This window comes from Apus apus, chromosome 6 (assembly GCF_020740795.1).
Source record: "Apus apus isolate bApuApu2 chromosome 6, bApuApu2.pri.cur, whole genome shotgun sequence".
Classification (NCBI taxonomy): domain Eukaryota; kingdom Metazoa; phylum Chordata; class Aves; order Apodiformes; family Apodidae; genus Apus; species Apus apus.
The window spans coordinates 25,143,227-25,287,405 of NC_067287.1; the positions used below are offsets into that span (position 1 = coordinate 25,143,227).

Genomic DNA, 144,179 nt, shown 5'->3' on the forward strand with positions numbered 1-144,179 from the left:
ATATCCCTGGCCTGATTTCTGACTTCAGGGACATTCTTCTAACCATTTCTCTCTCAATACTGTCATGTGCATGAATGCACAAACAGTCTCTGCTACAGTTTCTCCACTTTATAGACAGAGATGATGCTAATGACCTCAGTAAAGTTATGTGAAAACTGCTGATGTGAAAGAGTATGTAGAAGCAAACCACTACTCACGTACAACTGAGTCTCCTTTTCCCTTTCTGGAGATTAGAGTGCCTTAGAAAATAAAGAAAAACAAAACTTTTCTATTTATAAAACAATCAGTCTGTAGAAGAAGGATGAATGCTTGGAGTTGATCAGTTCTGCCCTCACCAGCAGAGCTGATAATAATCAGTCACTTATGTGCTATTTCACAGCTGATACCTCCTCCAAAAAAAAAAAAATTTATTGCAAAAGTTTCACAGATGTCTGCAGCAGTTGACCAGAGCTCTTGGGTTATTGCTTGTCAGACTATTAATGGGTTTGGCTAACCATGACAGTCATTACTTTCCCCCTCCTGTGAGCTACTTTCTGTGTAATTTATGCATAGGTTTTGCCAAGATTTGACAACTTTCAGGATATTAACATAAAATTAGACTGCAGAGCTGAACAATGGGTGGCATTAAAATTAGCAGCAGTGGAAACCAATCAAAGAGAATTAGTTTATCTCCTGCTTTGCTTTTAAGTTAATATTTTTTATTTATTCTATCTTATTTCATTATCATTTTAGAAAGAGGGGTAAAAGAATAAATGCTAACACCAATTTTGTTCTTCTGGGTACCTTAGGAGCCTTCAGAACGGTGGAGAAATTTCAATTAGACAAAATGCCTGACAGCAACTTAAACAACAACTATCCTGAAATCAATCACTGAGGAAGAAAAGTTAGAAGTGTGGGGTTTTTTTTGAAAGAGGGGCTTTAAACAGAGCAGAGTCTGCTCCAGACAGATTGTTTAGTGAATGCCATTACAGAATGCGCTGTGTGTGTTAATAAGTAAGGACATCTGGTAACCAGCTTTTTTCTGATTCATTAACTGACTCTGCTTCTGTGGCCACAGGGCTTGATAGGGAAGGCTGCAAGACTTATGCTCTCAGAAAACGGGACTTTGATGTATGCTTCATTTCTTTGACCCAACCATATCCTTTAAATTTCCTCTTATGTCTCCATTATAAATATTTAAACTTGAAATCTTCCTGGAAACACTTAAAAGATAGAGGAATGCATCTTCCTATTTAATTGTACATAGCAAGAAGTCATATTTCAGATTCCTTCATTGATTTTATACAACACTTCACCTCACCTACACAGATCAGTAAGTGACATTCTCTATTTCTTAGCATTTACCATGACTAAGTTTAAATATTAAGTTATTCTCGCATTTCTCAATGTTTACACTCTTTCAAACATGATTCATTACAATGGTTGGAATATTTCTGACAAAGGACTTTGAACAGGTTCCTTTTTTGGAAAACTACAATTTGTGCCAAACCAGTAGGCAGTTTTTTTAAACCCTCCATAAGATTAATGAGCTTGGACAGAGAAAGTAAAAGCATCACACTGCTCATATCAAGTGCTGTTTTTCTTCATATAATACAAGTGAAACTGCTTCAAATGCTCTAGAGAGAATGATTGAGCAAAAGAAATCTAACTTGATAGTACATGTTGAGGGATGAAATGGACAATGAAGTTTCCATATGTTGTTTTTACGCAGTAATTAGAAACTGTCACACACCGTTTCATTTTTTAGTTTCCTTGGGCTTATTTGCATGTACAAGGCTTTCTTTAGAGCAGAATTGCAAGCATCAAACTGGCACCCAGTTGAAATCCAAGGCAGTGACACGTGGGCTTCTTCCACCTCATGGACAAGAAGCCAGCGGCAGGTACTGATGTCCCAGAGCACAGCTCAGCAGCAGCCAGATGCAGCCTCACTTACCTCTCTGCTGAATTTTCTTTTCCAGGTTGAAGCAATGACTATTCCTGTGGTGTGAGTCTGTACATTCTTGGGTATGCAGACTAGCTTTGTTTCCAACACATACAAGGAATTTAACATACTAACCTGCATGTATGTTCAGTGGGAGTTTGGTCCCTCATTCCCTTAGGTTCCTTTGAAATCCCTTGCAGAGTTTCTCAAGGGCAAAACTGGAAAACAGTGCTGTGGTTCTCAGTTTTCTTTCACGGATGCAGCAAACTGACTGCATTATTTTGACAATTTTTTTCCACATCTTTTGCAGTGATTCCTTTTCATATCCTGGTAAAAAGCTACTTCACGTAAAACATCCAATTCTGGACTTCTGAATTGCACTAGAGCAGAACAACCAATAAAACTATTTTGATTTTATCTTCATTATCCTGATGGTAATGATGACTGAGGACTTATTTATATTGATTATTTTTTTTTCCAAAATAAAGATTGTATATATAAATGTACATTTTTAGTATCAGCTACAAAACTAAGTCAGTGCGTATGTTGTGTAAGTGGTTTGATGTTTTCCATCTCTGAATTCTTTTCCAAGCCTTTGTAAAACACATGCTGGTTGCATATCTCTCTAGTCCACGCAAGACAGATTAGCTCTCTGGATTGCTGTGAAATCCCAATGCTTAAATGATCTATAATCTCAGTAAGCAGGCCTCTAAAAACATCAAAGAACATTGATTACCTTTACAGTTACATCTGAGAGGCAGAATTCAAAGACCTACCATTAAACTGCTATTTTTTAAACACTGGGCCAGAATCTTAATGTTACTGATCCTCTTTTGTTCATTGCTGGCTAAGACAAAACTTGGTTTATTTAAAAAAAGGCTGAATAAAATTTCACTGTAATCAGTAATAATTTGCACTGTAATAGCACTGAAACACTCTCCACTGCCAGCTACTGTACAACTTCCCAGAGATCCTCATCTTCACACTCAATGCAGAGATGGCGCTAACATAAACTTCATTCATTCATGCAAAAAAAACTTTGAGGAGAACAGGTCATGTTTATTCATAGTCACTTAAAATGACATAACATAAATCTTTGCATTTATGAGTATTTTACTGAATATTTTTAGTTCTTATTCATACTATGTTCACACTATAATTGGAACTTTTTTCTAAACATGAGGCATACCCTCATGAAGCTATCAAGATAAGCTGTTGGTTTATATATATATATATATATATATATGACATGATATTTTACAGAAACTGTCCAAGGCAGTTACAGTATCTTGCTTTATTTTTATGATCAAAATATACTGAAGAAATTGACAAAGAAAAATGCTTAATATGGAAAATTATGTAAAGGTAGTTTGAGAGATAGTGGAGCTATTGGTCAACACAGTGGAAGGCATGTCATTGGTTATAGCACAGCTGCTGGAGGTGACTGTGTTGGTATCTGTAGCATGTTGATGTGTGAAGTGCAAAAATGAATCTTATTCCTCAAGAGAGTCCTGCATATGTCAAGTATATTGTCTCATTAAGCCAATCCATTTATCAACCCACTGAATGCCAATTAAATCGCACAGGATGGTGCAGGTATATGGTGGGCTGATGGTGCCAAACTTTATTACAGCTGAGCTTTTCTGGCTCAGTACATTCCTGCATAGCAAAATGGCAGACATATCAAAGCCAAATTAAATGTTCTTGAAATAATGCCTTTAAAGAGGAAGAAATGCCACAGTCTGGCACAAAAGAGTATGAAATGTAATGTCACTTCTTAGTGTACTTTTAGTTCCAATGAAGATGTCACAGCTCAGATCCAACCTGTGCCAAATGTCTTCACAGCGTGCAAATTAGATCAGTGTAATTTCATCAGGATGATGATCAGACTCTCTTGTAGTTATATGGTTGCATACACAGCTTCTGCTGACTGCTGCAGTCAGACTGGCACAGCTGAGCTAATGCTGCCATCCTCAGAAAGAGACAGAAGTTGATTTTATAGAATTCTCCTGATGCCTGAGTCCAAAGGATATTCCTAGATCTTGGGAAGATGTTGATTTAGTATTTAGTATGAAGTGTCAGCTCGAAGAACTGCCCTTTTTATCTCCAATAACAATCCTCTTTTTATCTCCAACAACAGAAACATTAATAACTTTATTCAATATATACTTGATACAGATTATCAGATTACCAGATTTTGACTAAAGGGTTTTCAACTGTCAGAATGTGAGCAACAATAACCTAGTCAAGAAATCCATTCTGCCCCATTGCTCCAAGATGCTGCTAACTGGTACCAGACAGCAGGAAAGACCTTTAAAGCTACTGCCTTAGCTACTTCGGTCTAAAGCCTGTCATGAATACAAACTTATCCTCTTTGGCAGTATTCATTAAGGGTCCTAAAAGATGTACTCTGTTGGTTTTTAGTATCAGTCACTTAATGCTCCAGCTGTCCACCTCACCCCTTTGCTGGAGGTTACGGCCTGCATAGGAGGGGTGGGAGAAGTGAACATTTCCCAGCTCCTTCAGTTCACAATTCACAATGCACAACAGTAGCTTGACTTGCTGCTGCTTAACTCAGTGTATCTGATCTGCTGAGTCTTTAAGATATCTAAACTGTCTCCTAGAATGGCTGGTGCACAAGCATGCATTTTGTTCTGCTGATGGGTGTCGGGCTGGTTACCACCAGCACTGAGGAAGGACAGATGTCTTAAAAAGGCTCAGCCTGCCTGCTTCCTTTTTGTATGCCAGTTCTCCATCTTCTCAGAAATAGCATTTTTGTAAAGCAAGATTAAAGCTACTACATTAACGATTTGCTGATAGATGCTTTCAGAAGCAGGAACATGATATTTGGTGCTAGATAACAGTACCAGGGCTACAGCATATATTTAGTATATTGAAGGTTCAGTTTTGCTTTCGCTTTTTTGCATGGAGGAAATTTTTATGTTAAATTGTTAGATTTGGTGATTTTTTTTCCTCCCTAAAGCATTTGGTAAAGAGCAGTTGCTTACCCATATAACAGCTAAAATCCCCAAACACCATGGCACACAGCCATTTGAAGCAAGTTGCCAAGTCTGTAGCTTCAATTAACCTTCATATATCCCCCCAAACTTGGAACACTATCAGAAGGCTATTATGTTCAAGCCTTACTCATGTGGTGAGCACTTAGACAGTGAAGCTGAAATCAATAGCACTCGTGGATCGACGATTGCTCATGTATTCATGTTTGCACAAGCAGACTGGAATTTGTGGTAATCTCATCCAGACTGAAGCAGGGAGACACAGAAACTTGCAGACACAGCCTTTACAGGATTTTGTCACAGAGATCAAGATTATTGTTCCTTATATAGTATCTGTCCCTCACTGAACATATTTGGGCTTAGATAGTAGCTACTGAAGGTGGACTGGAGCAAAAGGGAAGGGATCACAGCAAGATTTGGGCATTGCAATAAGCCTGTGAAGTAGCCACTGCTTCCAGTAACAGCTATATGCACTGTGCAAATGGTCTGATCATTCTGGAGACTGAAACAAAGACTCCATGCATCCCAGATGTTCCTAAGTAGTTTACTTACCCTCCCCTGTGTGCATTTAATTCTCAAGATGGATGGAGATGGAGCAGAAATGGGAAATTAAATTAAAAGTCAGTTTTGAGTCAAAGATGAAAATGTTACTTATGCCCACATAGAAAATGTAAAGCTTCAATAAAAGCAGATAAACATAGTTTTTATGTGGGGGCAGACAAAGGGCTAGATGCCCACCTGGTATAAACTGGCATAGCATGACTCTGGAGTTGATTAAGCACAGTGCAGTTTGTGCCAGCTGAAGATCTGGCTTACACTTACTGCTCAGTATCCCTATTGTGTGGGTGAAATCTTAGCTGTCTAGGACAGAATACATCCATGGATGGATATCTCAAGTGCAAAGACCACAGGAATCTCCCAAGGATCAGTACACAATTTTTAAACCACATAAATGTCATTAAAAAATACTAGAAATTGAGAAAAAGTACTACACAGAGCCTGAAATCCTGGGGAAAAAAAAGAGCTTCTATCAACAGAAGAAAAGGAAATAATATTAATAGACACATACACTTACAATTTTATATTTAGTGAGAAATATTTACTCTGTGGTGCTTTTACTCAAACTTCTCATATTTGCTGTCTATAGGATCTCCAGTCAGAAGCAAATTAGATCTTTCAGCTGAGACAAGAAGCAATTCACCCAGCCTTTCTTGTTTGTGCACCTACCCCGATGAGGAGGGGCAGCACCCCGGGCCGTTCCCGGGGCATGCCAAGACCCAGATGCCAAGCTTGGGAAGGTTTTAGCAGCAACATCTGGCTGTGCAGTGAGGTCTAGAGGCACTTGTGCTAACAGATCTGGAACAGCCTCTGGGTTTGGGCTTGCTCACTGTCTCCTAGGACACATTTTCCTTCTGCTCACCTTTGTTTTGTCAAAAGTGTGGGGTTTTCATTTACTACATGCTAGAGTAATATGGAAAGGCTCTATATCTAATCAGCAAGAATGCTTCCTGTACAGTAGCTTTTATTCTAATGCAAATACTTGCCTCAATAACTTTGTCTACACAAGTTCATGCCACTTGATTTTTGCTTCCTTTTTGTAATCATAAAACACTTTGTGAGATCTAATTGCTGACTGGAAACTTGTGACATTAATTTGTCATCTCACTTTTAAAAAAAACAAAACAGAAGTATTTTTAAAATTCAGTTTGCTAGGGCTGAAAAATACCAGGGATACTAGGGTCTTTTCATTACACTTATATTTTTGTACATATTAGAGGTAGAATTAAGCAAGACTGATTGAATTTGCTCTAGAATTTGCTTAAGTTGCTTCTGGTAATACAGAAATACTGAAAAAAGGACATGAAGCTGTGAAGGTCACTACTACATTTTAGAAGGAAACCCTTTTGTACTATTCATCGGTCTTTAACCTTTGCTGTGAATTGTATATGTAATGCAAAACTTATGACAAGACAGATCCTTGCATACATGAAAAAGGAAAGGCTTTTTGAATACATGGTAAGGACTGTTCCTATAATTACTTGAAATGTACACATACGACCTACTGAAAAATTGTTCAAAGATCATGAATTCTGTTGTACCAACAATTCCATGCTTCCCAAAATTGAGAAGTTCTTTTGTGTCCTTTATTTTAAAACAAAAATTGAATAAACATGGGAAAACATTTTAAAATAATATCGATTTGGCTTAAATGAATCATGGTTTATGGACTCACTAGGTAAGCTAAATAGCATCTTGCAAATAGGACACGAGCCTTTGGCCCTGAGCTAGCAAGAAATATGTCATTGCACATCTAACATTCACTAACATTTAATAAATGAATGGTTTTTTTCCATGGGCAGAGTACAAGAAGAAATATTACTGGATGGCATATGCTAATTGTAACTTTCTGCACACTGCTAAAGTTCTTCACCAAATTTTAATACAAGCTGAAATTTGTTTTTATAATTCTCTATATAGCAAATAAAGAAATGTAGGTTAGAAAAATAATGCCCCAAACACTCCAAGTGTTTAGTGGCAGAAATGTATTATTTCCTCTAGGTTTGTGAGGAAGAAATAATTCTGACAGTTATAATTTTGTAAAACTAAGGAGAATCTCACTCTTAAGGGATTAATAAAATATTCAAGAAAGGATAAATCCAGAACAATATAATCCAAGGGAATAGAAAACAACATGTGGATTGATACAGAGGAAAATTAATTGGAGCATTAAATGTTAAAGAAAGCATGAAACTGATGAACAAGAGAGATCTCTCATATTGCTTAGGGGTTTATGTGTGGCACTGCTTAACTACAGGCCAATTCAAGGGTTTAGGCTTGGTTTATCTTGAGTTCAGAGTTAATTTTATGGTATATTTAAGAACACATTCTAGGGATGCAGCATATGTGAAGTGTCAGAGAGCTGCCTGAAGCTGTACATTTAAAGGAGTGTGGAGTTGGGAATAGAGATGGTGTAGTGATAGCCATTGCCATGATATTAGACTGTACTTGACACTGTCTCATGTAAAGTGAGTCGACCATGCCAAGCTCACTTACATGTGTTTGAGATAATTAAAATCGTAAGTGGAAAACTCAGAAAGAGCGAAAAAGAGTTGCTCATAGTCTGTAAACTGTACTTAAACACACAAATTGGGATAATTTACTAATGACCCAGTTAGTACAGACCAATAATTACTGTTCCCTTGCATCACAAGGAGAAACGTAACCTGCTGTTCACCATCTCCTAGTACATCATATACTTAAAATCTCTGGTTTTTGCATGCATCTGTGGGTGGGTAGAGGACTGAGAGAAGCCATTCCTTCTAAATTAATTAAAAATGACTGAAGTTAACTTCATAGGGAAATGAACTGTGGAAAAGAATTTTGGCAGCAAAAAATGTTAAAATATATCTCATAGATTTTTCTTTAATGTTCAAGCACAGCTGAACTATAATAGGGTGAGCAATTAACAATGATTAAGAGGTGATATCATTAATTTTTTTAGCATATAGGAAAAAACACACTCACTCAACGCAAAAGAATTTATAACCAACTGACTGTTAGAGCTTTGCCTGTCTTCTGTTGCACGAAAAAGCATCGAAATAACTCCAAAAGAGGAAGAATAACAATCAACGCTTTACCCTGAAGGAGAGATTTCACACCATTTTCCCTTGATGAGGGAAAGCTTACCCTCATCATGTAACTTGCTTCTCTTCTAGGAAAGACAATGAAAGTCACTAGCCTAATACCCCTTCTGTGACACATTCAACTAGCAGGGCACTGTCCCCAGAGGGCATGGGGGGCTAGCCCTAGGGAGACAAGAGGCAGCTACATGCCCCTATGGATCAGCTAAAAGTAGTTAAATCTGCCTCTTGTCATCAGTAGCACCATCTAGGCAATAACAGACAAAAGATTTATAAAATAAAATCATCTCATTCCCTGGTCTGCACATTGCATAACTCCATCTCACTTTTCTTCAATAACATGCTCCAGTGACAGAAATTGTCCAGATCTCTTCTCAGAGACGTGCCTAGTTGGTGGCTTTGCCACAAGCCCTGATAAATCAAGTTGCAATGTTTTCTTAATAGCAAATCAAGGATCAAATATGATTACATACAGTTGTAGGATGGTTCTGCTCTGTCATCACCCTGAGGCTGATTTACACAGACTCTGTTCATGTCACAATTGATTCTAACCTGATGGCCAAGAAATCAGTACTAAAGCAGAAGTAACATTGCTATAACTGATAAATGCTTTTTTTTATCTTGGTCATTCCAGACTGGGTTGATGAGGAAACTTGAAAATAAATCCTTACTTCCTGACTTTCCAGTTTCTTGGGTCCAGGTCGAGCAGGGAAACAGAGCAGGAACAACAAAAATAGTTATGATACACTATTTTTGTGACAGTGATCCTCTTAAGCAGAAGCAGTCATTCAAGCCCACCCTGTGGCTGGCCTGCATGCTGAATGTGCTGGAATATTTAAGAGAAGGATTCATGCTTGTCTTTAAAATGTATGATTTATACCTGAAATTGTTGTTGAATCATGGAAACAAAAACTATTCCATGGTTCTAACATGGCTGGAAACTAAACCTTGCCCTTGTTTGGAGTTATTTAAATTAAGTTGTTTCTTTAAATACATATGTATCATCTATAGAAACTTCACTGTCGCATTAGGTTACTCTAAGGTTTGAGGACAAAATGCAGAAGCTTACCACTGTAGCTCTGTCTCAGGTTAACAGAAGTCTGCGTGATTAAATATCACTCATTGCTTTGACAGTATATAATGCCCTTAATTCTTCACACACAGATCAGATGGTGGTAGTGGAAAACATCTGTTTCTGGTTATATTATAGAAAAAATTCCCAAAGATTAGAAATTGGTAGCAGAGTTGCAAAATTCTGGCTCAGAACTTATGCAATCTTAGTAAGAATTTTCTATCATGGACTGCCTGGGCTTTATATTTTTTAATATTTTAATACTAATATATTGTTTAATTATCTTTTTAAATTAAGCAGGAAGAGATATTCTTGTTAATTCTGAATAAATATATTTTGTAGTTGAATTGTTTGAAACTTTGAACAGGAAATTAAGATATTTGAAGGTTCATTCAGCCTAATTTAGGAGTATCAGCTTATTGCAGTCTGTCACAGGATGTCAAGAGAGCAGCAGCAGCAGGAACCAAAACATCACTCAGTGGCACAAAGTCTCCAATTTGTCTACTGAGCAGAATGGGTATAGCAGGTAGATGGTGATTTCTGTTACCAGATCTGTGTTCCACGACACGCACACACTGTGTGCAGACACAACAGCCAAGGCCTTGCCCCATGGCTCAAGGGAGCACGAGGCTTGCTCTAACACACAACACATCCACATCCACCCAGACTTCCAGGTGTAGTACTCCCTCCTCTGGCTCAGCCTTCTGCATAGGGTTGGACCTCTGAGGAGGTATGCCCCTGGTGAATTATTTTTCCCTAATTTATTGACTGCTAAATTGGATAGTCAGGAAAAGCCACCAATGGCCTTATTAAACCCTTTGACCTCATGATACGGTCAATAAAGGGGACAGGCAGGAATCTGTTGTGCAAGGGCCTAAGGATGAAGGGGCACCATCAAGCTGGCCTTTGACTGTCTCAGCAAGCCACTCAGCTCTGTAGGCCTCCAGCCCTCCCACTCCAAATGGCAGCAGCCATGTGGTGACCAATGTACCCAGGACACAGGGGGACAAGTCTCCTTCAGGGCTGAGGTCCCTGTCTTTGAAGGAGTTCTGACTCTACAGTGGCTCTGCTGGATGACCCAGCAAGGATTCACAAGTCCAAGGAATCACATCTTTCTTTTTTACTGCCCCAGAGCAAATAATCATGAACACTAAAAAATTCAGTCCATTTGAACTAAACTGTACTTCTCAGCAGAAAATACTGACGGAAAATTTCTGGCCAGATCCAGTAACTTCTGCTTGTGACTAAGTTTTCTTTCTAGCTTTTCCTTGTGACTTCTCAATTCCTTTTTTAATGAAGTTCTCCCTTACAACACAGTAAAATTGCTCTTACAACAGTGGCAGTTTCATATTACATACTTTTCCACACGTATGTCATGGATACCAATTTAGTAAATTAAGGGTTTTCAGCAGTAGTCTAGTCTCTTTTGAATTCAATGGGAAAATTCCAGAATCTCACCTCCAGCATTTAATGGATTGTTTAAACAATCTAAAACTACCTTATTACATAATCTATGTTCTGTTTATCACAAATGGTGGTAATTTAATTTAATACAGTAGTTATCCAGTTTGTATACTTCTATAAATATTTAACAAAGTAACTTTAAAAAATGTTCATGCTGCTTGTTCTCAGTAATTTTTCATTGCTACAAAACTGTTAATCAACACAATAAAACAACCATTATAGCAAGCAAGAAATTAAACCTTTTATTAGAGGTATTTTCTGTGAGTAAGCCAGGTATTACCTCCCAGATAACAATTTATTTGGAGATTAAATAACTTCTTGTGTGTCCTTCATTTCTTTTTCCACCTAAAGCTACTGTACTGTACTTATGTGAAGAAAAAATTGCTACATATAACTGAGGAAATACTGGATCAGCCTCAACATTTTGTGTCCTTTTTTCCATACCTGATTCCTGTTCAGTACTAGAGTCATACTTACAGCAGATGTCATCTGAACGTTTTTTGTGTAGGGCAGAAGGTTATCATGTAGATAACTCCAAATAGATGCAATAATGCACATACCTCAAATTATTTCTTATACAATGACTTTTCTTCAGAGAGGAAATGGACCAGTTAGGTAACTGATAACATCTCTTGGATAAATAAACTGCATTCTTTTACTCTAGTTCAAAAACATAACGGCTTGCATAGTTTCAGATGTATTATGTATATTCATATCTCTATATACTTTACAAGTGCTGCTGGTACTGAAGCTGGTACTGAAGCCTTTAACTCAGACTACTACTACACCTAGGTCCATTTCTAACTCAGGGGTACGTCACATGTCCAGACCTTTGGGTTAAAAAATTATTCCTGTTTTTTAAGACCATGTAACTTCATCCTAATTTCTGTTGACAGCAACCATAATCATATCTAACAACTCTAACACAACCTCTGAACACACCAGAAAAATATCAGAGATTCTGAACTTCTTTCCCTACCCCATTTACCCACCCATTTTTATGTTCTTCAAAAATTATCCCACTTCACCCTTATGGACAATAATCTTTCTTTTTCACTGACTTCATCTATAACTTCCATCTATAAGCACTATCTCTGCCCAGCACTATCTAAAGGATTTTAAAACTTCTTTTCCCCATAGTCAGCAGGAAATAAATTTGGTGCTGATTAAGAAATAGTCTATGTATTTTAGCGTTCTTATCCAAGACCACTAAATAGAATATTGGTTACATTTTCTTCTCTTTCTCTGTGATAAGAGAACAATACTTCAGATATGCTTGGCAAAACTTTCAAAAAGGATACGTTTGAACGCTATAAAATGTTTTGTTAGCAAGTACATTACACTAGAGACATAGAAAAGAGTATATTAAATTAATTGAAAGATTTCCAAAAGCACTTGAGGGATATTACCCTGTATCTCTAAAAAGCTCACAGGAGATAAAGATATGGTCAAAAAATAAGTTAGAAAATTTCACTTTAAATATTTAACTAGAAAGTAGTTGTTGTTATGAGTTGGAATACATAGAAGAATTTATCCAGTCATACAAAATAAAATAAATATTAATAATTAACCATAACTTTTTCTCAAAATCTCTAACATTTTCCAAAAGCCTTCCTTTGCTGTCGGAATCTAACCCTACATGTAAACTGAGTCCCTCGCAAAACTCTTTCCTGTTTGGGCTTTGTTTACATCAAGCTCTTGGTTACCAGAATCTTTACAAAAAGGTCTTGTGCAAAGCATTGCAGTTGGATAGTGAAAGAGAGCTCTGCAACTGCATTAAACTGATACTGAAAACAAATGTAAGAGGAAAGAAACAAAGCAGAAAGAAGTTTGTCTTTGAATCTGTCTACTTAGATGAACTAGATTTTATAATTATTCTTCTGATTTCAAGAAAAGAAGTCAACTAAAATAATATATGCAACTATATTCTGTACATTTTTCAGCTCCTAGGCTCATTAGGGTGTATGTTTCTCAGAGTATCAAATTAAATCTACAATGCAGCAAAACTACTTATTCTCTAACACACCATTCAGAGTTATTGCTGATTTATGTAACTGAAGTATCTCAGTCACATCCAGGCTCCTTCAGGAAATTTTATCCCACTCTCGAGGTGGGATCAAGGTCCTACAAATCCCCCAGGCCTTGTGGAAAAGTAAAATGACATCTTTTCCCTGGGCCTTTTGAAGAAGTATTCAGCTATGCACACTACATGGAGGCAAAGTTTAGATTCTGTCAGGGCACAGTTTAAGGGAAGTCAGACAACAATATAAACAAAGAATGCTAATAAAGGAGAAGCATTGGTAAAACTAACCTGAAAAAGGACAATCCATGCCTTCTACTCCTTCCTCTTGGAAAATGTAACACTGGAAATAGAATTATCTTTTTTGTTTTTTCTTTTTTTTTTTAAATAAAAACTTTCTAAATAAGATGGACAATGATATTGTATTGTTTGAAAAACAGCAATTCCTGATGCATAAATATTGCTATACTCAAATGGGAGCTTTAAGTTCAGGTGCTTCACAATTTCCCCAGCTTTGTACAAGCCAAACAGATTTGCCTACTTCTTCCTTAGTGCCTTTTGTGTTGTTTAGTGTCCTCTCACCTTGAAAGGTGTTCACAAGACAGGAGCCTCTGTTCTAGCCCATCACTGGAAATATAAGCTAGATAGTATCTATGCTTATTTGAATATGAGGAGCTTGAGGAAGGCAAACCACACTATTTGGAGAGGTCAGAAAGATCTATCCAAAGAAAAATATTTAATTTCAGCTGCTGAGAATGCATTTGTCCTCTCATTTCCCTCTGAGATGGTTTTAGTACAGGCAAATTCATTTTACAAAAAGTCTAATTATGAAGAAATTAGCTCCAGAATCTAAAATCCTAACAGTGAGCAAGTTTTATTTTTCCACAGGCCCCAAAGAAAAATGGTGCTTGCTTTAAACATTTTCAGGAAGACCAAAAGAAGAATGAATATTTGGGCATTATATCCTCCAGATGGATCTGGTTTTGCTGAAGTTTATAAATCAAACTTAATTCAGTAAGTGCTTAGCTTTGGTTCTGTTGCTTTAAATATACTCTGCATAATAATAGATGAGAAAAGTATTGTAATGTGCCAAACAGAAGATAGAAGTTCATCTTCCCTTCTTCTTCAATAGCTCAGAATCAAGATACTAAGCTTAGCTACAGAGCTAAGATATTAAGTCCTTCCATATTTTCTATATGCATAAGAGTTATTTATTATCGTAGTTCAGAAGTCCAAAATGCCTTACCTTCCTGCTGTTGCTGTATTATGCTATATAGCATGAGAAAATGTGCAATTAGGATATATTTCAGTTAGTAGGAAAAAAAAATAAATTTGCAGTGAAGTGAAAAATATTAATCATAGAATATAATAAAGTGGGAACCTGCTTTGATATCTATTTAATGCTGCACTTTCAGATCAAGAACTTCCTAATCTTCATTGAAAGAAGATCACAAAACTGAGGACTGTTTTAGTATACATTAATAACTTGACAAAAAACACTTACTAGATGCTTATTTCTTCAGAGGAATTTTCCCAAATTCATTCAGTTTAAAATTTTTCTCTGGATAAAATTTGCACTAGGGTGTAAAAATCAGTGGAAAATTCACCATATTCTATCCCAGTAACTGAAATACAATAGTGTGTAGGACCCCTGCTTCACTGGAGGACAGAAGAAATCCCATTTTTGTGGGGTTGCAGTTGATACTTCTAGAGCTGAATGCAGTGCCTATGTGAAGAAAAACTAATTCTGCATGGATATTAGAGCACCCTAAACCCTGGTAAGTCATGCAGGAACAAGGTCCACAAAAGGAGCAGATAAATACCCCATCTGCTTTTTCTTTAACACAAGATGATAAAAAGGAATAAGCAAATGTTTGTCATGCAACCAACCTTCAAGACAAGGATGGCTGGAGAAGAGGTGTGTGCTATTCAGAAGATGAAAGGGCAGACTTGTGTAATATGGAACAAAAGACAAACATTACTAGCTACTGACTGAATGTTGCATTCAGTACCCATATTAATAAAACAATGTTAACAAATCATTTATGCTACTGCACAACTCTCAGATTCTAGGACTTTAATTCCAAATTTCTGAAATGTCAGAAAGATATCACTTTAAGGATATCAGATAATTTTGAGTGCTCTCCAGTATCCCTTGCTAGTGAAAACAAAAACATTTGGAGATGAAAATTGGAATCTTATGAAACTGAGAAGACAAGCAAATGTGAAAATATACATATGGCTTTTTTTGGATGAATGCTGTCACCAAAGAATGTTTTATTGTACACACAGCTAGAGTTGCTCATGTTGTAAGGGATAACAGTCCTGACTTGCTACCTACAAGTTATTTGCAATATATAAATGAAAAGCTGAAAATGAAAATAGAAACCTTATCAACTTTTCCCCAAGAAGCCTTTTAGATGAACTGTTCAAAATCAATACTGTTTACTACGTGTCATTGTGCCTGTTAGAAATGAACCACAAACCAATAATGATCTTGCAGAATTTGCTTGTTGTTCATCACTGTTCACTGACACTTGTCCAAACAAATTACTGCCTATGGATTATATGAAATGTAAGGCTATAATTTGCACATAATTACATGTGATAGATCACTCAAATCACATGTTAGTTAGATGTTAATTAGATGATCTCCATTTCATACAACTGAGCATATCTGAAAATCATTTACCTTTAGAATCTGAAAGTGATTAGACAGATCTAATTCCAGGATTTTTTTAAATTATTATTATTATTTTCTGTTATAGGGGAAATCTGACTAATTAGAGACACCTTTTCTGCTAATATATGGAGACCTCAGATTTCAAAAGTCATTCTGGTCTGAGTGAGATGCCTAACAAAATTTTTCTTTTCTTTTTCCTTGACATTCAAGTCTCATGGGGAGATGTGCTTGATGCTGTTCACATACATTGTTCACAGAGCCTGGTCTCACTTTGATTGCTTATTTGTGTATGCAGGAATTTCTATATCCTTCCTCAACAGCACACTATTTCAGACACCTGTTTCATGCTTGGCCTGAAGCCACTGGCCTTTGCATTAACTCAAAGAGCCATGCCTAATGCTGTTCTTATTTTTGCTCATTTTCCATCTCAGTACACATGCCCTGCACTAAAAAACCAACAACCTATATGTAGTATTTTCTATTCCAATGGGTGTAGCCCAGTAGCAGCTACTATACTAGAGGTTACTAGTTCCAATGGCTGTAGCCCAGGGTCTTGCCAGAGCCACAGGAATCCCAGACAGCAGCCATACTCCTCTCTTCCTGCCAGTCAAAAACTTCAGGACAGAAGAAAGGGAAAACCTAGGCAAATGTCAGCTTTAAGATTCTACCTACAATAAAGTACTATCCCAAAACACAGTTTCATTGATGAATGGCTAAAACCCCATCATTGCTTATTTATTTCTTCTTTTCAACATCTAATTATTTCTGCTTTTCAGCAATCACCTTGAGGAAGGGATTTAACTTTGGATCTGGCTGCATGCATCTGAAAGGGTTACACATGGTTTGTACTTGGTGTTCCTTACAGTTCTGGGACATTATATTTATTTTAAAGTTACTGAAAGCAGTCTGTTTCATTGGCATTTCATCCAGCTCCCTCTGACTTTCAGTTTTTCAGGCAAAACATTCACTTCATTCAATGATACTTTTGTGGAAGAACTAAAAGTAGAAGCCCAAAGTGTGACTTGATGAAGTTAGACTTCCTTCCAGTATGTTACAATGGTGTGCCTATACCGCAGATGTAAAAGAAACACAGATTTCTTTCTCCTTGATATGAATAAAATAGAAGCCATTTTTAAAGCTCCTAAACAAAAAATAATGCAAGCCAAATCCCAGTGCTCTTTTAAGTGAATATGTAATTTACATATTTTATATGGAGGATTGATTTTATATTCAAAATCTTTCCAACATGATTTAAGTTAAAACTATTCTGACACAAAGATTTCAATAGATTTCTCTAAGTATACTATATTTTTCTTTTTTCTTATAGGAAAGATTAAGTAGCTACCTGCTGTGGCCATTCCTCTGATTTTTCAGAGTAATTTCCAGTGCTGCATGATTATCATATATGTACAGGACAGTGATTATAGTATAAGAGATTATTGAAATACAATTATTTTTAGACTTCAGGGAGTTGTACATTGCTCCTGACTGCATCTGTTAGGATCCTGTAAAAACTGAGCCAGATGCTGTGTGGTATGCAAACACTCTGAGTTGCAGAGATCATATGTGCAAAGACTACAAAAATACTCTCTAAAAAGTAGCTGTGATTATGATCAACATGACAGGCTGCTAAGATTGAATTCTGTCCGTTTAAATTGCATAATCCACAAAAGTTTCTGGGAAAACTTCAGCTGTCACTGAAACTGGCCCTACTTGTGGCAAAATTGCTCTCAAATATTTAATGCCAGCAACCACTGCTGAACAGAGGCAAGTGGAGAGAAAAATATTATAGAAAGATAAAAATATATATCTGCTGCTCAAGGAGAGACTGGCAATAATTCACCATACCAGATTCTCAGCTAACTCCACTGACCTCTCATCCCCTGCCATCCCTCAGGCATATACTCTTTAGCTTTAAGACACAGAATAAAAAGTCTGTAGTCTGACTAACAAACTGTATTGCTGCGTCTTCAAAGTTTTTAATGCATGATCTGTATGATTTACTATGGTGTATTTCTCTAAAAGTCACAGCTTGTTATAAGCTCTGCTGGCTGTTGCAGCCTAAGATGGCGAACAGTTACTTACTCCTATACATGCCTCTACTGAACTCAGACCTTGTGCTCAGCTGATTAGATACAGAGCTGCAATTTTGATCCAAACACCGGAACTATGCATGACACCTCCTTTGTGCTTTTGAATCTGTTCTTCAGATACCGCCCCAGACTTAAACAGGCCTTTCTCCACTCCTAAGTAGCACAGTGCTTGCTGCATTCTCTCTTTTTGGTGACTCTCTGGTTGAAATACAGTTTGCCATGTTGTAGATTTTAAACAATGCATAGGCACCAGTTTAAACCCTTTTAAAGGACAGTATTTTCACTTTTATGGGTGTATGTGTATAGCAATAGCTGTATTTACATTCTAAATCTATCTTCCTGTACTTAAAGGACTCATTACAGTAACAGATCCCAAACAATTAATGATTCTAAGTTAAATGTTTTTGTTTCCAGATTACTTCTTTTTTTTTCCTCCGAAATTTTAATGCAAATACTTATTTTTGCTTTATCTTTTGTACAAATGAATACAAAAATGGAAAAGCAACATCCCATGTGAATACTTATCTATTGCTTACACTTAACAGCAGGCATAAACCATGAATGATAGAAAAAAAAAATGTAAGTTCATTTCAGAAAGCAGTTCCTAGAAGAGCAAACCAATAAAACAAGCTTTAGGGAACACTAACATTTGCACTGATGCTTCCATTAGCCAGCTTCTTCCTTTAAACATGGAAACATTTTAAAAGCTGTGATTCTTTTCACCTTGAAGGGTTGTTGAGTTCCTCTCTACCTACCCTAAGCCTGAAGTCCAACAGTCATCGCAGTCTCCTATTAATTTCAGAAATGCTGGATAGTCCTTTCTATGGAAAAGTCTCATTAAGATTTATTCTTAAACATTTAGTATTTTATGGCTATAACAAACTGAGTGACCATGAACAATGGAGCCAAGTATCTTTTTTCTTTTTTTTTTGAGCAGAATTGTACTATCAGGCTGACACATGTGACTTCCTTAATTTCAAAACACCAGCCCTCCTGGAAATACATAAAGCTAGAGCTATTTGATTTCACAGTATTAATAAACTGCATCTACTGACATTTTCAAGATCTAAACTATGAAAGATGAACAAGCTGCCAACAAAATGTGAACATTTAAAAGCTTCTGAAAAAGATTACGTAGGTCTATGTTTTGGATCTTCTTTTTCAAAAAAATAGATACTACTGGTCTTGAAAACTAGAAGTAAATAAAAGATTTGATCTAGACAAAAAGAAAGTTGGAAAGCAATGCAGATGTCTCTGCACATGATCCAATTGGGTTCAGAAGACTGTCTTCATGCAGACATATATCCATCTCATAAGCATTTCAATTTATAAAAAATTTAGTTGATTGTCAGGTTTGCTTATGTAAGCCTTATTTACTGCTTCAGATAAGATATAACTTTGAAAACGACCAAGTGGCAAAATGGTGAAAATTATCTGGAACACAGAAAATTAGCACAAGCAAATTCATCCTTTAACTTATTTTTTTAAATCTGATTACTGTTTCTTTAACTCTTAGTTATTATACATTTTATGCTTGTAAAGACCTTTACTCTTGACTTGGAAAGTTTTGCTGTCAACACATTAATCACTGGGAAATGAGGAGGGGGATGTTTAGGGACTTGTTCCTCATAGTAATTGCTGTACATTTACAGCAGAAACAACATTTGTTCAGAAGGAGATGTACAATATTACACTTCATTCTAATTAACAAGAAGAAAAAATGTAAATTTTTTTTACAAAACAAGAGGTTGATGATACTGATACAACATAGTAAAGACATTAAACCACACTATAATTCTAAAATGGAAGGATCTTGAGAAAACTCATTTAAATAGACAATATATTTTTCATACAGTGTCAAGCATTTATGCACTCTTGTCTTCAGTAAATATGCCTGAACATTTGTGAAGGTTTTAGTTAGAATATCAATTTTCATTAGCCAGAAATCCTAAAAAAAATCACACTGCAAAGCACATTAATCTGTTTCTATCTAATGCTCATGCTTCAGTCTTCACACAGTCCCAGACAAATACACAAATGGGCAAAACTGTGGCCTAGTTAAAAAGAATGGAAAAACTCCACTAGCTATTAAAAGAGCTAGAATTCCAAACTGAAACTAACCTTAAATAATAAATAGTATGGACAACATTCTCATCTTTAAGTGAAATGCCAAACAGCTTGTATGACTACTGAGGGTTACAGAGTCATAGCACATTGCTGAAGATAACTCAGCATTTGTTAGCTCTAGATCTGAGTTTGTTTTTCTGAGAAACATACAATTTTTTCTTAGCTACACAAAATACATATTCAACACCTTATTTTTACCCATTAAATGATGACACTTAAATTGTGTTTTACTTTTCTCTAATCTCTTCTGTAATCTCAGTAAGCAGAAAAAAAGATATTAGATAAGCAGCACTCTTGTCTCAAAACAGATACTATGTCTTATAATCCCACAGGCATGGCTATGATACAAACTGCATGCTCACTTATGGTCAGTTTGTGTACATGAAATAATCTTGACTGTGAGAATAAAGAGAAAACTGTGGTTCAGATATGTCACAAGAAAGAAGATCACTCAGTTATTTTTGTTTTCTTCTGAAGAAGGTTAATACTCACACCAATTTTTATATAAAATTTGAAGTGCTATGGTTTATAATGATGCTTAAACAGAGGTGTGGGGTTTTATTAGTACCATCTTTCACTTCCTCTAAAATTATGACAGACCAACAAAAGATAACTTTTCTCTACCTAAAATAAGAAAATCCTTTGCTCTTAAAATTATGATGGATGAATTTTCCTATCTCTAATAATTATGTCATAAATACTATGTTGTAGATTCTTCACTCATCTTATCTAAAACTGATAAAAGTTCACATATCTGGGACAAGATCCTCAGCCCTTTTTGAACCCTTTGACCCTCTGTACAGCCCAGAGAGAATTCTCATGGGGAAGACACGGTAGGGAAGATTACCAGAGGCAAGATCACAAGGTATAATACTGAGCTTGTAACAGCCATAAACCACAGGGAGATATCTGTGTTAATAAGAACTGGATCTTTTGCTTCCCTATCATATCAAAGAATCACAGAATTACAGAACTGACACAGTTGGAAAAGACCTCCAAGATCACTGAGTCCAAGCACCCATCCAGGGAAAACAAACAAACAACAACAAAATCCACCAAAACCAAACCATACCAAACAATAAAAAAACCCACAAACCCCCCCGAACTGACCAAACAAAAAAATTCAACACACAAAACCAACAACACACGACCCACAAAAATCCGACCATGCCTACAAAAGCATGTCCTGAAGTGCCACATCTACACATTTCTTGAACACTTCCAGGGATGGTGACTCCACCACCTCCCTGGGCAGCCTGTTCCAATGCCTGACCACTCTTTCCATAAAGAAATTCTTCCTGAAATCTAGTCTTAACCTCCCCTTGTGCAAGTATGAGAAATTCCATATCACTTGAAAGTCTGGGAAAATGAAATAATATGTGATTTCCTACCGCTTAGTTATGGAGAACTAGCTTGACTCTTCTGCTGATATTAGACCTTGATTAAGCCTTCTCTCATCAGGACCCTCATGGTAAGCTGCACTAAAACAGTGAAAAATAAGCCAAATCAAGTTTTGGGAAAGGAAGAGAGTTAAACAGAGAATATTTATGTGATACTATGTAAATCCATTCATTTATACTTTGAATATTGCCCTGAATAATGATTATACTTTGAACAGCCCCAGTTCCTTTTACATTGAAAGCAATATTCTGGAATAGGAAAATGTCTGGAACTTTTTGGTGGTTTGACCTTGTCAGGCTGCCAGACATCCACCCAGCTGCTTTCTTACTCCCCCTCCTCAAACAGGACAAGGGGAGAAAGTATGATGAAGAAGCTTGTGGGTAAAGACGAAGATAGGGAGATGACTTACAAGTTGCTGTCATCAGGAAAAGAATTGACTTGAAGAAAAATAATGCAATGCCAGTTATAGGAGATTTAGAGAGTGAGAAACAAAGTAAAACACTACCTTTCCCACCACCAGCACTTTTTCCTTCAGCTCAACATCACTCCTTAATTCCCACATCGTCTACCTCCCCCCCACACGCCCAAGAGGTACAAAGGGGATGGGAAATACAGGGTTACTGAGAGTACATAGCAATCACTATTTGCCTCTCCTTCCTTCTTACATTTTTCCCCGTCTCCAGTGTGAGTATTCTCTGTGGGCTGCAGATCCTCTCCACGGGCCCCAGTTCTTGTCAGGAGAACCAGCTCCAGCATGGGCTGCCCAGGGCCACAGTGCCTGTCAGAAGGTCACCTCTGGTGTGTCCTCTCCACAGGCCAGAATTCCTGTCAGAAGAACCAGCTACAGCATGGGCTCTCCATCCACCACAGTGCCTGTCAGGAAGAATCTCCTGCAGGGTCTGCTCTCTAAGGCCACAGTTCCCATCAGGAGAACCTGTAGCAGCATAGGCTCTACACAGGCCAGAATTCCTGTCAGGAGAGCCAGTTTGAGCATGGGTACAGTTCCTGTAAGAAGAAAATGCTCCAGTATGGTCTCTCCATGGGCCACAGTTCCTGTCAGGAAAGATCTGCTACAATGCGGCCTCCGCGAGGCCCAAGGCCAGAATTCCTGTCCAGAGAGCCAGCTCCAGCATGGTCTGTCTGGGGTCCCAGTTCCTGTCAGGAAAACATGCTGCAGTATAGGTCTCCATGGGCCAGAATTCCTACCAGGAGAACATGGCTCGGCACTGGCTTTCTAAGGCCACAGTTCCTGTCAGGAAAGCATGCTCCACCACGGGCCCTCTGGAGTCCCTCGTTCCTTCCGGGCGTCTCCCCAGCTGCGGGGTTAAGTCCTCCGGGAGCCGCAGCCGGGACACCTGTGATGGCGCCCTCTTCTCCCCTGGCTGCCGGGGAACCTCCGCTCCGTCACCGGGGGCACCTCCTCGCCCTCCTCCTTCCCGAACCCGGGCACCCGCAGGGTCCCTCTCTGCTCCCTCGCCCAGCGCTGCCGGTGCCGCCTCGCGCCCCTCGTTAGGCAAGCGCAGAGGCACCGCGGCTCTGCTGATCGCCCGCCCCGCAGGTGCCGGCTGGAACCGGCTGGGACCGGCGGGAACTGGCCGTTCCCAGCACAGGCCTGGCCTCCTCCTGCAGGGCCAGCTCCCTGCCGGTACCATGCCAGCCTTGAGCAAACAGCCTTCCGGCAAGCACTCACGACAGGCACAACTTCTTCCACACAGGAAGCACAAGTTAGGCCAAGCCTCTTCAGCCTGGGGGAGCAGAGGGTGAGGAACAGGTGCCCGCCTGTTACCCCTTGAGCCCTCTGGTACGGGAGCTTCAGGAGAACAAATACAGCTGGGGGGCAGCCAGCTTCACAACAAACGTTAGGAGCTTGTTCTTCATGCATAACCAGGAAAACCCTAAATAGAAAATTGGGTTGGGTACTGAGACCGGGACAGTATCCACGAGGGAGTATCAGATCAGTTTTTCCTGTGCTTGCCTTAGCCAGCCCCAGCAGCCCTGCAGACAGGAGTGCTGACTTGGGCAAACCCTTGGTCGGGACCAGAACAATCTTTCTTAAGCATTTAAATTACTAGTGGATTTCACCATCTATTAAACATGATGATGTTCCCAGGTGTACCAAAATCCAGTGAAGCTACTATACTCCCAACATTTGCACAACTCAGTTCACCTATCAATCATTTACTAACTCAACTGCTTTTGTCTGTTTATTAGAAGGCGGGAAAACTATAGAAACCAGACATCTCATTTCCATGCATGTAAAGCTGATATGAAAGAACTAGCTAACGTATTTTATTGCAACTGTCTAGAACATAAAAATCTCTGTAGGATTTTTTAGAAATTAAAAAGGAATACATTTTAGTTCATAAACTAGGCAATATTCTCAGCATTTCCTATGAAATTCTCTAAATGGTACAAATTCAGTCAATGAGTGTCTGATCAGGGTATTCACCTACAAGCTGACCTTGGGGTTCACTAAAATTCAGGGCTGTGCTACAGCTGAACACATGCTTCCATGGTCTTCCAGGACATGAGTGATTTTGTGAATAATTTGTGTTATTTGAGGTATTAAATAATCTGTTTTACTGTTGATTCTGCTCCTACATAAACGTTTATGCTTTTGGCGTAAAATAAGCGATACATGTGTCTTTACAGTTCTCCCCCCAAAGGAAAATCATGCTTAGTTGGAGGCAAACCACAACTATGTGGACGATAGACACATGGTCTTTCTTTGACTTTTTGAGGTACTGTTACATTAAAAGGAAAAAACACCATAGCTCTTACTCCTCCTGCTTCAGAAAATCAATGATGTCTTAGAATTATAATACAATATTGTTTCTATCAGAAGGCTTTTTTTGCCACAGTTTTCTTTGTTAAAGCGTCTCGCGTATTATGTTGCTGTAACACAGTTGTTTTGGGAGTGATGTAGCAACAATGAGCTGAATATCAATATTCTTTGATAAAAGGAGTAGCAATGCAGTCAGACTATTCTCTTCTCATTTCAGCCTATAGTTGGGCTCAAAGTATGATAAGCACTCACTGAAAAGTAGAATAAGTTTTCTCAGACCTGATCCCTAATGTATTTAGGGTGTGCAAATTTTCAGAATAAGTAAATGAAAGAGTATAAGAGTATGCTATGAATTCTCTAGGTCCACTTTGCAACAGAAGACATACTCATGGGAATATGAGATTAAAATACATATGTACATGGCTCAAACATGTATGATGGGTGTTGAGATTGTAGAGTTTGCAAGTGAGCAGAAGGTTACATACATCACAAATACATCCAGCTATGATTACAACAATTCAGAATGAAATTGAGAATTAGGACATAACAAAATCAAAGTCTAAAAAAGAAAATATTAAAGCTACTACAGTAATACTCTAAAATAGAGCCAAGACAACTCAGATAAACTTGTAGCTGAATATTTTATTTAATTTCAGGTTTTATAGCAACATCCTGCAATATTGTTTATGGTGCCTATTATGTAGATAACTATACAGAAAAAAACCCAACCACAGGTAAATACACATGGCCTACTTCAGCAAAAAAAAACAAAACAGAAACCAGGATAAGTTAAGTTTACCTGTAAGTGGATCAACTCTTAATAGTGTATTCTCCATATACTTTGCTTTCTGCCTAGTCTCAATATTTCTACCTATTTCTTTAATATGAGGCTGTAACTTAAAAAAAACAACACAAAAACACCACAAAAAAAACCCCCACAAAACACTTGCAGACTACATGACAATGATACTCAGATTGGTCGTGTTCCTGCAAACCAATGAAAATTCTTTACACTTAAAATGTGAAGGTCTGAACTTTTATCTAATTTGGTTACTATGAAATCATGGATACCTAGCTAGCAAATAACTACTTATGACGGTAATGCCAGTAGCAAGGACATTTTCAATCACCATTTTAACAACTAGAGCTCTGGCATCTTGCCAGAAAGTTTTTGTTATCCCTAATTTTTGAAGAGGTTAGTAAATCCATGAAGACACATTATGTGGAATGGATATTTTCTGTAATCATATTAAGATCATCCATAGAAGGAGTGCTAGAAAAATATTAATATATACATATGTAACAAGCTAGAACAATAAATTTTTTCATCTCCAGAATTCCCAAAGCCTCCAGAAGTCTTCCAGAAAATTCAAAAAGTCCCACATTCCACACAGCTGTACAAGATCACTGAATTTCACTGTCTTGTACCATAATTCCTTCTTATCATAATTTTGTCCCAGACTTTGCTGTGCTTGTCTTAAGCTTTTCTCTGCAACTCTGTTGACATCTCAGGACTGGCTCCTGGTTAGAGATGCCTGCTTCCACCCTCACATAGATTCAGAGTTTGTGAAGTAATATTTTTTTTGCATATCTAGGATTCCATGCTAGCATCAAAGAAATTACCAGTGGATTATAAACATTTCTGATACTCTCTCAGGAAGCAGAATCAGACGTAATGATTACCATACTTCATAAAGATGGCCTGGAGTCCATACTCAGAGGTATGATCTCATTGTGATGTTGTCTGATCAAGCACAGTATCACATCCTGGGAAATGTGAATTATGCTATCCTGAAGACAAGATTGAAATTGGACTGGCATTTCCTCCAGATGTTTCCTTTCAACAGTTCTCTTCCAACAACCAGTTTGGTTTGTTGTGTTTTTTTCCAAGAAATAAGGGGGTCTTACAGGGTTTTTTTTCACATCTGAAAAAGCTGTTGAACATGATCCACACAGAACCAAAACCTTCATAATTTGGGAGCAGTTTTCATAGTGCTCGCTTTTCCTCAGCATCATCTGACCCACAGATTTTAACTATTAATTTTCTAACTTTCACCCATCATTTACCACGCCTATTTTTTGTTATAAATTATTTTAAAAATAAATAAAAGAGAGAGCAAAGAACACCACCACTTCTCTCAAAATATTCAGTCATGTAATGGACTTTGAGTGGACATCTTTGGGAAATAATAGCTACTAAGACAGCCCTGCATAACAGTCTCATTGTGCTGACATATGCACATACTCAAAGGCTGATAAAAATGTAAACTATCGTATGTCCAAGTGATTTTGGTCTAGTGATTAAAAGTGCTATAGAAATTCACACCTGAGTACAGAACAGCTGATGCTTCTTGTAAGCAAAACTAATACCTGCTTTGGTCAGCTTTGCTTAAATAACTAAACTGTGTTCTTTTAGCTTGTCCTCTGGTTTATACTGCCTAGCAGAAGCAACAGACCAATGCTTAACTTAAATAAATTTAGGCAAAGCTTTTATGGATTGTGTTCCATTTCCATAGCACTCCATTTCTTCAACAAACATGTGGAACCTATGAGAGAATTGAAATATGAAAAAACTAGAAACTCACAATATCAAGTGATGGTCAGGAATACTTCTGTGGAGGGACTATTATGTTGAAATTAAAATTAATTGCAGGAAAAGATCAATTTAAAGAAATTATTCACTCTGAAAAAAATTAAAACTAGATTTGTTTACATTCTCTGAACATACACATTACTTTTCATGCCAAAACAGCTGTATCAAGCCTCAAATATTTGTTTTAAAAAGTGAAAATAATGAAAAATGTTACAAGTGTGCTGCTCCAGACTTTTGCAGTGGAAGACAGAGATGGCACATGAGAACACTCTTTGTTTGAATTTGAGACAGGAAAGTTTCAAAAGCTCAGCAATTCCTTTGGGACAGGAAAAGAGGTTACTGCCCAACTCTACTCAAAACTATTTATGGTTGGATCTGATCTTGCAACTCAAAAATCTTAGACAAAATTTTAAGGAAGAAAAATAGATAGGCAACACATTCATCACACATAAATATATAAGTATTAATCTCCAGTCTTACGTATCTGTAAATCAGAATTCAGTCATTAGTTAAGCTGTTGTCAACTACAATAATCTATTGTTTGCCTCTTGTGGTGAGGTTGCCATAGTCATTGTCTGTGTGACACCATTATAAGTTTACATACTGGAAATCTCTTTTGGAAAGCCAGTCTTTACTTCACCAACTCAAATGTTCATGGGAAGAAAAAACTTCTTTAAAGTATTTCCTAAAAAGACATGACATGAGTGTGAAGACATCATTTGTTGATGAAATGAAAAGCTTCTTTCTTTTTAATGATTCTAAATTAAATTCAAATCTCTAAAGAGAACATAAGCAAAATGATAGCAAACAGACCCTTGTTAATATTAGCTGCTTTTTGTTGCCTCAGACATCTGAGCTTAATTATACATGTCAGTGGACAATATATCCTCTGTGCAAGCTCACATGTATCTTAGAGAAGAGGGAGGATGAAGCTTTTTGAAGAAAATCTTAGGGGTAAATGTAACAGTATATTTGCCTGCTATAATTTATCAGATGAGAACTTGTGAATAATAGACTTTTGGCCCATTGACTTTGGGGGGAAAAAATTACAGAAAAACAAGATGCAATTCTGGTTTGACCAAAGCCCTAGATTTTCCATGTTTCTGTGAATTACAAAGGTTTAAATTTTTTTATTTTAAATGCCAATATTTAAGTAGTTAGACAATTTCAAAATTAAACTTTCAACTCTTTCTAATTAGGAACAGAAAATCCACCACTTACAGTTTTTATTTCTGTTGAGAGTAGATTTGGAGACACTATTCCATAAATGGTAGTAGGCTTACATGACACAAAGGAGAACAAGGACAGACACAGCTGGAAGCAGGCATATGCATGAAGATTTTTATGAACATCTGCCTTTCCTTGTCTTTGCAAAACAGTGAAAGCACTCATGCGATCAGTTACCCAAACTCAGCCCATACACAGGGCTTAACTTAATACAAATTATTTCCAAGGAAGGGAATAAAAAAGGGAGTGGTACGTGTTACACAGAAGAAAGCCAATGACAGATATTCAGAATGATCATGGTCTTCCTATAGTGATTTTCTTCCCTTTTTTCTCACCAGCAGGGGAATTTATTACAGGTAAGCAATGTTGACAGAGTGATTAAAGACCAAAACCATTGTTTTTCCCAAACTGAACAGCTTTGAGGAAGATGTTTGGTTTTTTTCTGCTGCAACTTCCCTTTCCAAATGCAAAAACTATCACATTAAAATCTCAGTAGTAGTTACTACCTCATAATTCCACTGAAATATTAATTTTTTAAGGATCATATATGATCCTACATAGAACTCTGTGGTGACCTTCTTCACATGATTTTGTATGTTGACATTTATGGTACACAAGAATCAGGTTTATGGCTCTTTTTAAGCTGGACCTTTCAGGACATTAGGCAGAAGAGTACTTGGACCAAGATGCCAGAACTCCAGCAGGAGATCAGTGCTGGCAAAATGGATTTCTGCTTCCCTTTTAACGTAGGTGCGTAGGCTTTAACTTTGCAGACTCTTGCCACTTCTTCTGGAAAGTTAGGGCTGTTGCCCATGAAAGCTCCTAAAGCTACAGCGCCAGCTTAAACCACCCTACTAACAACCAGTACAAATGTCCAGCCTCAAAACATACGCACTGCAAATCTGATCTAGGTTTGGGGCTTTTGCTGGGTTATTTTTAACCCAGATCGCTTCTCTGATCTGGTTCACTGCTCAGACACAGAACAGTGTCAGTGTAAGACAAGCAGCAGTATGATTCAAGGATGTGCAGCAAAGACAGTCAGATTAAGTGCACACATCTGCTATAAAAAAAAGCTTGCTAAACTGTGGACTAGTATACTTTCTATGCTAGCAAACCATTCCAATGGCATCTCTTAAACTGCTTTACATGGTGAACTAATGTCAAGCAGAAGAACAAGTCACTGTGGTCTTTTGCTTCTAGTGTTACTAACGCACAGAGGACTATGTGAGATGGGCTGTCCCGACTGCATAGCGACAAGATGCTTTAGGAGCAATTTCTTTTTATCATTGCAGGATAACTTATATTATTTCAGGAAATCTTTTAATATGTAAATATATGTTTTATTTGTAAATACAATTACTTGGCTTCCAGTGTTGGTTCCCCCTATTCAGCAAGTTCTCTTAGTCCCTAATAAAATTCAAGTTCTGTGTCTATTACAACATTTTATCAGTTTTTGCATTGATTTTTTTCTCTGCCTGGTCCTGCACCTGATCAGTACTAAACCCCTCAAATACTTCTCAAAATATGGGTTCCTCATACTCCAGCTGATTTCAGTGAAGTCTGGTGGATCATGATCACATTTACACTAGCACAGTCTAGGACACAATAGAATGTGTCATGACAGTTCTCATCTGTATCACATAAGCAACTATTTATGTGCCAATAGCTGAATCCCACAGCTTTACAATCTACCTTTTCCTGTCAGCTGGGATCCCTGCCACCAGCTCCATGCTCGCTTTAGCAGTTCAAGGGCCACTAGACTGGATGTTCTACAAAGCCCCTATAACATTCAGCACTGTCTCTCCTCAAACTCTACTAGCAGTACTGGTCTCAAGAGACAGCAAATTGTCTCCAAGCACCATAAGCAGCTTACAAACATCTACGCGTTGCCTATATGACACTCATTGATAAGCCACAACACCAAGTGTGAGGAACAAGTCATCTAATTAAGGGTTAGGGTGGGGTTTTCTCAAATAGAAATACAGCTGCAAAGAGATTGCACAGATGCAGTCACATGGTTCCTGCATCAGCTGTTTGCAAAACGATAGACTGAAGATTGTTCTTGAGAGACAGTAGAAAGAACAGAGATGTTTAGGACATGAACTTGCAAGGGAAAAGGAGTCTGGAAACTGTTCCCTTTTTCCTCATTGAAAGGAGACAACTTTGTGTCTGTAAGTGTGAATAAGAAATGAACCCATGAATTGTAATGAAGTCTTGGAGAAAAGCCTGAAAGTCTCCCCAAACTGGCTAAGTGGTGAGGGTGGTGGTAGAACGATGTTAAAATTTCCCACCAACTTAACCACAATTTAGCATTTCAGTTTTGAATCATGCTTGTTTTGCTGCTTTCAGAATGACAGTGAAACTTCTTGACTGGTGGAAATGCAGATTCACAGCTGCTGTTGATTGTTGTTAACTCCTTTGATGTCGGTACTTGGAAGGAAGATGAATAGCAGCTGAGGAGCTATTTAACTCCTTTACACAAAACAGTCACTGCTCCACATCAGTGTGATCCAGGGAAGCCTTCTGATGGTTCTACAGATGAGGACTTTAAAAGATACACTGCTGACTGACAAATCATCAGATCTTGCTGATCTCATTCCAGGAGTTACACATCTGCATACACTTCCTGCATTGCCTCAGTGTCCTGCTCTGGTAGCGACTCAGCATTTTGCACAAGTGTTAAACTTCGTACATTTCCAGTAACTTAATGGAAATTCAGAACATGGCATTTTTAGCTTCATCTGAATTTCCACAAGGGAATGGTGCTCTGCCATCTGAGAGTTATTTCTAATGGGTATAACTTTTGATAATTGAATTTATATTAGATTTGTCTTCCAGATAGAGTAAGTAACTTTGTAACAAAACTGTCCATTTTGAAGAAGAGCTTATGTTCTTCCTCTTGCTCAAAATACCATTATACATTGGTTATTTGTACACATGGATGTATATAGCAGCACTAGAGCAACAGTGAAGCTCTGGTATTCAAGGGGGTTCAGGACTGTCTGCTGCTGCTAGGCACTGGGTTCAGGACGCCAATCCCCCCCCACACCATGAAGAGGTGGCAGGGAAGACCCCCTCAACTCGATGCCAGGGTGGCAAAGCTTACCATACAGGGGTACTGGGATTTTTTCTAAATCTGAAAGGAAAACCCAAGTCTTCTCACAGAATGACCCTCCCAGAAGACGGGCTTGCTCCTGGCTGAGCTTCTCAGCTGGTGCTCAGGGGAGATGGGCTCCGGGAGCGAGAAAACGAACTAACTGGCCAGGGCGCTTCAAGGGCAGCTGGGGCGGGAAACTCGGCGGGGAGTTCTTAGCAAAAGCTCGCCGGCTGCCCCCATCCCCCCTGCCGCTAAAACGTTTTCCACCTCCTTCCAGACCGCCCGCCGGCCCGGAGGCCGCTGCCCCGCCAGGCAGGTGTGCTGGGGTGAGGGGGTCGGGACGGCCGCACCCCACAGGGCCGAGCCCTCTTCCGCAGCATCCCCGTGGGCGCGGACGGGGCGGGGAGAAATCCGACCCCGGCCGCCTGGGGAGGGCTCGGGGCTGCCGCTGCGCGGGAGGAGGCGGCGTGGCCGAAGGATTCCCCCGTCCGCAGGGGACATCCCGAGCCGAGGCTGCGGGGAGGCCGCCCGGCCCGGCCCGGCCCAGCCCGACTGGGCCCGCCCGCAGGCAGAGGCGGCGCTGCCGCCGTCCCGGGACAGGGCAGGGCGGCAGCAGGCGGGGAGCCGGAGCCTGCCAGCCTCGGGCCGGCCGGAGCCATGCGGAGCTGCGGGACGACGAGGGGGGCTGCAGGCTGGGCCGCCTCGCTGCTCCTGCTGTGGCAGTGCCTTCCGACGGCGCGGCCCTACAACCTCGACACCCAGCACTCGCTGGTCTTCCAGGGGGGCAACGGGACCTTTTTCGGATACTCGGTTCTCCTGCACCGCCACGGCGAGGAAAGATGGTGAGTCCCCGACCGGGCCGCCCCCGCGCCCCTTCCTGGCTCCCCGGGCCGAGCCCCTCACGCTGCCGTCTCTGCCCCCAGGCTGGTGGCCGGCGCCCCCCGGGCCAGCTGGCCCGCCAACAGTTCGGTGGTCAGCCCTGGGGCCATTTTCCGGTGCCGGATCGGGAGGAACCCCCGCGGACGGTGCGAGCAGCTTCAGCTGGGTGAGTGGGGGGTGCGGCACGGAGCCCCCGGGGCTGGCGGGGGCAGGGGTGTCCCCGGCGGGTCGGGGCGGTGGGAGCCCGCCCGTCCTGCGCTCGCCGCGGCTCTGCCCCTGCCGTCGGGGCTGCCGGCGGTTTCTCTGGGGTCCTTTCAGACTCAACAGGCGTTTACCTCTCGCTGAAGGGCGGCATCAACGCTCTTGCCGAAGAGCAGCACCGGTAGCACTTTATTAAATTATTTTTTTTCAGAAATCCATCAAAACTTGTTTTAGAGACGGTGCGTTTGACAGCTCCCGTTCCCCCAGTCTTCTTTCGCACTTTTCAGCACCCAGTTCAAAAGCCTTCCAAGATATTCGTTCTATCTTGTACTTCTCAGCAGAAAGCTAGTTCAGCTTTCAGAGCAGAGAACACATGTAATGAGCTCAGAGACGGCGTGTGGAAGAATGTGCCTTAAGCATCTTCTTGTCTGCAAAGCCTTCCCTTCGTAGAAGCCACCCTAAAGTAACTCTGAACCACGGTTGTCTTGCAGATGGGTTCTTCCGGCTTGCAGATCTGTTGAAAAGATGAATTTCAGGGGAACAAAGCTATTTTTTACTGAATCAGTTTTTCCTGGTTCTGCATTTAACTTAACTCCTCTCTACCTCCCCACTTATCCAACTTCCAAGTGTTTGATACTTGTTAAAAAGAAGAACAGTTTGCATGGGCTACCGTTAATATGCATGAACTGCTTTGGGCTCTCTTATGCCCCTGAAAGTTCCTCAACTTTCTGTCCTGCTGTGTCTGGGACTGTTTGATCCGTTAGAACTCTGAACTTGCCGCCCAGTGAGGATAAGAAGCGCGGGAAGGGGTTTTCAAAATATTTGAAACCACTGAAAGCGATAGCACACCATGAGGAGACACCGTTTCAGGGTGGAATGCAGCATTCTGTGACAAGAATCTTAAAACAATTGTTTCTTTACACATCTGTGCATAATGCTTTGAACTGAAGGGTTCTATCTTTTTTTTTTTTTTTTTCCTAGAGATAGAGGGGGGTTTTTGTAACTAACCTACAAAAACATGAGACACCTCAGTGGTGCGTCACTTGTAGCCACATAAGGAAGACAAGTGGTTGCTTGTAGAAAGAACTGCAATTAAACCAATTCCAGCTTAAGGAAGTTGTTTGCAGTTGTTTAATAATTTCATTCCGATATTGGATCGGTTGAAAAATTATATGTAAGAGCTTTTCTCTCCAGCTATTTGTTAGTAAGAGGAGACTTGCCAGAGTTAAAGAAGTCAACTGAAGTGGTGAAATGCATATGCTACGAGGCAATAAACCCCTGCTCCTGAGCTGGAGATAAAAACAGTCCTTTACTGAGTGGGGAAAGGAACAGAGGGGAAGGGTAGAAAGTTTCAGGTTCTTTGAAAAACTACATACATGTGCTGTACTTCTCACCTTATTCGTATAGCCAGTGGAAAAACACAAGTTCTAATGAAGTAACTTGATGGGCTTTTCCTCAGGAGCTTAGAGGATTCCAAACTAAATGATGCAACAGGTGGATGAAAATGTTTATGTAGTTCCAAAAGCTTAATTTAACACAGCTTCTGTTCCCAGTCTTGGAGGCCACAAGTTAACAAAGATGTTTACTCTCTGGTCCCACACTTTTAAAAACAGTGATATCACAAGAGATTTTTGCAGAAGGTTTTTTTTCCTTAGTGCTAGATGACATCTTTACATCTACGGTGTTTCTGAAGTTAAATAGATACTGAAAAGAAGTGCTCCATTGTAAATCAGGTCAATGAGGTCAGTGAAGAAGCCAAAGGCATCTGTGGTGCATGGGATGTAAATGAAGTAGGATAGTATCTGAGGTTTGTTAAGCCTCTGCCATCCTGCTGAGCGGTCACAGAAATACACAAGGGAACTTGCAATTGCAAAGCTGAACTGAATTATCTCTTGTCTAACTCGTTCAGGCTGTCAGCAACTTTTGGACGTAATGGTTTTATCGACGCTGTGTCTTTCAGTCAGTGACCTCCTCGTTCTTCTGCTTGGATTCTTGCCAGTGACAAGTTTGGGTTCTGATCTTGTAGAATAGAGTAATTTCCCTTGAAAAATGTGCATGGAGTTATTACATTGCTGGGACAGGCAAACTGGGAAGTAGCTATTTCTTTCTCTTAAATACTTTAATTCATATTTCTTTCAGTAAAAGAATCTTGGAGGTAGTAAGTTTCTAATTTTGAGTTTTAGAATTGTAGAGGTGACAATGGACAATAGAAATGGGTTTTTTCCAAATGTTTGACCTCTTTAATAAATGGATGTGAATTACTTAGAGACATTAGTATATGAGAGCACTTTTTTTTTCTCTTAATCACTAAAGAAGCGTTGAAACTGGCCTAAGTTGTAATGAGGGATCTACACACACTAGGAAGCCTCTTATCACACAATTGCTGTTATATTTTTTTATGTCAAATATTCCTATCAGCTTCCTTGGTGGAGAAAGAGTTGCTGGGAACAGTCCTGTGCTGCAGCCATCCCAGCATCTGGAAATAACTTGTCCAGGCTTACTTCAGAAAATTTTAATGTTATTTAAAGTGTTGCAGGGGCCTGAGCTAGTTTAAGAGCTGAGAGGAGCCATGTGATGCACTGCTGTGAGATACGCTAGCAAATCTTTGTCCTTTTAGCCCTTCACTGGCATTTTTAAATCTCCCTCTGTGATTGCTGGATAGAGGAGTCATTTTGTGAGAGTTTCTTTTCTCATTCTAGAACTTATGTCAATGGTGGCAAGTATTCCAGACTGCTGATTGGTATCTGAGATATTTTAAATTATTACTTTTGTAAGATGCTGAGGCTTGTAATCAAGCTTTAGACACAAATACAAAGTACAATGCTTTAGGTTTATTAGTTTGAACACTAAATGTCCATCTTCTACCAGTGTTCTAGTCTTCTGAATGGCAGGATTTTTGCCCATGTCAGTTTGGGGTAGTCGTAGAGTATTGCAGAAGGACTTGCACAAAGTTCTTTAGATGTTTTGACCTGGACATGCAAAATGTTACAGAAACTCTTTTCAACAGAATTGCTTAGATTTTAAACAGTGATTCATTGGCTAAAAATACATTAAACAACTTATAAAATTTGCCATCCAGTCTGAATAAAAAGCCAAAAAAGTTTTAACTACAGATGTAGATGGTGAATTCAGTGCACACTGTTTAAGAGAAGGCCAGAAAGCTCTGCCTGCAGTTTTAGGCTTCCATCCTTTCTTTAAGTCCCTGCTGCAATTAACCTATGAACAAATTGCCCTCTAGCTCCCCCAGCTGAATCATTTCAGTGGAAAAGTGAACAGTTAATGGCTTTGTCCAAAAGGCACACCTTTGTTCAACTTTGATTTCAGTAAGTTTTGCCTTTGGTAGCTTGGCTTTTTGATCTCACTTGCATTGATCATACCCTGCCAGTGATTTCCTTTGAAACAGCCATACTAGTTTGAGGAAGACAGGACCTTCTGGACACAGGTCTGTTACAGAGTTGTGGAAACAGCTGGTGCTTAACTAGTGATTTGGGAAAAAGTGGTTTGAGGGACATAAGAGGGATAAGACTTATCAAATCCTTGAAAAGATAAAAGATTGCCCCGAAGAAATGAATAATGAGACCCTGACATCCAGGAGCAGAATATCAGTAGACTTGATATTTTTAATCAATTAACAACAGGACCAGAGGAGTTCTGGGAGGGTACAAAGGATCACGGGAGGCCTCTGGGCAAGGAAAGCACTGGAGCAAGTTACATGAAACTGTTTTTTTGGATGATGTTGCAAACATCTGGATTAGAGTCCTTGAGGCCAAAGTTAGAAGTGGCTTTATAAGCTGTGGCCTTATTTATATGCAGTTGTGCTGTTGCTGTGGATGTGTGCAGCAGGGACTGTAGCAGAAGTGTATCTTCCAGCTGTGTAATGTACACAGGCTGGGCAATTACTTTTCTCTCGGTGACTTTATGACAGTGTGTGCTCCTTTTCCCTGAGGCAACCAAGCTGCCATGTCCTCTTGAGCTTATGCAGTGCTGCTCCGTGGCTTGTGCAGAATACAGCATTTTCTTCTCTCATTTGATAAAGCTTTTATAATGTCATACCCTGAGCAGGGGCTCTCCATTGTGTCTGGTATGTCAAACTCATGCTTCTCTCATCCACCAAGACCTATGATTTTTCAAGGTAGTTGAGTACTTGCCAGTCAGAGAAAGAGAGGAGACTTAAGACAGCAGGTCAGCAGAGAGCCAGAGTGAACCTGAATCAAGAATGTATTTTGGAGCCAAGGACAAGGGTAATACAATCCAACGAGCATGAAGGAATTGTGATGCTTTTTCTTGTTATGGACCTCTGAAATAGGCCCAGGAGTGAAGCGCTGAGATGAGCAAAACTTCCTCGTATCTCTCATATCACCATTATCCAGACTTGTTTGACTTAATGGTAGAAAGTATCACAAAGCCCTTGAGATCTAAATTTATCACACTGGACTTCTCCATTTCTTCCATTTCCTGCAAATCTACACGCACTATAAAGCAAGTCCCAAGTAATTCATTGTCATAAAAGGATGGAAAGTTTTGCTAGAGGGGAGTTACCAGAAGCGCCTTGTGTCATTTAAAGGAGGCTTAATTCTTACATGTGGGAGTGTAATGAAATTTTGTTTTCTGAAGAGATTTCAATCACATTAACATGCTCTAAAATTCATGGAAAAGTCTCCCTTAGGAAGTGACGAGTTCTACATGACATAACTCCAAAATTAAATTCTAATAAAACTAATACATTCATGAGCTTGGAAGTTCATGTCACTGACATTAGCCAAGTAGGAGAATTTGAATTTGGAAGCTTATTCCTTAAATGTGAGTAACTGACAACCTGCAGAAAAATCAACTTCTTTGTAGAATATTTTTAAAATAAGGCATTTTACTTGAAGCTTGTCAGGGAGTAAAAGCCCACATGTTGTTAATTGCCATTCCCCAGGTGACCTACAGTAGTTACTAAATTACAGTAACATAAAATCTCTTGGCCCAAAGGTGATTTAATGTGTTGTTTTTGTGAGTGCTAAGGTCCTGTTTACTTGGAATTTGCATACTATTTCCTTGATTACTTAGAGAAGGAAACATGGGAGAGGAAGTGGTAAAGAAGAGATGAGGGAGGATCTGTTGCCTCTTGACCCTGTGAAGGGTGTTATTTTTGGAAGAAGGTAGAATACAGTTGCAGGGTGCGTTGTCCTCTCTGCAATATGGTGAGGGGTTCCTGACTGTGCTACTCTGGTCCTTCCACTGGAGTGGGAAGAAAGTGTGATGTTTGGAAAAAGTGGAGAGGTGGCATAGAAGTGGAAGAAATCAAGGCTCCAGCAGATTCTTCAGACAAATATCAACTGTTAGGCTTGTTGCAAAAAAGGTAAAGAACAAGCTCTGAAATAAGGATGATTGTTGGGTTTTAATTATTACACATGCATTTCCTGATGTTGTCTTACCATGTGATAAGTAGTTATCTTGATTCCATTAATCTGATATTTTTCTCTCAAAAAGTCCATGACATCCTAGCTATAAAATAATTTCAGTGGGTGTTGGTTGTGAGAATGTATGCAGCAAAGCCCACTGTCATTCATCTTTCTCCTGGCTACTAAATAGATAAGGTGTATCCCTTTATTCTGTTTCTGTACTTAATATGGTGCAATTGTATGTCCTGTAAAAGGAATTCAACAATCCCACTAAACTAGGAGTGTATTTATTTAAACCCTATAATGTCTTGAACAGTGATAAATTTCAGCTCTGGTGTGAGCACAGTTTTTGTCCCCCTGTTCAGAGCATTGGTCTTTGTCTTCTAGGCAACCCCAGTGGAGAGCGCTGTGGGAAGACTTGTTTGGAAGAACGTGACAATCAGTGGCTGGGTGTCAGCTTATCAAGGCAGCCAAAAGAAAATGGATCTATTGTTGTATGTATTAACCACTGGAGCTGCATGTCTGTTTGTCAGCCTTCACCTTTCATAAGCTTCTGTGACAAACATCACGTTTGTTTTTTATCCATAGGCTTGTGGACACAGATGGAAAAATATCTTTTATGTAAAAAATGAACACAAACTCCCACATGGTATTTGTTTTGCCATCTCTTCTGATTTTCGAACTGAACTGAGCAGAAGAATATGCCCATGCTATATAGGTAAGCAGAATGCTTGGATCCTTTTTAAGGAATGGTAAGATACATAACTGCTTGGGTGTGGAGTTTGTGAAGTGCCTGTTTTGCTCTGAGCACGCTTTCTGCAGCCAAAGGTTTGAAGATTGACTGCTGGTGAGATGACCCCAACGTCTGATGTAAATTTGTTAGCAAGATTCTTAGCACTCTAAAGAAAAAGTGCTTTCAACAGGAAAAAAATTAGTTTAAATACGGCATTGGAATACTTGCTCCTTGGACTGATCACTGAAGGATGTGAGCTTCTCAAAAACAGACCAGTAGAGGACATCCATCCTTCCAGTACTCTCTCATTTGCACGCTCTGCTCAGGAGAGTGCCTCACTACAGAGCAGCAGTAATACCTGCAAGTGATAGTTGTTGTCTGCTCCTTAGTCTTTCATACAAAGGTGCTGTGGTTCCTCAGCAAAGTGTGTGTCCCTGTTTCTTTCTTGCCTCCTGTCAAGGCTGCTGCTGTTGTGTGAGACCTTCAGTGGTCCTTCCTCTGCAGGAGCAAATTAAGAGTCAAGACCTCAAGCTATCAAACAGGTCCATCTCTGCCTTCCCTTTAATACCTCCCTCCCATCCAGGAGAATGATCTCATAACACTGCCCTTTGCCAATGAAAGGAAGAGCTGACAATCTGGCCTTTCCATGCAGCCCAATAGAGTAACACCATCAAGTATCCCACTGCTGGCTTTGGAGACTGTTACGAGCATTGGTGAAATCATGCTGTTGTCTTCAGTCACTTTTTACTGAACAAACATTATATATATATGAGTTGAAGTGAACTCTGGTGGGAGGCAGTTAGCAAAGAGAAGCAGGAAGATGGATCTGGATGTAAAGACAACTGCTAAGGATGACAGGGACCAGTATGTCTAAGGTAGCCATAATGCAAGCACTAGTGGAGCCTCAGGGCACCTTCCATGAAGATATGGCTGTCAGTCGGATTATGCCTGAATTATACAGAGTGGAAGAGAAGAATTAAACTTATCTAGCTGTGCTGCTCAAACTATTTGTGCTATTTCATTCATGGAACAATTTAAAAGAAAACTAAAGCCATTAAAGTCACAAGATTTCAAAGGAAGCTGTGATCAGGTGATAACATAGTGCTTTCAGTTTCTTGCAATACTATATTGAAGCTAAAGGCTATGCAGTGGAAACCAGTGGTTTTAGTTTTATTATGGATCTGATAAACAATGTTGTTCTCTTATGAAAAGCCTGGTAACAAATTCAGAAACTACATGCTTCTCACCCCTTTTAATATTTCTTGCCCATTCCCAGATTATGTGCGGAAGTTTGGAGAAAACCATGGGTCATGCCAGGCTGGAATGTCTAGTTTTTACATTGAGGTGTGTATTAAAGATGCCAAGCTTCACTCTATAAGTATATACATGTACACATGCATAAAAGGGTATATGTAAATGCAAACATTAACACCATATTTTATTGTGGGAAGAAAAAATTAGACTTTGCCCCTTTTTTTTTTATTTAAGCTAGATAAGTTTTGCATTATAATTCCCAATACTTTAACCTTTTATTTCCAAGAATAGTTTTACACCTTACGAAATACAAAATTACTTTTCAGCTGGAAATAGAACATGAATATAACAGAGAATGAAGTTTTATTATTCTCTTTAACCTGTTTGATGTAACATTAAGACTAAAAATGCTTACCTTCTTGCTTTACAGAGTAATACTCTGTATTATTTAATCTCCATATCACTGTAAGATTATGATTTCTAAAAATGGAGATTCGTGTTTTTTACTTCCTTTAAAGTTGTTTACAGCTCAAAGCTTTTAAAAGCCGTATTTTTAGGAAGTCTGAAAAGTATTTTCTGTGATCTAGTAGCAGTCCCTCAGTACTGAACTGGATGCATCTCCAGTAGCATTTCATTGAGTTCATAGGAGATCTAAATAGAAACATTTGACTTGTTTTGCTTATCTTCATGAATAAGTAAATATTAATAATGTGGCTTTGTTTTATTTTTCTTTTAGGACTTAATTATAATGGGAGCCCCTGGATCATTTTATTGGACTGGTTCTGTTTTCGTCTACAATACAACTGCAAATACAATCCATGCTTATACAGATTCAGATAACCAAGTGAAATTTGGCAGTTATCTAGGTACTTAAAAATACTGAATACTTTACAAAAATATAAATCTAAGAATTAGCTAAAAAGCTGATCTTGAATTGAGTGCACAGTGTCTTTATTAATTCCAGAAGCCAAAGTTCTAAAGATGTGTTCTGATTTTGTTAAATATTATTTAATGATAAGGTTTCCTCTTTCTTCTTTTTGCATGGAAGCTGCTCAAACATTGGATTTCTGTTTTTTATCATCTCTCCACTGTGTTTCTATCATTTCTTGACTTAGAAGGTAGAGATATGCTTCTGGTTAGCAATGGTTTGCACTTCACTGCTAAGTCTGAAATGCTGCCAAGTGCTTCATTGCAAAAGATGCAATGACGTCACATATAGGAAAAATATGAAAAGTTGCTTACAGTGAAAGCTGCAAGGAAACAAGTCTTAATTGTATTGTCAGTAAAGGGAAGTATGCTATAATCTTAGGAGAGACAGAATTGCCTCCAATTGTGTGGGTTTTTTTTCTTTTTATTGCATTTCCCTGACAATATCTTGGTCTGGATACATAGGAAGGCAAACCTTATCTATGAATGCCTGCAAAGAAAGCCAAAAAGCTGTTAGGCTGCTACTCCTTCTATGTGTACCTAAACCAAGTAATTAGCTGGATTTAGTGCTGTCACTTGCACGGGTTTATGCTAGAATCATAAGCAGCTTCAGTTTTCTTGCTACACACTAAGAAGAATTTGTCTGTTCTTTGGGAACTCCTGAAGAAGGATATTGTTGCCTGTAATCATTGGGTTTTGCATTTTCTTATGCATAGATCTGGTTCTCATGGGTAAGCATTCCCTGTTTCTGATTTTGCTCTTTTGACAATTGGAATTATCTACTTACACTATCCTTCTTTTGTCAGAGACTGAGAAGTTGGCTTCTTTATTTACATTTTTTATTAAACTGTTTAAACCTAATAATTAACAAGAGCTGTCAGGAAGAGCATGCAAAAGTATTGTAACATTTATCGTAAGTTGGAAGAAACAAAGCTGCTTAAATACCAGACAATTAAAAGAAAGAAGGAAATTAGAAAGAGAAGCTGGTAATAACATTTTGTAGTATTTCCTTGACTAATTCAGAGTATCTTGGAAATTAATAACTGACTTATTTAAAAGGAAATAGATAAGTCAGTCTTTTAGATCTGCTGGGCCTGATAAACGAGTAACCTGAAGCACTTACCAAACTGTTATCAGGTAATGATAGTAACTGTAGTAATGGTAAAGAGAAGAGAATTCTGGGGTTGGAAATAAATTTCCATTGGACAATGACTTTAAATTCAAAGGGTCAAGTTTATGATCCCCACCCATCCAACATTTTAATACCACAGTAAAAACGAGGACTGTCTGATTACTATAAGTTGTTTGGGTCTTTTAGGGTTTTTGTCTGTTTGTTTTAAAGAAAAAAACAAGTTCATTAGAATTGTCAATGTTTACACTTCAGCACAACCAAAATAACTAGAAAATAAAGGTCAGGGGAGGTAAATTGAGGTTAATCCAATTAAGCTTAATTTTTCATTACATAAGTAAAAAATAGGTGTTGACCTTTAAATGCTAGATTGCCTTGTGCACCTCTTTTAGCTTAAAATATGAAAATAAAAAACTGGCTTCATGAGAACTTGAATTCTAGACAGGCATCTTCACAAATAAAATATTTAAAGCTCCTTCTCATCTGATCCAAGATTATTTTTCCATTGTCTCTGTATGCTGTGAGAAACAGTTGTTCAATAAATGTAAGAGTAGCAGAATATGGTAATAGTCTTCCCCGTTTCAACTTGGACATAAAGCATTTTGAAAAGAGTGAGGATGACTTGTGTAGCTACAAATAAAGGTGTCAGCCTTCAGTATGCAGTTCTGTGGCTGGATGTCTGCACCAAAATACAGTCCCGCTTGGTAGGAGCTGGCTCCACATACAGAAATACTTCATTATGTAGATTCATTTATAAAAGCTGATGCAATGCTTTCTTATTAAGTAATCAAGCTTTTGCTCCATTTTGTCTCTGACATTTTCATGTGTGCGTGTGTGTATGCTTGATGTGTGTGTGTGTGTATGTATATGTGCACATGCATGTAGGTAGCACTGCAGTCCAGTTACAGCAATAGTCAAACAGTAAAAACTGAATCAAGTGTTTCTACATTGCACTGGCTGGACATTTGATGGGTTTTATTTGTATTGTATTGTATTACAATATGGACTCAAGGAACAATTGTAGAATATGCAATAACAGAAGCTGTTTGCAATTTGTTTTATTGGCTTCTAAAGGATGGCAGATAATTCCTGGGAAGGATTAAGTATTTCTGACACTTGTTTCTGCATGCTGGAACTTACTGTTTGTATTGACCTTTAGCTTATATTTCAAAAATTTTCTTTTCTGTTTTCATTGCTGAATGTCAGTAATTTGTGGTGTTGACAGTTTTTATACGTCATGTTCCTATTTATTTGTTTATATATATAGCATTTCCACTGTTGAACAGTGCATTCTTAATTTACAGGGTACTCTGTTGGAGCTGGACATTTTCTGACTTCAACCAGTACAGAAGTAATTGGAGGGGCTCCCCAACAGGAACAGACTGGTAAAGTAAGAGATTGTCTATACTGTTGGTATGAAGAATATACCCCCACATATCCACTCATGATTTTCCCATTTAGATTAACATATTCAAGACAAATGTCAGATGTATATGATTCCTTAAGGGGGGGAAAGTCAAGGAATGAGTGCAGATAGTCTAGATAACATTGCTGTGAACTATGGTGTTAAAGAAAGGTATAGATAGGAAATGGAAAATAGCTGTACCGTGTGATACTGTGTGTTGCTTTGCTGATTTCTCTAGCACATGCTATAGAGAAAGCACAGGCAAGAATTCCATATTCCTGTTAGCTGAACTCCACTTGTATTTTATTTTCATTTTAGGCATACGTTTTTAGCATTGAGAAGCAACTAAATATTCTATTTGAACTAAGGGGCAAAAAGGTAAACCTTTCATACTGTTCTGCACCTTAGAACTTCTAGTATGTCTTCATTGAAATTCAAAAATGATGTGATCTCTGGTTTGCACACAGCTTGGTTCTTACTTTGGAGCTGCCGTTTGTGCTGTGGACCTGAATTCAGATGGTTTCTCAGACTTGCTAGTTGGAGCTCCAATGCAGAGTACCATCAGAGAAGAAGGCCGAGTTTATGTCTATATCAATTCAGGTTCTGTAAGTATTTTATCCAAAAAGCACACAGTGACACAGTCATTCTAGTATACTGTCTAAGAAGAAGATATTTTCTCTCTTACTATATGGTACTTCAGCATATAGGAAAAGCAGCTCTAGAGCTGTGCTGACAATCCCAGCAGGATGGTGTAGCACACCTGCAAACTCTGGCTGCATGAGCCATGACACATTGTCACTTACACTAGTGTTAGGACTGAGGACAGCCTGGTTTTGTTTCATAGTGGCTTCAGGTGGTGCCAGGCTGCCACTACAGCTTCTTCACAAGCTCTCCTCCATTGCCGTGCTTACCATTGAACTGGCACAGGAAGAGCAACTCAGCACGTTGGAAAGAAACAAGGAATGAAGAAATTTGTGTGCAGTTAGTGGTATCTGTTGGGAATGATACTGGTAGTCCTTAGTTTGGCAAATAAAATAACTGAACAGGGCATGCATTAGAATTAACTTTCTTTTATTCTTTCAAAGGATCAGAAGTGAAAGTATAATCACTATTTTCTGTGTGCTTTCGAATTTGTCTGGCTTTACACATTTTTCTCATTGTATCTTGTTTCCCTTCCTTCCTCTCCAGACTGATAAATATTTATTCTCTTAAGCTTGCTAAGTTAATATTTTCTTAAAATGCTTTCCACAGAGAGCTAAGTAATTCCAGGATACCTACAAGTAACTAAGGCACACGTGATAGCTTTGAAGCTGCTGCTGTTTACTACCTTTTTAGCAAACACAGTTTTCACAGTGCAGTGATACAAGCTTGCTGCTCTTCACAGGTGTTTGCTATTGGAACACTTCACTGTTCTCTTTCCTAAAAAATAGCTTTGTTATTCTTGATTATTCTTACACTAAATGCTGTTAAATATTTTTGATAACGCACACTTCTGCACCCAGAGGTGAGGTAAGACTATATATTGACATCCAAGGCAGTTGTACCATTTTCAGTAACATTCCAGGTCACCTGGAAGATGCTTTGTTAATGTGCCATAAACTCCATTTTCCTTCAGGAGGCAAAGATGGTAGAACTGGACATAGAGCTCAGTGGGAGTGACTCATACGCAGCCAGGTTTGGAGAGTCCATAGCCAACCTAGGAGATATTGATAATGATGGTTTTGAAGGTAAGTGCACAAAAAACCCACTTGGGTTTAATTTGCTCTAAGCAGTGGTCCATCATGATAAACAGGAGGATTATGGAAGTCTGAAAAGACTTTCAGTTGGTGACTTGACCTCTCTTTTCTAGGCCACTGATTTGAAATATAGCTGTTTCATGGTCATTGATGTGTAATACCAAGAGATTGGGTGATAACATAGAATGTAACTTTGGATGTAATTCAAGTATGTAACTCTAGTGGAATTCCTGATCCTGTTTTAAAACCTGAGACAATTGGGCAATTTGAGACAATTTGGCAATTTTGTAACATCCTGCATAAGAATTACACATGGAGTCAAAATCTGCTTCTCTGATACCAATAGGAAGTACTAAACACATAGGGACATTGAAAACAAAACTGCAAGTTCTGAGACTGTTGGGGAACTGAAGCTCTCAGATGACTCATATATTGCCTAGCATGGGCTCTCAGTGGGGTTGGACAGAACACAGGGAAGGACTTTGATGACCATGCCCTGATGGTGAATTCAGAATGTTAATGGGGCTCTGAGGGACCTTTACATTCCTGTTGTCAATACGGAAGGATCTGTTTCAGGCACATCAAGTTAGATGCCTAAACAGAAACTGAGAATATTCTCCTTTCCTTCCCCGCCACCCATGCTGAAACCCTCTCTAAATATGATGTGATGTGGGCTGAAATTTCCATTGATGTTGTTCAGGTGGAACCTGTTCAGAGGGCAGAAACATACAGTCTATAGACTTGTGTCCGACTGCCCTAGTAAGCATAAAAGTAACAGACATTGAAAGAGAATGCCATGTGAAAGTTGTAGATACAAGGTATTTTAGTTAAAGAAAATAGATAAAAGGATGTAAGATGGGTTAAAACATGTAGATTTACTCTCATGGCCTTTTACTTCCCTTCTGCTTCTGTTAAGGCTGCCTAAAATGTATTTTTCTACAGAAAGCCCCATGGTCTGCTGCTTCCAGCCTCTTTCCTTCCAAGACCATTTGCTGGCTGTTTAGGTAGCCTGCAAAAACATACCTGACTGGGAGGCCTCTAGCAAGACTGAAGACAAGCAGAGGGACCTGGCCCAGTGGCTTGTCATGGTTTCAAACAAATAGGAAGGGCCAGTATTTATGTCTGAAAAATTGGCATGTGCTCCCCTCAAGCAGAAGGGCAGGCACAACAGGCTGTATAAGGATAGGATAAAACCACAGCAGGCATTTTCTGCTGTTCAAAAATGCATAAATGAATCATCATTCAGTTTTTCCATCATCAAAACTTGGACTAAATGCAGGAAACTAGTATTCTTTGTGCAAAAAGTCAGCTTTTTCTGGGCTGTATCTTTACCAAGTCCACATTTTTCTTCATGCTTCTGAATTACTTGAAGTTACCTCCCAGTGTTCTTTCAGTCTTCCCTTTGTCTTGTGTTCTTTGTCCTGTTCTGTTACCTGCAAAACTTGGAACAGTTGTTCTTATATCTGGCCTTCTTTTCCTTAAAGTAGTCAGTTTGGGTTTAGTTGGGTGTTGTTTTTTTTTTGTTCCTCCTTCGGTACCTATTCCTTGAACTCTTGTTAGATTTCATTTCTCCTGTTTTCATCACCTTCACAGTTTTATGCACAAGTTCCAGTTTTGCCCCAAAAACCTGCAAACGGCAGAGGAAAACTGTATTCAAATGTAGGGCTGGGGAACAGAGAAATAAAATCAAATTAATAGCAGCATAGCAAAGTAGATGCATGACACAGAATATAATGTAGAATGAACATCCTAAAACTGCAGGGGGAAGCAAATAAATGGATTAGCTTTTGAAGGGAGCAAAAACATTGAAAAGAAAAAGTGGAAGTAATATTGAGAGTGGCAGTAGGAAAAGAAATTTTGTAAGGAAAAACAGCTGAAAGAAAATATAAAGAGGAATTGATTGTTAGAAACCATTTGTCTTTAGTAAGTGATAGGAAAGCACAGGAGAGCCAACTTCTTCAATGATCTAAACCACCAGTATCAGCCCTAGGAAGATAATGGCATGTGTGCTGGTGTAGAATCTGACCTCCTCAAGGAGGAGCAGAACTTGGCTGCCTTATTTTCATCTCACCAGCATAGAGACATATCATGGTTCGTGTGTGTTAGTCACTGAAGTAGGAATTCAACCAATATGGACTCAAGCAGAGAATTGTTCAGTACAACAAAATTGCCAGAGCTTTGATTTTCTTTGACTTTAGTTTGGTGCAACATGCAGTACTTCTGATTTGCAGAGAGTTCAGTTTTGTTTATTTGTGAATGAAGATTCACAGTTATTGATTTATATTAGTGAATTTCAAGATGTAATTCATCTCCCACTCCCCTGCCTTTCCACTTTTTGCTAACAACCTCTGGCTATTTGAACCAAGAGGCTTTTTGGTAAGGACTGCTGAGGGTGGGTGGGTTGGCTGTTTAATTTGTTTGTGTCACCACACCCCTCTGGGATTAAATCATCTAGGCATAAAACATCCCTTTGTACAAACCAGCTACCTTAATTTCCTTGTTAAATGCCTGTTCAAGCCTGTTATTGGCTGTTAAGGCCATCTCATAGAAGAATTAATGATTCATTTCAGGCAGTGTAATAAGAGTACTGTTTGTGTTCCAGTGATTTAATCCATGTGGGAATAGCAGAGTGCAGGAAAATCATAATTCCATGAATACAAGGCTGTTTTTTTGTTGTGGTTTTTTGTTTGTTGTTGTTTTTAAAGACCATGATCATTTTGGCTAATCTCCATGATTGGGACTTCTTGAACTCTTTCTTGTCCATGTTTCCTAGTCAACTGATTATTGTTAAATAATTTTTCCGCAGATGTAGCAATTGGGGCTCCACAAGAAGATAATCTAAAAGGAGTTATTTATATCTACAATGGCAGGGAAGATGGAATAACACCCTCATTTTCACAGGTATGCTTTTTCAACGAAAAAGAATCAATCCAGAAAAACACTTAAGTTTAAATTCAAGAGAGTTTTCCCTTCATATTATGCTCAGACCATTTGAGGTAAAAGACTTCAGTACTTTTTCACGTAGTCTATGATTCCCAGCCATTATATTACCTGTAAAAGAAAACAAATTGTTTTGGAGACCTCATAGGGGGGTTATGTGGTATAATATTTGCAGTAACTGAGGACTATTACTTTCAGAAGTATACTTTCACAGGTAAGCATGTGAACACCTTCAGCAGCAGGATGGTTGTGCTAACATTTTTCCCTGGATATTGTAACTCAAAGATTAGCTTTCCAAGAATAACTTTCTCTTCTGTTTTTTCCCTCCTCAGAGAATACAAGGACATCAAGTCAGTAACTCTTTAAGCATGTTTGGACAATCCATAGCAAGTGGCATTGATGCCGATAACAATGGTTATCAAGGTGAACAAAACAGTTTTGTTTACTTTCCATTTGTAAAAGAGTAGAAATTCATAGGGAAAAACCCTGTTGTGCTACTTACTACTTTTAACAGAAGCAAACTCGGTTAAGTTTATATGTAACATCTTGCATTTTGGGAAGAAGAAGAGGTAAAGCTGAGGCCAAGCAGACAGTTTTCACTGTCATCTGACTATTATTTAAGGACTTGAGAATGATGTAGTAGTAAGATCACTGTGCACAGGAGGAAGAAAAGTGTAATTTTTATTTTTATGGCAGCCATCTCATCTGCTGATGGCACAATGAGCTACTGTGGGCACTGGAAGCACGTTTGTTGTCCAGACTAGTGTGCTAACCTAAACACATCTTACTGGTCTTCACATAGACTGGGTTTTGCCGGGAGTCGCCAAGCTCTGTGACTCTTGGTTGATGTGAAAAAAACATTAACCTGAGTCAGGGCTTGTGGCATTGGACTAAGACTGTTGTGGAGTTCTCGTGGGCATGACACAGAAATGCTGATCTGGTGTGCAAAAGCATAGCAGGTTCCAAGGCTGTATTCATTGTTTTAGACATGTTGTCAAACTATTTTGACATTGTGCAGATAAGCATTATACCAGGTCAGGTATTGCCTGTCCTTCCCTTGTGGGTGTAAAAGCAGAAAGTTAGGACCTGTATGCTCTGGCTATGTCAACAGGGAAGGTATCCAGGTAAACTTGTAATGCTGGGCTAAAAGGTACTGTACAAGTAGTCTGCTCCCAGGTCACCTGTTGTTTACTGATTTGGGAGTCACATCCTCAGACCTTCGTATCATTTAGACTCATCTGACAATTCGCTTTTGCTACCTCATCTGAGAGGTATATGTACTGTGCATAGTTTTCAGTTAGTTTGGAATAAATTAGGCTTTTTTCTACCTATGTCCATGTACAATTTCATACATACATATAGTATTACATATATAACTGAATGGTTTTTATATATATGCGTGTGTGTATAGCAATATTGAATATTTGGATTTAAAAGAAGGCAAGTACCTCCTGCTTAGCTGAATTTTCCTCTGATGTCAGTCACTTAAACATAGAATAGAAATCAAATAATCACATTACCAATATCTGCAAGTCCAGCAAATCAGCACACAGCATTAAGGGACAGTGCACAAGCATTTGAGCAATCATCTTCTAGATGGAGAAGGACCCCTTTGAATATTAGTATATGCCTTATAATAAAGGGCAAATGGTGTTTCAATTACTGACCAAAAGGTGAATATGCTACAAAATGCTTGTACCTGAGAAGTAATTCCTGTTGCCAAATTATAATTATTGATCTGGGTATTTTTTACAGATGTAGCAGTTGGTGCATTTCTCTCAGATTCTGCTGTGGTGCTTAGGTGAGATTGCTACATTTCAGTGCTTTTAAAGACCAATCTAACTGTATCTTTCCATGTGATTTAACAAAACTCAGTAACATGTTTTAACCTCGTGATACTCTTCTTGGTTTCTTGAACTTCGGTCATTGGGCTCCAGAATACTCTACAACTGAAACTTTTAAGTAAGCACATTGAAAGAAAAGCAAGTATAATTCTTAAACTTCGTGAAGCAACAAATAATATGCATACAATTATTTAGATTCTGGAAAATGCAGGTAACTTAAAAGTTACAATCACAAAATGTAAAGACAGGTTCTGTCAGATTGGTAGATTATGCAGAGATTCTGTAAGCTACTTCTGAAGTTCTTTGTGAGAATTAACTCTTTTCTGTTCTTAGAACAAGACCCGTGATAATTGTTGAAGCGTCTTTAAAACATCCTAGTTCTATAAATAGGACTAATCTAAACTGCATGGAAAATGACCAGCCTGCCACCTGTATGAATTTGAAGATATGCTTTACCTATACAGGACGAGAGGTACCTGGTTATATTGGTAAGCTACTATTTTCGCGTGGGTTTTGGAGCAGTGCTAAACCAGTACCATCGTAGGCTATTTCTGGTACCCAGCTTAACTCAGCGAACAGTGGTGTGATTAGATTCAGTCCTACTTCTGAACTACTTTGTGGTGTTGCCATTTCAGGTAGTCATTCTGTAGCATGACAATAACTAGATCTGTAATTTTTATTGGTTTCTGCATGAGCTGTTATGCCATTAGGGTTCATAAAAAGTAGAGCACACTTATTCTGTGCACATTGTCTTTTACGTAGCTCCCCAGGGACTGGATTCTGTTTTGCACAAGGCCTAACAGAGTGTCTGTCAAGTTTGTCTGAACTTAACCACATGCAAATGTTTGAGCTGTTGCTTTGCAATTAGGTAGGAAATTAATGGTGGGTGAAAGTCTTGTCTTAATGTAGAATCAGATGATTATTCAGCATGATATTCAGATGTCCTCTTAAAGTGGTCCTCCCAGACAGGGACCAAAGCATACAGGACTGCTGTAGGATGCAGTCTTCCACGTAGAGAAATGGAAAATGCAGTAGGGAAACTGCATTCCCTTCATAAAGCAGTTCCAGCACCTGATCGTACCATCATGGAACATTATCTGAAAGAGAAGGTGTCCCATCAAAATTACTGAAAAATACATCTTAAATTATATTTTATATAATGCGTATTTTGCTTTTGGCAAAAACTGGTATTGCTTGAAGTGCTGTGTATCCAAGGGAATATTCATTGTGAACTTTAAGTAATTTACTGTCTAAATTTGACTGTATTGCCTGGGTGCTTTTAACCTACTTGTCATGTCCCATTTGTGAACTGCAAACAACCCTGCAAATACATGGCATATAAAATTAAATTTATTAAATCTTCTGTGTGAGAATATTGAATATCTTTTAGGAACACATTACAGAGAACACATCTAACAATGAACTGTGAAGTTTCAAGTTCAGATCTTTTGAAATTCATAGTTGCTGTGAAAGATGAGCAGTCAGACTGGAATACCCTTGCTGGATTTGGACCCAAGATGTTTCAACTTGAATAGAAAAGTCTAGAAGAAATTCTAGATATTCTAATTCAATTTTTGGCAGAGATTAAGAAGTAATAGTAATGCTATGAAACTTACTTGCTATTTGTTATCATAGCAGTTCATGCTAACTTAAATAGAAAAAATGTGAAGTTAAACTATATTTGTCGGTTTCTGTTGACTTATGTTTGCTGAAACTTAATGCCAACCCTGTAAATAACTGAAACAGGTTTTCTTTAAATACATTCTGGTAGAAAACTATAACTTGACAAAACTATTCCTGAGTAAAAGCATGTATCAGAGATCGGTCACAATGCAATCAATTTTTAGAGGGCTAGAAGCTTGTTAGGGATGGTTTTATGTCAGATAATTTTTAAGGTGTTTCAAAATGGGTATTATAGAACACATTTAAGGGAGTGAGTCAGGAGATGCAATTTCAATAATAAATTTCTGAAAATTATAACAGTTTTTAAACAATTTTTCTTTTCCCTGGGTTTTATTTGGCAGTACTGCTTTATAATCTGGGTGTTGATGTGAACAGAAAAGCAGATACACAAGCAAGATTTTATTTCTCCTCCAATGGAACATCTGATTCAGTATCAGGAAATGTAAAGATTTACAATAAGAATATTGCCTGCAAAGATCATCCAGCATTTATGAGGGTAATGTAATTTTCCAATATGTATTGCCCTGTAAATTCTTTGCTCTTCTTTGAAAAGCACACCTGCTGCAAAGGAACCTGTTTTGTTTACAATTGGATTGCATCATTTTGGAAGCTGAACATTTGTGTTCGTAACTTCAACAATGAATATACTGTAATTCTGATGCTTTCTCAGCTTTCTGCAGGGAAGTCAGTGGGTCTGTCATCTCTTATGTTGGTGAGAATGTGCATAATAATAACAACAACTTATCACAACGATGAAGTAGGACATGAGCATTCTTGACATTTTTTCACCCTCTTTTATGGGTGATGGGTCACAGATTGAGGCCAGTCTGGAGCCAACAAGAAGATACAGTATAACATACATTTTCTGCTGAACACCTCTGATTAAACTTTCCTGTGTTCTCCTTAAGGCAAAATCTTTAAACGTGTAATTACACAAAGAAAATGTTTATTATGTGGGTTTTTTTCCATTTGTTATTTAAAGAACATGTGTATGGCCTTGCTCCCCTGTTTACTGTGAGTAGATAACTCACCTGATAAGAAAATAACCTATTCCTGCCCATAGGAAGTGAAATCAAGTTGTTTGCTTGTAGAGAGTCTGTAGTTCAAGGTTTATAGCGTGGACCTTTTTGTGAATATGTTGCAAGGAGCCAAAGACTAGCAGAGCATGAAGAACACTTGCTTGGAATTGTTTGCTTTCTTCCTGCAAGTGATGTGGCACTCACCAAAGGAAATATTGAGAGAATTAAGAGGTGGAGCAGGGTAGAAACAGCACTCATAAGAGTTTTGTGAATGAATGCAGAGATGAACAAAATGAAGAACATGTACTGTGCTGACAAAGTGATCTCTCTGGTTACATGAGTGAAGTCTGCACAGATATGTCTTTTTCCTGGACAAACCAACCTGAATCCTGGACCAGATTAGTAGTGAACCTGGTCTATTGGAAAGTGTCCCTGCCCATGCAGGGGGCTTGGAGCTAGATGTTCTTAAAGGTCCCTTGCAATCTAAACCATTCTATGATTCTATGATCCTTTGAAATTAAGGATGGTACTGACTTGGAAATAAGGTAGTAAGAATCAAGTCAGTAAGATTCTAATTACGATAGTGGTCTCAAGATCACTGTTGCCCTGAAAGAAATGAACTGTCATATTAATGCTTGATGTACCCTCTGAAAGATATATACAATGGATCTGTCCTAAAAGTAAAAACAATGGCAGTCAGGACAAGGATATAATATTTTAGAGGCCGTTCTGTGGACAAGAAAGAAAAAAAGTGGTTCAGACTATCAAACATCTTAGAAGCTTGTCTATCCCAACAAAAAATTTGGAGAATAAATGGGAAGAACCGGAAGTCCTAAACCACAATCAAACAAAAAACTGAGCAGATACAGATTATCCAAGTTTTATTAAACTCAGAAAAAAATTGATATCTCTTGTAAGACCTTATCTAAAGGGGAAAAGAATTCTCTAAATACATACTAAGGATAGGGAATATTTAGATGTAAGGAGAAACAAGGGTATTAAAATAAAGGACTAATTTGCCTAGTCTTTTCTTTAAAATCCTCAAGGTGGCAATTCTGTGACATTTTGAAACAAGCATCTCTTAGGATGACTGGTGCAGTTGATCCTGCACAGAGGCTGGGAAACAGACTTAAATTTTTTTACAGCTACAAAAACATGTAGGGAATAAGTCTTCCATGTATTTTTCTTCTTCATTCCTTTTACTTATATTTTGTTTATGACACCATTAGAAGCCAGTTCTTTGCAATAATGCTTCGGGGTACAAAGGAAAGCTTGTTATCTACTGGAAAATTGCCCAGGTGCATCTCAGCTGGTAGCTGTACCTAAGTAAGCATGACTTGCAGAAGCAATGGCAAATTGCCCACTTGTAAGAGTTTTGTAAACTAAAAGAGATCTGACTGACAGCTGACCTTGTACAGATTGCTGTACCAGCATCAGCAGGTAGTTGTGTAGGAGGAAGGATATGATTTGGCTCGTCACTTCCTGTAGTCTATCAGTAGTATCTTTTCCTCCATATAATTTATTTTGCTTTTTAATTCTTAATTAATAGCATTATAAGCATCTCCTTCCACTCACTGAGGTTTCTGTACTTGTATGAAGCTCCTAAAGTGAAGTGTGAATGTCTATCAAGTACAGCCCTTGAAAGAGATCATGTATGTTTTATGTATTTTGAATAAAGACTAATTAATAGTTAATAAGTATAATGGAAGTAGTATAAAGTAGATGCAGAGAAGACCTTGTGGAAAATTATGAATTAGATATTATGTGATTTGGCCAAAGCAAGCTTGCAGATCAAAATTCAAGTAGTGGCCATGTGGAGGGACAATCAGTGTCTATCTCCTACACTTAGGGAATAATTTAATCAGGTTTGCTATTGTTAGTACTCGGTGCTTCAAGCTGTTCAGTTTTCACAAGTAGGTAGTTTGGGCTCTGATCTGCAACATTCCTACACAGGCAAGGCTTCATGTACAAGATGATAATTTACTGAGTTCAATCTTTTAAATGCAGAATAGGAAATAAAGAGGCAGAAAAATAAAATGCATTCATGACCTGGTTTAGTGGTGCTGTGGGAGAGCTCCTTTTGATTTCATACAGAAATACCCATGGGTTTTGTCTGGGGTCATCACACTGGTTAACTTGCTCCAGTTTAGCCAATTTTTGCCTATTTTTCTATTTGGGCAGGACAGCATTTCACAGGTGTGTAAGGCAGCATTATTGACAGAAGCAGGTTCCCTGTTCAGTAAGACTTCTTTTACTAGAGGATCTTCCACTCTGCAGTTCCTGATGCTGTCATGGACTGCAGTCCAGTCCTCTGTGTTTCTGGTTGCCTCTTGCAGCAACAAGGACATCTGGGCAAGTGTATGAGCCATATGGTGTATGAAATTATTTTACATGTAAAAAATAAGTGTTCCTGTTTAAGGAACTTAATAATTTTTAAAACATAAGCATACATGTCTTGTCTTATATGATTAACTCATTAGGTTTCCAATTTTCATAGAAAGATGTAAGGGATATCTTGACTCCTGTACATGTTGAAGCAAGTTATCATCTGGGGCATCATGTTCTACAGAAAATAAATGCTCAAGAATTTTCACCACTTCAACCCATTCTTCAAAGGAGGAAAGAAAAAGATGTTATAAAAAGCAAGGTGAGTGTATGAATTATTTTTTTCAAATGCAATAATATTAATGCTTTAATCTCAGTTTAAAAAAGCTTCAGAAACCCGCAGCATGTGAAGGAATGTGTTTTCCAAACCAGCACCTAGTGCCTTGATTTTAGTTAATAAACCAGCATTCTAAAAATGCCTTATTTTTTCTAAAAAAAATAATATAAAGTGAAGTATTTGCAGAACTGGTATACAATTTGTATTATGTTTAGTTTGGGTTGTTACTTTTTTTAAAATCAACTGTGTGCAGCAAGCTTGCAAGAATATCTAATATTCTGTACCTCAGAACACATAGGTATGAAAGTCACTCATATATTAATTCCTTTTTATTTATAACCACACAGGATGAGTCACTTTCCAGTATAAAATTGTTCCTTAAAATTAATTCTGTGTTAAATGCACAATATCATGTTGGTATTAATTGTGAAATGTTTCAGTGATGTTGCTGAAATATAAGTTATGTGAAGGTAATGCAGGTTTTCAAACACAAAGTCTGTGGGGGAATAACAGTGTGCTCTGCATCCTTAAATGAGTAGGAAATTAACTTCTTTCACCCCTAAAAAATACAAGTTAATTGACTTTGACTTAAGCAAAAGTTAGGATGCTCTACCCTTTTTATGTACTACTTTTAAAAATTCAGCTGACCATACAGCCACTGGCTTACCTGTGAGACTTGAGTCTGGAAAGTGTCTCTGTTGTTGTTCTGGGTGTGTAGAATGTGTTTGGAAAATGGCACATCAGAGCCTGGTTGAGTCGTTTCTAGGAGCAAGAGCTATTAGGTGATTCCAGATACTTGGTAACATTGTGATAGACTTTCTTTGGAAATACTTTTACTCACTATCATATGCGTAATACGCTGAAGGGATTTTTTAAAAATTTATCTTCTATAGTTTGTTTTTGCAAGGTTTTGCTCCCAAGAAAATTGTTCTGCTGACTTGAGAGTTTCTGGAAGAGTTGTTTTTCCAAAGTAAGTATAATGTGGCTTTGCTTGCTTTTTTTAAAGAGGTTCAATAATATTTTATCTAAGTTATTCCTTAACCTGTTGTATGTAAAGAAAGTGCTTGCACTGTACAAAGAAGATACTTTAGTTCTTTCCTAAGGCATTGTTATATTTATTATTTCAGTTATAAAACAGTGTCTTTTTTTCCTCATTTATTTAAGAGTATTACATCTTTGGTTTTGAACTGCTGATTGAAACACCAGGTGGGTGGTTGAGTATTATGTGAGGTTTAGACGTTTTTTCCCCCCATGAGTTAGCTTGCATTTTCCCAAATGGACTTTGTTTTGTGAGTTTTTAATTTTCATCTGTTTTTTCTTTCTTTATATACCCTGTAACATGTTTCAGTTTTTTTCCATTCCTTCCAAGTAGGTATTGTGTTTAAATCCTGTTATATGCAAGATAATTAATGCACTTTCAAAGTACTTAAATAGTTATTATTGTCTTGCAGAATCTGTAGTACACCAAGCAATACTTTGTGAGATATATCTCTATTTAGCATCATGTTTGGAAAGTCTTAAGCCATGTACCATTGTTTGTATTCAGAATTTATTTTAATTATTTGATTTAAAGTTACATTTTATCATATACTGATATGAATAATATACTCCAAAGCACGAAAAACGAGGTGTTGGTGTGCTGTTGTGAATCACAGCTAGCTGGGTATTTTGCATGTGACCTGAGTTTTCTTGTGTAATTCATCACTTTTAAAGTTGATTCTACATTAATCAAGACACTAGGTTGAACAACCTAAAATGACACCAAAAGATGATGACAGTTGCATAAAGGTGATTAATCCCACCTGTGCCATCCTGAGCACAAGCTTTTTAGTCTTCATAGGCTGCAGAATAAGATGAGGATCTTTCTGCCTCCCTTAGCACGTGGCCTGTAGCATGAGTCTTAAGTCCTTTTCCTCTGCTTAGGCTTGGAGGTTGTTTTATTTGAACTGTCATAAACTTTTCGGAAAGAAAGATTGTGCAGTATTTCTATTTGTGACATGAGCGGTGCAGTTTTGTAAGTACTTCCAAGCTCTAAGCAAGGAAAACAGATGACAGCATACCTGCTCGGCATGAGGTACCAGTAGCAGATTTTCAGTGTAAATAAATGGGCTAAATATATGGATGAAGTGTGAAGTATCACCTTAAATTACGTTGTGCCTCTTGAATCTCAATTAAAAACTAGTTAGCTGTGAAGCGTTAATGTATTTTGTCTAGACAGAATGCATTAATTACCCTTGAACAGCAAAGCAAACACTTTTAGTCTTAAAAGAACAAAATCAAATAGGGGTGTCAATACAACACTTTACTTACTGAGTTTTAAATCTTCATGTATACACTAGCATGTGTTGTTTAAATTGCTTAGATTTTGGCTTCTTGTGTAAATTTCTAGTCTCCATCATGCATTTTTTAATGAAGAATGAAATTTGATTACCAGGGAAGAGCTCTAGTTCAGCTTTGTTGTAGTCCCAGATGTGCACCTGGTGCTTTTGTGTACTTGTGTGTTAAGCTGGGAGGCATCTTTGTGACAGCATCTTGTTAATGAGCTTGGCTTTAATGCATATAAGAGGACTAAACAGTAAGGATATAACTAGTAAAACAACCTAAAATTTAACCTAAACTTAATCAAGCTACTGAAATGTTAACATTGGGGTTTTTTTTTAATTTGCTTTTGCCTTGGAGCCTCTGCTTATGCAGTGCTTTTACCTTCTGTTGCTTTCCAAAGCACCAGCTTCTTTCCCAAAGGTGTTCAGTGACTAATGCTTTGGTTTCAAGCCAGAATATCTGATAAATGTCTATTTCTAGGCAGCCTTTCTACAAGTCTTAATTAAACTTTAATGTCAAGCTGAAGTTTACTTTTAGCCCCCCATAGGGTGTCTGTACTTGTAACATGATTATAGAACATTACATAGATCATAAGACAGGCATGTTCACTTGCCCTTTTTGTGACCTGTTCCATATTAACTAAATCCTATACTTTTGAGTTAAGAGTGAATTTTGAAATAACATCTGCAAATACTGAGCAGTCACACATTGCTATTCTCCTCTGTAAAAGAAAGGACTTATCTTGTAAAAGCCAGAAGCATGACTGGTCTGATAACAGCTTTCTTGCTCTCACATTAATGACCACAGTCCCTAAAAAGTACAATACTAGTGTTGCTCACCATATAACTGGTGTAGTACCTTCAGCTACAGGATTGAGTAAGAACTTTCCTAATGATCTCCAGCTGGGCTTTGGTAGAACCAAATGAAATTAACTAAAAGAGCAGTGGCAGAAAATTTTTGCATACAAGCTGTATATAGAATTACTTTTCACTTATATTATGATATTTTTATAGGCCTCATGATAAGAAAACACATCTCACCGTTGGAAGTGTGAAGACTTTATTGTTGAATGTTTCTTTGCTTAATGTTGGCGATGATGCATATGAAACTGTCCTCCACATTCAGATCCCTAAAGGTCTTTATTTCATCCGACTTTTAGAACTGGTAAGAACAAAAAAAATCTGTCAAACAGTAATCCTTTTTTTTTTTCTTTTTTTTTCTTTTTTTTTTTTCTTTCTCAGCCAGGCATTTTTCATATTATACCAATGGATTGTTGAGTTTCTTTAGATACTGACAATTAACCTACACACACAAAATCTGTCAACAGTCCAGTTGTTAAGGTATTGGACTTCTAGCTACCTAAACCACATGCAATTTAATCCATACAGATGACTTGAGTAATTTCAATAACAGGATGTGACAGCAACAATTAAGATTTAAAAACTGGTTTCTAAATGTATTTCAGGATGTTACTGCTACTTTCTGTTTGAGGATCATTATTTCGGTGATCACAAAGACCTCATTGAATCTGCTGTTTTTCACAGATGCAGAGTCTTATGAAGTCACAGATCTAATTGTTCTCATTTTCTATCTGCTCTCTGTGTAGAATCTCCCTGATACCTTTCAGAGGTTGTATTTAAACTGGAGTGGGTCTGGGTTGGATGCATACACCTCAGCTGCACTGTTAGCCAAGAGAGGATGAAGTAACATGATACAATAATCAATATAAGGATATGTTAAAGTAGTCACGCATAATATGAATGTTCTGGATATTTGCATCAGTGAAATAACAAATACCTAGTTCAGGGAAATAAAAACCACCCAATTCCAGTGTGTGCATGTAATTTGCAACATCTGAAGAAAAGCAGTTGTATTTTCATCAATAATAGTTTTTCCTTTCTTTTAGGAAGAAAAACAAATATATTGTGAAGTATTAGATAAAGAAAATCATGCAGTGAAACTTGAGTGCAGTGTTGGTTATTTATATGTAGATCAAAAATCAAAGGTAAGCTATGTAAGAAGTTCCTAGCTAAATAAATTGAGGATTTTCAGGGGGAAAAAAACCCCCTGTTTTTCAGTATCTCCTTTTTCCCAGCTGATGTCTTTCACGATGTTGGTATATGAAACTCTCTGCTACTTTTAACAGTAGTTGTTTAAATACTGTCTGGAATAATTCACTAAGGGACAACATTATATTATGCATCAATTGATTGTGCTCGGCTTCCTAGACCAGTGAGCTGATTGAGGCTGTGAACAAATGTGTTAGGTCAAGAGAAAAGGAGTAGAAGACACAAAAAGCAATGGTTTTCTTAGTTCTGAATTTTTTTAGAGCAGGAAACTATAAATTAGTTTAATAAAACAATTTTATTTAAACTGTGCTAAAGCCATACTATCACTTGATATAAAGAATATTTTATTTGTTCTGCAGCTGGATTTTAGTTTCCTCTTGGATGCAAGCTCGTTTACCAGAGCAGAAGATGACCTCAACATCATCATTAACGCTACCTGGTAAAGTCTAATACAAATTGCTCCATGAAAAAAAGTATTACTAGCTTTGGAAAACAGAACAGGGGAATGCTGGAACGACTTAGCAAAGCACAATTGCAAGAAGACATATCCATTGCAAATCTGTAGAGAAAGGGAAGTTACAGAAAACCCAGATAAGAGCTATTTAAATAGTTAGCTGGTTTCTGCATGTATAACATGCTTTTTTTAATGCTGAAAGATCTGTTTAATATTATTTTTAGAAATCACGTATAGTATGTGATGATGTATTTGATACGCATTTTTTTCTTGTATTTTTATAGTAAAAATGAAGATGGGAACTTGTTGCTGGATAATATGCTCACTTTAACTATACCTCTAAAATACGAAATTGAGTTAAATACTCATGGGTAAGTCAGCTATTGCTACACCTGCACTTCCATAGAACTGTTGTCTTGTTACTGTTCTAAATTCCCAGAACTTTTAAGCAAAAGAAGTGTTACATAGCTGAAACATCTTGGGAATGAGATGGCACAGCTATCTTGGGGTCTCACCCTACACTTCTAAGATCTCGTTTCCACTACAGTGAGATGAGACAAGTTGAATCTGTAGTGCTTCAAACTTGTCTCTTAACAGACTAATATTTTTTAAGAACTGGAATATTTTTAATAGAAAGAGGTATTTAATAGGAGTACAGCAGATCCTTAGATTCCTTGCTTAACATGGGCCATATTATGGGTTTCTTGTGTGGCGTTGACAGAGCATAGTTTTAGGTAGTTTTCTGATTCATCTTCCTCTGTAAGAGGAAAGAGTACAAAGCTAGAAGACTTCTACTCAGTGCTCCAGACTTAAATGCAAATGTGGCTATTTTCTTAGAACCAATCTTACTGGATATAGCATGGAGCAGAGAGTTGTACTAATGATATATAGCAATTCTATTCATTAACAACTTCTAAACTCTTGTAGATTTGTATCACCAGCTTCGTTTGTTTATGGAACAAATGAGAGAGAGTCACCAGTTACATGTATGAAGGAGAATATCAACTTCACTTTCCATGTAAGTGTTTTTCTTTGTAAACTCCATTATCCTTGTTTCGAAGGTTAATGCTTAGATTTCCAGTGTATCTCCTAACAGTCTTCACAGTCAATAAGGGAACTTCTTAAGAGTACAAGGGCATAATGAGCAACTTCCATGTATTAGTGATGAGGTGTGGCTGTTAATCCCTCTTTGAATACTTTATTTTGGTCTGCACTTTCCACTGAGTGGTCTGAGAAAAAATACTTAGCACAAGCAGGATTGAAAGTGGCAGAGCAGTTCTGACTTGCCACCCAGAGATATGAATACAGGCTGGGGAAGACATGCTAGAGAGCAGCCCTGTGGAAAAAGATCTGGCAGCACTAGTGGATCAAAAGCTGGGCATGAGCCACCAATGTTCAGTTGCAGCCCAGAAAGCCAACCACATGCTGGGCTGCATCAAGAGAAGTGTGGCCAGCAGATTGAGAGAGGTGATTCTGCCCCTCTATTCTGCCGTGGAGTACTGCATCCAGCTTTGGAGCTCCCAGCACAAAAAGGACATGGACCTGCTGGAGCATGTCCAGAGGAGGGCAACGAAAATGATCAGAGGGCTGGAGCACCTCTCTTATGAGAACATGCTGAGGAAGTTGGGGTTGTTCAGTCTGAAGAGAAGACTCTGGGGGGACCTTTAGCAACCTTCCAATACCAGAAAGGAGCCTATAGGAAGGCTTGTTCACAAGGGCATGTAATGAAAGGACAAGGGGTAATGGTTTTAAGCTAGAAAAGGGTAGATTTAGGTTGGACATTAGGAAAATGTCCTTTAATATGAGGGTGGTGGATCACTGGAGCAGGTTGCCTAGAGAGGTGGTGGAGGCCCGATCCCTGGAGACATTCAAGGCCAGGCTTGATGGGGCTCTGAGCAATCTGTTCTAGTGTGAGATGTCCCCGCTTATTGTAGGGGGGTTGGAGTAGATAACCTTTAGAGGTCCCTTCCAACCTGAGACATTCTATGATTCTTCCATTAGGAAACACTTTAAATGTAATTATCTTACAGTAAGCAAAAGGAACTAGAAGCTCCTTATAAGAGGATCTATAGGTATCTGATTTGTCTTCAGTGGATTAAAAGCAGGAATTAGACATTAATCTCTCCTGGTTCCTTTTGCACACTCCTGGAAGGCAGTCTGTATGACATCAGGATAGTCATCACAGATTAGGACTTCTTACTCATGGGGTTCAGGGAAGTGACGGGTTCAGTAAACCTGCAGAATGAATGAAGCAAAAGAATACAACTCCTAGCAGAATCCACCTTTGTGACAGTGTAACAATACAGGTGCTACTCCATTCTGTGAAGTTTTATGTATTTATACTTTATATATTTTGTTACTTGAGTAGCTACCATGAATTAAAGTTTTTAAGTGTTTAACATTCTTCCCCACTAGGTTATCAGTGCAGGACCAAGCATGGCTCCAAATACAAACTTAGAGATAACAATACCTAATGCTTTTCCACCCAATGACTTCAAATTATTCAACGTGTTGGATATCAAGGTAAGCACAGGTTACTTAATATAAGTTTATTAGCTATACAAATTACATGAAAGACAGAAGCAGAGCATAAGAGAACTAGGTACTGTGTGTTCAATTTCTGTCAGTTCCTCTCAAACATACCTAGTATCTTAGGTCCTTATTAGAGTCCCATTGAATTCAGTGAATCCACCTCTGCAGAGCTTGATCCTTTCCATGCATCTGTATGTGTGTTTGTCAATTATTTCTTGCTATTAAGTAGCAGATTACAATGTATTAAAACAAACCAAAGACTTCCTGCATTGGATAACTCTTTAAAGACTAATCCATCAGTCTTAATAATTTCATATCAAGTAGAACAGTCATTGTTATTCTATTATGCAAAACATATAGTATAGTCTTTTCTTTGAAGAACATGAATATTCATAAGAATCAGCTAAAATAGGGTGCAGGAGATTCCTTGTGTCTAAAGATGTCTAACTCTGCCTACAGTAGTTGACTCAAATGAGCACAACACCCTCAGGCCCCTTTCCGGTTTAATCACATCTCCTTCCTACAGTGTTCTGTGTAACTCCATGTACACAGAAGCTTACAAGTTTCTTAGCTGTGGTGAAGTAGAGTGAACAAGAATAGGATGATCTTCAGCCCCATGTGTTTTAGAATTCTGAAAAAAGAACAGACGTTCCTTTTGAGCTTCTTGCCTTTCGGGAATCTGGATTCTGACTATTGTTAGATGTTCAAATTCTAACAGTGATGATCTTATTTTTACTTCCAGACAACAGCTGGACAGTGCTTCTATAATCAATACCCTAGAAACTGTAGTGCAGAAGGAAAAAATGAAAATATATTAAAGGATGTTGTCACTTTCTTTTCAAAGCCTGCTAGGAGACTAATGGTAAGGTCTGCGTTGGGCGTCGGTGGGAAATAAATGACTGCATGAATGAGCCTTAAGGCAGTGGTGCATCTTATATAATGATGTCACCAGAGCAGTCCGCCAAGAATTTGTGGAGGGACCTGTGATATGTTCAATGTAGTTATAAGTGACTTTAGAGAGAGTGAACTGAGGTGAGAAAGTTTATTAATGACGTGTCACCAACATCAGTGTGGGTGATGGTCGCCTACAAAGAGCTGCTGGAGGTTTATATAATCAAAGGAGTGGGCAAATAGAACGGCAGAAGAAATTTAGTAACAAATTGAAATAACACCTGTGGGAAACACAGTGATAATTTTAATTACATGAAGTATGCAGATCAAATATTTTAATTGTCTTTTTCACATTAAAAAATGCTATCAAATGTAAGTAAAAGGAGCCAGGTTGGAAAAAAAAAAATGAAACACAACAAAAGTAGTACTTATGGTAGAACTTCTTACTGAAGTGTACTATGGATGCTAAAAATAAGAGTTCCAACTGAGACTGTACAAGTTAATGGGACTGGAAGTCATTTAGAATTACAAAATATATGGAAATAATTTTTGGCTTGGCAAGTTCTTAAGAATATTTTGGAAAATACTGTACGTGCGTGGCCTGTTGGAGCCTTCTCCATGTGCTCACGGGCCCTGCTGGGGATGAGCTACTTGCTGGGGATCAGCTACTTGACTGCATAGTCCAAACCAGAATGCTATTCTGGTATTACATTTTTGAAGGTTTGTTCTCCTAGAACTCTCTGTGTCCTGCAACTTGTGTTTGATAAAGTACAGTGGTTTTTACACTTTGATCTTAATAGAAGTTAGACTTTTTTAATAAGTTAATTTAGGACTTTAAGTAAGCATGCTCCAAGGTACACCAGCAAATGATTGAGAGACAGCCTGCACTAGAACAGCTAATCAGAATTTAGGCATTGTGGTCTTAGTCAAAGAATATAATCATGTACAGGCTTGCTTTTTTGTCTTCTCCAAAGCTGAGTAAAATGGTGCATGACTGTCAGTGTACATGTGTAAAGATCAATCCCATTATACTGTTTATACTGCATATTGTATTGTCATTTATAATTCTTGATAGAAAAGCTAATGTGAAATAATAGTGTAAAATAAACCACATATATCCAAATTATGACAATTGTTATTTTTCAGTCAAAAAAATTGGGGTTTTTAAGCAAAATGTCCTGTTTTCTTCTATAACAACTAGGTTGGTCCCTTGTACTGTTCTTTAGCAACTATGGATTGACAGTGATAGATGACAACCTAAAGAACAAACATGGATCTTTGTTTTATCAGTTCCTGAGTGTCTTTAATACCAAGATGATAAGGTTGATAAACTCAAGTTTAAATCTCTCTCCCTTTTACAGTACTGTATGAAAAATGACAGCCTTTGCTTACAAATACATTGCAAGCTTGGAAATATGGAAAGTGGAAAAGAAGCAACCATTCAGTTGCATCTGGAGGCTACTCCTTCACTTTTAGAAATGGTAACACATTGATTTTTCATACTTGAGGGGAATATTTCAAGGCATATTGGCAGTATTCTCTGTTTCGAAATTCTATGTATTAATATATTTTTGCAAATACTGATTACATCCACATATTTTAGGTGTTACCTATTTTGTGTTTTTAATACTAAGTCTCAAGGTGATAAATGAAAACTACTGAATAATATGTATTTTAGATTATCATTGGTTTATAGTATGTATTGCTTTGCCTATTCTGGCTGGGTTATGTAAGATTGGGATTTAATTTCAACTCATAATTGTACTTTTCTAAGAAAAGCAGCATGAATGTGGACTTAAGTAAAATCCAACTGGGCTTCACTCCAGCTTCTGGTACTAATTTGTTTTGTGATCAGAACAAGGCAGCATTGTGCGTGTGAGATTGTTTCTGTGAGCAGCTGTGTTACCAGTTTTGCTGGGTAGGAATTAATGTGTTGAAGTTGTTTAAAGATAGGATTATTTTACTTTGTGTTTTAAATCAGGATGATGCATCAGCATTGAAGCTTGAAGTAAGAGCAACAGCCTCACTTGAAAATAATGCAAAAGTTATTGAACTCTATAAGGACAAGCAAGTTGCATATGTAAGTATTCTCTTATTTGTGATAAGGTTGTTTAAGAATAAAAACCAACAGCAATTGAAATTGTGGAATGCTATACACAGGCAATGAATGTAGTGGTAATTACTTAAGAATGTAATTAATTTTCCTAGTTTGTTTTAGTATCTTGTAGGAAAAAATAATCAGTCAGCACTAAATTTATTTTCTGTTTTTCAGGTCTATTTGGAAGGAGTGCACCACCAAAAGCCAAAATACCGTGTTACGGTGCTAATTATTGGAATAGGCTTAATAGTTGGTGTTACCTTGTTTTTGCTTCTTTCCTTTATATTATGGAAGGTAGGTCTGCAACTTTTCTCAGTTGTTCTCAAGTCAGGAATTCACACTGTTGGTGGATCTTTGGATTTGTTAATGCAGGTTAAAGGATAAATAATATTTTATGATCTGTACTTTCTAAAAAAACATGATCCTTTATGTAACTTGTGGTTTTTCAAACTACTCCATTTTCATTTTATCTTCTGCATATTCTACACCTATTATTCAACACTGCAAGCCCCTTCTCATGTTTCATAGATGGCATCTTATGTTTGCAAATTATTTATATAATTTAGCAGTATCAAATGGATCATCTTTATGGGATGGTGCTTCACATTTAATATCATTTGACATGTGATGATTAGTAGTCTACAACATAGATTCATGCTAAAAAAATCCTGTGCATAAAGAAAAAAGCAATCTACAAAGGAAACAGCTTCTCTGACAAGTGATTAATAGACTGTTAATAACTTCTTTATCCACATGCACACTTTCTCCCTGCTTTTTTTTTTCCAGGGAAGTGTAGAAAATACATTAATTTAACAGAAAAGTTTTATTACCATTTCACATAGAAAAAGAAATTAATACTGGATTCTGTGGACTGTTATTACTACAAGCCCACATGTCCTTACACCTTGCAGAAGAGTATCAGCCTCCCAAAAAGTAAAAGGAAACTCACTTTTTTGATTGATGAGTAACGCTAGATTACATGGTATGACAAAGCAATGGGAAATACCATTGTTCCTAAGCAATATATATATATGCATTTTATTTTAGTTCATCTTTTATGGTTTAGATTTTATAACAGATGTGCTAACAGATTACAAAATTATGTATTTCAGATTGGCTTTTTCAAAAGGCAATACAAACCAATCCCTCAAGACAAGAACAGAAGAGACAGCTGGAGTTTTACAAGTGGAAACAAAGATGAGTAAGATGGCATATAAACATTTGATTTTAAAATTAAGAATTTCAAATTCAGGTTAATTCACAGGAGAAACACCAGTGACAAGAAAAATGGTCTTGAGCCCACTCACTCTTACAAAGTACACTTTATTTTCTTGAACAGTATGGAGAACTACACCTTAGAGTACTGCTGTTCTTCTAATATGACAATTGTAAAACAGTTTGTTTTGAAGTCTCATGGTAATATTTGAAATGCCACATATGTATATCTCTAGTTTCAGTCAGACAAAAGAACACTAAAGATAAAGAGAAGAATTACTTACCAGAAAGAAGAATTTGTAGCAAGTAACAACATTTGGCCAATCCTGGAAAATAAGATCTCAAACATATTAGCATGAGTTATTCTATTCATTTTCAAGTTTCAGTAATCTTTGATTAGACATTCAAGAACAACTCCTCCCTCATCTTGCTTTGGCTGTTTTACAAGGGTCAATGAGCTTAAACCAGTAGCAGGGCTGTAAGCAGAGCACATGGATGGAGAAAGCAGCTACAGAAGCTCTCAGACTTCTGAAGGAAACGGCATAAGCTTTGGCTTCCCAGGCACAGCCAACACGCTGCAGAGACTTAGACACTCCCAGGCAAGCCAGAACCACAAAGGTCCAAGGTGGATTCAGAGCAGGGAATTGTGTTGGATAGGCTGGAGATGCAGCACAGAATCCTTTCAGTTGTAGAGTAACATGCTGGAGATCCTAATTTGTAGCCATCTTTAACATGGTACTTGCAAGTGTGACGGAATTGGTTGTTTCATCTTTTCCTCAGCTGTTGGTGCCATGATGTTTTGGATTTCTCCAATGAAATAATTATCTGTGGTTGTTGTGGGGTTTTTTTAAGCAAGTATTTATTTTTATTTATTTGAATATTTTTCTATTAGCATAGTAGTATTTAGTACTGGCATTCTTCCAGGACCTGAAAAACAAAAGACTTCACAAGGACAAAACAGAGAAACACATACCAAACTGACTCCAAATGCTAACCTTACTGGGCCAAATTTTATCTTTCCATCTGCCACCTTTAATAATGAAGTCCTTTGGAGAGCTAGCTTGGGTTCTTGTGAAGTTATCTACTAAATACCATCCAAGCAGTCATCCTCAGAAGCCACTCAGCAAAAAGACAAATGACTGAATAGAAACATGGTTCAAACCACTGCTCTGCTACTACAGGAACTTTCTTCAGCTAGCTAAGTTTGCACTGCCACCTAGCTTTGGTGAAATAGTACAAGCCAGGGGAAAAAACCATTGCTTTGCTCCCCAGAACAACTGGAGAATGTACAGCTTCTTCAATAACTGCATTTATTGCAACCGAAGTATGCAATACAGCCTTTCTTGCCGTGCCTTTGGTGTCTTTCTGAACTGCAAGGAGAAATGAACAGGATGTGTATGTACTCTTGGAAGCTGCACCATACAGGAATTTGCCTGAGACTCGAAACTGCTACTGAGTGCCTTCAACAAGCACTTTTGCTAACGGAGTGTTTGGTGACATAAAAGCCACATTGTCTACAGATTCTAAAGGTATTTGGGACCATTTTTTAATTTCCTTTCACTTCATATGATGCCAAAGATGTGGATCACTCTAAATTTTCTCTCTAAAAATCTTCTGTAATGCAAGGACAAATGAATGTGCATATACATATATCTTTTATTTTTTTTAAATCAGGTATTTGAAGAATGAAATATTTTGTTGCAAGTCATGAAAATATACACAAAATGCTAATCTTCCAAATGGCTTCAGTGAATTTTTTTTTTTTGCACTTTAACCAAAATATCTTTGAACAGAAATTAGGTTGATATTATAGCATATTGTGAAAAATACACCTCAAATACTGGAAGAAGCATTAAAATAGTTTTTAGTACAAACAATGCAAATAAGTGAAACTAAAGCATTTTATTTATCTTTTAAATAATTTACATAAGGCAGTACAGGTGGTAAGATTGCCTTGAAAATTGTATACTTCCAATTCAGATTTTCTTATTAACATGTGTTGGCTGCCTGTTCTTAGAATATAATGCAAAATTCAATTAGCTTTTATAAACCAGGTTGACAAAATATAAATGTACAATGTCCTCATAGTGGCAAGATTAAAAAGCATTACCTAACTTCATTGTGTTTAAAAGAACCCCAACAAGCACATGAATGCTGTTTCTTCTGCAAGTTTAATTATTTTTTAGTTATGTAATAAAAGCAGATAAATCTACTTAAATGTAGCTGGAATCTCTTTCTTAGACAACTTTAGAAGGCTTTAGTTTGAATTGTCTTAATTTGAAAATATTTTATGTGATACAGTATCAATTACAGTAGCTTAACTGGCAGCTACTCACCATGACTCAGACAGTGTGTATGAACTGAAGTGAGAGGTTTCCACTGGACATTTCCCCCATAAAGACTCAGGTGCAGAGAGGTTGTCATCGCCATCCCTGGAGGTCTTAAGACCGGACTGGATGAAGTCTTGAGTGACCAGATCTGATCTCAGCTGGAACAGCTCTGAGCAGGCTGGCGAGAGCCCCACCAGGATCCCATCCAGCCCAAAGGATGCTGCAGCTCTGATCCTACTCTGCAGCCACTAACTCCAGCGCAAAGAGCAGAATGAGCTGTAAGTGTCCTATAATAATTAATTGCCTATGAAGCCCTCATCTGATTGTCTGTGAATTTGGCCTTTAGTACTGGCCAGGTTTGCAGAAACTGCATGAGATTTCCAACAAGAGCTTGTTCTTAGGAGGGTCATAATCATCCACAGTACTTTAGGTGCAGTTTACTTCTCACAGGTAAACATTTTTCGCAAGTAGTATTTTAAAGCAAATAAAATACAGTGGCTATAAATCCCATGTAAAGGCTTAGAGCCTTGATTTTAACAAAATCTTAAATGACTGGGTTTCACATTATATTCAACTGCTTACTGAAGAAAGAACTGAAAGCAACTCATTCTCACCAAGTAATGCAGCTTTCATACCATTATTTGTCAGCTGCCATCTGAACAATTCATAGATAAGTGACCAGGAAAACACTCATTATCCCCATGGTCCTTTAAGATGGACAAATGTGCCAGTCTGCTACTTTCCACCATATCAAAGAAAGCAATTTCCCAGAAAGAAAATGGTCTTAATATGCTGTCATCTCAAATACGTAATAAATATTAAATAAGTTGCAAAAAACCCACACTATATTTATGCTCTATAAAGAAGTTAGAAAAAATTAAGTCAACTTTAAGTTATTTATAACAACTTTATTCTCAGCAACAAAAACTATGCTGAATTTAATTTTAGTTCTAGGATAGATAAAATATTTTAAAATATTTTTGTACAAAGAGTAGTCTTTAAAATACATTTCAAGAAAGAAAAGCCTTACAAGACATCAGCATATTCTTTTATATTACTATTTGACTAGGAACAATTTGAAAGCAAATACATTAAGGCAATATTAAAAATTATAACTAGAAATTGAAGTACTTGATTAAATAATAAATCGATATTTTGCCACCATTCTTCAGCATGAAGTGGTACCATACCTCCATTCACCAGCTCTTTTTGTACTGAGTAACTTGATAACATGGATAGCAGCAGCAGAATTGTAATGAGATATATTCTAGCTTTTGCAATAAATAGAAGTAATTTTAAAGAAAAAATATTTTCCATTCTGATGGACACTTCTCAACCCCTATATTTATGAGAGACCAATATAATCAGTTTTCATTTTTTTCTTGTTAAGTTTAGCAGTTTCTTTACAGTTAAATACAATCTGATAAAAATCTAAAACCAGAAATAATACAGTTGTCTCAGTTAGGCTTCTGCTACAATACCTGAATTCAGTGAGTGAAAGACTGGGGCCCTGGAAAACTGTGCATAAAAGTAAGAAAAGGATCCTGTCATACAGAACTTGCAGTGTGTCCTTTCTATATGCAACTGCATGTTGCTTGGGAACTCTCCAGGTCATCAGTGTTCACTCCATAGAGATTAATAAGTTGAGGATGCACCCTGTGAAATGAGGAAATCAGACTTTATAAATTTCATTATCTTTAGCCATGAATGCATCACTTTTGGGGGGCAGGAGGAGAACAAATACCTATGAACTGCTATATGGAATAAAATCGGGTGAATTACATTTTGACAATTAAATCATTAAATTGACTATTAAACCATCTTTACAAGTATCTATAATATATCCTAGAAAAATGATCTGCCTTTTATGTTATGGACCAGAGCTCTGTGCCTTCAACTAATCCTGTCTGTGTTGCCAAAGAACAATCCACCACTCATTTAATTCCACCAATAATCCTTCTATTTCCCTGTGTATTCAAAGTCTCTTTCTTAGACCCTAGATACACAGACTGTTCTCAAGCAGCACCAGGTTTCCCACAGTTGAATGACTACATGTTTCTATTAACCTTACATACACTGCTTTCCAAGCAGGAATCCTTATTCCAAAAGGAGCTCCTCCCAGGGACTCACAGACCCTTATGTACATCTGTTCTCCTTTAAGAAACAGAAAAGTATAGGAACAGGCAGAAAGAAGAGAGCAAGTGGAGCTGGAAGCTGATCAAGCACCAGAAAGTCTATGTGGATTGTAACAAACCTTTCCAAGATGGGCACAAGGCAACAGGGCAGAGACCGGAGACAGGGCAAAAGGGCCAGACTGTGCAGTGTACAACAGTACTATTCTTACAGTATTTACAACAGCCAATGTTGGGTGTAATCTCTGTTCTATACAGATATAATACATATAAGATTGCAGTGCTATCTTACAGGTATAAAGCCCATAAATATAATACTGAACCTTACCGAACATGAACTTCTGATGCTTCTTCCATTAAGTCTCCATCTATATTCCAAGGGTAATTTCCTTCTGCAGTAGCAGCATTCAAAGATGTGTTTTCTTTGTCATCAAGCCCACTTTTAGCCCTTGGCTGTACTTTTACTTCTTGAATGGTGTAGGTCTCAATGAAGGGAAAATTGAACTAAACCAAACACAGATATGCATTAAATGAAGATGAAAGATAAAGGTGGTAGCTTAGCAACAAACTGGATTACTTTAAATAAAAAAGCTTGCTTTATTTGTTTGTCTTAAGTAAATGGGAACACTTAAATCAAGCTTTGACCACTTAAGGCATTATACATTCCAACTTGTATATAGATTACCGTGCTATTTTTATCCTACATAGTGCCTCAGAAAAACACAGTAGTTTTCTATTTGCACTCCCATATCAGACTCATTCAGTTTGCACACACCAAAACAGCACATGCTTTCAGAATATGTGAAAGTCCAATCAGATTCTTTCCTGTGCTCTGTTCATCATTACCAGTGTTCCTGTCCTAAACAAACCTAATTAAGACTTCTAGTAAATGGTCATTTTAAGTTTAAAGGAGGATCCACATCTCCTTGTCTAAGTACAAAAGCAGAGAGAAAAGCAAAGCCAAAAGCGTATCTGGAAAGCATGAACTGTTCCCTAAATGCAGCTGTTGGTGCTGTAATTTGGAATTGTCATCCGTCTCTCCCCCAAACTCTCTGACTGTGGATGAATTCAAACCGAAACCTTCTTGTAAGTGATTTCACCTAATCCCAAAATACATTTCAGCAAGTACCAGTGTGCTTAGGCTAGGTATTTAGGACAGCACAAAGGCACTGTGTTTGGATGCTTCATTTTTCTCTTCAAAGACAGAATAATGACCACAATTTTGAAATGCAGTTCTGCATACATTCAAAACTAGATGGTATGCATACCTGCTAAAAGTCAACGATTACAATCCACTGCTACCAGCATAGCATGCAGTGATCTGCTGAACTTACAGTCTTCACTTACTTCTTACAAATAATTGCATGATACCCCCAGTCTGTGTTCTTGATCTCTGTACTGCACAAAATTTAAACACCACATACATTTCCTTTATTGTGGCAAAAGGGCTTTACACCCATGAAACTATAGTACAACACAACTACAATCAAACCAGAACAGATGGGCTGAAATAGGCTAATCGGTATTAGTCTAGTGACTTAAAAAAAACAAAGGAAAAAAAAAAAAAAGGATAAATGGGGGCTAATGTATTCTGACAGGAAGCTAAGTCTCCTTATGAGGATGCTAACATTAACTCTTGCAGCATGTCTACCTTCACGATTAACTGTTCTTTTTGTAATCACCAGTACCTGATTTTTTACACTGGCATATCTTTTCAGGTGTTTTATAAACTCTGTTCGAGAAGTATTTTGTACAACAATTAGAGCCATGCTTCCATTATTCAACCTGAAAAACAGACAAATTCAGTTCCCCCCCAGAAAATCATTAATTTGCAAGTTTTAACAGGCCCTTCAAAAGTCTAAATTTTAAATAAAAGCTACTAAGACTCAAGTAATAGAACAGTTTCAATGTGTTCTTAGTCTTTCTGCAAAAAAAGACCAAAAACCAAAGACCAAACCCACCTTTTATTGATCAATATAAACTACACAATTGAGGTGATTTACCATTTATGTATTTCTAACATAAAATGTAGTAACAGTTCTCCCCTTAATAGTACTCAATATCCATAATTCATTGAACATAACAATGTAATTTTAAAAAATGCTTTTCTAGTAACAGATCATATTTAAACGTAGGGTTCACAAATTCAGCTTTACACTTTTCAGTCCAGCAAAGTATAATGATTACTACATGTGAGCAAGACAGAATTTGTGGTTAAATTAGACAGTTAAAGGTATCATGGCATGTTTCTGCAAATTTTGACTAGTGTAACTTGAGTTACAGGCAGCAGTCAAAGCTTTCATTCCCCTTCAAATGTCTTCACATGGCAAAAGCCTCTTGGGGAAAACAGGACAGAGCAAAGAAACCCAGCTGAGTTTAGCTGATGCTTCCATAATGGGCCTTGAGTCTGTAACAATTTGTGCAGCATTTGTGTGTCCTGTATTGAAAAGCCTTATACTTAAGACACTATTCCCAATGAGAAACAAAGCACTTGTCTGATGAGTCTACCCTTCCTACCCTGCTAGTTAACTGCACTCCTAAGATAATTTTTTAAAAAGGGAAGAAGAAGAAAAAAAAAAAAAAAAAAAAAAGGATGTACATATATGAAAGCATAGGGGGATCTACTGAGCAACTACCCTGGGGGAGAAACAGGCTCATTCAAACCTGCAATAATTGCATGAAGTTGTCATAAAATTCCCTGTCACTGAGAAACAGGTGCCAGAACAGATGGAAAGAGAAAGCAAAGCTAAAAAAAGAACAATTTCTTCAATTCTTGTCAGAATTTTTCTACTGATTGGTATATAACACACTAAATGCTGAACTGACTACATTCTTAAGAGCAGACAGAAACAGGGCACTATCTTGAGGTATATGTGGCTTAGTAGGACCCCTGTAGCAAAGAAAACTTCTCAATATGACTTTCATCAACATTTGTTTCTACATTGTTTTCAAGAAGCCAAATTCTACCAGATCAGTCAGTAACTGTAGAAAAATACCAAACCAATTCTAAGGCACCTTCATTTTCACCTAATAATTGAAACAAACGAGACTCATTCCATAAACTTCCCTGAGTGTTAGAGTTTTTTATAAACACACACACACACATATATATAGATGAGTTTCTGCAGTTTTTTGAGGAAGCATGCTGTATTTCATGTACAACTACAGAGTTTGTACTTCCTGTTCTGCTTAATAGTCAACTGGTTACATCAAGAACAAATATTTATTGACTGGTAACTGTTTTGGTCACCAGAAAACATACTCTCCACAATGTGCTATAGGCAAAATGAGTTAATGTCAACAACTAGATTACATACTCATTTGTTTCCCAAAAGCCTACATGTAGAAGTTGCATTTGCCAAGTTGAAGGGGAAAAAATAAAAAATAAAATAAGTGTGAATTTCACTTCCTCATAGCAGGATAAATATTCATACTTCATTTTTTGGCCGTAAAACAGAAGATGAGGGGCACCCTTATATTTGAAAACTAAAATAAAATCCAAGAATGAAGTTCCTACATATAGCCAAATCCTATGACAGATGACTGCTCAATGACTACTACTTAAGTCAGACTTGCCAACTAATTTAATCACAGCAATTATCCACTCATTATTCTAGTTAGACTGCTTGACCTTATTTGCCTGATCCAAAAACTGATTACAATTTCTGGGATTACTGAGTCTGCTGCAGTTCATGTTCCCTCCCCCATTCCAGAGGGTCTAGACTACCTAAACACAGGCTCATATTCTGAGAAAAGCCAAGGTCTTAAGGTAAGATGTCAGAATTTATAGACATGACTAATTCTCTAAACCCCTACTGACCTCGTATTAGGTGCCAAGCCTCTTGGTGCCATTGAACACAGACAAGGGATTGCCATAATGCTCACATTCAGGAAGTGGCCCTGAATTTTCTGCCATTGATCCTTGCTACCTAAATATAACAGAGTAATTCCACATTACTGCAGTTTAACCAGCCACAGCTCACTTCTAAATAATCATAAAAGCAAAAACTCACCCTTTTTTCTAATTTTCTCTTTCTTCTTTCTAAAAGGGTGGAAACATGTTGGTAAAATAATTTAAATTAATTTTAGCACATTTAAACAATGAAAAAAAAAAGTAAGATTTCTATGGAAGAAAGGATTAATGGAACTGAACAAGCCAGTAATACTGAGTGGAAGATTGCTTTGTAACAAATCCTCTAGAAGCTGTAGGGAATGTTTTACAAAGTACAGGTTTGTGGTTGTGAATATCTTTTTTTAAGGAGATTGTTTTACCTGATGATCAAATCAGAAAATAATTAAGAATTTGTACAGTTTTATCTTCACAGACACATTTTTGTAGCTTTGGAATTTTTTTACTCTGTTTTACTTACCTGTCATTCTCATGAGAGTCTTCCTGTGGAATCTGTAGAGGTAGAAATGACAATTCACATTCCTCTGGCCTAGAAGAGACATTTACAATCATGTAAATCAATATTCTAACTGCTAGACAGACTTCTATCCAAGTTAAGATGATTTTAAGGAGATGCTGAACATATAAAATTTATCTCCTCTTTAAATTCTAAGAGGGATGTACATCATCTTTGAGTTTAATCTGTCTGCAATTAAGAACCCAAGATAGCTAAACTACTGTTGACTATGTTTTTACCACGTTAATTACTGCATTTTCCTCAGAAAAATGAAAAATAGTAGAAAATTATAACAGTTCATGACATACTTCAGATCTGCCAGTGTTTTGATAAAAGCAAAATCCTTCCGCTGGTTGGAGGGCATCCAACGGTGCTTTTCAGCCAAGGCCAGAGTCCTGGCACCAAAGCCAAACATAGCTGAGAACCCAAACCGCAAAAGCTTGCTTGGAGTACTGAAACTGCAGACATCTACTGGTTGAATATGTCCTACAATTTCAAAGATAAAGTTCAGAAATTACAAGCAACATCTTTATTTCACATGGAAAACAATTTACCATTTCTTTTTCACCTAAGTTAGCTGCATGGAAAAACTCCAGACTCTTCTTACTGTAGGAAGTCCAGTTTCACTAATGGAAACCAGAATCAATCAAGATATAATTAAAGACTCTGTAAAAGTAGTTATTTCTGAGATCAATGCTCAGATGCTTCAAAATGTTCAAAAAGTTACGGCAAAAATTCAGCTACTTTATCAGGCTGCGAAGGGTCTTACTCTTAAAAAAAAAAAATCAAATTTTCAACAATCTGTATCAAAGAAAATGTAACATTGCTAGATAAATATTTGCAGCCGTTTCACCAAATGTTTGTAATGACTGAACATTGTACTGGAAGAGATATGGGAGCTCTTAGATGTAGGTTTTACATGGATTTCTGTTTCAATTTCAGAATTTAGACAACCAATTCCATTCAAGATTGTGTATATAGTTTTTTTCTGTAATAGAAATTGGGTAGTTTCCATTAGATTGAGTGTCTCTGATTAAAAAAGACAGTTTTAGATTTTGTCAGTAAAGGCTTCTGTACTGCAATCTAAGAAATAAAGCTAAGGCTTGTCCACCACTGACTTAAGGTGCAGAAAATAAATAATGAAGTTGGCCCTTACCCATTATTCTCTTTATTTGGGGGGGGGGGAAAAAAAGGCATCCTAAAGAAAAATTACTTTGAGATTAGTATTAACACTGCTTAACTAAGTATTTGCTATTTCCTAAGACCTCAAAATTTGCAACTGTAAAGTAGCCTTTCCTTTAGCATAATTACATTTTCACATTCAAAAGCCTACTTATTGTGTAGACCAAATGGTAAGGGATACAATTTTTTCTCCTAATAAAGCTTTCTTATGGAAACTGTTGGTGTTTAAAAGAAATGCACATAGAACTAAAAAGATGAATGATCCTTTTTCAGAAATATTTTCCCGAAAATTCCAGTGCTAACCACTCCCTTGAGCTTCACACAATCAAATCTGGAAAAGGTTACTTTTTGCAATGGAAAAACATCAGTAATAGGGCATGAAGGCAGAAACTAGACATTATTGCATGGCAGAATTCTGTTCCCAGAAGATGAGGTCCACAACCTTTGCTGCTACTACATTCAAAGAATCACAACCTCCTTCCCAGTACATCATAAATGTAGGATAGAACCATTTGGGTTTACAAGTCTTACAACACAGCTTACAATGATAGAGCATATTGGTATACCTTTATTAAACCACTGCTTATGGCAAACTTTTAAATGCTGTTTCATTATTTAAAATCTGATAATATATGTAAAAATATTTACCCATTACAATGTGCAACGTTGCAGTCACTGCATGCTTAATACCATAGAGAGTGTGGGCCAAAATATTAGAGGTACCTGTAAAAGCAAACAATATATTGTAAAAATAAAAGAGATACATAATAGCAAGAAAATTACATGCAACATTGTTGAAATGAAGAAACTGACACAATTACTGCTTTTTCAATAAAAATAAAAATAAAAACAAGCCTCCCCACAATTTACTTTGTCTTGGTAAGAGCAGACATGCTGAATAGTATAAATTAAAACTTCCAGATGTCTATAAAATCCTCTCTGCAAATTCATTGGTAAGTGCCATAAAAAGCAATGGAGGAAAAAAAAAAAGCTTTACAAAAATTACTTTTAAAAAAATTTAAAATCTCCCTAATAATCACTTCTTCTATACCTAAACACTGTACTGAGAAATTGTACTAGAAGGCAGATTATCTAATAAGACATATTCAGCAAATATTTTTAAGTTGAAAACAGCCAGTGTAAAACTGTACATCTCCCAGTCAAAATCTCTACTAGATCTAACCTAATCTGCTGTGCTTCTTGCAGGCTACATTTTAAATAAGAGGTAATAGTGAATAGTATTATTTACTGCATTCCAGCTTTACATATGAGAACAAATTAATGACCGAAAGAGAGAAATTGTTGACTTGCATTCAGTGCATTAAAATTGACCCATCTACCTTGTCTTTGTCATTGCCTGGAAGTTGGCCGACCAGCTGTACTGCCAGCTATTGGATAGAAGAGTTTAATTTATTTTTAAACAAGAGAAGTAGTAAATCAGCTGGTAAATTCTGGTAAATTCTGCTTTAATGAACAGGACATAAAATGCTGTTATCAGCTAACTTTCAAGTATCAATTTATTTTAAAAATCCTGAACGAGGAATGGTTGCCTCTTTCCTGAATGGGTACAGTTTAAACATAATTTCAAGTTGATTTTTCTCATTTATCATGTGTCTGATGTTTCTTATCCAAAATGCAGGGCCACGGGATTCACTTCTGTAAAAATAAAGATTCAGTGTCTGCTACCAAGCAGGCAGAACATTGACCATCTTCATTAAGGGATGAATAATTCCACTGCAGATTAGTTAAAATAACAAAAATTACAAAAGAACAATTTAGAACCTAATATTCCATAAAGGAATTAGTTCAGTTAAGACTTTCAAATAATTTTCTTGTTGCTTGAATTATTTAATATGTTACAGCAGCAATTCTGGATGCCAAATTTGCCTTGAGTTTTATGGAAGTATTTAAACTTGTTCAAAAGTGAGGGAGAGAAGAGAGGAACAGGAAAAATGATCACATTTTAAACAAGAGATGCTCAATATTTAAATAAGAACTTTGAAAATATCATGTACCAGACTGAAAAATTATGTTCATCCCAAAACTCAGCAATCTTTGCCGTCACATTAGTGGTAGAAAAACTGACTAAATTTAGAATGGCTGAGGTACATAGTTAAAAAGATCTTACAACATCTTTTCATTCTTATTCGGGAGTATATGCTTTGATTCTTTTCAATACTTTTCTGAATAAGAATACATAAAATAACTGGTTATTGTATCTCAGCATCTCACAGAGACTTGTTATGTCCTCAGAGCAACTTAGTTAAAGTAATTCAAAATACTCAGAACTTCACGGATACCTTCATAACACCAGAGAGGGAACTCTGTGTAAGGCTCTCCAAGTTCCTACCATGTGATGGAAATAAGTGAGGTACATCTATTAAAAATAACAGATACAAAAGTCTGAAGATAACATCTCCAGAGGTACATGGAAGAAATCAGATTATGTAAAATTTATTCTTTGAACAATTAAAAAAAATAATTTCATTCACATATTTCTCATAATTTTGCAGGTGACTGAACTATTCACTTCCTCCTTCTTTTCCTAAGAAATGCAGTTTAAATAAATCCAGAAAATGGGGATTATTAAGTACTTTGAAAGAAAATTAACCTGACAAGCTCAAAAGCTAAATGCAAGTCTCTGCTTTTTTCTGTAGAAGACTCTCTAGATACACTAACAGAAAGTGCAGTTTATTAAGAATATTACACTTTCAATAATTCATATCCCATAACATATATCCAACAACTCAACTAAAAGGAATTTGAACTTCTGTACAATATGCATAAAAAAAGGCAAGAATGTAGCTTTAGATACTATTTACTAAGCAAATTACTGAGGTTTTAAATTTGGTGAACATAAATCTCTATAACAAATATACAGGGACAAAAAAAAATAGGTTTGACCTAAAAAGCAATTCTTCACAGAATATTACAAGTATAGGCCCAACACCATTTCATGTTTGAATGACTCATGATATTTAACCTCTAGGTTCAACTAATTCTTCTTAGCCAGTTAAGCTAGCTAAAGAAGTATCTCAAAAATGCAAAAATATTTTCTCCAATAATTTTTTTCCAACTCCCATAAACTTTTATAGGAACCTGTCCAAGAGAAGGGAAATCACACACACACACAGAGCAGATTATTGTAAGTCATGGAAATGGTGTTTATTTCCTCTAAATTGACAACAGGGAAGTTGTTATTCTGAAAAAAATATTTTTCTTTGTCATTGAAGATCAAGATAATAAGAGTACAAGGCAGAAGATACTTCTCATGACCAGGTTTGGTATGTCTTAAAACCAGGATTCCTCAATGTAAGAGTAATTGATCAATACAGACGGCAGCAAGGTAAGAGCAGACCACAGCAGAAGTCAATACCGTTCTTCACACTGACTTTAATGAGAGTTAAATCTCATTCTTACTAAACAGGATAGGCACAAGTAATTGCATCCTCTTAAATCTGTGGAGCTCATTAACTTTTGCAGAAGTAAACAAGGAAGCAAAACAGCACCGCTTCATGGCTCCTGCAAAAATAAAGCAAGTTCTGCCTGGGTTCAGAAACATAAGTAATGCACCCACCCTTCCACAAGTTGGAGATCTAGAACATACACAGTTTTGCAGTAGCAAGTACCACCACCTTCTCTAAATAAACTCTTCAGACATACCTAACAGCATTTTGATCTCAGTAACAACTGAATAATATGTTTCATTACCTAGGTCCTTTACCAGCAGGATGCCACAAACACACACACAAAAAAAAGCTTAGAAACAGAGCCAAAACAATGACAGTTATCACACAAAAATTATTAGAATATAAGCTTTGTTGATTCAAGTGGTGATTCAATGCCATTATTCATCTTCCCAAGTAATCTAAAGCTTGTTCTCCCCTATGTATGCTCAGAATATTATTTACCAATAACAAGATGTTTCCCTTAAACACTATCATATAACCTCAGAGACTGATAACCTTCTTTGATACTCATATATGGGCATCAGTCACCATTTTAGCTCTCACTCTAACTATTCAATTTATTGCAAGATGTTTCATCAATGCATCTCTCACCCACATTTTTTTAAAACAGAAACAAAGAAGATTTTGTTATTAAAAAATATAATTGTGTTCAAAATATTAACCCATTTTCATGATATTACAAACAGCTTCCTACAACCTCCTTCCTATGTAATGAGCAAAAGCATCACAGTAAGGACAAAGTATCTGCAGGTCATGTAAAGCAAGACTGATGAAGGTACCAAACAGACTCTGTAGAGAAAAAAATGTCCTTGGAAGTGCAAGCACTTCTGCAGTACAATTAACTTAATTAACCAGACAACATGAATATTCATAAGGCTGTTAATGTCTCCCCCATCCAAACAGATAAATGTGATGTAATGACTTCCTAGTCAAGCATAGCTAAAATTCTGATGAAAACTGCATAAACATTTTGGTTCTTTGCATGCAATATCACAGATATTGACAGTCCCTCAGTAATATTTTCTGAATTAACTGGAAATAAAGAATTTATTTAAATGAACCAAAAGGTTCCCAGTCATCAGATATAGATTGTCTCTTGTTCTGTAACAACTGGATAGCTTTTTTAATGTCCTTTCAGTTCTCCCTCCCCTTTCTCCCATTCTCCCTCCCTACAGTTTCTTAGCAGTAGTTCCCATAGCAACAAACACTCTTGCTAATGGCCAGCAATACAACTGCAGGCTTCCCCACATCTCATCCATTTAATTTGGACCAGAATAAGGCAGCTCAGGAGAGTATTTTACTAAAAACATACTCCCCTCTGGACCTCTCTCTTCAGGCAGTAAACTGTTTCAATAGCTGACACTTCCTATCAAGTTGGCTGAAACTTCAAAACGCTGTCTAATAATAATTCGGTGCAATGGATTTCTGGGGGGAAAAATTATTTGACCACTGAGCTCCATCTTCCTCATGTACACAAGTATCATACTTATCTGTTCCCCAACCAACTACTTTTTGGCATATCAATAATATGGAAATAAAATAAACTATAGATTATCTTTAAGAACCTATTAAGGAGTTTCTCGCATTATAAATTGTCCTCATCTTCTTTTAACAAACTCGAAGGCATTCTGTGTAACAAGCCATACAGCAATCTTCTGGGTTTATAAATCCTTTTTGATCATGACATATTTGTCTCTAACTGAAGAGAGTGAGCACTAACAATGAGGCACAGTGACCCAAGCACACCCAAACATCATGGAGTCAAGAGCTGGAGAGATTCCATCACAACACCACCAAGATATTGACAGCAATTGAACTGACAAGCAACGGACCAACTACCGTACTAAAATTCATTTGCTGCATGTCTTCAAGATACATACTTTCAAGGCTTTTTTTAACTTGAAGTTAGTGTAATCATGCATTTTTACGAGCAACTAGCTGCTGTCTTAATGTTGCTTTTAGAAGTGCAAAACAAGTCAGAGAGCACTTAAAACCTGCTCACTCAGTTCAGAGGGGCTTGCTCTTTTTTTGTAGAAAACTGAAAACAACTATTTGCTGTTCACTTGGCTCCAGGAATTCTTCCTTACTAGTTATAGACTGAGAAGGACAAATAAAAAAATTGGGAGAAAAGACACACACACACACACCCCAGAACAAACAAACGAAAAACACATCACAAGATCCAAGTACAAGTTAATAAAGGAGCAAGAGGGTTTTTCAAGAGAGATGCATACAAGTTTAGGTCTGTAGAAGTAAAGGAGCATGAACACAGTTTTGCGTGCACATTTGATATTTTTAATATCATCCACAAAATGTATTCCTGGACATAATTTAAAAATAGACCCTAAGCATGAATCCAACTGAGAATCCTGCCAAGAAAACTGGAGAGAAGCGAAACAGTATGAAGGATATTCTGAAGGATATGAAGGATATATGAAGGAAATTCTAGAAAACAAAGTTTTCATTTGGTATTGTTTTTGGCAGCAAATAATGGCAAATCTTGATGTTTGCATGGATTGGCTGAATATTGCATTAGTTTTCTTCTTCCCAAGTTTCTTCCTTTAGGCAAAGAGCTCATCTGTGCCATTACTATAAATTATCATAATTATTTAAAATCTAGTCATTTGTAATCAATCCAAATCACTAATTTAGGACATTTATTCAATAGGTCTCTTAAGTAACTAAAGCTTTAGCACCAAGGATTGCCTTTTGTAGCCAAACTGTAAAATATACCAGAGGGACTTAAAACAGATGACTTAGAAAATAGAATAGTACCTCTTAGTCTCACCTGCTGGTATTACTCCAAGGGGAACCGGTGCTCTGACAGGTGATAGTACATAGTCTGTGTCTTTTCCAGCATCTATCTGGGCTTTAAGCAGTAGACCATGAGCAACTTCACTGACAGATCCATCTCCACCAACACAAACTACCCTATTACAAAACAAAATTGCCAAACAGTCCAAAATAAGCTCTTCCAAAGCTGAGCAAACAAATGGAAGGTATTTATCACACACCCTATATAAATAATATTTCAAATAGCTAAAAAACATTCTTACTTTAAGAAAATTGAAGCCACAGCTTCAGTGAACATTAACTAACAAGATCAGTGAACATTAACTAACAAGATAAAACATGCTTATTTCTGATTTCTTCTGAGTAGAACTGAGTATGTTTAACAACTTACAAAGTATTTCTTAACTTATCACACATCATGCACATGAACTCATCAGAGTTAAGAACATCCTCAAGTGCCTCATTGGAAAAGTTCTTTAATTCTTCCAGTGCTAACTCACACAAGCTTTTTAATTCCAATGCTTTTTAATTGCCCGTATAGTAACAACTCACCAAATATTACAATAAAATTAAAATACTTGAAAACAGCTAATTCCACACTCTATGCAGACAGTTGAGGGATTTAGCAAGGTATAAAACCCTAGTGCCAGCAATCCTTTGCATGGAGGTACTTAATCACTGTTTCTGGATCATGTAATTAAACTCCCACCTGCTGTGGCTACAGAGAAGGATGTATTAGTCTGTAAAAGCTCTGTCACAGCAAACACTCTTTTTTGTTTGGTTGGTTTTGCAATGTATTTGAAAGTTAAATATTTTTAAGGTAAACACATTTTTATGATAAAAATAGTAAAAGTACACTCGAAGCATTTACAACACAAATGTCAAATTTACTTCAGGAGGCACTTAAAATATCTTATCCATGTATTTATGTGGAAGCAGTTGTGAAACTGTCCAATAATTCAATCAGATAAAACTGGTAAGATCTTTAAAGATGTTTAAATGTTACCTCTGGTCCTTAATTTTTTTCTTAAGTTCCTATTATTATTTCCTAGCTATTTTTTAATTTACACATTTTTAGGAGTGTTTCCTCTGGTTAGCTAAATACATCCCACATTTGAAATAAAAACATACAGCAAAATTTTGGAGCACATTTTCCTCCTGCTTATCATCATAATCAGGAGTCATCTCCTGCCTTTTGTCTCATTTTTGGTTTAGAGTGGATTATTCCTAAGCTTAGAAGTTTCTGCCACAGCAGCAAAACCAGTTAATCTTTGTAGTCTGATAAACTGTACACCTGGAAGGACTTATGTAGATTGTCTTCCAGCTATTAAAACTTTTGAAAACAGATATATTTTCTTCTGATGTTAGGGGGCTGTATTTGTTGTTCTTGGAAATAGGTGAAGAGTCCAATGAATAAAAAAAAAAATACTGCTACATATAATTTTTACTAATCTAGCATTAATAATCAAGAGTTGCCTTTTTTGGCTGTAAATAGAAATACTGTCAGGGACCAGGGATTGCAAAGCTAATCAGCAAGAACCTGCTACATAAAAGGACTAGAAACTGTTATGCAAACAGATTTGCCCAAGACCTTGACAAAGGCTTCATCAAGGAAAAAACATCTGTTTAACCATCAATGTAACAATCTGAGACAAATTTCTTAATCAACTATTCACTGAAGTAGGACTAACCTGGGCTACTCTAAACAATATCCATAATACTTCAGGCTCCTGATTAGGGAAGATATACATGCATGTATATTGTGTATTTCTGTCACTATAGAAACAAAAAAACACAGCCAAGATAGCAGAGTCACAAATGCACTCTATTTGTCACCAAGGCTTGGGCCCAAGGTGGGGTAAAAAACACACTGCTAAGTTGGCAAAGTACCTCAATTTCCAGTGTTGGTGAGGAAAAAATAAAGTGGATAACAAAAAAGGTGGATTCATGTTGTATATGTCTATTACCTTGCAAAACAGAGTGGGAACTGGAAAAATCAGAGAGAAATTATATGTAGAAACAAAGTTTTGACAAAGAATTAAAATACAGCAGTATCGCTTACAGAAAGTGCTTAGATACAAACTTCTGATTTACTACTGCGCATCAGAAGCTTCAATTTACTCCATATGTTGTTTAAGATGTAAGGAAACATAACTCAGAAATGCAAGATCTGAAATGATACATTGCTATACCGCTTAGCTGCTGTGATGAATAAAAAATTGTTACATCTTGCCCTTTATACATTTTTACATGAATTAGCTTTCCATCTGAAATAGGCTCTGCTTGAAACGCACGAGCAGCAGAGTAACACAAACCAGCGTGGCCTTCAGCCCACCCCAAACTCACCTCCAGTCACTTCCCAGCTCAGGCACGCACAACTGACTACATGAACTCTGCTATGTAGAAAAAAAACCTCTTAATACCACATACAGTGCCTTCCACATCTGAAATGAGGTACAGAAGTGCTATTGTCTTTTCTAAACAGGGAACTAAGTCACAGATAGTCTCTGACTTGAACAAAACTAGACAGGAAGCAAGGGCAAAATGGTAAAGGACTGAAGCCTGCCCAAGTTGCAAGCAATACTGCTGACTAAAGTGTAACTTCTCAAGACTTAATGGAAATAGTGAAAAGACATGATGTCAGGTGGCTGTTAGAATTCCTAGAAGTGTGATTTTTCATCAGTAGTTGTGTGATTTCATTGTTGTGGTACTAATTTTCAATTCAAACCAGATCCCATTCATTTTCTGGTTTAATTGTCAATAAACCAAAATCGGCATTAAAACTTTATTTGGGAAACACTGAGGTGCTAGAGAGCAATGGGGAAGTCACAAAGGACTTCACAGTAACATAATCAAAAGTACACCATAAACCTTTAACCAATTTGAAAAAGAAAATATTCTCTTCCTGTTCTTAAGAACAACTCTAAAGATAATGGAGAGGAGAAACACTAGTGACTAGCCTTATATTGACGTAAGGGTTATTCTATTCCACCTTCTGTTCCTGCTTGGCCTTAGCTCTGGACACTGGAGAAAAGTCACACAGGAGAAATACTCTAGTGACTCTACTCAGTGATCAAAGATGAAACAAACCAAATATGACTCAGAGTAGAAGGGGTTTGCACAAGAAGATACAATCCAGGCTTTTTCCTCTCTGTCTTTATATCTGCTTCCCAGGATAAACTGGTTTCCTAGCTAGCAGCCCAATAATCATGTCTTAATTAGAAAGAAATTATCCTTGCAATCTGGATGCATACTTACATTTTCTGATATATTTTCTCACCTAAGTCTGTGATTTTCTAGAACTAACATAAATGTATTAGAACACAAAATACTACATAAGCCTTCTTGGATGGCTCGTTCTATATTCCAGTAAAAGCTGTAAAGCTTTCACAGTATGCAGAAATATTTTTACACATTGTTGAATCTTACTGTTGAATGATTAACGTAAAATGCCAAAGACTGCAGGATTAATCCACATAGCAAAGTCTTTTTTAAATTATTGAACAAGCATTTTCAGTTTTGACTTCAAGAAAGCTTGAATGTTTTGTGGTTTTTTAAATGAAAAACACTGAACACGCACATTACTTTTAGATAAAATATTCTCCTTAAGAATCATTTGAATGGGTGTAGTGAAATACAAGGCACCTGTGCCATTCTTGCAAATACAGAGACTAAAGCTTTCATGAAGCATATTTAAGAAAATTGTATGTTTATTTACCATTATTTATTAATCTAAAATACATACCTGTTGTCAGTAATAAAAAACCAAAGTGTCTAATGCAAACTGATTTCCTTAGGCATAATAGATGTGTGAAACAGAGAAACTCATTAAATACCTACTAGCAGAGTCTTGGATGGAATTAAATTAAAAAATGTGATGATGAGGTTTACTAACATTGTCACTAACCAACTTACCCATCAAATGCCTGGAGGTCACATTCTTTAAGTACCGAGAGAGCATGTCCTTCATATTCAGTTACTGTGGAAAATAGTATTACTTAATTACCAGAAGATAAGGCAATTTAAAAGGGTTTTTGTAATTTTTGCCCTTCTAACATAAAGAACATACAGTAATTCATTTTAGATTATTTTTTTTTTAAATTGTTAAATGCATTCAAAGTATGAGAGGGTATGTTTTACAATCACACTAGCCAAAAGGCAACACACATTAAAAATCAGCTGCCATCAGACACATGGCTATTTAGTGCATTTAAATTCACATTATTAGAGAAGATGTTTGTTATACCCAAATAAAATTTTTAGCATTAACACAGTTGGTAAATTTCAGGAAAATGTAAGAACATTCTCAGATAAGATTGAATTCTTTCAGTATCGATGAAATGTAATTGCCTTTGTGTTAGGATATGCAAATTGCTAGATTAAAAATATAAGGAGTTAAACACAGAAGTATGAAATCAAGCCAAATACCAGTGACAACAGAATATAACACACAGAGGAAGGTGGCACAAGTATGCACCAGAGTTCATAGCCTCTGGAGGAAATGAATCTGTCACTCTACATTGATGTTGCTGTGTTTGCTGATACCCCGTATAGTACAGTAAATGCCAGTGAAGACAGGATAAACTGGCATACTACAGATGGCACAAAGCATCATAACTACATTTAGCATTTTCTAGGCCAGCTTTGCCAGAAGAGACAGCCCAGCTGCAGCCACTCATCAAAGATTTTTGCTGACTGACATGACACTTGCAGATGGATTTTTTGTGTAAAAATGTGCATCATTATATGCAAAATTACATTAATCTTTCATGCTTGTCTGTCCCTGGTGCTAGCATAGTTTAAGGCTTTTCTCCAGTATTTCTAAACACTGTTAAAATTATTAGTCTTGGTGTCTAAAGCAATCATTCCGTATCTGTACCTGTTCTAACAGTATTTGTACAGACTATTAAATGCTGCTTACAAGAACTGAAAATACCTCTCTTTTTCTCTATATATTTGTACACACACAAGAATGTGTGTGTATTATAATGAGTGTATTGATAACCTTTTTCTAAAGGAAACAAAATCTAAATAAAAATTATAACTATCTATCCTTCACACTAAGCAGTTCTATATCAACATAACTTCAAAACCTCCCAAATAGTATTAGCAAATTTCCAGTCCTTGGTGGTTTGGAAATTCTTAATTAAAAACCAGAGTTATTTTAGCTGTATCAAAGGCAGAGACTTTGGCTACAGAAATACCTATCACTATAATAGCTTTCAGGAATTATTTACAGAATTTTCTTTCACGCAGAACCTATTCTGGAAGATCAAAGCACAATATTTAAGATATCAAGTTTTGCTTTTACTGATAGGAACTATCCTCTCATCATCTGTAGATTGTGAAGAAAGTGACCAATAAATCTGTGCATCATGCAAAAATGCAGAAAGTTTCGAATGTCTTACCATCATTTAACTGTGAAAGAAAATCTCCCCGTGAAAACATACGGTTGGTTACCAGATTACATAACTTTTTTAATTAACATGATGACAATTATAAAGTTATAAATGAGTACAGTCTAATTAAAATGGTATGGTAAATAATATTTTGTTTTGTAAAATAAAGCATACTCAGTGGTTTCCTAATGTAATGTAAGTAAATTATGTTTACTATTACAAAATTAATTCACTTGAAGAAGAAGGACATGAAAATAAAAGAGTCATGCCTACCGAAAAATCAATACAGGCAGTAAAACTGACTAGAGTTAGCCAGATTGATGAGGACTCCATCCTTTCACATCTACTAGCTTAAGTTTGTCAATTACGTAAGCAGGACTACTGCCAGGCTTAGGAATGGGTATAATTCCAAGAAATTTAAAATCTGATAAGGGAATGATAGAGGTACACAGCATCTATTTTGAAACATTATGACAAAAAGGTAATGGAAAAAAAAAAAATTCCAGGAAAAACTTCATAAGAACATATAGAAGATTGATCAAGTAGAAAACATTGGGAAAAAAAAAAATCTAACACAGACATAAAGAGATCATGTCTAAAAAGTTTTCTGCAAGCTTGACAACCTCCAGAGACACACATAAAAGCCATTCTGTTAGCTGGAAAAAAGCAAGATGTTTGAATATTTAGTCCTGTTCCAACTCGGGGGGGGGAAAAACATGAAAAACCCCCAAAACACACACACACAAAAGAACGACACAATGAATTTTGAAAGAAGAGCACTGACAGCGTACCTCATTTGAACAGTCACATATACTCGAAAACATTGGCACACCCTATCTCAGGTAGCCAATAAAAAGCTAAGGGTTCAGCCCCTACACGGAGAAGAAGCAACATATAATTAGCTCAACACTTCTGAACATGGGAAACTTCCATGTGACATGTATAAATACTGGAACTCATGTCACAGACTAATGTCAATAGGCTTAAAACTGTTGATAACAGATTAATTGCTGTTGACACTGCTTGAAAAAAATATTAGTTATTTACTGTATAGTAAGTTTAACGGATGTTAATTGTCCAATTCGAAATCACTCTCTTTTTCATTGTGATTCTGACCTAAAAATGGGAGTATGGGGAGGGCTGTTGTTTTTGCCTAAACATCCAGCTTGTAACATTGTGTAAACAGAAGCAGAAGAGTCAAAACTAGGGAGAGAAGTGAGACAAGCTAGCAGTCTGTTTGGGCTACCTTTATTTTCCTTGAGCATGTGTAAAATTTTGTAAGATACTTATTTTGTAAGATAATGTATTTCTAAAATACTAGTTCAAATTACCACTATTTGGCAGTACTTGCAGGTATCCCAACAGAGTGAGCTTTTGTTGCGCTGGATTTCTAAAAGAGTCACCATTCCCCTAACAGCCCTGTCCCAGAGTAGCACTCAAGATTGCCAAACTCTTGAAAGACTGTATAAAGACCAGTTTTCAACTATTGCTCAGCTACACTTAAAGTACTCTTTCAGTTTAAAATTGCTAATTCCCACTTCCTACTGCACTAAGCACCTCAGAGATTTGTTTAGTCCATGTAACATGAATAACCCTAAAAACCAAAACACAATCTACTCTAAGATCTTCGGTTAATTTCACTAAAATTAAGACATCTGTAGTGTGCAAAGTAATTTGGCAAAAAATCAAAAAAACCTATCACACGTAAAGACAATTGGAGAAGGTAAATGCTATTTCAGAACTCACTCACTGACATTCATGCCTTTTGCCTTCTGTAAATCCTTGAGTAGGAGAGAAAAATCTCCACTCCAAACTTCTAAATTGAAAAAAAAAGCTTATTCCAACAGAAAGTACAGTGAAGGATAAAATCTGTCAAGCTTGATCACATAAGAAGCAAGAGCCAGCCACCAAAATACAAGACAGTTTGAGGAGAGCTCTGTTTCAGCACTCCACTGTCAAAGTTTGTTGTTTAGTTGCTGGGGTTTTTTTAGTAACCTGCAAATCTTATTTTATGTGTGCTGAAGTTACTTCAGAGTTCAAATTTGCTTTAAAGTTTTCATGTACAATGAATTTTAAGCTTTAAATATATGCATGTGGAAAGTCTCCAGCTCCACAAAATCCAAGGCAATTATGGGAGGAAACAAACCTGTTCAATTTACTTGAAATTAGGCATTTATTTTTATTAGAAGATAGTACCAGGAGGCAGGACTTTCGCTCAGCACCCATCACCCTTTATTTTTTTTTTACGTTTAAAACGGTAGTGCAGTTTTCTCACTTTGCCTGTAGGAGGAGTGTTAGGCAGCTAATAAGCACAATAGTATTTGGACATTGCCGAAATAACCTTATTTTAAGAAAAAGTCAGTGAACATTTATCTGTCGAAACTCAGAAGTTTATTTTCAAAATGTAAAATAAAAATAATTTTAAAATAAACCTTAAACTATTTTTATTCAATTAGGGAAGGTGTTTGTGTTGTTTTTCTAATTACTACAAATTACATAGCTTATAAATTCTATTAATTAAAGATATTTATACCTATTTGGCTTATTATTTCAACTTTAATATTCCAGGTAACATTACATAGCTAAAAATGTAATCTTACACAGGTTACTGACAATGTTGTGATTAACAGTGTCTAACAAACAAGGTTATATACACAGTAAAGACAAAAAAACCAAAACCACTAACCAGTAGTAAGGAATAAATTTTTAAAAGGTAATTTTCCTTACATAGTTCCTTGAAGTAATAGTTTATTTAACAATGTGACACAGTTATCTCTAACTAAGGTTTGCTTGAGCAAAAAAAAGCTTTTAAAAAAAATTATGATCAAACAAGAATAAGTCAGATTTCTAAAAAGACAGCATTATTATTAATCTGTTTACACCTTCATCTATGCCTTAAAGGTGAAAAATGTCTGTGAGATTCAAAACTTACAAAGCTGCTGGCATTCCCTTATCAGTTAAGGGAAATTAAGAAATTATCACTACAGACTTCTAACAAAGACAATGTTTTTCACACTTATTCCATGCATATTTAATCTTCAATTGATTTTACTTCAAATTGCAGGCTAAGTCCTTTAAAAATACATAGATACACAAAATAAAATTAGCAAGAGAAATCTCATATGCATAAAATCTCATACACTTACTGCTTTATATGTTCATGCCTAAATCAGATTTGCTCAGAATTACTTTTGGCCTGCAACCTGAACTGGTTATAATTTCACCAGAACTTTTAGGGTCAACTGTAGGATAAGGCCTCTGGTTTACAATTTAAGATGGAACTGATTATTTTGCAATCCAATTACAGTAGACATAGGAAAGACTTTTTGGTGTTAAAATGTCTACAATTCACATGGACATGAAATGCATAATCAAAACTTAGCAGAGTATTAAAGGTAATTGTGATACTACAGATAAAAATTATTTCAAATGGGAAATACTAATATCATTTGTAAAAAAAACACCTGTAAACTAGGGTGGTTTTTGAGACCAAATGTGATGTAGCATAAGTTTTGGTCTCTTCACAGAATGGGGAAAAGTAATGATTAATATGTTACTTCTTTAAAAAAATGTATAGTTTCCTTGTTCAACTTCTTATAAAAAGTCAATCAAATGAAACAGCCAAAGGGCAAATTCAAGATGTAAAGCAGAACTCTGGCAGAAATTGGAGCCTTAAAATCCAAATCTGCTACCAGGAAACCATTGTTGAGCAGAAGGCAGCATAACTATATTAAAGCTGGACCTTCGTGTTCTCCAGACACCAAGTCACACCCATGTGCCTTGTGAGAACTGGCCTTGTCATCACAGAACTTAATCAGGCTTTCAGGTCACCCCTGAAACTAAGTCACAATCCAGAAATAAGGTGCCCTTTGGATAAGCCTCTCTTATGATGTCAGGCCAGTAGATGTTCTCAGAAGAGAAGTAATATTTAAGGACATATGTTTGTCAGAATATAGGAACAACTCTTAGCAAGCACTCACAAATCAACCATTAAATGCTTGTTTCTTGTAATAGAAGGCTTGCTTTAAAAAAAAGGCAAAAAAAAAAAAATACAGTACTAGCATTGATAGCTCTAGGGGAAAAATACCCAATGAATAACAGAATTATCAAAACATTTTTAAATTAAATAAAAATATATTGCATTGTATTAACTACAGTTCCAAATGGAGTACTTGCAGGCAAAGCCAGTAAATATTAGCAGTAAATGCAAATTGTTTTGCATGACTAGTTTCACAAAGGACTAAACTATGTTTTTGAAGCAACTTACGTGTGACATCAGTTTTTATGTCAGCAAGCTTAAAAAGAGGTGCAACTTGTTCAAAATAAACATGAGTGGCTTCTCTTTTGTGGCTGCTTGGATTAACAAACACTTTTAAAGATTTTGGTCTATTTTGAAAGCCTAAAAAGAAAACACAAAACATTAAGTTTACACAGAGCTCAGCTATTTTTACAGCTTAAGTTAATTTTTAGTATTAGAACCATTACAGTACTTTAACAGGATAAGTAAATTATAGTCTAACAAACTCTCAATTTCTTCTTGGATATGCACTATTTATCTTGAAATTACAGTATTGATTACTTTTGCATGTATAGCTAATAAACCATAAAAATTGCACACTAACCAAAACACTGCAGGAAAAAAAGAAAAAAAAAGTGTATGTGATAATCTAGTTAAACCCTGATATAGGAGCAGGTTGAATATGGAGAAGTTATAGGATTGGGCGACAACAATGAAAAAACCCAACCAAACATCAAAATATATCCTTTTTGGAATTTAGTATGAAGAGCTCCCGGCAGGCACTTGACAATAACACCCAACAGAACTGATACTATGATCAATACTTTTGTTTACTGAGATCGCAAATCAAACAGTTCAAAGAAAATTACGTAACCATTAAAGAGGTCCAAAGAAATACAAAGTATCATTCAGAAATCTGAGAATTGTTGTTCATTTTATCTTTTCAAAGGTTACATTTAGGTCTTCAAAGTAACAAACTGAGAAACACTGTTGCGCAAACAAGCACATCGATACCATGAGTGAGTGCAATGGAAAACTGTGACTACAGTGAGGGCTGCAACAGGCCACACACAGGAGGCAAAGGAAGGGGGCTTTGTAGAGCCTTGCAAAGAGAATCTACCTAAACGCTGTCCCTAAGTATCTACTGTGGAAGTAACGAAGACCACCAAGCCAGACAGCACAACATAAACAAGGAAGACTACACAAAAGTTCCCAAATACTATTAAAACACAAAAAAACATCAGACAAACATTATAATAATTATTATTCAAGACACTTAATGGAAATCTACTATCTGGTATTGCTGTAGTCTTTTAGAAGTAATAAAAATATTAAGGCAAAATAATTTCTGTGACTTGATACTCTTAAGGAAACCAATTTTTAAGGACACAGTTGAATTTATTTTTTGTTTTATTTGTTGATTTTTTTAAACTGAAACTTAATTTAATAATTATTCTAAACCAGGAACTGTATTTATTGTTACATATATTAGGCTATTGTTGAAAAGTAGATGACAGTTAATACCAAAATCCTAGTGAGATTTTTCAAGAACCAAATGAATTCACAGGATAGAAGTATTAGAATATTCTCTTTATGACTATTTGAATATCAAATCACTTACTTAGAAAGGCAAGCTAGCTTTTTCATTCATAGAAATAGCAGATCTATGGCATACTACTGATGTGGTTTTGTTTGTGCCAAATGATTGCCAACTGACAAAAAAAGGATGATCATGAAAAAAATTTATCATTCCCAGCATGAACTGGACATCTTGTAACACAAAAAACTAACTTTAACTCAAGAATATGCAATAACTGTCAAAAATTAATCTTTCACACAATTATATGGTGAAACTTCTTTAAAAGTATTTGTAAATAATTACAATATTTTAATTTTCTTTAAACAACATCTACATGAATCTAACAATCTCATTTACTACAGCCAGCAACTGATTTCAGTCTGTCAGCCTTTTGGTGTTCTCCTAACTGGTATTCTGTTATTGTTTCCTGTGGCTGCTCCATTTGAAATGAACCAGCAGCCTAAAGCAGGAAGGCCAACTGTTCCTCTAGTACTAACACATGTGCTAATATGCACTAGTTTAAACTTGATCTATCAAGTGAATCAGTGAACCATGAAGGGTGGTGGGTCAATCAGGGTGTTCTGAAAACAAAGGCTCATAGGGCAGCAGAGACGCTACGCTCAGACACACATCTGTGCTGCTTTCAGTTCCTACCTTTAGGAAAATGGGTTTATGTTACAAAAGTTAAGAGCTTGGAATCATGTCATTATTGCATACATTTATAAATACTTTATACAACAGTAAGAATATTATACATGAGGAAAAATAATCATATGAGACAGATTTGTTAATGTAACTATGGAGACACTACTGTTAATATTAACTAACCAAAGTTAATGTTTAACATTAATGGTTTAATTAAAACTTCATGCATGAAGTTTCAGACATTCGTATCAAATCCCACTGTGTGAGATACTACAGAATAGATAAAAAAATGCACTCCATGCATTTTTTGCTACTTTATAATTTCTTCTTAACCATATTCACTGTCTCCTGGTAGTTTACAGAATTTTTAAATAGAAGTTTTTCAAAATAAGTGTTAATAAAAATAAGTCTTATCATGCTAAAAAAAATTCAACTAGATAAGCTGTGAAAATTATGCATTTCCTCTTATTGCTGAGGCTATCTTAACCTTTTAAGTAACACTGGGCATTTGCACACATAGAGGATTTGGATTTTACATTGAACAGTTAGTTCCACTGACACAGTATGTCCACTGTACATGCCCATAAGTCCAGTAAAAAAAAGATGCAATGTATAAATGGAAAACACTGAAAGTCAGGTGTACAATAGGTCTGACACGAGTTCAACAGCACACTAAAATCTGTCTAAGCTGCCATTTGGGGCTTTCCACAAGCCAGCTCAGAACTAAGGGTTGCATGCCTTAAGATGGCAGTGGTTATTTTCTATCAGTTTAACAATAAGGCAACCTACAGATCAGTTTTCCTGAGCGCCATATCATTTAGCAAGCTCTCCATATCTAGCTGACATGCATCTGAACAGCAGCAATGTTATGCTCAAAATCAGAACTTATATAAAAGTGGGAAGATGGTAGTACATATGTTGTCTTACCCTGCAATATACACACAAAAAGACATAATAACAGCCACTGTAGCTGTTTAAAACTAAACAACTATTTTAAGTCTTAGTATGTCTGTGTTCTCACTAAATGATGACAAGCTTCATAAAAAATTATAGCCTAGTTAGAACTTCAGTAAATACTCTGAACCAGGATACTCACTGAGAGAGCAAGAATGATTAGGAAAAACCAAGCAAGAAACACTCATGTCAGACAAAATGCACAGTAAAAGAGAAACTGTGTACATGGTACTTCAGAAAAAAATTAGATCTTCACTATAACAAATCTCCAGACAAAACGCTAGCTCATATCATCACTGATGAATTTCATATTGTTGTTCCTTAATTAATGTATATGCATAAAAATCTAAAAACCTGTCAAAGAGTAAGGTAAACAAATAGAAATTGTATTTATTTTCAAAGGAGACATGTTTTCATAATATTTAGCCATTCTGACAAATGAATGTGCATGTTTACTGACAGCCATACCCAAACATATATACACTCTACTTTGCTAAATCACCTGCTTTTAATTTGCTCTAGCCTAGAAGCAACACCTTCAAGTAAACAGTGCAGCAGTTAAGAAAAATTTACTTTGTGATCAGACAGATCAGAAAAAAGGATATGTACAGTTAAATTTTTACTATTTTTGAAGGATGAAATTTTAACTTTATTCTGCAGTTCGTAAGGAAACCAAAAAGGAGCCATTTTGAGTTCATTAACAAAGATGTCACAAGTACTATTATGAAAACAAACTCTGGCAAAAAATATCAAAATTCATCACTGTTTCAAGCAGAGATATATCAATGTGCCTTCTGAACTTTCAGTAACTGAAGAATCAAGAGAATTAACTGCATTTTATACTTTTAGTGCAGACTTGAATCCATCCCACTTGAACTCCCTCTTCCTGCCAATGTTTGGTACATTTAAAAAAAAAAAAAAAAATTGTTTCTTAACTGTACCATTGCTGTATCAAAACTATTTAAATTACTGATAATGTGTCTTTGCCACATTGAATGCAAAAATGCTGCTGGTTTGTTTGCTGATTTTCAGGATGGAAAGTCCTGATTATTCCTGAACTAAAAGGAAAGGAGAAAAATGTACTGGTTAGAGATCAACAAAAATCTGTACAAGATTTTAGCTTCCAGAGAAAGACTGAGGCTGAAGAAAGAACTCGAAACAGCAACACTACACAGAACACTTTTTTCAGGTTCAGGTGGCTTCCAATTACAAAGCTATAAAACAGAGACTGCACCTCCAAGTCAAGGCAACCTGAGCAAGAGATACTGCAGCTTTTTTTCTGTGAACATATGGTATCGCTGCTCCTGATGGATGGAGGGTAATCTGGGAACAAAAAAGACATTTGCTCCTTATGCAAATGTCCTTGCCTTTATGGGTAGCTGGAGATCTGCAAGAATCTTGGCACTTCCGCAGATTCAGATATTTCATGATTAAGTCTTTCAAAAAGGAGCAAAGGAAGGCACCTTTTAATACCCATTTTTATTAAGAAAATCCAAAGCATATTGTAAGGAAACAGTAAGAATGCCCTGTCAGTAACTCATTTTATTTTCTCTAACAGCTGCTTTTGACAGTCACTTTACTAGAAGTACACTATAAGTCACTATTGAAAGTGTGGCTGCAGATGTGTAAGATTTGAATTCTGGTATCCAGCTCAGTATTAATGATTCAGCTGGAGTTTCAATTGTCTGTTTCAAGATGGATTATTTTTCTCCTGCAATAAACAAACTCATTTGCTATACATTATAAACAGAGACACATTTTAGAGCTAAATCAGAAAGTTTGGTTAGTGGGGTTGTTTTGTTGTGTTGTTTTTTTTAAATCACAAGTGGGTTATATGCTGTGTCTTTTCATCATTTATGATATTAGAGTGAAAGGCTGTGGGGGGGGTTTCTCCCCCTAATTTTTTTTTTTTTTTTTTTTTTTTTTTAATACAGCTTCCATGAAAAAAATGCAACTAACATGGGTTAAACAAAGCACCCTGAAACTGGCATTAGCTCAGGCAAACACAGAAAGATATTTTTAAAATAAAGAATTGACTCTCATCAATACACTCTGTATCAAACTATACAATGAGAGTCTGACAGAATCCTAAGAGCACTTCCACCTGTGAATTTATGAAGAGGAAAGCCTCTCCAATTAGTCTCTTAAAGAATCTGCAGGTCTCATGTGGGAGCTCCTGAACAGTCACTGGGAAGTCTCTGATGAGAGCCCAGGACTGCAATAACTGTGGTACCATCAGATGTGTTGCAATTCTAAGTGAAAACACCAACAATATATTTTGTTTCTTTAAGAAACAGATTTTCCAGAAGGCTCTTCAGTTAGAACACTTTAAGATATTATTTTCATTAGCTTCCAAAGCACTTCCAAAAAACAGTATAATTCCATTTAAGTTTTACAAATGCATTAGCCAATTATTGTTATTTTCCCAAATTTTACACTTCACTGTGAAAACTTCAGTAGTAAACATTTCCCAGCAATAACATTCATATCTGTGTCTTAATTTCCACAGGTAAAATATTTTTCTAAGCCTCACTCAACTCTGCATATTGCCAAAAGAAACAAGTCTGAAATAATAATGACATCAACCCAAATTAAGTGCTTACCATTCAAAATTTCCTTTAGATGTCTAAACCATAAATGACAATGATCTTCACTTAAGTTATTTAAATGGATAGCACAGTCTGTTAGTTTATTTGCTTCTTTACTCAAGCATTTAAAAACTGTGATACCCAACAAAGTACCACCTTTTTTCTGCCCTGCAAAACGACGACGTTTCAATTTTACGGAAAATACATCTTTGATTTCAATAATCTCCTCTTGAGCCTGTGAAACCATACTGGAATCACCTGTAGGGGAGAAAAAAGAAAACAAAAGAAAAAAGAAAAAAAAAAAAAAAAAAAGAAGAAGAATTAGCAATACAATCAAGAGTAATACCTAAATAAAAATATTGTTCTGGATTCATCTCTAGCTTTCCTTTTTGTCTCTGCTCATGCCTATATAGAAACATATTGCATATAATTCGTCTCAATCACTGCTGTTGTATTTCACCAACTTCCTGTTATTTAGGTTAGATACCCAGCTATACAAATAACACTATTTCAAAGAGGTTAGTTAATAACTCTTCTGATACACACAAAAAATAAAATCGCAGTCTCTGAGAACAGTGAATCATTTTTTCTTTTTGTATTTGCATTCAAAAAGAAAATTCTTAATTGTATTCTTCTAAATCATAGCAATCATAGCAGCTATATTCTCCTAAATCATAAACTAGAAAGCTTGCTATGACACAAGCTGACTATATGCTCAAGGAATTTTTTCATTTGATATGTAAAAGAAAAGCCATTTCAGAAGTTCTTGTGAAAGTCCAAGACCCTTGCCCCCAGGTAAGAGCTGTGTTAGCCTGAAACACTAAGTGAAGGGGGTTTTTATCTCAGGGCTATTACATACATGGACACCGTGGCTGCAGACACTACCACTTCAGTGACACTAGTTCCAAATGCCTTCTGGAGATGTACTGATGGAACTACTGTGATACAAGCTTCTCCTCTGCTCCCTTGAGCTGTAAAACCCAATTCCTCAAAATCAAAGTGAAATACACAGACTGAAGGAAAAATGTCACCATTCCTGTAGTTGTCAGATACTTTGGGCACAAAAAGTTTCCATGCTTTCTTTGTCATTAAAGCAGATCAAATATCCTAGATGAGTAAATGTCCCTTTTCAGCCCATGCAAGAAAAGGTAGAAACCAGGAATCTTTTCCAAATCTAGCAACAGTTCAGTCTAGTGGCTTCTCAGTAGGAAAAGCCATAACAGATTCTGTTTGACGAGTATTTTTGCTGTTTGCTGCACGTTGTTCTGAAGTGCCAGGGACAAACTGCAAAAGACTATTTTACCTGTCTTCCTGGGAAAAACGGACAGCACTGCAAGTGTGAGACTGCAAAATCAAGCATTACCTACTTTATTAAATCACATGAAGCTGAGGGCTTCAGAAAGCCATACTTTTTCTGAGCAGAAAAAAAAAAACAGCATGCATCAACTCTTGTAACAGTTTGAACGCTGGCACTTCTCACTTTTATTTCTTTAACCAGGCTATGCAGAGGTCATCTCTCTATCCAGAAATTCTGGAAGACTGGACCTCAGCAATGCCCACACAGCTGAAGTCAGCTCTGACAATTCCCAACTAACCCATCTTATCCTGTTCCACAACAAATAACCTACTGCAGATAGAAGCATGACCTGATTACACTTCCCACATATTTTTTCAACTTGTTAAATTTTACCATCTGAATTTCTCCATATGTCAGCGACTAAAGCATAAAGTTGGACTAAAAGAATTCCATTCCATTCTGTAACAAGCTAATGTTTGTGTGCACTGAGATAGTAACAACAAATTGCAGTGCAGATTTGCAGAAGTAGCAAATAAACAGGAGGAAATTTGCCAAACAATAGAGAACAAAACAAAGTTTAAAGTATTGTAATGATTGCAGTAAAAGTAGTTTCTATAAGATCCACTAAAAGAAACCAGGGGACTAAGGGGAAAAGAAAATTGTATCATTCCATTTGAACTATGATTTTGCATACATTCAAAGGATGAGTTGACATTGTACAGATAAACTTAATAGTAATATCACCAAATCTGAGATCTTGATTTTGTTTTTAAACTTTGTGTTGCTCTTCTAAAATCTCTGGGTAAATGCTAATGTTATGCACACAACAAATTACAAACATCAGCCTACATCCTGCACAAATCAAGAAAAATGAAGGCCTCTTAAAATGTTTTTTATTCCCTCACTAACTTTCATAGAACAACATTTAGTCATGAGCCAGGTAAAGCTTATCTTGTCTATTCTTTTCATGCTATTATTTCTACCAGATTTTTACTTGCTTTTACATCCTCCTCTTACTCCATATTGGTCAAATTCTTGTGTTGCTCAGACGCATGTCAAAACTTTAGAAAACAATGCATTCTTCCTAGGCAGCACTACAGTTTCAAAAGTAGCATTGGACTTGAGTTGTTCTACTGGAACACATGTCCAGATACAGCTTGGAGAAGCATATAAATTGTAGGAATAGTGAATTGTATAAAAATATCATCCTCAAGTTTCACATTTCAGAGGTAATATTTAAATAGCTAGTAGGATTAGGACAGACAATTTCTATTAAAGTTGAAAAGAAATCTGCATATAAGTCCCTAGACATATTCTAAAATTTTCACCTTCTATTTTTACTTGAAAATAGAAACCAAAAATGCAGTAAAATTTTATGAAACAATTTAGATATAGAAAATCTAAGTCATGGGCTACATTTATAAAATATTTCTAGTATGTCATAACAAGCAAGTTTACTTTAAAAATTAAGTATATGTTGAATTAGGCACTTTTTAAAATTTCAAAAACCTATTGGTTCGTTAGTATCATATTGGTTATTGCTAGCTGTTTCAGGACATTAACTGTCCTCTCACATTACTTAGAAAGATATTTGGTACCATCTGTTCTTGCAAGAGATTTAAGTATACATCTATTAGATATCATGCTATTTATTTAATTCGGTACCCACTTCCCATTGTTGTATCTTCTGAAAAAAAAAGTCAATTTAATTACAAGGAATAAAGATAATCTCTTCTACCAGGCTGTTCTGTCATCATGAAAGCAGAGAGGGAACCTGTATAAAGTAGGTTACAGGCGTTAGGAATAGTAAAACTAACAGCACTTAACATTTAACGAAGATCTAACAAAAACAGAATATATGGCACTTAAAAAAAAATTACTATAAGCCAAGGGCTTGTCTAAATCAATTTCAGCACATCTGTCTGATGTAGAGCGTAAACAGGATTAGAGCTGGATTTATCTGCTTGACGCTAATTGTACCCACAGTTTCTGCACATGTCCACTTCCCCCCCCTCTTAATACAGCATGAAAAAAAAGCCTGCCTGGATATATGAATTTCTAGGAAGTTTTGTGCCCCTATTTATCCTCTCACTGATTTCAAGCAATGAGACTATCCTCTATTTTTCCTATTTATGGTAGTCTAATCTCATTTCATAAAAAAAAATATCTAAATACACCACACTGAACTAAATAAAAGGGTGAGACAAACACACTCAAATACAAGGTAATTGCAAACAGCAAACCAAATTTTAATTAGTTAAGAGTGTTAAGCCAGGCTTTAAACAAATAGATTATCTCATGTTTACAGCAAAATTGATGAAAACATACACAAAGAAAATAGCAATACTACAGAAAAATAGAACAGTTTGTAAGAAGGAGTAGTGTGTTATTAAAATACAAACACTAACACTTCAACAACAAAACACTTATTGGACTGTTTTCCTACCACAGAGGCCCAATGCCTAGAAGGGGCATTTGAGGACTTAATTTCCATAACAAATAAGTGGAGTACATGGAAAGCAGTGAAAAATACACATGAAATGTGACTGTATAATTCAAGTAGGAGAACTGAACACAACTGAAGATGTGTTTGTTCGTCACAAATTCTTCCTATTACCTTTGGCAAGACACTTTCCTCCACTTACCTGTATTTAATAGATAAGTCTCTTACTTGTTTTAGGCTCTCTGTCCCATTATGCATGCAAAGCTTATTTAATTAGTATTTGGTTGCTATAGCCAAGTACAGTGTAACATAGTAGAAATAATTAAAAATATTCAAGACTATACCAAAGAAAATACAGTGATCAACAGTAGTTATTATAGAGCTGATTACAGATAAACTTACACCGTATGAATGCTATTTTCAAAATAACCATTCAGAATATACAATAAAATATAACTGTACTGATATATAGCCAAACAGGAAACAGATAGAACACAAAATAAAATTAGTTTTTACAATAAATCTACAAATGTAGGCTTAGGAATATTCAAAATTAATATGATAATGCCTGATGCATGTAAAACAGCAACTATTAACTCACTAACTATTAAGCACATTTTTCTCTTACTCTGCAAAGTAAAATAATAGCACGCAACTGATTCATAAAACCTCTACAGTTTTTAGCTACAACTTTGATTAAGGACTGGCAATGACAAATATAAGTATGATTATTCTTGCCAGAAGAGCTGAAAAACACTGTGTAGCTCATCAGGCTATTTAACATTAAATTAAAGACCCTCAACACGAGGCAGAGAAGTTATTTTCAGAACATCTGAATTTTCAAGGATTTTTTCATTTCAAAAAGGTCAGTCAACACCTTTGACAAAATTTGATGCTATGCCTCTTGCTTTCATCTGCAAGCAGAGAAAACAAAATTGTACTCTCTGCTTACAAAGACAATCAAACAATAAGGTGAGGAGAAGGTGGTACAGAAAGGGCCAGGTTGTAGAGGCTGGTTTTCTTTGAAAATTGCTTTTACACTACTCTAGTCCCTTTACATGGTTTTGTAAGGGAAGCATAATACAACAAAGGCTCTACTCTAGAAAAATGTTTCTGTGTAATGACCTTCTTGGGAGCAGCAAGGAGTTCAGAAAGTACTATGAAGTATGCAGCTCAGTTCCTCCAGACTTAGAGAATAAAAGCAGGGTGCATCTACTAACTTCAGCTTTTAACAGCAGCTATTCACTTGCAGTAACAGTTGTATTCCTTCAGGGCAGAAAAATTGAGTTTAAAAACATCTTCAAGGAATACAACCAATTTTTCTTCTCCTTATCTAGAGAATCTGAGCGTGAAGGGATGTGTTTTGCCAAGCCAATGCAATACCTTGCCACTAATCTCTCTTCTAATACCTCACATTCCTGTCACAACTGTAGCCCAGCCCTTTTCCTTCTGTCTGGCCCTTGGCAAAGCCAAACTGAGTCAATTCAACTCCCTAAAGTAGCATATATTGTCCACTTTGGCTTTATTTTTTGTGCTAGCAGTCTTCTGACAAGTTGTTTAGTAGTTCAACACAAGTCCTACAAAACCAGACATGCTTTAAAGTGATAAGAAAATACACAGCAGGGAAGGAAGGAATGACTGGAACTGTATCCCTTCATCAGCAGGAAGTCAGCATGGTTTGAGCCAATCTGCTGTGTATTTTCACTTCCAATTGCTAACTCCCCAAAGATCACACAAACACAGAGCAACAAGGATCAGCAAGAACTGGGAAATATGTGCAATGGTTTTTCTTAATTTTTAAAACTCTTATTTGCATCTTAACAATTAAAAAAATTGTGTCAGAATAAAACCATTTTATAAACATATAATGGCACATTAGGTTAGTTTTGCTGGATAGGAAGTTACACACTATTTAATACAGCATTAAAAAGCACTATTCAGTATACTGGCTGAGAAAAGTCTTTTTACTTTAAAGTACTATCTCTAAACGCAAGATTATTATAAAGAATAATGTATATACTAGAACAATATTATTCTTGAACAAATCTGTACCTCAGGCTCCCATTTTTTCAACTCAAACTCAGCGGAAAAAAAAAATAAAAAAAAAATCCAGTACTTTTACAATGCAAATCCCAGCTCATGGGATAAAGTCTTAGACTAGATAGCAGAAATTGCATTATTGTATTTCTTTGTTTAGTAATTGTTACAATTTTTTTTTTTTATTTTAAAATGTGATAGATGTGACAATTTAAGTGGCTTTAACGCTCTTGTGGTAGTTTCAAAACAGTATATAAGAAGTTGAAAGTTTTTCCGTTCTTTGCTCAGAGTATTTCTTGACAATTTTACTATATTCATAGCATAAGTAAATATAGCTAAAACTGCAACCTCCTCTCTTTCATTCTCCCCTCTTCTTTCTCTCTATGTTTCAAACTGGTCTTTCCCCTAAGACCCGTTGACCAGCTGATTCCAATCCCTGTTCTCCCCAATACCTTTTAAAAACTAATACTCATTCTTCTGAACATTCTCATCAAACCTACAGGACCTGATGGGCCCTGGGCCCAGCATCATATCATCACAGTAAGTGAAGGAAGAGCAGCTTAAGGGGATATTTGCTGTAGTCCTTGAAGTCCTGAGTTGGACCATGCTCAAAGACTTAAAATTTGGGTAAGTTTGACTATATTTTAAAAGACAGCGATAGGAAAATTTCTGACAAACTGCCTATTTCTAGCTGAACCAAAATGAAAGATGATGCTGGAAACTGGCAGAGCAAACATGGGAAAAGATCAATTAATCCCATAGCATACGGGCAGAGTTTGGTACAGTTCAGAGGTCATTTTTGCTGGAGCAAACTCCCCCTAGAGAGGAGCCAGACCTGGAGACTTCACCACTGAGCATGAGCAGATCTCAAGAGTGACTCTCACACCCAGCATCCTCGGTTTCTGTGATGCCCAGAAAGCAATACACAAGCCTCATCTTCTTCTAATGAGGCTTTTTAAACATCTATCCATCAAGTTTTCATTAATGCTTGTGTTCCATTTTTGTTTTAGAGCAGTGAAGTAACATGCTTATAATTACAAGCTAACACTAGAACTTTGTCAGAAAAATATATCCACACTGATAGTTTGAAAAAAAACCCAAATCACTTCTTGAATAATTACTTCTATGGAAAAGTGTGATTAAAGCTTAGCACAAGGTGTAACACTGTTCCAGACAAGAAGCATCTCCTTAAGAGCTTCCCCTTCATTGTCCAACAAAGATTTTGAGTGAGATGATGAACTTAAAAATAACCTCCCTAACAAGAATATCTACTGAAAATAATGCTGTGCAGAGCAACACTATCTGAAAGGAAGCAAGGCAGAGAGAAACTGATTCTGAACCTGAAAGATACTAAAGAATCTCCAAAGAGGAAACATAAGCTTAATTTTAGATTCCTTTGAAAAAAAGCTCACAGATACACTGTTTTGTACCTACTACTTTATGTCATAATCATGGTAATTACTTCTGTCCTTTCAGAAAATGAGGGGAGGTGAGGAATCAAAATAGCCTCTTGTGGCCACATAACATGACTGAGTTTTATTAACTACAAGTTAATACTTAGCTCTACTTGGATTCTTACTAGCACAAGATTTGCTTCAGCTTCAAATACAGGTTTACAAACCATCCACAGTGCTAAACATCAGTCTCACTTTCAGGGAACTCAAGACGTCTCAAATATCTGAATGGTCTTTTCTGGAAAAGATTTTCAAGCCAACATCATATTCAGGAAAGAAGAATAGGCACATCCCATTCTAAACATGATATTATTTCCTTCAGTCAGCTATTTGTCATTAATTGTAATTAATGCTTTTTGGTTTTGAAACATAGCTATCAGGTGCCAGATAAGTTCATCCATGAACTTCTCATTTGATCTACAGCTACATTCAGCTTTATCCTTATTAATCTTTGGTCTGTTATTTAAGGAGCTTTCTTACTAAACTCAGCCATCCTTTGTATCATTGTATCTGCACCTTCTACAGTAGCCCAGGGGTAGGAGATGGCAATAGTACCACCAGAATCCTCTGACAAGAATAAAGCTCTTCCCTGCCCCAGTGCTCTTCAGCTCAGTAGCCACACAGGAATAGGAAGGATGTAAGCCACACCATTTTGCCTGCAGGGATGAATTAATTCTATTTTGTTCATTTAAACATACTTGTAACAGACTTAAAAGATAAGCAACCAAAAAGTCACACAGAATTTTGTTATATTATCATTATAAAGTTTTTCCCCCTTCCTCTTTGATGAACTGTTCATATTTCTGTACCTTTGTAAAATATTTCAGCAAACTAAAAATATACTTTATACTACATTATATATGTATAGTACAAAAATTACATAGGACACAATGCAAAATTTAAGGTGTATTTAGTCAGTTGCGCAGTGTAGCAATTAGCTCTTCACGTAAGGACAAAGCTTACAGAAAGGAATATTCCAGAAGCTTTCTGGTATTGCTATTATTGTTATATAGAATTGACTACATTTGCAGTGATGCATAATCCTGTGACTAAGGAAATTACATTCTCAGACTTTCATCAATTTTAAAATTTTGTTTGTAGCTTATCACTATGACAAAGCTCTCACAAAAGATTTGATACCAATAAGATGTGACACAACTGAACCAAACCTTAATTTCACTCACAGTAAGAAATCACAGGATTAAGTAACACTGTGCAGTCTTTTAGAAAAGTTTATTGCTTCCAGATGGATGCAAGTTTCCTTTCAGCACTGATTGTATCTTCTGTACACAGGGTGCCAATGTTACTATAAATATAGACAAAAGCTGTTATAAAGATAAATTATTAAAATATTGACATAAACAGGCTCATAGAAGACTGCCTCTCTCCACAAAGGACAATTACATTAAAGGGATGTGTGTATCACAAATGTTCAATACAAAGACAAGTACACCCTTTTTAGAAATTACAGCCTGTATATGAACAAGCACAAATTTACAAGGTATCCATAAAATGTTCTAATTCAAACTGCATGCTCTTTGCCCCATGTTGTGTGGTGCCATGTGTTTCACTGCATGGTGCACACTACCAAGATGTCCACCTGTGCCCATGTATTTGCACAGCAAGCTAAGTATATGCTTACTTCATTTAGCAGCAGAACTGTTGCATACAGACCACAACATGCTTATGGTGAAATAAAACTAAAATTGTAAATAATAAATGCCTTTAAGCTAATTTATATTTCAAACCACGTACATTCGACATGTAGAGCTGTGTATCAACAGATAAACAAAATGTTTTCAAGAAAAAAAATAATCCTGGGAAATATCCAATCAGACTATAATAAAATCACATATAATGCTATTTTGGAAACAAAATACACTCAAAATTACCAGGTAAAGCCAGTACTTTGAGTTGTTTTAATATTTTATGTTGTTTTCCAGTTCAAGAGTTACAAGTATAAATGGTAATGAGTAATTTAAAACACATTATTTGAAATTTTCATGTGATTTTCAAAATTCAAAAGATCTCCAAATTGGTTTTTATTTCTGTAATAACCACTGCATAAAGTAGAGTAAGTTAATGCATTTTAAAGAACATACAGAACCAATAAATTGCTTTGTGAATAAAATTTTAGCATTAAGTACCATAAAATTCAAAATTAACTATCAGCATAGAAATAACTTTCACTTTTACATCAGCCTGCATAGTATACTGTCTTACATACAGAAGCCTACTTATTCTCTGAGAGGCACATCAATTGTATCAAAACAGAGCCTCTAGTCAAAAAACTACCAAAAAAAAACCCACCCCACAATTTTCTATGATGTATGCTTTTCATCCTTGCATGCACCAATAGCCTCTAACAAGCATCCTTCTATCTACTTTAAGCAAATTCCTTGATGTTCCCCATCTACTCGTCTTAATTTCAGTATGGTAACTGTAGCTACATACCACCTTTACATATCTATTCCTAATCACAGTCTATTCCCAACCCTAGTACTAAGTACTAAAATAAAATAGGAAGAATACTGATCAACATATATAAAAAAAAACAATTTCAGATAAGTTTTCACTGTTGGAGAAATGCATGTCAGATGAAAAACATACAGCTCAAAACTCTCATAATTAATATAAATTTTTACTCCCCTAAACATTTAAGTGCTAACTTTACAGCAAATGGACACATATGTACAGGGATTGCCACTCTGAAGCTGAACTACCTTACTTGCAGATTCTAAGAAATGTACTCACAGCATAAAGGTCCTGCATATGGTTGCAGGATCAGCAAATCATATTCAAAGCATCCATTCCAGTAACTAACAAATATGAGCTCCTAGACATATCCAGCCACACACCACAAATCAGACAATAATCTTTGATTTAGTCTTAAAGTGAACCAGTTCAAGAAAATTATCATCACCGACATTTAAGAATTAATTACTATTGATACTTTGACACACATCTTTAAGAAGCAGACATAACAAATGCATGTTTTACATTGAGGATCATCTTCTATCCTGTGGACATAAAAAATCTTCTGAAAGAGATTTATGGAAAAATATCAGCTAAGCATATCAAAGTCATGCTTTTTCCTAATCTTGAGGCTGATGAAACTATTTACTCTTCTGGAAAGGTTTGTAATTATTTCAAACTCATCTCCTGTACAAGTTTAGGTATTCTATTTTGGATGCAACTTCTTTTCTCCGCAATAAAAAGAAAATTAAAAGCAAGACTATAGTAACTATAAGCATACATATAAGCAATATTTTCAAGGCATTACGGTTAAGTTATACAGGTTTTCTATACACACTGCTACTGTATTGTAATTTGTAACAACATTTAATAAAATTAACCTCTTGATACTTTGTCAGACAAAGAACAAACACTCTTTAAACTATATTGATCCACCAATAAGCACCTTGTAAATGGAAGGCTAGGCAAACTGAAGTTCAAATTCTACCAAGAAATTTTGCTTGGTAGTGCAAATACAGGAGTTACAGACTAGTGATGTGTGTCCTTTTACATAAAAACTATTTTAAATGTAATTTAACTGGTTTTTGGTGTATAATACCAGCAATACCAGATCAGAGCAGAAGTCCAGCTGTCCCAGTATCATAAGTGAAACCACAGCCATAAGCAGATGCCAAAAAGAGTCCACTAACACTTTTTCCACTCCCCACCTGTTCTCATTTGAGACACTCTGAACTAACTGCAGTTTCTACACATTTAACAGCACTCTCCAGCTGAATCCACAAAATCTTTTAGCAGTAACAATACCTTTTGGCAGCAAGTTTTTCAGCTCTCTTACTTCCTCCTGCATGACTTTTTTTTTTTTTTAGCCTGGTTCTTCTTAGCCTTACTAGGTTCAACATATTTCTTATGTTGGAAGATAGAATGTGCCATTGCCATCTACTCTCTCCAGGCCCCAATTAAACTGCCTCCCCCTTTCAGACCAAAAAGTGCCAGCCTAATCTGACATTGTCATCCAGGAGCTGTTCTTACTGTTAATCACTGTCACCCACTGAACCTTTCCCTGTCCCACATCACCTTTGGGAACACCAGAACTGTACATAATACTCTATGTGTGGTTAAATAGCTGTTGATTTATAGAGCGTACAAATGTCTGGTTTAGTCTCTATGCATATCCTAATAATCCTTAACACAGTAACTGTTGAAGTGACAGATTACATTTTTAGCATAATAAATCTATGATCATATATATATTAGGAATGGTCTAACTATAGCTCCTGATCTTGATCCCAAGCTGATGGCATTCAAATAAGAGCTCAATATATTACACTATGCTTAGTTATATCAACTCTTGGGCTCATCATTGCCTAGTCAAATCTGTAAAACAGCCATGGCTCTGAAGCTGTGCTGTAGGACATAACTGTGCAAATCTCTAAATGATTTTCCATTCCTATTTCAACAGTCCCCAAACAAATACATTCAGTATTTCTGCTTTTCTGTGTTTATCCCATCTCATTTTTTCTCTTCCATACTCCTTCCAGACCACATTGTTAATATACCAAAGGCACTATGAACAGTTCAGGCAGCCTTCACTCCAAGAATTAGATAAATAAAACAAACATTACAACCATAACTGAAAGAAAAACATACTTAACAGCAGCTTTCTTCTTACTCTAAGTTCATATTAGTCTGTCCCTGCATACAAACTAATATTGCTAAACTGTTAAACTTGCAAATATAAAAAGCAGTAGTAGCTGCTTTAAGCAAACAACCAAGCATATATGTATAAATTATACTATAAGTTCAGTACTGAATTTCTGTGTGCAAGTTCCACAAATGGTTTCCATAAAACAAGTGAGACCTAGGACAAAATTTCAAAAACACTACCTGCTTGTTTTCATCATATTTTAAATAATTAGCTTCTCAACAAACGTAAGCAGAAAAATTAAAAAACCTTTTAATTTCATTTTTGTTTGTACTACAGTAAAAAAAACCAAACCACACTCATAAAAAACATTTATCAGGTACTCTTCTGCTAAACATTTTTTCTAAATCAACTGTAGTTATTACTACTCCTCAATGACAAAAGATCTATGCAACAGAAAAATACCTGCAGAATATTCTTAGTTTAATCACAGCCTTGTTTAATGAGTGTGTTGCAGTTAAGTGACCAAGAACTATCAGATTTCACACAAAATATTCACAAGCATTCCTCTTCCTTCAATAAAAATAATACCAAGTTAAATATAGACATCTGTATAAAATTTATTCTGATTATTGCACATGATATATTTAGGTTTACCCTGGAATGTGCCAAATGCAGAATTTCCTAATGAATTAATTATGAATTAATTAATGAATTAATGAATCCATTAATCTACTCAAAGGTTTACATTGACATGAGTTAACACCTTCTATAGCCATGTAACTCTCAGCATAGTATTCACTGGTGCTATGACAATTTTGATCCCTAACTAATTACCTCACTCCCAGTTACACTACATACATGTTACAGAGACAACCTTTGGGAAGTCCAAAACTATCCAAGTATGAAATCTTTCAGCATCTTTCTTGACATAGCTGTTTGACAAGTCTCCAAAAGGCCCTGTGATAGTGTACCAGGGTGAGGACTTGGACAACAGCATTTTGAATTGTCTTCAGAACAGTCAATAGATCAGCCAGGCCTAGATGTGCTGTTTTCACACAGAAAGCCAAAAAGTTATCTTGACATTTTCCCTATTTACTTTTAGCAATTTATTTACAAGAATTTTCACTTAAGTGAAAAATGGCTTATTCTTAAAAGCCATTTTCCTACATCATTATTTTTAAGTGAGAATACTTGCTCTGTATTTACTATACCGTACTAAAACAGAAAAATGTAAAGTCAAATATTATTTTCAAATATCTGTCAAACAGGGGGTTTAACAGAACAATAAGCATTTAATTACTCTAAGTCAGAACAGTATCTGCAAAACAACATTATATTTAGTCATAAGTATACCTTGCTGTTACCCGTAACTTGATCATTTGTATGTCAAATGTTGCTTCTCCAAGACTCTCAGCACTATGTAATTATATGTATCCTGGAAACAGATCTTTGTGTGGTACATAACATCTGTTGCTTAGAATTTTCTGAGCTTCACAAAGCACACTTTCCTATATTCACTTCAGTGTATGGACTGACAGATGAGATATATTGTCAAAGTTCAAATAAACTGACAACTACAGCAACTAGTCTGTACCGAAAAGCATTTCAGTAGCTACTATCCTACATAGCCCAAACAGACAAAAGCCAGGAAATCCAGAGTTCAGAATTCAATACTGTTCATGAACTGATCATTTGTTTAAAATTGCAACACACAAGCAGGATACAGCTACATATTAAATTAGAGAACTAAGAGGTAAAACAAATTACTGTACATTTCTTATGGTCAGAGGTTTAATATGCTATGACATCTACAGCAAAACAAGAAGCCAGGGGAGGGAGGGTTGCACCAGATTTTAAACACATGAAGTAGAATTTTCTTCCAGCAAATCCCTTACAGAAAGACTACTATATACCAAGGCTCACAGGAAAATTCAAGACCTACAATTTTAATTGGTTTTAAAAATGCATATTCCTTTTTTAATAATAATCAAACGAACAAACAAGCAAAACCAAGCATACTTATCTGTGTATGTTACCACTAAAAAAACATGAGAGAAAACATCAGCTTCCACATTACTAGTAAGAAAAAATAATTTTCCTTATAACACAAAGCCAATGGCAGATGTGGAAAATAATTTTAAATTCTTATACAAGTTAGCCTGGGATCATGTGAATAATTTGGGATCCACACTGGTGTCTGCACTCCAGTTTTACAAAAATTAAGCATTGTACACAAAATTATTTCTATCAAATACCCACCTGTCAAAGAATAAACTGAGAATACTCTTTAATCTTAAAAAGAAAGAAAACTAGGAAAATTTGAGGAAGAAATAAAATCAGAAGCACCCTCTCACTCTCTACATGGGCATTTTTACACACTCCCACTTACAAGCATAACAAAGATAAAAGTACAGCTCCAGGCTTCAAACAAATGCACTCATTTCTGAGCACCAAACGCATTCCTGAAAAATAAACTTGGCCAATACTATCCTACACCATAAACAAGCCACTCCTGATAACTGCACCTAAATAATGAGGACGGGGCTCCTGTGTGAAACACAGCTTATTGAGTCTTCTCCAAAGAAGAGCTGGCAATATTAGTAATTCTAGTATCACAAAACTTCCCATGTTTGTGGGACACTTCTTGTTACTCTACCAGACTTAAATTGTGGGGTTTTTTAATGACTCCATGAGGAAACACAATAGGAAAATGGTTCCCTTGAGATCTTACAGGACGCAAAATGTTCTCATTCAATAATGCACTTTTAAACTGCATACTTTGATAATCACAAAATACACATTCATAAAGAAATATTCGTTCAACCAAGAAAGCTACAAACATTTTAAATGAGTTAATTTTTTATTTCCTTTAACAGCATTGTCACTGAAAAGTATGGAGTCAATTACTTTTAACTTCAAAAGCACCTTTGGAATTACTATAGTTTGGAGCAAAAAAGGTATAACTAGATGACAGCGCATATCAATAAATGAAGCTAAAGAAGTACCAAACAGCTAATTATTTTTCAAAACATTGAGTCTCATGCATGCCTAAATACACATTTAACTTTTAAAACCACAAAGAGCATTATGTGAAAGTAACTAACTGAATTTCAGTTGTGCTTGCAATTTCATTTATTCAGCTGCACTTGAAGGTCAGATCCTAAACTGGCATCACTGCCCAAAGCGTATTATCCGCACTTTAACTAAAGGGTGCAGGGTTCCTAAAATGCAGGATGGGAGTTCCAAAGCTTCTTCCCTAGTGTAATAGTTTGAGAAATACCATCCTTATACTTAGTCTGCAAGTATTTATACTTGTATAAACTATAGATGCATTAGTCTCACTTCAGTCCCTGGGAAAATCATGGAGCAAATCACAAGTCTGTTGACGTACAATTGGGAAAAGCCAACATGGATTTACCAGGGGCAAATTGTGATTGATGAACCTGATCACCCTCTACGACAAAGTAACCCACTCATTTGATGCAGGGTGAGTGGCTGACATTGTCTACCTGGACTTCTCCAATGCTTTTGATACGGTCCCCCACAGCCTCCTCCCGTTTTCTCCAGGAGAAACTGTCTCCTTATGGCCTTAACAAGTGGTCAGTGTGGTTGGTGGGAAACTGGATGACAGACCATACCCAGAGGATGATAGTAAATAGTTCCTCCTCAAAATGGCAACTGGTCACAAGTGAGGTCCCCCAGGGATGGATATTGGGCCCAATGCTGTTTAACATCTTCATAAGTGACCTGGATGTTGGGATCAAGAGCACCCTGATGAAGTTGGCTGATGACACCAAGATGAGTGGAGAGGTTGACACTCTGGAAGGGAGAGACACCCTCAAGGATGACCTAGACAGGGTGGAGTAGTGGGCTAGCAGGAACCTTGTAAAGTTTAATGGGGAGAAGTGTAAGGTCTTACACCTGGGAACACATAACCCAGGAGTGCAGTTCAGACTGGGACCACCGGGCTAGAGAGCAGCCCTGTGGAAAGGGACCTGGGGGTCTTGGTGGATAACAGGATCAACAGGAGGGAACACTGTGCTGTAGCAGCAAAGAAAGCCAACAGGATGCTGGGCTGCATCAACAAGGGCATCACCAGCAGAGATAAGTCATCAACCCACTCTACTCAGCATGTCAGACCACACCTGGAGTATTGTGTTCAGTTTTGGTCCCTGCTCTACAAAAAGGATGGGGACAGGCTGGAGAGGGTCCAGAGAAGGGCCACAAGGATGATCAGAGGACTGTAGAACCTGCCATATGAGGAAAGACTGAGAAAACTGGGTTTGTTCAGCCTTGAGAAGAGAATGCTTAGGGGAAACCTTATTACCATGTTCCAGTACTTAAAGCGTGGCTACAAAGAAGATGGAGACTCCCTGTTTACAAGGGGTCACATGGAAAAGACAAGGGGTAATGGGCACAAGTTGCTCCTGGGGAGATTTCAATTGGATACAAGGTAATTTTTTTCACTATGAGGACAGTCAAACATTGGAATAGTCTCCCAAGAGAAGTGATAGATTCCCCTACATCAGACAGCTTTAAGTCTCAGCTTGACAGGATGCTGACCCATCTCATACGAACTATAGTAGTACCTAGAAAGTTTGGACTAGATGATCCTTGAGGTCCCTTCCAACCTGGCATTCTATGATTCTAAGACCACATAAACAGCTGGAAGGAGGACGTTCTCGTCACTATCAATTTAGCAGTTTAAAAAATAAAATTATCATTAAATGGGATTTCAAAAGGTTAATTTATTAACTTTACAGTTGCACTCAGCTCAGTAGTATGTCAGAGAATGGTGAAACCAAATTAACTCAAAAGATTGACAGTTAAAGTGTATGAGACAGGAATCAATTTAGAAAAGGATCTCAGTATAATGCAACTCTATAGCAGTTCTAGTAGTAAATGACAAAAAGGTCACATTTTGAAAGGAAACAGCAGATACCACCACAAAACTAGCAGATGTTCCTAAAGGATCATCTGTACAAAAACATAAGCATATGTGAGAGAAATCCAACACTATCACAAAATCAGTTGGTGTCTAACATAATAGCAGTTCCTTATGGCAATATGGTAATACGTGTATCACATACTCAACACATTATGGTTTTTTTTGTCTGCACATACTGTTAAAACATAAGTCATAAAAACCAGGACCACTGATTTCCTTGAAAGAAAAACATTAGTTCCATGACCCACTAATATCAGGGTACACAAAGACTATCCAATTCTTCAAGTTTTCGTTCTCAGATTTTCAGCCATTTAGGCTTTTTCATATATTGTCTAAGGATAAATATATGTTTAGAGTCCTACATGTACTGAAGTAAAAACTTCCTTTTAGAGGCAGTGCATAATATAATTGGATACACCTAAGTGAAACAGCAAACAAGAAGGGATTCCTCCTACCCAGGACCTATTTGTTTGGGTTTTACAGAATAGCAACAACATCTATTATTTAGCTGCTGCTTTTGTAACATACATAGTTAACATGTAAGATATCTATAGTGAAAGGAAAACTGTTTATTTAAGTTTTGTTGATTTTGACTCCAACAAGAGCAGATGACAGACTTTCCTGCTTTAATTTTATTTCTATTTTGTAGCTGTAAAATAAAGAGAGAAATACCTAAATCTGAATGTCTTTTGCCAAGATAAAAAATAGGAAAATAAAAAAGAACATAATATTCTGAATTCTAACCCATTTATTACTATGAACGGTTACAACTATGGGGGCAAGCTTATATGGATTTACCATAGCACAAGACCTGATTAGGTACCATGATCCCCACAACTGTCCCACACAAGGTGCTACAGAACCACATCCTACACATAGAAAAAGGAGAGAAACAGCTGCAGGCCAAGAAGGTAGGCAGCAGTTTTAGATTCCAAGTAGCCAAGATACTATTAATCAAATGTTGTATTTGTCTCCTGTAGACATTAAACAAAAAAACCCAAAGAAAAGAGAAAAGGATTTCAGGAATTATGTAGCTTTTTGAACATTTACAGAGCAATGCTTCTAAAAGTAAGAGGCTGCCTTAATGAAACCACACATTCTCCAATAAACTACACTCCAACATCAAAGTAAGTTGATAACATCTGATGTAACAGAAAAGATGTAAAGGTAGTAGAGGGGTACAAATTTGGGGATGATATGGTAAAATGACAACTAAAAAAATATTACAACGGCATCTAGAATATGAAAGAGGAGTAAAAAACAATAGGTTTTCTCAAAGGCTGAAGAATGGGATAAAGCAGAAATGGATATACAGGATTTATGCTTAGATGAGGGATTTGACTGCATACTAGTTTTAATTGTTTTAAAAGAGCATTTATTTACATTGAGGAAGGGACTCAGCCCTAAAGGGACAAGAAAATGACATGAAAATAGCACTAACATGGACATAAAAGACTGGTTAGTATACCAACTTTTTTCTAATTTACACTTTTGGATTCTTTCCATCATGCTATACAAGCAAGACCATTGATTTACTCTTGCACAGAAAGCACAGCCAAAAGAGTTGGCAATTACCCTGTGAACAGGAAAATTATGACCATTTGATTTTTATTTTCATTTTTTTTTCTATGAACTTGCATCCTACCTCTCTTTACCTAACCACCTCATTATGTCTCCGCCAACTTTACAGAGATTTCCCTTCTGTGTATCACACGTAGCTCACACACTATACCACCACGCTGCACGTCTTCCTGTATGCCCAGCAACAGCTTCAGTTAACCCTCCCTTCACTAATATCCCTCTCCACACTACCCATAAATCCTTCCCACACCCATATGGCAACTTCACCAAAAACCTTTACAGTCCCTTAATATATAAGCTCACCCTCATCACAGTATTCTTGATTGCTCCTTGATTCCAACCTATCTTTCAATTGGCCTACTCAACAGCCAAAAAACCAGCACCAGCTACATCTGGCTTGTTACTGGTGTGCCAACTGCCTGATGATGCATAATATGCCCAGCCCCCAGCCAGCCACTGTCCCTCACTCGCCAGGCAGGCAGAGATGAGTAAAGCAGAACATCAAGTTACCTATAATAGTGTACAGCAAGGCACAATTACTACAAAGTGCAACAAGAGCAATTAAGTCAACAAAAAAAACTAAAACAAACAAACCCCAAACAAACAGACAAAAAACAAAAAAAAAAGCAAAAAAAAAGAAAAGCCAGCAAAAAAACAAACCCTGTCACATTCAGGCAAAGTCTAAAACTTGTCATTTAATGGTGTACAAGAACTTAAAGATGCCAAAAAAACACAGTATCACCAACAAAAATAGTTTTGCATTAAAAAGAAAAGGCCAGGAGGAAGAGTTACTACTTTTAACAAAAGCTAAATAAATCCTGCAGTTTCAAACTCACATATCTCCAAACACAGCAACTTATTTTCTGGTATGATTTAAATATCTGCTCTCTCTTTTGGAGGCAGAGAATTAAAGTACACACAAAAGATACTATTAAGATAGCCAGGGTGTGTTTATCCCTTTCAGCATAAGCAGAGAGGTGCATAAAGGTGTGAAATACAAGAAAAACACCAGAAAGCATGACACAACAAAAATTGTTTCACAAAACACCCATTAAGTGATCTGCTGATAAATTATAATAGACATACAGAGAATCGTTATGTGTGTAGAAGTCACCTGAGAGATTAGTTTCTGAGAGAACTTTAATTAGTATACTCCATTTCCTTAAATATTTTAATTTTTCACAAAAAAGTTGTAAATTAATAAATTATTTTGCAGTTTCACGCAGCATTTATCTAAAAGATTAATTTTATGGACTTCCTTGAAAAAAATGGTCTTACAGGTTCAGGCACCATGGAATTGTTTAAAAACTGCACGTGCCTCCTTCAGTCAACATCTTGAAGTCTTATAGTAACGTGATACATGTATGTCTCACTCTCAGTTACATTTCATATTATTTATTTTTATGTCTCTTCTATAAAAATAGATTTCCTATTTGGACAATAGATAAGCCACTTAGAGAAATTACGTTCTTTACATGTCAGAATTAGAATCAAAATCTTTGAATCTGACCAACATGAAACTTCAGTAATTCACATTTTGTAACAGCCAGTTTCCATTTCCTGTATTCCTGACTGACCGACAGACTGACAGATGTCTTACTTTAGAGATCCCAAACAGACTATTGGTATCTATTTCATCCACATCTGTTCCTAAATAGCCCTGGCAGCAGGCCACTATGCACTCAGAATTAATTTTAAGTCCTTTATTGCTATCTCCTTCACTGTTGCAATACTTTGGTGATATTTTTCTTATTGTTGCACTTACATAGAATATTTGTAAGTCTGTATTTTAGATAAATAACAACTATAACTACAGTATACTATATATAAGAATAGTATACTTAACACATGGATCTTTTTTACTTCATTATGAAAATATATATTGAATAAAACATTAACCTTTAGATTGCTCCAGAGATCAAACTTTCTGATCAGTCAATTAATTTAGAATACTACATTCAATTACTTATACTAAAAAAAGCACGTTTTATCCAAATTAATATTATCCAAATACTCACTCCAGCCTACATGCTGTCTCTCTGAGAGAAGAATTTCATACACCCTTCAGTCATGTACACTACACACACAAGAAACTACATTTATAAAAAAGTTCTCATAATGATCAAAAGCCTCCAGGCTGCACAGTAAAACACTGGTGCCAGTGTTGTTCCGTTTCTCTTCTGACAGAAATCTGCTGGAAAACTGCAATTATTGTAAATCAGGAAATTCTGTGACCATCTTTAAAAAGGTGCTGAGGGTTTTAAAGAAATACCATTATTAAAGTTCTCATTCAACAGCAAAAATACAAAGCACATTGGAAAGAAAGCATGAAGAAGACTAATTGACAATATTTGTACCGAAACTGTTCTAAAAAACAAGATTCCCATATCCACTACTGCTGATCACCCACATTTCATTAGCTTTTAAACTTTAGCCACAGAAAAAAAAACAACCAAAAAAAACACACCACAAAAACAAACCCAAACCAACCTCGCTGTAAGCACTTGTTCTCAAATGTAAATGATTAATTTTTTTCCATTATTCAGTCATTCTTACTATCTTCTGGGAACTTCTAAAAATCACATAAAATACTTCTGTACTCAAGATAGCTTTCTCTGCTATGGCTTTGAAGCAGCATCCAAAACACAAAGCTCTACAGTATGGGGCTGGATTACTAATACAGAGAGAGAAGTCTTATGTTTCCTTAACTTCAGTGATTATACTTACAGCTTAAGAAAGTCACACAGAAAGAAGCCAGAGAAAAAAATAGTAACTACTGACTGTGAGCAGTACTTCTGATCTGCAATGCCCACCACATGGTTAAAAGCAATCAACCAGCTATAGGCCAGAGGATTTCTGGCTCTGATGAGAAGAAAAGGCTCAGCTGAGCTACATGCCCAGGCTGTAACCACAGCCTTTCAGAGGGGTAGCTGAACCATGCCTTGCACTGTCCACATTCCCACTTGACAAATCCACTCTCTCAGGTTTCACATCCAGTCTACTGCCCAGGCCTTACTTCTGCCCATAGCTTTGTTATAGCAAGTGAACATATGAAATTCATAATGGGTCATGCTTATTTGAGAGGCGAGAGGAGGCTACTGGGGAGCACACTATGAGCAGGAGAGTAAACAACAAAGGAAGCCATTACAAATTCTCAGCAAACACTGGTAGTCAAAAACCTCTAGGAGACAGAAGCTGCAGAAATCAAAGGGAGAGTAAAGAAGGAAGTCTGCCTGATAATCACTGCCGAAAAAGACATCTTGACAGAAGCAGTGCAATGGGGCAGAATTACACATACATGAGCGTGAGATGATCAAGCCCAGCCACAGCAGATGTCACTTACTTGGGAAATTTAAGCTAAAGCTCCAAGTTCTATTTAGAAGAAGCTGAAGGAGGCAAGGCTGCACAACCTACCACATGTAAGAACATACGATGGGAACCACAGAACTGCTGATGATAAACAACTTCAGCAAGACAGGAGCAGTTTTGGGGAGCTGTTGGAGATGTGAAGTTAAGGAACATGGAAGAAAGTGACTCCACAAGAGGAAAGACTGTACATACACGTATCTCTGCAGCTATCCTGCTAAAAAATAGGTGCGCAAGTCTGAGAACGACACTGCATTAACACTGTTACACTATTTAGAGGATGTCAGTAGCTGTGCGTGGCACCATGTTAGCTTGATTTCAGTAGCTCGCGACATGTTTACATGAAATGAAGCACAACTTCAACTGTGAGCATCCAAGTATTTATTTCTCTGCACCAGCACTGGAATTGCAGACTTTCACACCACTCTCCAGCCTCTGCAGCATACAGACTACCTTGAAGAGGAACAGACTACAGCAACATAGATGGTATATGGAATAAACTTTTTTTCTCTATATGTTTATGGCTGTTGGATCTTACCCTTACAAAGTTTTACGCTCTCTCCAAAATAACACTAAAATAAATGTGGTATTTTAGGCCTGGACAAGCTAACCATGCCATACTTCAATGCAAGCGCTGTCTGGACACTCAGCAGTACTGAACCCAACTTTGATTTCTCCTTCACATAAGCGGTGGGGGTCAGCACAGTAAACAAGCACTTCTAAGAATGTGTGTGTACTTTTGGAAATACGTTTATATTTTCACAGTTTTTAGGAGGAAAAAAAAGACTACTTGGATAAGTTTAGGGAGCATGATTTTGCTTCTAAAACCCTGGTGCATAATTGGTTTCACTTGATCAAACCCGTCCTAACAGCACTTTCTCACAGTGTGTTGCGTTATCGGAAAAGCACAGAGCAAGGCCAACCTGCCACAGAAGCCTGATCGCAAAATGCAGGCACATCTCACAAAACCATACACACTCCAGCTCAGGTACCTATCAAAGAGAGTAAGCCAAGAAAAGCTGCAGCAGCAGAAACAAAATCAAATCCTCTTACTGTTCCCCCTGGGGCTAAGAAGCCATAAAAAGCACCATCTCTTACATTTTGCTGTTTCCGCATCACCCACCAAGAAGTAAAGGCTCTTTCCAGGAGGAGTTGGTTCAGATAGGTGTTCACTGCATTATAAACTTTTTTAAAATATATATAATCACCAGAATAACCTTAAAGGGAAGGGACATGTCTGAGGTCACTGACTTCAACTAGTTTACTGCAATCCCGTTTTAAGGTGACTCTCCATTGCCTTGCCCGGCGAGGACCCCGCCGCAGATCGCCCTTCCCTGGCAGCGCCGCGGGAAGGTCAGCTCGCCCTGGGCAGCCCTGTGGTGCCGCCGTCCGCTCCCGGGGGCGACCGAGGCCTGGGCCCGGCCCCCGCGGATACCCCCTGCCCCGCCCCGTCCCACCTGTGGGGCTCTCGGGCAGGATGGGGCTCCAGCGGAGCCGCCGAGCGCTCAGCACAACGTCGCAGCTCCTCTTGCTGATCTCGAAGATGCCCCTGAGGAGCGGCTCCTCCCCTGCCTCAGCCGGCGGGGCCGCTGCCGCCAGCGGGGCCACCTTCCGCCGCCGCTCCTCGGGCGCCGCGGCTGAGGAGACGGCGCCAACGGCCGCCCGGGGCGCGCGCTGCGGCCGGCGCGCGGGGCGGCCGGCGGGCGGGTGGTCGGGCCCGGCCCGGCCCTGCCCGGGGAGCGAGGGGCCCGCGGCGCCCGGCATGGCGGCAGCTCCGCCGCACCGGCCCGGCCCGGCGTCCCGGCTGCTGCCAAGGCAGCGCCCGCCCCGCCCCGCAGGCGGAGCCGCGGCCGCCCGGAGGCCGGCGGGAGGACGCCCGTTCCGGGCTCGCGGTAGCGTCCTCGGGCGGTGCCGCCCGCAGGTGCTGCGGAGCTGGCCCTGCCCTCAGAGGCTGCGCTGGGACAGGAACGGATCAGGCTGCCCGAGGCCGCGCTGAGCCTTTCCTGGGGGAAACACCTCCCGGCGCTGACGGGGAGCCCCTCGATGCCGTCAGCGGGGCAGGACCCGGCCGGGTCGCCTGAGGCCGGCCCGGGGCAGGCGGGCCCGGCGGCACCGCTGCCCGCCGCCGAGGGCACCGGCAGAGCCCCGGGGCGCTCCAGGAGGTGCGGTGCTCCCCAGGGCAACAGGCAGAACGGCCAAAAGCACTTGGCTGCTTTACGGTCCTGGTCTCCTAAGTCAATCTCACTTCTCCAAGGAGAACAATGAGGAATTCTCTAGCTCCTGGAGTCCGTTTTCTTTGCCAGAGTCCCATACGTCTTCTGCTTTCCTGCTGTCACTAAAATCTAACGTTTTTTAGGCTTTGGAAAAATACGACATGTTGTGTTTATGACTTAGGATAAATACCATGCTGACGTTCATGCTGCAAACAAGAGTATTACCATAAGCCTAGGTGGAGGGCTGTCAATAGTTCACACCCCTCATAACAACTGAGGAACACAATGACTCTATCTGATAGAAACTCATGAAACATTGGATTCTGCCTCGAGCGGGCCAGTGCAGAAAGTGAACCTAAAAGGCTGCACAGTCATTTCTCACCCTCAAAGCTTAAATCCAGAGAAAGAAGAAACACTTATTTGCTCCCACTCTGTCAATGACAGATTTTACTGGTTGTAGGTATGACAACTTTACTCGCAAAGTGCTGTAAGATTCACTGATGACGATCACATTAAAGCTGCAGCATCAACTCCAATACATAAGGTGCTCCTCAGCCTGTAAGTGCCTAACTTGAAGCAAAACAGCAAGGGTTTTTTGGTTCTGAGTTGTATAATGTCATGGTGGCTTCATAGTGTGTGGAAAGGACATTTTTAAGTTATCAGTTCAGTAGTTTTATCATTAGTGTTTGTAATAAGACAAATACACAATGTCCTTCTAAGAAATAAAGTAATTTTATTTTTTTTTTTAATTGCAGACTTATACAAATTGCAGTTCAAACTGCATGTCAAAATATCCAAGGCTCTTCCTGGGATGTTTGTTTGTCTAGAAGAGAAATGTTGTTAGAGGTAAGGAAATCTGATTGCCATCAAACTAGTCAAGAGTCTATGAGATGATAAATGATTTCACAACTATTAAGGTGCCTTTCATAATAATTCCATAAAAACCTGTGCCAAGCTGCTCATTGTGTAGCTGTTTTAATACACACTTTAAAAGACACTGTGGTACAGCTTTTTTATACTTATTTCTGTCTGCTACTTTGCCAAGTTTAAAGTACAGTCTGAATATTTGTTAAATATACAACCTGTAAGTGCTGCTCAGTTTACAGTGAGCCATTGATACACCTCTCACTGAAATGTAGCCCTCACTATTTTGTCTTTCTGAATCATAACATGACCATGTAAAGATCCTGCTTGCTTAAAGCTTTTATTGTCATTAGTTTTATTCTGACTTCAATTGGGTTAATATTTTTGGCCCTCTTATTTGTTGGGATATAAACATATTGACTGCAAAATAATAAGATAAAATAAAGTGTAAACAATTGAAATCGTATTAACTATAGCACTATTGTGCAAAATACTTCTTCTTTTCTTTTTTTCTTTTCTTTCTTTTTCTTTTTTTTTTCTTTTTTTTTTTTTTTTTTTTTGAGTAACAAGGCAGGAAAAACTGTGACCCAAACAAACAAGCTTGTTTTCCCAATTTATCATTTTGGTACAGCAGTAGATGAACCAATTCAACTTGTGTCTGTTATTCGATATTGGTGATTTCTAATGTGTTTGCATGGATGTCATTCAAAAGGAAAGCTAAATCATTAACTAGAAGATAAAGCACAACATGAAACTGAATGTAGTTGAATCAATTTTAAGACTGTATGCCCTTTATCATCCCTTACAGGCTTTTGTATTTGTTTCTGGGACCATTTATGAGCCTATCCCATCTATGTAGATTATATATTGTCACTAGATAATTTATCATAAGCTAAGGAAAGGATAAGCTGATAACTGTCTTAGAACCATAAAATAATACTATTTTCAGTACCATCAGTGGAAGACCATTACAGTTTCTTAGAGACTTGTCATACCCCTCAAGTGACGTAATTAAAACTTCTAACACCCTGTTATTGATGTTGCCTGAAGGGGGTACTAAATCAGTAACTGTTAAGATACTAAAATGTAGTAGATTAAAACAAAAGAGAATTCTATATAGTAACAACAAAAAAAAAAAAAATAGGAAGAACATGCAAGTCTGTTCCGTCTTGGTTTGCTACTGGTCACAGATCCTCAATCCCCACACTTCTTTGTAAGTTGGAGATGCACATATTTTCCTGGGAGAGGAAAACAACATTCTAAGCAGGTTGACTCTAATAGACTTTAAAAAAATCACAACTTTCAGTTTTGTAAATTGAATTGGGAAAACCCCCAGAATAGTGCGTCTATATAAGTCTATCCATCATCTAGACTGTATATGGAACTCTCACACAGAGGACCTCCTTATCTCTTCTTGGAAGAAAGGTTGTGTGTATTGGTGATCCTGTGTAATATCTGGTGTGATGTACCTATATCAGAGAAAAAAAAGCGAAACACAAAACAAACTAATTAAGTAGGAGGAATTGTGCAGTAGGCAGCCAGATTGCATAGAGCAGTGAACTTACATGTAATGGCCTTGATTTCTTCTACATCTCTGACCATAACCAGAATTTGAAAGTGGAACAAATGAGTACTTGTGGTAGCAGAATGATCAAGGAACATCTAGAAATACGGTAATGCTGCACAAGGAATAGGGACCATGTAGAGGGCATTGCATGCAGGTCACCCAAAGTAGCTAAAATGTGTTTTACTTTCCTTTTCCCTCATGTGCATTTTGACACCATGGCAATAGATATATAAACACAGAGAAGCCCTAGTCACCTCTTAATATGGAATAAGTTGAAGGATAGCCTCCAGAAATATTCCTCAAATTTTTGCCCTTGGGCAGGGCTGGTGGGGAGTTGCAGTTTGCTCCAGATAGCAAGACAAACCCATTACAATGCAATAGGTCAAAAACATCAAGCTGGAAAGTAGAGTCAACAGCTCTGGGTCAGGTCTGGTGACAGGAACCAGTGTCAGTGCTAGTCCAGCAGCCACCAGGGAAGCCTGTACTGTTAAGGCAGGTCCAAAGTCAAGCAAGGATATCAAGTCTTTAGGGGGGGTTGTGATATGGCCAGGCATAGGCATGTCTGCAGCATCATGAAGGCAGGTACCAAGTATGAGAGCATCTTCTTAAACATAGTTTTTGAGTGAGTGAGGGAGAGGAGATCCTCCTTGTGGTTTCTTAAAAGATTGTTCTCAGCAGTCTGGACCTGCTGGAGATCTTGCCTGGGTTCTGGCCTTGAGCACAAGCAAATGAAATAGGAGAAGGGAGCATCCTATGGGCCCACACAAGAGGTAGAAAAAAATTAGATGAGCTATTCCCTCCTCTAAGTAATAGTGTTTTTCCCTGGATGAAGGAAATCATCTATTGCTGTCTAGATGCTAAGAAATTGTGCGAGTCTCATATGTCTTTTCCAGAAGAACCCTGTGAAGAAAGATGTAGGGCAACATCTGGCAGAAACAGCAAGCAAGGGAAGTGCAGCTAGTGTTTACTGAAGGAAAGCAAGAAGGTGGAGCATGGTGTTGGAAAATAAATCCTTTCCTCTAAAGAAAATGGGTTGAAAAAGGCAATGAGGTAAATAGGCAAGAAACGGGAAGGCCAGCTTTTGATTCATGGATAATGTCTTGCTGAAGTTAAGGAGCAGGAATTAAGACAAGAAACGATGAAGGGATTGCTTCTTATATCTTATGTACAATCTGAAGTATTCAACTGTACATTTCTGGTAGCTGGCTTGTTTCAGTGGATAACAGAGATTTGCTTCTGGAGAAATATGATTATGGAATTGGCAGCACACTCTTGGCTTGTATGTTTTTCTGGCTACAGTGTCTGTTTAAAAAATGAAGTTTTAGTGTGTAGTCAGTTATGCTTCAGCTGTTCATTCCCAAATATTAGCTCTCCTAAGTATGTTCCTTTCCTACATTTCTACTGTAGAAAAAGAGTATTTCTTAGTTGTGATTATTAAATAATCTCTGTTGTGTTGCTTTTCCTTGATTTCAGAGAAGATATATTGTACACCAAACATTTTACACAATAAGTGAAGTCCTAAATCGTTGTGAAGGGAAGATCAATAGTCTGTAGAAGTGAGCATCACTGTTACTATATATCTTTCTGTATGTTGGAAAAGGAGAAGGAAAACATCAAAGAGAGAGAGAGAGAAAGAACAGCTGTTGAGGAAAAGAAAGTCTGAAGTTGTGAAGATGGACAAATCTCTGCCAAGAGGAGAACAAGAACAAATGAAATTATAATTCAGGAATAAGAAGAAGCAATAATGGAATCTGAAGTTGAAGTAAATCCTACAAGCACCAGGAGCTGAAACTGGTCTTGCTCAAAATAGAGGAAACTGTGATAATGGTAAGCAGTATAAAATGAGTATGTACTGACCAGAAGACCTATTTTTTCTTTGCACTAAGGTTGGTATGCTATCTTTTTAAAGTAATAAAGTTTTGTTCTGAATCTTGTTTTCTGTTGTTATTTCACTAAAATGTTGTTGATGTATATCATAGTTGCCTCTATATTATTTAATACAAAATGCAGTTATCTCTGTGCTACAAACTACAAGCTAGGAAACTGAAAGCCAGGGCTGATATTCTAAGTTTTACATACCCTGTAGGCAACCTAAATACTTAAGAGAATGTTTTGAGAGCATTGTCAGTGTTAATTTTGTATTGCATAGCTTCTGACAGTTTGTTAAATACATCTATGAATTATTTAAAAAACACTTATGTAGCTATTTAAAAACAGTCTATTTGTAGATCTTCAGCTTGCTGTTTCAACATGTATTCATTTATAATGTTTTTCAATGCTTTTAGTAATACGGGCTTTTTAGCTAAGGAGAGAGGAAAGAAATTTCTGATTTCTGAAAGAATTGCTATACAGCCCATCTTGGTCAATAAAAACAAAGACGAATTTCTGTATGTTTTCCTTGATACAGCACCAGGCAGAACTCCAAGTTTTCATTTCTGTGAGTTCTTCCTCAACAGAAATGAGTGAGAACTGAGTAGGGCTTTTTTGGTTTGGGCTTTTTTATCTTTAGATAATAGATATATATAAAGAAAAGTGCAGTTTAACTCTGTAGTTTCTAAAGCTATTTTACAAGATAGTTCTTTGTACAAAAGAACTGTGTTGTTTTGTTGTTCTTTGGGGGTTTTTTAGTTGTTTTTTGTGCTGTTTTTTAAGAGAGAATCATGTTTTTAGTATGTTAATAGCAATTGTTAAGGTCAAGGTGGATCCAGTTTTGATCAGTTACAATACTGAAATAATTGCAAGAATTTTTACTGTTAAAGATGATATAAGAAGTTTGTTCTACTTACTCTCAATACTTATTTTAGCATTATTACTATTAATTCCTACTTCCTCTGGGACTGTATACTGCTTTTTAGTATTGGTTTATTATAATTCTAGAAGAGTATGTGCTGGAGAAAATGATGCTCTTTTGTCTTCTGCTGAATTCAGGAATTTTGCTTCTCCTTGAATCTACTTCTCTCTGCTTGGAGAGTCCTCCTGAAGGCACTGCCCCAGAATCTAATGATGTCCAGGCCCATTTTTTGTTTGGGTTAGGTAAAACCTCAGGGTTCATCCTTTCAGACTTCTTGGGGATGTAACCTGGAGTTCCACCCCTCTATCATTACTGAGGCCTCAGTTGGGTTGCAGACAATGATGTGTTTGCCACCTCTGGACTTTCTTCTGTTGGTTCATAAAACCAAGAAGGAAATAAGCTGCAAGCCACACTGTACTGGCACTGATTCCACCGTGGTCTTCTCAAGCATGCAACAGTGGCAGAGCAATTTCTGCTGTCAGAAGCATGGCATAAAGAAGAAGGGAAAGGCCACTGGTCCAAACAAGCCATAAAAATAGAGTCCTAGGCCTCTGCTGGATGACCCAGTATGTGTGGGTATGACTCAATCCCAGTGTTTCCTCCGTGTGCGGAAGCTTGATAATCCCACTATAGCCTTAGTTAATTAGTGAGACATTCATAGGAGAGGAACAGTGTGAGTAATTCTTTCCTTTGAAAGAGACCTTGATAGACCTTCCTGTGGGAGTAATGAGAGAAATTTCAAGATTTGGCTTGATATTAACAGTAGGGGAAAAAATATCGTGGAAGCAATCAGAAGCAGCATAAAAGGATTGGGGGTGGGGAAATATCTACAAGATTTTATAAAGGTGGGGGGTAAGAAACCCTAATAACAAAACTCAGAAGCAATTTGTAAAATGGAGCCTCTAGTTACCAAACTGCCTTATTTTCCTTATTAGGTTGCTCTTAGTATTATTTTCTTTAAGGTACCACACTAGCAGACATTCAAATAGCCTAGGTGGGTCTTTTAAGTAAATTGCATTGGCTAGAGGAGTTGAATTTTGTTATTAACCACGGAAAAAGAAAAGGTAATTGAAAAGGTTTCTTGTGGTTTGGAAATGCCTTCCAAATATTCATTAAACATTTAAGCGACTAAATTTGCAGAATATGTTCCTGACATTGGCACTCGTTCTGTGGTGTTTCTCTCATCAGATGGAAGTACTGTGTGTTATGCAGAGTGCATTCATGCATAAACAATATCATTTTCATAAATTAAAACCTCCCCTGCAGAAGGAACATCTGTGCCTGCCTTTGAATAAAAGATGGTGGCATGTGAGTTGCCCCTTGACTGACTAGAAGAATCCTTATGTTTAAGAAGAAGGTGCATAATCGAAAGGCGAGCAAGCTTGGGTCATCTTTTCAATTCTACCTGAAAACTTGTCATTCGTTTTCTCCCCTCGGGTTATGTAGGGTATATTTAGCTGTGTTGCCACAGACTAGGAAAGGTTAATCGGGTGCTTGAAAAGTTGCCTTTTGCTTTCTTTTCAGGCACAGCAACAGTTCTCGTGTGCGGAGCAGCTGGCTCGGGCAAAGCGCAGGGAGATGCTGCAAACCGCACCAACCGGCGTCACGATTACATTCCAGCGTGTTTTTAGCACGAAAGGATGGCCATGAGTGTGCTACTTGGACCAGCACAGGTTTGCAGCGCTTACGTGTTGGATTTCCGTAGCTATAAGCACCTTTAAAACAGACGTCATTAGCCTGACTTCTCGTGGGAAGAAAAAAAAAAAAGAAAAAAAAAAAAAAAAAGAAAAAAAAAAGCGCCCGCATCCACAGGAAAGCTTGTGTCTTTTCTGCTGGGGTTAGGTGAGATATTTCTAAATACCTCAGCTTTGTGACAGGCTTCGTCTCAGGTATTCAAGGACAGCCTTGAATCTGTTTGTGAGGACTGGAGGCGAAGACCTGTTGATAATTGTTCCTGGTCACTGGGGGGGACTCGCTCCCCCTCAGGTTGTGTCTCCGGGTTTCTTAAGCCCCAGATTAATGATTGGAGACTAAAGAAGCCCACGTTTCGCGGCTGGGAAGAGGGGGAGACGGAGAATCTATAGCGCTGGATCCAGGGCTGTCTTGCGGGGGGAAGAAGCCCCGTTGCCGGTCCGGCCCGTGGCGGGGAGCCCCGCCAGTTCCACCGGGCGGGCTGGAGACCCCCCAGGCTCCCTCCGTGGCCTAAGAGGGGAGACCGGATGGGACCGGGGGGCCCGAGCGGCCGCCGAGGGTTCGGTGCAGCCCCGACCGGCAGCCGCAGCTCCCCGGCTTACCGCGCTTCTGCCCTTTTCCCTCATTCAACAGATCAGCACCGCAAATGGCCACTTTCGCTGCAAATAAACGAACCAAATCGGCCCCACTTCCCTCGGAACCCCGCAAGGTAAATAAAGAATCGGTGTCTTTTTTTTTTTTTTTTTTTGTCCAATTTTATTCTACAAATAATAAGTGTTGCACCTTCCATGAGCTATCCCAATAAAACAATAATCCCATAGGAATTACTTACACTAAGAAAGAAAAAAAAATAATCACATTTAAGGAGAAATGCAACATTCGACCAAATGTCAATACTATGTTGTTGCCAAAGGATGGATATTTTTCTAAAATCCCAGTGTGCATTACACCATAATATACAGGATTACAAACAAAATTACAGTACAGATTGATTCCAGTTGAACCAGCGTTACATTTCAAACAGCACTTATTCTGGACTGCATTGTACATGCAATAGCTATTGTTCTAATTACGGATTAAATGGATTGAATTTGTTTCAAGCTACCGTACTAATCGACTACAATAGGTATATAGCCCGACTTTGACAACCTGATTAGTTTTAGGTTCCGATTTATAAGATGAGCATATGACAACCACGGATTGTGTGAATATGTATAAAATCATGCATTTATATCGCCTGGAAACATTAACATCTTCAAGTTATTTTCGAAGAAAAAAAAACACAACCAAAAAAACCCCAAAAAACAACCAACACGGAATGCCAAGGGGTTCAAAGACTAAAAAGAAACAGTGCAAATTGTATGTGATAGTCAAGCAGCTTTCGATTTTAAAAGGGTGTTGGCATTTGCTTATAATCTTTATATACAAGTTTGTGCAAGTAATGTGTTGAATTGATATGTTTTAATAGAAAATAAGTCTCTCGTTCTTATATTTTCTCAAGACCTAGGGGATCTGGTTCTTGTTGTAGAGGGGAAAGGAAGAAAAATAAAAATTAAAAAAAAGAAAAGAAAATAGGAGAAAATAAAAGAAAAAAAAGAAAGAAAAGATACTTTTCATGGGAAAGAAATTGCCCGGATTGTGCATTTTTAGTTTTTTTTTTAGTTCAACTATTTGAAAGGAAAGAAGTGCTAAGGCAACATAACTTCTCTAAGCACTTTTCTGCTGGCTTAAATTAGTTAAATTATTTTGTATAAATTAGATATAATTCTACCTTTCCAATATGTATAAAAATTGATGAAGCTGCATGGTTTAAAATAGGAAATTCACATTATAAAAAGTCATTAAAAATTCTGTACAAAATCACAACAAAATAATTCAGCATGGGAAAGGTAACAAGTAGTAAAAGGTTGGTTGAAAAATATAGATTTCTTATATATTTTGTAATTGGCCCATCGCTAGTTTAAAAATTGCATAGATCCTAATTATTGCTTGTGACTTTGTTATCCCGATCAGGTAATTGACGGATCCCAGTGCCCCTACCCCCAATTTACAGCGCGGCTCCGGGGAGCAGAAGCAAGACAGAAGGTGAGCGGGGACGCGGCGGTCCACGAAGGCAGCGGCGGGACCCGCCGGGCTGCCCCTGTAAACAAGGCGGTGGCCGCCGGCGGGCGGCCGGGCTCGGCTCTCCCCTGCCCGCCCCTCCCGCGGCGGCGGAGGCGGCGGCCGGCAGGCTCAGTCGTGGAAGATGGCGTTGAGCTGGGCGCTGAGGACCCGCTCGTGGTGAGCGTGGCCCTCGTAGGGCGCCAGCCCGTCGACCGGGATGTCGCAGCGGGAGGCGGCGGCCGGGAAGATGGCGGCGTGGGCGGGGGCGGCGGCCAGCGCGGCGGCGGCGGCGGCGGCGGGGTAGTGCATGGTGAAGGCGTAGCCCTTGTCGAAGTCGGCGGGCGGCTCGTGCTTGAAGGCGAAGTTCCCGTTGACGCTGAGGGGCGGGCTGAGCGGCCCGTCGAAGGCGGGGCCGGCGCCCTCCGCCAGGCCGCTCTCGAAGAAGGGCTCGAGCGCGGCGCCGTAGGCGTGAGGCGGCTTGAGGTGGAAGAGGTGGGAGCTGTCCATGGTGCCGTAGGGCGGGCTGGGGAGGCCGGGCGACTGGTAAGGGTAGGGGTGGGCCGGGAAGGGCGCGCCCGCCGCCCCCGCCGCCACGTGGGGCGGCACCTCCGGGCTCTGCTCCGGCAGGAAGGTCCGCGGGTTGAGCTGCAGGCAGCCGGCCACCAGGTTGGTGGTGGGCTGCGACAGGCCCTTGCAGAGGGTCTGCACGAAGGAGACCAGGTCGGGGCTCTTGCCCGAACGCAGGATCTCGGAGAGCGCCCAGATGTAGTTCTTGGCCAGGCGCAGGGTCTCGATCTTGGAGAGCTTCTGCGTCTTGGAGTAGCAGGGCACCACCTTCCGCAGGTTGTCCAGGGCCGCGTTCAGGCCGTGCATGCGGTTGCGCTCCCGGGCATTTGCCTTCATGCGCCGCAGCTTGAACCGCTCCATGCGAGCCTTGGTCATCTTCTTCTTCTTGGGGCCCCGCCGCTTGGGCTTTTGGTCGTCGTCGTCCTCCTCCTCCTCTTCTTCCTCCTCTTCGTCCAAGTCGTCCTCCTCGTCCTCCTCCTCGCCGTTCCGGAGCGAGTCCTCCTCGGCCTCGGCTTGCAGACCCTCCAGGTCCTCCTCTTTCTTGTCCACCTCGTGCTCCTCGTCCTGGGAGCTGAGGCACTCGTCCGTCCAGCTCGGGGGGCCCTGGGGCTGGGGCTCGCCCATCAGCCCGCTCTCGCTGTACGACTTGGTCATGGTGAGCCTCTGCATCAGAAAAGAGCCGTGTCAGCACCCACACAGGCGGCCGTGGCCCCGCGTAGCGACCCAGGGGGAGAAGCCACAGGCACCCGCACCCCCTTCCTCGCTCCCCACACCCCCTCCCGGGGGAAGCCCCACGGTGCCAGCACAAACTTTTAATTGTCTCCACGGTCTTGCCTCATAATTAAGTTAACATATGTTCAAATGCCATTATGTAACTCGCTGATATTAGCGAGGAATATAAGCAGATTACGTGTGCGGGAGGCAGCCCGAGCGGCACGATGCGGGCAGACCAAGCAGTTCTTAGGGAAAAAACCCCAAACCAACACATTTGTCGAGTCGCAGAGGGGGAAAGGCGAGGGGGCGGGGGGACACCGCATCCATAGGGATTAATGTAACCGCCGCTCTCCCTCCTCTCCCTCTCCCGCACCGCCCGGACGGGCGTCAGGCACTGACTTTCCCGGACCGACGCTGCTCAGCCTCTCCCGACGAGGGTCCCCCGGTCCCACCTCCGTCCCCAGAGTCGCTACTGGGTGCCCTCGGCACCGCACGACCCCCGCCCGCGGTAACAGATGCAGGACCGGCCTCGGTTTTCCGTCTCCGCCATCCCTTCCGCCGCAGACGGGCATCGTCCCTCTGCTCCACGCGGGGGCCGTTCGTGAGGGGTTGCGACCTTCCCCCGGTCACATCGGGGAGGAACAATACCGCCCGTCCGCTGGGGCGCAGCCTGGGGGGGTCCGCGGCGGCTGCCCGCCGCCCAGGAGAGGGAACTGGAAGTTAGAGGTGCAAAGGTGCAAGCACCTATACATCTATAACGTGTGCCTTTAGACGGACGCACATAGACACATTTGTATGTGTGTATGGACGCAGATACACGTTTACAGACATACATGTGTGTGTATGGAAGCACATATACATTTACGGACATATCTATACACACATATATACGTGTGCGTGTATGGATGGATACAGGTGTGCGCGCCCAGCTGCCCGCACGCACCGGCAGGAACGACGGCCGGTTCCCACGACAGCTAACCACACCACAGAGCGAAGCCGCTCCCTCTCCCGAGGCCGGTCCCGCTCGCCCCGACGCCGCAGGCTCCTCTCCCCCCGCGGCAGCCGCCGCCACCTGCCACCCCTTTTCCCGCCGGGGCAGGAACCCGTGCTCCCGTTACCTCCGTTGCTCAGCCTCTCCTGCGCGGTGACGGTCTCATAACCCCGGCGCAGATCGCCGCTGCGTCGTGTTGTGATGAGTTGAAGCTTTTTTTGTTTGTTTTGGGGTTTGTGGTGGGTTTTGTTGTTGTGTTGGTTTGTTGTTTTTTTTTTTTTCTGTTGTGTTGGTGGTTTTTTTTTCCCCGAGGTTGCGCAGCGCCGGGCTGCCCCCCCGTTATATATATAGCGGGACGGAGGATGCGCGGCGGGGGGCGGCACCGGGACCTGGCTGCCGGGCGGCGACCGCCCCCGCCCCAGCGCGCCTGCGCCCCGCCCCGCGCCCCGCCCCGCCCGCCGGCACGCGCCATATGGCCGCCCACGTCAGGGGCGCTCGCGCCCCCTCCCGCCACCCCCCCCTCCGGTCCGACCGCCCACGTGACCCCCCTGATTTGTATGCGCCCGCGGAGCCGCCACGCCCGTTGTGGCCCCACCGGGCGCCGCCATCTGTCACCGGGCCGGCCCCCTCCCCTTCTGTCCCCCTGGACGGCGGCAGCGGCGGGCCGGCAGAGGCGCGGAACGCAGCATCCTCCGCTCCGCACCGCGCCCGGCCCGCCGCCGCCCTGGGGGAGCCTGCCCTGACCCGCATTGTTTCCATTGTTCCGGGTCCCCACCGCCCACCCCCCCCTAATCAGCTCCTAACGGGCTTCTCCGACGCCCCGGAGCCTCCCTGTCACCGTCCTTCCCGCTCCACAGACATCCCCCTTCCTCCTGTGGTTTTCTCTGGTGATGGGGAAACGGCGTCCCGGGGCTGTTGTGCCCCTTGGTTTGCGGGGCCGCCTGGAGCTTTCTCCGTGTTTTTTGATGGAAATAAGAGCCGGTTAACGGAGAGTTGGAAAGAAAGGCGATGAGCGATGGGTTTAAAGTCGAGTTGGCGAACACCGCCAAATCTTAGAGATGCGCTTTAACGACGGACATCTCTCCCTTGCCTGATAACACGGAGCTTTGCTACCGGCACATTTAATCAATACAAGGAAAAATAAAGACACAATTTATCTTATCCTCATGCGACTTTAAATGCGAAACAAATAATTCCGCCCTGCGGAGACAGAGTAGAAAGGTATTTTTCCAGGTCAGGTTATTTTTTAAATGTTTCTCTCCTGTTCGTGACCTACATAGCCCTGGGGCTGGAGATGCGGCAGGAGGGGACTCCGGGGGATGTGTGCCCTCGCGGTATTCAAATAAGAAGGGCGACAAGCTTCGTTTTGTTATTTCCAAGCTGGCCGGTTTTCCGTGTGAGGGGAAGGGCAGGGGCCGGGAGGATGCCCATGTCGCGGGAGGCCGGGCCGGCCGCCCCCTCGGAAGCGCGACCCCGTTAACCGGACCCTGCTGGGGCGGCCGCGCTGCTGGATCAGGCGCGTTTGGGGAGCGGTGAGGTCTGAGCGGGTTTTGCAAGAGAGGGATGGGGCTGGGCCAGGCCTGTCTCGGCTGCTGGGAATTGTCACCCGCGTTTGGATGGGACGGAGTGGGAACACACCCGGGAATGGAGGGCGCTGGAGAAACACCAAGCAAAAAAACCCTCCAGGAGCAGGGCATTGGCAGAGAGCGGAATCCCGGCCAGCGGCAAACGCTTTGGGGTGCTCGTGTGCTTTTGAGCGTGTTCAGAACCGTCAGCTTCCCCGAGAGCGAAATAAAGTCAACAAATTGTCGATAGACAGATACGTAGATAGATAAAGAGGCAAGCAGTTGGACAGAGGGGCTTGAAGCCCCCTGAGCCCAGGGGGCCGCTTCCGCCTCAGGCGACGCGGGGTGAGGGGACACGCGTGGCCGTGGAGGACCCGTGGGGCAGGTACGAGGCCACCCTGGGCAGAGCCCGCCGGGCGAGGACGGGCGCTACGGAGGCTCCGGGCGCGGTGGGGCTCTGCCGCGCCGGCTTCGACCTTCCCGCTCCGCTCGCTGCTCGGGCACCTTCTCCTCCCCATCTTCCAGGCAGCCAGCTGTGCCTTCCCCGCTCGGGCCGTTCCCGCGAAGCTTTCGCGGCTTCGGTTTCTCACCTTCCCTGCCTCTCCGCTTCCCCCAGCCGCTTGATTTTATCGCTCCAAGCGTCTCTTTTTTTCCTCCTGAGCTACAGACTCCTCCTTCTCCATCTGGCTTCTAATTCTACTTCTGCTTATTTTTCCTCCCGAATCCTCTTTTTCTTTTTCTTTTTCTTTTTCTTTTTCTTTTTCTTTTTCTTTTTCTTTTTCTTTTTCTTTTTCTTTTTCCTTTTCTTTTTCCTTTTCTTTTTCTTTTTTCTTTTTTCTTTCCCTCCACGTTCTGCCTCCCTCCCCTCTCCCCGCCCCCCCCGCGGCGCGGCACGCGAACCGCACGCGTCCCAACAAAGCGGTGCCCCGGCTCGGCCACCTCCCGCCCCCCGGCTCCCGCCTCATCTGCTGCTTCGTGGCCCTGGCAGGGGGGCAGCCCCGGGGCCGGTTGGGAAGCCCCGGGGCCGGTGCGGCCCGCAGGGGCGGGCGGTGGCGTGGAGCGCAGTCCCTCCGCGGGGGGCTGCCGGGGCTGAGCTCTGGCTCGGCCGGGGGGGGAGAATGGGGTTTGTTTGGGGTGGGGGGGATGGGGAGCAGCGCTGTGGAAACGCCTCACAGTTGTCCGGAGCGCGAAATCCGCTCCAGAGGAAATCTCTTGGGTTTGCGGCATTATCTTAATTAAGATAATTGATTCATATTGCACCTGCGAGAGTGCGGGAAAAGGATGCCCCCCCAAATAGCTTAAAGCTATTGGAGAGAGGAAGCGGCGCTTATAATTTAGCGAGTGATTTACTGCCTGGGCAGCCCGGGTTGTGCGGGTTCTCTCCTTTCCCTGCCACGATCCCTGCTCCTTTCCTCTCCAGCGGGGCACCCACGCAAAGCCCGAGGGTTATCCTTAAAAAAAGCCTCCATCCCACCGCACCGCGGGGCCGAAGCCGAGCTCGGAACGGGCCAGCTCGCGTTTGCTTGCCCGGGCCCATGACGGGCCGCCCCTTTCGACCCCCTGCCCGCGCTGCGACCAGACCAGGGGACGGGATGAGCGGGCGGCCGCTCCGGGATGCACCCAGCAAGGATCGGCTGCCTCGGCTCAGGAAGCACCGCTGGGAATAGAGCTCTAAATACCACTGTGGAACCGCCTTGGTGCTGGGGTGCGCCTGTATGGCACAGGCTTCTTTCCAGGATGCATGTACAGCTGGGCTCAAAATTGGTACCAATGATAAAGGTGCCTTTTCTGCTTTTTTTTTTTTTTTTAATTTATTTTTTTTCCCCTTAAGACTCAGTGTATTAATTTTATTGAGCCTTTCCCCGTTAGATAAATGCTTCTGTTTTAATTCTATAAATGTAAACTTCTATTTAGTTAATGGAAAATACATCACTATCAAGGTTTAATTATCAGCTTTTAAAATGACTCTTTTAGTCAAGTGCTCACAATTATGAAATCACAATAGATTTAAAGATACAATTCAAATTGATTAAAAAAGACCCCAACACCAAACAAAACAACAACAAAAAACCGCCAACAAAAAAACCCCAAACAAATCAGAGAAGTACGTACCATTAAAGCAAATATCTAAAGGGTATTGGTAGGCCAGCTACCGCCTGGGCTACGGCTAGAGTTTAAGTAACATCAGCAGGCTTTGCTCTCCGTGTCAAACCACCTCTCTTATTAGGAAAAAGGATTCTTATCAGGCAGGATTTAGGTGCTGTTATAACTGCAAAATCTAATTATTTTTTGATCCAGACATTTACCCCTAGAGTCTCACTTTATTTAAATAAAGTGCTTTCTTTCCTCTTGAACAAATGCATTTCCATTTGAATTAAATATTGATAATTTGACCTTTTAGTTCCTTTAACTAATCAAAAGGAAAAAAAAAAATCCAAATGTAGATCCTAGTGCCTTGCCCTAGTGGGTCTTTCCGCTTGAATAGACACTGAGATTAAATGAGTCAAACTTCCTCTTTCATTGCACTCTCTTTGCACTAATTGCTTATGCAAAAATGCAGATTTGTATTAATTAGTAACTCCGCTGATTAGTTTGGTGGTATTTTCACGTAATAAATCATGCTGCAGACACAGTTTTTGGCACGTCCCCAGCAGTGGCTCAGGATGCAATAAGTTTTCCATATTAAATAAAATCTTAGCCTAGATCTACCTTTTCATTGCAGGTACACTGCGTACCACCTGCTGCAAGCACCTGCTACGGGAAATTACCTTCTGTCCCTGGCAAGCCTCTTTCCTTGGTAATACACTCCTCTTCACAGGGTGTAGGCTTTAAAACGGGAAGCATGAATCACAGAAGCAAAGAAGGAGAGAAATTTGATGTTAATTTTAACACTTGCAAATGAATAATGCTCATTTTAAAGGGGATGAAACCTATGCAAGATAGCTCAGATGTAGGTTTTTTTCTTTTCTTTCCTATGCCTAGTCACATGATCTGCTTTTAAAGCACCATTCACTGCATGTCCAAATTGTCATGCATAAAGCTTTTTTTTTTTTTTGCCTTTTTTTTTTTTTTTACATTTCTTTCTCTTTCCTTGAGCTACAGACACTGGACTCTTACAAACATGACACTTGTTAACTGAAGCTCGTGTTATAGTCAGGTACAGAGGCCTCAGCAGCAACAAGACTCTACAATATCCATAATGGTATCTACACAGTACCGAACATGCCCCTGCTTGCTCATAGATAACAATCTCTCCAGAGCACACACAGGCTGATATATCAAGTAGCTTAAATCTACATCTGAAAAACCTTTCCCAATTCTTTGAAAAATCATGCCAGGTAATACCTTTCTACCCATTGCCCTCAGACAGAGCTGTCTCTGCTTCACACCTTTTCCTCAAGTAAGCCAGCATAATGCATCAGCACAGTATGTACCACAACACATAATGGTGACAAATGCAGAAAATGGAATAAAACATTAAAAAGCTCCAAAGGAATGCGAGAGATTATGACACTGGTGTAATTTCCTCATTGATTACATCTTTGGGTGCATATCATGAAAAACCTTTGCCTCTCTCTCGCCAAGACTTACTCCTGTAAGCAGAACTGCTGCCACAAACAATCTTGCAGGATCTGGCCTTTGGACCCCAATCTAAGCAGTGCAATGGGGTGGAAGAGCAGCAAACACAGGTGCCAGCAGATTATCCGAAGCTTTGCTGAGATTAAAATCTTGTCTCAATATGAGTTATTGCATATTCTCTAAATAGAAATCTCCTTAGTGGTGGCTTTAAAAGGTCTGCTTTTGTTTTCCTCTGAGAGAAAATGATGGTTGAACCCCAGGCTATGCACATAATCACTTGTGTTTGTTCCCTGCGACTGTGCAATCTGAACATTTTGCAGTTCTAAGCAAAGATATTAGTTCTGTTACTGTTCCTTTATTGAAGAGAGAAAGCAAAAGTCAAAATGCTCTTACAGGGTTATGCAAAAAATTATCCTGATTAATTTCAGAACACGGCTACTTGTTTTAGCAATATCCTGAGAATAAAACAAGGAAGGTTAAATCAATGATTCATAGGGATGGAAAAAGAGATTCAAATAATCATTAAATCTTATTACATAATGCGGCTTTGTTTTTACCTCTTGGAGTGAGTTCACACCTGGGTCTGTGCTTGAAGTGATCTACAGTGAGCTGGGCATGATGGAGAATCTTTTTCACATCACTGTATGGTGTAACCTCTACAGCTGTAGAACAAAACTAGTCAACTGAAACTCTTGCTAAGCATTTAAAGTGTATATGGATATATTCCTCATTATGTACTGCACCACATTTTGAGTTATTGTCTTCCTCTGCCACTCTCGTCATCACTCTCAGTTTATTCCTGTGATGGCCACTGGTATTTCACAGTAGTGTAGGAAATGCCCAAGAGCATTTGTCATCACATGTGGCTGCTTTTCAGAGATGCTCCTGGGTTGTTAAACATCCCAGCTATGAGTGTGCTTTTCCAACACTCCACTGACATATGATGTGCTCTTTCTCTCTATCTCAAAGTGGTATCTCAACCTCTTATCCACAAAGGACAGGACGAGCTTTAGATAACACACTTAGCCTTCTTTTATTCCAGAGATGCACTGAAAAGGTGCCATCTTGTAATCCCAAAAAGCATCTTTGTTCTTCTCAAAGTTCCCACAGAGAGTGTGTTTGATTGCCCTCCGTTGGCTTGGGGGTAACCTTAACATTCACCTAAATGATTTATGGGCATAGTAAGGCCCTAGGACTGAGACCAAGCACAAGATAGACATAAGTACCTTGCAATCAAATTCCAAGGACTCTCAAAGGCAAGTTTCCATTAGGATTGAAAATGTATCTGAATTATAAACTACTTCATTGTGAGTTCTTGTGCAAAATTAACTTTCTGTGATCTTTAAGAAGGGAAGGTGCAAAGCTCCAAGCACTTGTTCATGGGGTCAATGTAGGAGAACTGAACTGACAGCCATTGACTTTGAATAGAGAGGGAGAAGGGTGGACAAGCTCTAAAAAAAAAAAAAAAAAAAAAAAGTAGATGAGAAACGATCTGCAGACTGCCAGGTGCCCTTTAGAGAAAGGCTGGCCTAAGTGGAGTTATGGCACAAGCAGCCAGTGATGCAATAGCTAAGGATGTTCTGGCTGGAGGCATCTTGCAGGGAGAGGTTCTGAACACAGAGCTTTAGCCCAGGACTCTAGCGGAGAAAATTTGTGAGGTGCTGAGGCTGAAGCTATAAGCCATGATGCACATACCCTTCTCTCATGTGCCCAGGTAGACCTTTTGTATTTATCTGTGGTGACTCTTGCCCAGGAAAACATTGCTCTTTGCTAGTTATCTTCTGAGTCTATCCCGTAGCTCTCTCATCTGGCTTAGTCCTTCTGTCAGAATGTTTTGCTCACTGCTGAACCTTTGCTTGGTTTATGTGGATTCCCAAGAGAGGAGGAACATGCTGGTAAATCACTGTTTCTTCCACAACTGAGCTCTAGTTACATGCCACTATGATAATATAAATATTTACTCATTTTGTCCCTCCTCACCCTTGTAAGAGGATAAGAGCATCTGGCCCTTTGTTAGTAGTCTATTTTCAGTTTGCTAGAGCATCCACTTGTTTATGTTCCCTTGTACAAGAACACATAAATAACCCTCCTCTCCACTGTTTTGCAGAGCACAGTCATGGTTGAAAAGAGGTGTTAAACCTACCCTCTTAATGGGAGTGGAGAATTCTCACCTGAACACTCTTTAGGTGGTTTGCGGAGCTGTATTTAACAATATAAAGCACTGGAGAACAAATCTATGATTTTTGCATTTCTGTTCATTTATCCTGGCTCTTCATATTGTGGTACTTGGTGGAATATTTTTGGCAACACAGAAAAACTCAAACTCAACAGCAGAGCAATAGATAAGAAGACCTAGCATCCTTTAAAACTGACTGGAAATGTTGGTGGAAGAAGAAATGAAGAGTATATTGTTGAAACATATTTTTAAAAGATGTTTCAAACTATCACCTGTAGTTCTTCTGTATGCATGCGATCTCTAGGTAGACTAGTGCTCTGCAAAGCTATCAGTAAATAGAAGGATCACATATTCTTTCCAAAATGAATTAAAATGTTGAAGTTGTCCATGCTAATTTCGATATAGAGGGAGAAATCTCATTAAAAAAAAAAAAAAATCCCTTCAGAATTCAAAATCAACTGTTGCTGGTTGCTTTTTTTTTAAAAAAAAAAAAAGTTGTATTAAGTACATGTTCAAGGTTTACTATAGCAAGAATCATTACCTCTGAGAAATTTTTATTTCTTTAAGAAATTGTTCTTGGAAAATATAAAATATAGACATAATTATAGGCCCTTGGCAATTTCAGTTAATGTCAAGTTCAAAGGTGATTTATAGTATGTTTCTTCTAGTATATATCCACAAGTAGTTATTACCTTCTTGGATCTCCTTGATTTCAAATTATCTGTTGAAATCTTGGGGTAGATCATTCAGTAGGTGATGTGAACAAGTGCATGTAAGAGCTGTGAACTGGAAGCAGTAGTGCTGCAGAGCAGGTCTGGCTCTCCACCAGCAGCACTTGTATTCCCACCCTTTGATTAAGAACTTTGTTCTGAGAAAGTAAGCCCAAATGTGACAATTTAGGAGCATGCTTAATGTCAAGCATGTGAGGATCTCAGTAAACCTGGTGTGATTACTTGCACACTTCTACAGAGGCAGAAGCAGGGCAGTATCTCACCAAGCTTTTGAAGCAGATAAACACTTTGGTTTTGCTGCCTTTTCATGTGCAGTCAGATAAATGTAACAGCTTGCTGCTGCTCAAGGCAGGAGGGCTCATTGCCTCTGCTTGCTTTTCTATTTCTGTCTTCTCTTTGCTCTTGTCAGTGTAATCTGCTCCGTCTCCTGAACCAGTTCTGGTGCCTGTGAGACTCAGTTTAGAAATCTCCTCATCGCTGAACAGATTATATTGGCTCATGAGGACCTGATAAACACCTTCTCAAGTGCAGGGTGAGGGGCTGCAATGTGCAGCCAGGAGCAGAATAAGACAGGGAGAAGGGGGAAAAGGGAGTGGGAGAAACTTGCTTTTTCTGCTGCAGTGCGGTACTGCATTGAGCCATTGTGTCTGGTGCAACTGCACCGTTTTCTCCTCATTGCTAAATCATCCAGAATGGACCTGCTGAAAACATGATTGGCAGCCTAGACTAACCTTTGTTCTGGTCCAGTAGGTGAACACTGTGTTATTATGTTTACATTATTCTGTCCTTCTTGGTTTTAGCTTTATAGGAAAAAGCCAGCAGCAGGAGGGAATTCCTGCCTATCCTAGTCTGGATCTCTGAACAAATGATCCCTGAGATGTCTTCAGTGAGGCAGAAGTCTCCCTGGATGGCTTAAGCCCATGTCATCCCATCCACTGCAATGTCCATCTGCAATGTCTTTCCTTCTCACTCCAAGCTCACCCTCATGTGTCACCTGCGCTAGTTCAGTCTGAAGAACAGACAGACAAGGCTGCTTAGGTCTACATTTTCAGTTTGAAGTGATGGAAGGTTTTATCCAGCTGGGCAACAACATTGTTTTAGTCAGAAACCAAACCAGCAAGCTCCATAGGGAAGAAAATATCCAGTGAGATACTGATGGTCTTTAACACCAGGATGGAGTGGGTTCTGTAAAGGGATTCACTAAGCTAATAGTTGGGAAGAAACATGCAAGAGTCAGTATCAGAGCAGGTGGCATTCAGGATCCATCGCTAGTGCCACAGGCCTTCTTGCATCTCTGCAGTTAGCTCTTCCTTCCAAGATGCAGCCAACATGACCAATATATAATCACTTTCAACGATTAGAGACTTACTTCTAACAATCTTAATGCTGACATTTATTTGATTATGAAATTCACTATATTCTATGAATCCTTTCTATAAACAGAAGAAAACCTAATTTCTTAAATACCTGGAATAGTTAAGTAAACCTTACGCTAACACAATGAACTTAAGCAAAGCTCTTTTTTGTTTTGTTTATAGTTAAGAGAACACATCTTCATTTTATTAAGAGACAAATTGGAGATAATATTCTTGATCATGATGTGAGGTAGTTTACAAGGCACTGAAAATAAGCCTTCAATGAAGTATGTTAGAACATGAAATTAAGTGAAAAATAAATGTGATTAAATATTTTGCTTCATACTGGCAATAGCAAAGAAATGGAGCTCCTGTACAGAAGTTCACTTTGATGTATTACTTCTGTGGGAGATGAATGGTGATGAGGGCAGTGCTGTGCAGATGACTGGGAGGAGTGGGGGAGGCAACAAAACAAGGTAACTTACAGCCATTTCTGTGCTCATTTACCTACTGCATTCCCAATCATCTTTCCAAATCAGAGAAGATGATGAATGTCTCAAATTTATTCCAGCTGCCAGTTGCCTTGCACAATTAAATTGTTCAGAGAGGTACCACTGTGATCCATGGTCTGCAGAGGCCATTAAAGATCACAGCAGTAGCAACAGTGTCTCCTGACGGGTCTCCTGTTTGTCATCCAGGACTGTTCTATCCATACATGGTATCACAGTTCTGTATATGAATGCTTGAGTCTGGTCTGGAATTCCAGTAACAGCTGGCCGCAAGTTTTTCTTTCTCTCCACATCTGTCCTCAGTTCATCTCAGTGCATCTCACCCATGAAGATGGCACAGAGAGGTTGCTGGAAAGTCAGCAAATAAAGTGATGATAAAACCCCTCTTCTCCTTTGCAAAAATTGTCTGTTTTCTCTGAAAGAGAAAATGGGGATGTCCTTTTATTGTGTACTAAATAGAGCAAATATTTACAAGATGGTGAAAGCAAGCAAGCTAGCTCCCCTGAAAAATCTATGCTCACATTTGCTTTTGTTTGAATTAAAATGTTTCTCACATATTCTAGATGTGAAGTAGAAATATTCCATGTGCTCCATTTATTTGTTTATAAGTAAATTCATATAGGTATATGTAGGTGTGTATTTATTGAAGGATAATTATGTGTGGTACAAACAATAAAAATCATATGCATAAAAAAAAAAATCTGCCATTAGATCATGTCTTTCTATTTTATAATTTGCCATAAATAAATATCTTTGTTGGCATTTCTTCTGCTTACCTCTAAATCAGCTTCAGTGCCACGGTCTTCTCGGTGATCATGCCTACCAGAAGATGGCACTGAAAGAACCTGTCCTGCAGATGAGCCCTAGGAAAACTCAAGATTCACAGACTGGCTTTGAGTTTGTGAATAATTCAAAAGGTGCCTCTCCTGGGTAAAATTTTTTTTTACTTTGTGGTTTTTTTCCCCATTTTATTCTCAAGCATGATGGTGAAGATGCTT

General features: G+C 38.3%; 3 protein-coding genes across 4 annotated transcripts; 1 reads left to right on the forward strand and 2 right to left on the reverse strand.

Moving 5' to 3' along the window:
• The first annotated feature begins 31,720 nt into the window (after positions 1–31,720).
• Positions 31,721–68,261, forward strand: ITGA4 (integrin subunit alpha 4). The gene is made up of 28 exons (XM_051623077.1): positions 31,721–31,983; positions 32,065–32,186; positions 37,996–38,102; positions 38,197–38,326; positions 39,618–39,685; positions 40,332–40,461; positions 42,956–43,041; positions 43,375–43,434; positions 43,524–43,661; positions 44,672–44,783; positions 47,599–47,693; positions 48,065–48,155; positions 49,488–49,533; positions 49,910–50,064; positions 51,601–51,755; positions 54,776–54,925; positions 55,834–55,910; positions 58,276–58,426; positions 59,169–59,267; positions 59,691–59,770; positions 60,070–60,156; positions 60,713–60,803; positions 62,201–62,308; positions 63,060–63,179; positions 64,570–64,689; positions 65,190–65,288; positions 65,481–65,600; positions 66,419–68,261. Exons 1-28 carry the CDS (start codon positions 31,799–31,801, stop codon positions 66,509–66,511), a joined length of 3,075 nt encoding a protein of 1,024 aa, XP_051479037.1. The 5' UTR covers positions 31,721–31,798; the 3' UTR covers positions 66,512–68,261.
• Positions 68,262–69,888: 1,627 nt separating this feature from the next.
• Positions 69,889–98,301, reverse strand: CERKL (ceramide kinase like). 2 transcript variants are annotated; one of them, XM_051623078.1, is made up of 11 exons: positions 98,033–98,299; positions 86,750–86,813; positions 82,830–82,972; positions 77,220–77,294; positions 75,698–75,875; positions 75,354–75,422; positions 74,997–75,025; positions 74,804–74,912; positions 72,672–72,768; positions 71,312–71,487; positions 69,889–70,507 (listed from the first exon to the last, which is right to left on the reverse strand). In XM_051623078.1, the coding sequence occupies exons 1-11, from the start codon at positions 98,262–98,264 to the stop codon at positions 70,426–70,428; spliced, it is 1,254 nt and encodes a 417-aa protein (XP_051479038.1). In that variant the 5' UTR covers positions 98,265–98,299; the 3' UTR covers positions 69,889–70,425. The 2 variants fall into 2 exon arrangements, with proteins under 2 accessions (XP_051479038.1, XP_051479039.1); XM_051623079.1 differs by lacking the exons at positions 69,889–70,507; positions 72,672–72,768 and adding an exon at positions 92,501–92,632 and having other exon boundaries at positions 71,362–71,487; positions 98,033–98,301.
• A 32,822-nt stretch (positions 98,302–131,123) lies between these two features.
• NEUROD1 (neuronal differentiation 1) lies at positions 131,124–133,434 on the reverse strand. The gene is made up of 2 exons (XM_051622901.1): positions 133,394–133,434; positions 131,124–132,224 (listed from the first exon to the last, which is right to left on the reverse strand). The coding sequence occupies exon 2, from the start codon at positions 132,213–132,215 to the stop codon at positions 131,124–131,126; it is 1,092 nt and encodes a 363-aa protein (XP_051478861.1). The 5' UTR covers positions 132,216–132,224; positions 133,394–133,434.
• Between the last annotated feature and the right edge of the window lie 10,745 nt (positions 133,435–144,179).

What these genes read in the sequence shown, in the direction of transcription:
- ITGA4 (XM_051623077.1), top strand. Translation starts at nt 31,799, where the DNA reads ATGCGGAGCTGCGGGACGACGAGGGGGGCTGCAGGCTGGGCCGCCTCG. An exon ending in TAACACCCTCATTTTCACAG is followed by an intron (nt 47,694 to 48,064) that starts GTATGCTTTTTC and finishes TTCCCTCCTCAG; the next exon opens with AGAATACAAGGACATCAAGT. An exon ending in TCAACGTGTTGGATATCAAG is followed by an intron (nt 62,309 to 63,059) that starts GTAAGCACAGGT and finishes TTTTACTTCCAG; the next exon opens with ACAACAGCTGGACAGTGCTT.
- CERKL (XM_051623078.1), bottom strand. Translation starts at nt 98,264, where the DNA reads ATGGTTTCACAGGCTCAAGAGGAGATTATTGAAATCAAAGATGTATTT. An exon ending in CCTTGGAGTAATACCAGCAG is followed by an intron (nt 77,295 to 82,829) that starts GTGAGACTAAGA and finishes TTGCTTTTACAG; the next exon opens with GTACCTCTAATATTTTGGCC. An exon ending in GACTCTCATGAGAATGACAG is followed by an intron (nt 75,026 to 75,353) that starts GTAAGTAAAACA and finishes CCACCCTTTTAG; the next exon opens with AAAGAAGAAAGAGAAAATTA.
- NEUROD1 (XM_051622901.1), bottom strand. Translation starts at nt 132,215, where the DNA reads ATGACCAAGTCGTACAGCGAGAGCGGGCTGATGGGCGAGCCCCAGCCC.